This window comes from Diabrotica undecimpunctata, chromosome 1, assembly GCF_040954645.1.
Source record: "Diabrotica undecimpunctata isolate CICGRU chromosome 1, icDiaUnde3, whole genome shotgun sequence".
Taxonomy (NCBI): domain Eukaryota; kingdom Metazoa; phylum Arthropoda; class Insecta; order Coleoptera; family Chrysomelidae; genus Diabrotica; species Diabrotica undecimpunctata.
In genome coordinates this window covers 164,986,206-165,093,526 of record NC_092803.1, presented here as the reverse complement: position 1 = coordinate 165,093,526, position 107,321 = coordinate 164,986,206, and the positions used below count along the sequence as shown (strand labels likewise).

The following is a 107,321-nucleotide window of genomic DNA, read 5'->3' as shown; positions in this document are numbered from 1 at the left end:
GTAGAAAGGGGGTGAACTCAATCGAGTGGACACCACCCGAAATAAAATCCGGCCTATATCACTGCTTAATAGCAAACTAATTTTAGTGCATTCCTGCAACCTGCAAACCTCCAAATTATCCTGGTAACTTTTGAAACCTATATTCTTAAGGTGTAGGATAAATATACCTATTAAGGTTAAATAGGTTAGACTCCTTAGGTCAAATATGTTCTAATAATGTTTATTAATTATTAATAAAACTGGAGATACAAGTTCTTATTTGTTATTTACACTTGTGTGCTTAAATAAAATAAATTTGAATTTGATTTGTTAAGAGAAAACTATACTTCCTAACCATCCGTTAAAAGTTCTAATATTTAAAAGAATCGCTTTTATTTAACAGCGATTTTATTTTAAAACTATCGTTTAGATAAAACACCACACTATCTTCTTTAATCCTGGCAGCTCTACAACTTTCCAATAAAACACTCGTCTTCCTAACCACTTCTTTCCCATTTTTTTCAGTATCTTCTTTAAGCTTAATTCCAGCACTTTCCTCCTTGGGTGTGTACTTTTGGACAGATTCGCCCTTTGGTAGAGTTTTGCATTTATGGTGCACTTGTGGAAGTGTACCGGACCATCGTTTGGCTGCCGACCTTCTCGCCTTTGATGTTTGTATGCTTTGAATCAGCTCCAAAATTTCTAGGCGTTCTTCGGCTGGCAAATTTAAAGCTGCTTCTTGAAACATCTGAAAGAAAATAAATAAATTCATATAGAAATCCATGAGATTATAGATTAAGGCTATATTAAATAATAGCTAATAGAGATTCCTCTCATGATTGTCAGTACCCAGATGTACCCAGATACAATACTTGGGATGTGAACTAAACGAAAAATAGGATCAGAACCTACAAATAAATCGACATTGAGATAGCCAGAAGTGCTTTCATTAAGATGAAAGCAGTATTATGCAATCGAAAACTGGGAATAGAAATTAGAACTAGAGTATAGAGATGCTATACATTCTCTGGTCTTTTATATGAGGTTGAAGCCTGGACAATTACGGACGCAATTGAAAAAAGACTTGGCAATTTTGAGATGTGGTGTTGTAACGATGTTATGATCGTTTAACAGTTCGAACTGTGGGAGTGTCAATATTTGCGCATCCACTTCTACAACAAGACGACGAAGTGGGATTCAGAGCGGCTATTTAAGGCGTGTGAATAGCGGAATTAGACAGTCTTGTAGCTAGCGCTCTAGTCTCCCTGACTCGCCGGTGTAGTGAACCTGCGAGCCCACCTGGACAGAGAGATTTCCGTAGTGAGGATCGTACTCTGTCCTTAACCAAGCGGAACCCATCGGTATTGTATATTGAACATTACCGTGGATCTGCACAGAGCTAACCCGGACAGAGACATTTCCGTATTGAGGATCATACTCTGTCCTTAACCAAGCGGAACCCATCGGTATTGTGTATTGAACATTGCCGTGGGTCTGCACAGCTGAATATTTTATTTGTGAGTGCGTTCAGAGCTCCCGCTGAATTCAAGCGGAAGCGAGCATAAGTATGCGTGTGATCGACTTCACCTATTTCATTTCTTTATTAGTAATAATTAGTTTCTTTTTTTTTATAGACGTTCGCCGGGGAGTTCATTCATCGCGGGACCCAGACGGGGACGTAGAATTCACTTTATTTTTATTTATTGTACATATGCTAAATTAATAGATTTATTTTTTATTTTAACCTGTGTTTTACTGAGTCTGTCGCCCCGAAAGAGCTACTTATCACAAACTGGCGCCCGAGCAGGGAAAATATCGAATAATGTGAAAAATATCATAGACACAATACGTAACAAACACGGAAACATTAAGAAAGACTAAAAAAGGAAAAGAAATACTTAACACTATAAAGGAAAGAAAAATGAACTACGTTGGTCACATACTAAGAAAGAAAAAATATGAGTTGATGCGATTGGTTACACAAGGGAAAGTGGAAGGAAAAAGGAGACTGGGGAAACGACGCACGTCTTGATTGAAAATTCTATAGCAGTGGAGTGAAAAAAACAACAATAGAACTCTTCAGAACTGCTGCAGACAGAGTAAAATGGACCGTGATGAAAGAAGCCTACTTCGGGAATTAGTGTCACTGTGCCCGTTCTTGGTTTTTTCATCAGACTCCTTGCATGCCCTCTCCTAGTATTGTTATATTCAAACCTAAAACTCCTTCCTATTTCCTCACTACCTACCAACCCACATAGGCTATGGAGTTAGGTTATATAGAGTAAAGAGCAGTAGAGAAAAATAAAAATAGCCAAAATTCTAACCTCTGTTAAGATATGCATTTGAAAAAATAAAAGAAGTGAGATTAGCGAACGTAACGTTTTTATTTATTTTATTTAACTTTTTAATAAATTTAAATAAAATGGACAATTTTTCAAGAATTAATTCTGATGATTTTAATAAAAGATTCTTCTTCTTCTTCTGCTTCCTATCCGTTTCGGATGTTGGAAATCATATTGGCAATCATGACCTTGCTCGCTGCTGCTCGAAACAGCTCCGTTGAGGTTTTCTTAAACCATGTTCTTAAATTCCGCAGCCATGATATTCTCCTTCTACCGGGTCCTCGCTTACCTTTGACTTTACCTTGCAATATAGACTGCAGCAGGGAGTAACGGTGCTGATTTCTCATAACGTGGCCCAGATATTGCAATTTTATGCGTTTGATCGTAAACACAATCTCTGGTTCCTTCTTCATTTTTTCTAGAACTTCCTTGTTCGTGATCCTTGCTGTCCATGATATTCTCAGCATTCCTCTATAAAGCCACATCTCAAATGCTTCAAGTTTTTTAATAGTGGTGTCTGTAAGCGTCCATGCCTCCGCCCCGTACAACAACACAGAGAAAACATAGCATCTCAAATGTCTCATTTTTGTATCTAGGGATATGTTGTGACTTTTGAAGATGGCGCTCATTTTGTTAAAGACCGTTCTTGCCTTTCCTATGCGGCACTTTATTTCCTGTACATTGCTCCACTGTTCGTTTATAATAGTTCCCAGGTAGCAATACTGTTTTACTCGCTCTATCTGCGTCCCATTAATGTATAGATGAGCCCCATTTATATTCTCCTTGCTGATAATCATTTGTTTCGTTTTGTGGGTATTAATGTTTAGTCCGTACTGTTCACTGTACTCGTTTATTCTGTCCATTAGCCTCTGAAGTCCCGCTAAACTATCTGCTATCACCATGGTGTCGTCGGCATATCTAACATTGTTTACTCTTTCACCATTTAGAAGGATGCCTTCGTCTATCCCATATTGAGCCTCGTTAAAAATTTTCTCTATCTAACTCCACGTAGTATTTTTATGTGATCTGTTTCTTCTACGTTAATTTTCATGTATGCGGTCTGATTCCAGTATAGTTCTGAAATTATTCTGAGGTCTTTGTCACCCAGGTCTGCTTCTTTTAAAATGTTTATCATCTTTTGATGTTGAACTCTGTCAAATGCGTTTTCATAGTCGATCAAGCACGCGTATACGTCGCAGTTAACGTCCCTGCATCTTTGAATCAGTACCTGTACTCCGAAAAGTGCCTCTCTGGTACCCACTGCGTTAATGAAGCCGAACTGTCTGTCCGATATTTGTTCCTCGCACTTCTTATAAATTCTTCCATGGATGACTCTAAGAAACAGTTTCAACATGTGGCTCATTAGGCTGATTGTTCGATATTCTTCGCACTTTTTAGCCCCCTGTTTTTTAGGTATCGCTATGAATTCTGATTCTAGCCATTTATCAAGGATGATTCCTGTATTGTATATTTTATTGAAGACAGCCGTGATCCAATTTATTCCTTCTTCCTCCAAGAGTTTTAAAAATTCAGCTTCGATATTATCAGACCCTACAGCATTCCTGCTTTTCATCCGTTTTATTGCTTCTTCTACCTCGGATTTAAGTATGTCCGGGCCCGTCATCCTCTCTGAAAATGGATGCCTATAATCCGTTCTTTGATCTTGAAAAAGTGTCTCCAAATATATTCTCCATTTGTCTTTCATCTCTTGGGTGTCAATGATTAATTTTCCATTGGTGTCTATGAGTTTCATTTGTGTTCGCTTTTTAAAAGTACCCGTTACTTCTTTTACCTTTTTGTGTACATTAAAATTGTCATGCTTGGCTTGTAGTCTTTCTATTTCTTTACATTTCTCTATAGCTTCTTTTTCTTTAGCTTCTCTTATTTTCCTTCTGATGTAAGCCTGCATTTTTTTATATTCATCTTTATTTCCTTTAATTAACCTTCTGCGTTCCATTAAGTGAAGGATTTCTGGAGTCATCCATGATTTCTTCTTTGTTTCTTTGTTTGGTTTTAGCAGATCTTGTTTAATTTTCTTAATTATTTCGTCGAATTGATTGATTTCTCGTTGGATGTTATTTTCTTCTTTTAGTTGTTTAACTTGGTTGTTAATATATTCCCCCACTTGCTTTTTAACTTGTTATAGCTTGTTATCTTCTGCGAATATTTCTAGTCTGTCACCTCTTTCGTTTCTTTGTTCTAACCCAAAAGGTCCGATTAGAAACGTTTTCCGTTCGGCCCCAAGTTTTGCATTGAAATCCCCCATTATGATGCTGACTTCGTGTTTAGGTATTCGTTCTAATATATCCTTTATGCTTTGGTAGAGAGTCTCTACTTCCTCGTCGTCTTTATCTGCAGTGGGAGCGTATATTTGTATTATGTTTACATTCACTGGATTGGCTCTTATTTGCAGTAGTATTACTCTGTTGGACACTGGGACAAAATTTAAAATACATCTACTAATTTTTCTCGTTATTATCACACCAACTCCATGCTCTAGTTTTCCATCTAGTGACCCTGAGTAGAATATTCTGTGATCCTTTTTGTCAATGCTTCCTGTTCCGGGCCATCTCATCTAGCTTATTCCCATTATGTCAATGGTCATTCTTTCCATTTCCTGAATGGCATTGTCTATTTTTCCACTACTTGCCATAGTTTTCACATTCCATGTGCAAATTTTTAAATATTGTGGTTTTGCTGCTTTTTCTTTTTCATAGCTACTCATAACTGTCACCCCCGGAGATCCGATTGGGGAACTTACTCCGGAATCGTATTTGGTTGTGAGCATTACCATATATGATTTTATACTAGGACTACTCAATGGAATCTTTAATGTAGTGGTTGTCCTCGGCCTTCTACATCCTTATGATGTTGACCTCTACTGAGGTTCCTTCGCCTTTGGGGCCAGTTTCCCAACCCTCGGACAAAAGAGTGCCCTGTCACTTACCAGCTCATCCGCCCGAAGCCGTTGGCCAGTAAGTGGGGGATTGCTTATACCGGCAATCGCTCGGTGTAATTTTCGCCATATCTGGCTACCCTCACTTAGTTTAGCCTGCAGACCAATGCAGTTGCCCGGGGTGTGGCACGTGGAGCCATAAGTGAGAGTTAGCTGTCTTATGAGGACCAGTTATCAAGAACCATCTCCCGTCTATGACGCTCAATGTGGTCGTTCCGATAAAAGGTGCTACCTCTATAACACAACTCTACAATAAAAGATTAGGACAATGAAATCAACGAGTAAAACAAGCAGCAATTGAAGATAAACTATGCAAGTACTTGCAAAATAAAATAGTGAAATATTGTTCTGAAGCTATTTCCTTGTGGCATCTTAAAGTAATTACTCTTTTAATGGGAATAAGCCACAATTGAAGTTTAAAATAAGTTTATTGACAAATAAAATAGTGAAACACAGAAATATACGAGGAGGCTCGAAACAGAGCAAAAGGATTTTAAAGCGCACACATCAACAATTAATGTGAGAAGTTGAATTATCAAATTGAAAATGAGTTAATGGTAGTAAATTTTGCTTTTTTGAAACCGTTTATCGTTGTAACCGGTGGTACTGCAGCCAATTGACTTATTGTACATCTTTTGGTAACGTTCTGGCTAAAATTTTTAGTGTTACTTACGAAGATGGAACAATGGCTCTACGTCGGCTTACAGCAAAACAAGCAAGAAGTGGCTTATTGCATTTTGAGTTACTTTTATATTATTATGTAAGGTAAATGTACCCATAATTGACACAGTATCGATAGTTGACACATATGACTTTACATCCTAAAAATAAGAAAATCTTTCTGTGTAAACCTTTTCAAAATAAAAGACTGATCTATTATGCCATCTATTATTCAGTGGCCAAATTTATTACTTTCAGGTTTTAAATCTCACAATATGGCAGTCATCATTTTCAGAAATGTACATGCTGATCTGTATTTTTACTGAATTTCTTGTTAAAAGTGAGGTAAGATTTAAAAATATAAGTTTTCTTTACTTACGTAGTATTATTAATGAACTAATAGAGGTGTATATATATATATATTAATATATAATATATATATATATATATATATATATATATATATATATATATATATATATATATATATATATTATATATTTGTTGGTTTTCACTTCTCCATAGAAGTTTTTCATTTCTTTGCTAATGTAATGCTCCTCTATTGTTTTTAATATTTTTTCCAAATATTCTCTCTTTTTTGCCTGCAGATTCTTTAAGCTTTTTTCTTTTTTGTCTCATGTTCTGTAATTGTTTCTTGGGTTCTATTATTGTCTTTTTCCAACTTTGCTTTATTTCTTAGCATTGGTGCTCTTTAACATTCCTTGTTGAACCAGCCTACTTCTCTCTTCGCTCCTGTACTGCCTAAGCAAACATTAGCTGCTTCTGTCATTGATGTTTTGATTTGACTCCATTCTTCTTCTACTGTATCAGACATTAAGTTGTATTCCTCTAATCTTGCGTTAATCTTATTTTCTAACCTCTTTGCTTCTTGTTGGTCCTTAAGTAAGGCCACGTTATATATCTTTCTGTCTTTTAAAACATTTAGTTTGACAAGTAAATCTTGTTCTATGAACTTGAAGTTTGGCTATTACCAATATATGATCACTACTGTAGTCAGGTTGTGGAGTTTAGGGGTCTACATTGTAAAAATGACATGCACCCTATCCTCCATGCTATGGCATGCTGGATGAGCCATACAGTCTGTAGTCGACACCCCGAAGTATGAGCGGGAATACAAAGTGTAACAATACTCATACGTTTATGAAACGCACCTGGCGGATCATAGGGGCATTCACATTTTGCTCTTTTTCAACGTGTCTTGAGTGAAATGTCTTTAATCTTTCCTATCGGCCTCTCTTGGCTAACTCTTATTTTTTCCGACCCCGAGTGGCTATTACGGTAATCCGAGGGCGGACGGGTCACTATAATTCTGTCTACTACACTCTACTACTCTTCTCTCGACTAAGGGAGTAAACCCTAATAGAAAATCCTGGTCCTCCTGGTAGGGGGTTGGGACGTAGGGCCTGCTCCTCTACACCCGTGAAAAAATTCTAAAATCCAGCCTCGGAATACGGACGGGAAGAAACGAAGACGACGTAGCAAACGAACAAGGACTTTGAATATAAATACATGGAATATCCAAGGGTGGAGAACCAAGTCAGACGAAGTCATGGCAGAAGTAAAGAAAATAAAATCAGATATCACGGTTCTTACCGAAACAAAGAAAAAAGGCCAAGGTAGTGAAGACATAGGAGGTTTTATACCTATTTATAGTGGAGTAGAGAAAGACAAAAGAGCACAAGCAGGGGTATCAATATTGATAAAAAAAGACCTAAAAGGAAACCTGAAAAGCTGGGAGCAGATCAATGAGAGAATTATTAGAGTATCTATTACATGGAAAGGGCACTACCTCGAGATCATTGGAATATATGCTCCGTCAGAAAATGCATCAAAAGCAACTAAACAAATATTCTACGAAACTTTATCGGAACTCATTGAAAATATAAATAGCCGCAAAGAAATTGTGTTGTTGGGAGATTTTAACGCTTGGACAGGAACAAAAACAAATGACAAAGTCGTAGGAAAATATGGTGACGCTAAAACAAATGAAAATGGGGAACACTTAATCGAATTCTGTAAACAGCACTCTCTGAAAATCCTAAACGGATTCTACCAACATAAAAACATACATAAGTACACCTGGGTTCAACCAACGAGAAACACAAAGTCAATTATAGATTATGTCATCAGAAAACAAGAAACACACATACAAGTTGAAGACATAAGAGTATTAAGAGGACCGGAGTGCGGAACTGACCACTATATGGTAAGATCAAAATGTTACCTACAATATCGACCTCGGCTACTAAATCAAAATGACAACCAACTAGCTGAATCAAAACCCCTGGAAGCGAATCTACCTAAATACAATATTGATGCACTGCAAAACGACTCAACATTATTTTTATATAAGCTGCGACTCAGCCAAAAATTGGCAAACCTGATCTACTCCTCAGCCCAGAATACCTATAAAGAGATAATCAATAAAATCAATGAAGCAGCTTACGAAGCGCTCGGCCCAATCCAAAAGAACAAAAAGAATACTCCATTGTGGTGGACAAATGACATCGCCAATGCAGTACACAATAAGAAACAAGCATATCAAAAGTGGCTACAAACAAATGATCCAGATGATGGACGAACATATGCAAGATCAAACAGAGAACTAAAAAATTTAGTAACTAAAGCAAAAAATATTTCCTGGGAAAGTAAATGCGAAGAACTCAACAAATATATACGGTCAACAAGATCAAGAGAAGCATGGAAAATGGTAAAAAATCTGAGAACAAACAGAAAAGAAACGAGTAGAATAGATTTAATAGAAGAAAGATGTTGGATCGAACACTACTCACAACTTTTGACTGAAACAAGACCTTAATTCACGAACATCAGTTCAACAACATATGAACTGGAATTCAGTGAAGACGATGAAATAACGTACAGGAAGTCGAGAATGCAATACAAACTCTAAGGAATCGGAAGTCATGCGGACCACAAAGTATACCAAATGAATTATTAAAACATAGCCCACAAGTATTACGGGAATTACTGGAGTATGTCTTCACCTTATTCTATAATGGACACGACTTACCACCGGAGTGGACAAAAGCACATATTAACAACATCTACAAAAAAGGAGATAGAAAGAATTGTTCAAACTACAGGGGGCTAAGTGTTATAAATTCACTCTCAAGACTGTATGGAAAAATAATAAAAAACAAAATTGAAAAAGAGATGACAGATGTTGAAGAACAGAATGGCTTTCGTGCAGGCAGATCCTGTATGGACAGTATATTCTCTCTAAAGCAAGTTATCGAGAAAAGATTATCCCACAACCTTTCAACTCATATAGTCTTTATAGATCTGATAAATGCATACGATAGTGTACCACTTTCAATGCTTTGGGTAGCAATGGAAAAACAAGGAATAAGCAAAAAATATATACAAGCAGTACAACAGCTTTACAAAAATATGACGGCAAACATTAAAACTGGAAATAGATTAACTAGAGAAATTTCTATTAGTAAGGGCCTAAAGCAAGGCTGCTGCATAGCACCTACACTCTTCAAAATGTATCTAAATGATGCACTCTCAGTGTGGGGAAGAAAGTGCTGCAATATGGGCATCCCAATCGGAGATGATAGATTGTACACGATACACTTCGCTGACGACCAAGCCATTCTAGCTGAAGACGAGAGTGATGAGTAGGCTACATGCTTAGAAAACTGGCAGATGAGTATACCAAATGGGGCCTCACAATTAATATACAAAAAACTGAGTACTTAGTTGTAGGAGAAAAACCAGAAAGCCTACAAATCGAAATGGGAACTATAAAACCAAAAGACAATTTTAAATACTTGGGAGTCCAAATAACATCAAAAGCAGGAAGTAGCGAAGAAATACACTCCAGGATTGGCCAAGCAAGATCAGCCACCAGACAGCTACACGGACTATTATGGAATAAAAAAATAACAAAAGAAAATAAAAGAAGAATTTATAAAACAATAATAGAAAGTATTGGGCTGTACGGCGCCGAACTCTGGGAAATAAACCAAAGAAACCAATCAAAAATTAAGGCCATGGAAATGAACTACTGGAGACGATGTTGCCAGCTCACTAGACTTGATAGGGTGAGAAACGAAGATATTCGGAGAGAAATGGAAATCGATCTAGACATAATAGACACAATCGAAGCCAAAAGACTTAACTGGTATGGACACCTTCAGATAATGCCTAAAAATAGATGGCCAAAAAAAAATAGAAAAATGGACTTCGCCAACTAGAAGAAAACGAGGTAGACCAAGACGATCCTGGAGAGACGATATGGACGATGCAATGACCGCCAGAGATCTAACAACTGAAGATTGCTTCGACAGAAAAGGCTGGAAATTAGGATGCGAGAAGCGGCGCCAGCTGTAGAAGACTCGCTTGTTATATATATTATATGATCACTACTGGCATCTGAACCCCTATAACTTCTGCAGTCTCTGATAGATCTGGCATGTTTTTTTTTTCTATTAATATGTGATCGATTTGGTTTTTACTCTGCCCATCTGGAGATATGTACGTTACTTTATATATGTCTTTATGGTCGAATTGTGTACTGATTTTCTTCATTTTATTATCCATTGCAAATTCAGACTAAAAATATCTAAAACATAATCCATTACTGTAGCTTAATTATTGGTGCGTAAACAACTTTCTGTTGGAGTGTCAATTACTAGTACAGCTATATATCGGTACTTGACACTGGTGTCAACTACTGGGACAAGGGCGATTCACTTTATATCATGCATATTTTATACCTATTAGGTACTTATAATCAATACATAACTCTATTAATAGAAAAATATGTTTTGAAATGTTTAAAATGACTCGCACTAGTAGTTAACACGTGTTAACTACTACATCAAATGAGTTCCTTTCTAGGTTTTATCATGCCACCGATCAAAGATCAGATGTTATCTTACTCTGAAGAACAAATGGAGACCGCTTTAGCAGCTGTATCGGCCGGCGACGTCGTTGCAAAGGCAGAACAGTTGTTTAAAGATAAAGAAAAAATTGTAGTTTATTGGATGTTTTCGAGGGCTAAAGCCATATTTCCTGTTGGAAAAGGTTCGTTACTGGACAGTGTTCAACATTTCATCATACAGTTAAAAAGTAGCGCAGCGGACTGCTCAAAATCTTACTGTAAGCAGATCTTAAGTGAAAAAAGAAAATATCCAAAACGTAAAAAGTATGCGAAAACTTAAATAAAAATAGACATGGTTCCATTCTAAAGAATTCTTTCAGAATTTTTAATAGTGATAAATTAGCATTTCTCCTAAATCCGAAAGGAGGTAAAGTCCTAGCACGGAAAGAAGACAAAAGTGTTAACCAGCAAGTTAATAGCGAGGAGAAGGAATAAGTGGTCAGTTACCATCAACTATGCATGGTAGTGTTTAGGTACTACAGGATCCCAAAGGAAATTGCTATGAGTATTTCTTCGAACTGGGAAAATAGGAAAATCGGATTCTGGGTGGATGTCAGGTGAAACCTTTTTTGAGTTTATAGCGAATATTTTCCACCCTTGGCTAGTAGATACCAACATCAAGTTATCTGTTATACTTTTTATTGATTAACATGCTTCATATCTCACTCTGCATACTAGTAGGTTTTATGCAGATAACGGCATAATTCTTACGGCCTTTTTTCCAAACGCAACCCATTCGATACAGCCCATGAACGTTGCCATTTTTCGTATGAGTAAAGAGGGATGGAAAACTAGAGTACAGCAATGGCGAATTGACAACCACGAGTCTCCAATTTTAAGTCTATTTTTGTTCTTTACTAAATACGTTATTACAAGAGAGACCAACTCTTTCTATACTCCAAAATGAATTTGAAAAATTTGGATTAGTGCCTTTGGATTAGTACCATACCAAATGAGATAAAATCAAATAGCAAACTCTCTAATGATACTTGAAATCAAACTTTAAGAAATATTGAACAGCTATTTGCATGAAGATTGAAATATTTGGGAAAATAAATAGGAATAGAATGGAGATGTAGAAGATGCAAGAGTATAGAAAATGATAAACAGAAAAAACAGCTAAAAAATTCCAACAAATAAAATATATGACGTGACCACTATACAAACAATCGGAAGAAGCTCTCGCAGAATATGTCCAAGTCCAAGTCCTAGAAACGAAGTAAACGCAAGAATAAAATCAATCAAAAGAGAACATTGGGCTGAATTTATCAGCCACATGGACTACGACCTACATGGTGCCCAAAAGAAAGTATGAAAAATGCTTCGGAACAGGAAAAACCAGTTAACGAGTTCGTGCAGATCAAGGGAGTGCCTATAGAGACATGGCAACAGCATTTTAAGGAGCTATAGGATGCCGAAGAAACGCTGAATATAAACGAATACAAAGCAGATATAAGTGCTATAATCAATGACGAAGAGGTAGAAGCAAAGATCAAGAAGCTAAAAAACAGAAAATCACCTGGAACAGATGGTATACCCAATGAACTCTTAAAATATGGAGGCCCTAAACTAGTCTCAACTATTTAACAAAATGTTAAACGACACAGAAACACCAGAGGAATGGCATAAGAGCAATCACAATCCCCATACTTAAAAAAGGACAAAAAACTTGCCTACAAAACTACAGAGGAATAACCCTCTTAACTACAAGGATGAAACTTTTCACGAGTACTCTTAACGACAAATTGGAAAGGCAAATCACTAATGCTGACGAACAACAAGGTTTTACAAGAGGGCGGTCTATAACAGATGCAGTATTCACAATAAAACAAATAAATGAAAAAGCTATAGAGTTCGGCATGCCAGCGTATATTTGCTTTATTGATCTGACGAAGGCGTTTGACAGGGTTAGCCTGGTGGACATTCTAAATATATTAATAGAAAATAAAACACCAACCAATATAACAAAGATACTCCATAACCTAAATAACAACAATGTAACCAAAGTTAGAGTGCAACCTAAGAGAGTGGTATGGATGTACATCAAATGAACTTTTCAGAGCAGCCGTCTCAGAAGTCCGAATAGCTATGATGATTGCCGACCTTCGCCGCAGAGATGGCACTTGAAGAAGAAGAAGAAGAAAATACGCAGATGATGCAGCAATTATGATCTTCAGAGACAGCTCTTTCAGTTCTTTCAAATAATCCGCCAATTAAATATGACCATTTCTACCAACAAAACTAAAATTTATGACAATAGCAAAAGATCTGCTCAGATGTAAGTTAGTAGTTACGAACAACCCCATAGAACAGGTGATGCAATTCAGATATCTGGGCATAGATATATCAAGCACACACGACCCAGTAAATGACCTAAGAAGTCAGATCCACAAAGCATCCGCATTGTCGGGATGTTTGCGGGAGATAGTCTGGTCAAATCCGTATATGCGCCCAGATAGTAAAATAAGAATCTACTACTAATACTACTTGCATACGACCGATCATGAAGTATGGCATAGAAGTGCGCGAAGATACCAACAAAACGAATCAGATGCTAACGGTTGCCGAAATGAAAACCCTAAGAACAGTAGTGGACAAAACAAGAAGAAACAGGGTGAGAAATACATACGTCAGAGAGCAGTGCAAAATTCAAGATATTGTAAAATGGGGAAGGCAGCGTAAGAGGATGTGGTACAATCATGTAAGACGAATGGATGAGAATAGACTCCCAAAAAGTGCCCTAGAAAACAACTCGCCCGGTTCAAGACCTCCCGGAAGACCACCTAAAATATGAAGAGATAGTTGACAATCTACCTCTCAGGAAATTAACCAGAGGCAGCTTCAGAATTAAACAGATTGAAAGATCTCCAAGAAGTAGAAGAAGAAGACCACTATACCAAATACACATATGATATCCATCAAAAAATTACAGACACAAGCGCCGATTCCTTCAACTTCACATAATACCATTCAAAATATTAATGTGATTGAGTCAACGCTTTACTTTTAAGGTCCATATATTTCACGTGACGTTGATCTACCGAGTACTTCACAAATTAAGTACCCGTCAGTAACGACGCAAGCCTCTTCACCAAATGCCCCAAATGTTAAAATGCCTTTTTGAAAGAGTTCTCTATTGGCCCATCAGTGACCTCCTCCAAACAGTGGCAGGAGTATCATGAGAAAAACGAAAAAAGCTAAAATATAACATGATGACAACAAGCAAAAAAGAGCTAGAGAAAGGCGAGCTAAGAAAGAAGAATGTGCACTAATAAAAAGAAACAAAATAAAACAAAAGACAAGCAAAAAAAGAAAAACAAAGAGAACGTACGATATTTATATAACGAATACATTTTGGAATTAAAATGTAAAGTTCAGTTAGAACTAAATGTTTAGGATCCCAAGCATAGAAAATTGTTTTTAATAACTTCAAGTTTATTATAAAAGAAGCTAATTCATGAAGACTTTATTAATTCTGAAAAAAGTACACGACCTTGTGGTTAATTAAACGGGTAATTAATTTATTATTAAACTATAGAATGCATTATTATTAAATATAATTAGTACATATTTGATCAATAAATACTACTTTTACCTTAAATTAAAAAATTATTTTCCAACTTTAGTTAATCAAAAATTACATATTACTTGCAGGCATGAGATTAAAATCAGTCCAAAGGATAATTAAGGAAGGCCGAAAAATAGAAAATAATAGTCCAGCTAATAATCCGTCTCTTCCCAATTAAAAAAAAACAAAGAGTATCTAAACTAAAAATGGATCTATTTGACGAGAGATTGTTACGTCAGTCTATTGTAAATTTTCATTTTCAAAGAAAAAATGCTTCCGACAGTTAAACGATTACATACAAAGTTTCTAAAAGAAAACGAAACGAAACTTTCGAAACCGAACGATTGTTTTCACAGATTATAGACGTACTTGCAATCGAATTGTGTAAAGTAATGCAATTGGAATGATAACAGTTAAAACGGTATGAAGAAGCCAATTTCCAAAGGAAAAAGGTTAATTTTTGTTGCTGGTAGTAATAAGAATGGATTTGTTAAGAATTCGGATTTGAGGTGAAAATTTCAATCTAAATCCGGTGATTATGATGATGATATGAACACTAGAATTACCAGAAGTGGCTTATAGATAAACTTCTAATAAATTTATCTCCAAATATCGTTATAGTATTAGATAATTCACCATACCACAATAAACAAGAGAATAAACACCCAATTTCCACACTTAAAAAAGCAGATGTGCGATTTTGGCGTAGGGAAAGAAATATAGCATACAATGATCAAATGCTTCGTCCAGAGTTATATGAGTTGTTTAGATTGCATAAGCCTCGATGGACAGAGTAGAGAAACTCGTGTATCTCGGCAGTAATATCAATGAGAACTTGGATCTAACCGCAGAAATTAAAAGCCTAATAGAACAAGCCCGAGCTGCCTTTGTAAAAATGAGAAACGTACTTTGCAGTCTCGATCTTAGCATTGACCTAAGAGTTCGAATGACATGTTGCTACATCTTTCCTGTCCTGCTGTATGGAGTGGAAGCATGGACTCTAACTGAGGCTACCCTTAGACGCTTGACAGCCTTTAAGATGTGGGTATACAGACGACTACTAAAAATAAGCTGGGTCGACAGAGTTAGAAATGAGGAGGTCCTTAGACGGCTGAACCAAACAACACAACTGGTCAATATAATAAAGAAACGCAAGCTGGAATACTTCGGTCACATTATGAGACACCCTGAAAAATATGATCTTTTACATCTGATCATTCAGGGAAAGATCCAAGGTAATCGTGATTCTGGTAAAAGAAGAACATCATGGCTGAAAAATCTAAGGCAATGGTATGGAAAATTAACTACATCGTTATTTAGAGCTGCTGTCCGTTGACCGTATTATGAGAAGTTTTGGACTTGAGGTATCACGACTGCCACACTAGCATCAGGATCTAACTAGGATTTAACTAGTTTGGGCTACACTTAAAAATTTCGTTGAGGCAAGAAATGTCAGCTTCAAATTAAATGACGTTATGGAATTATCTAATGAGTTTTTCATACATTTCTGTTGAACAATAGAAAAATTGTAATAAAATCGTTTCAAATTGAACCGAAGTGAATCGTTTCGAATTGGGTAACGTTATAGTAAACAATGATTTTGATAAAGATATCTATAGCTGGGATGAATTATATAGCGACCAAGAATAACATTTGTAGCGAGGTTTTAGCTTTCTATCCCGTCTGTTTAGATTTAAAATCAACTACATTCTTTGGGTAAATATCGTGTAAAATAATATTTAATATAAATTTTTGTCGTAATATAGTTTCAAATCACAACTAAATTTTTGACGCGGCAACATCGCAATCGAAGCAAGCAGAACTATAAACCGATTTGATCTCTATCTTGAAACTTTCTTTTCTATTTACACGCAAATTTGCACCAACTTTTTGAAGATAATTGATGAAAAGATGCAGTGAAGTTTGATGTCAGAATTGATAACAAATGTCTAAATCTTAGAATGAAGAAAAAGAAAGAGCTTGTAATAAAAAAGTAATTATTTAATTAATTAACCATCACTTCTGAAATGTTATCAGAAATATATTAACTTACACTAAGTTTTTGCATTGCAGCTAAAGCTTTAAAGATATCACCACTACCTCTATGTTCACCTTTTCTATGTTTCTTGTTTAATATATAGTTAAGAGGACTAGCTATCTTTAAATGTTCATGCTGTGGTATTATGTCTTCGCCTTCAGGTTCTGATTCTGAAAAAGAAAAAAAAAACACTGTTTCCATAGGATTACACTTATGGCAATTTCATATTTTAACAAATTAACGTAAAAACAACAGGAACAGAGACAACAGATAACAGCACAGAAAAACAAAAAGATTTCGTAGGCTAATTAATCGATATTTTGAGCATTTTCTAGCATTGTGTTTTTTAGGAATTGTAGCAAAGATGGACTTGAGCCAGTCTGCGCGAATCACTCCAGTAATATATATTCCATTAAAAAATGTTACTAGTATTTTTATGTTATCTTTATCTATTAGCTTCAGTAACTCAGTTGGTGTATCACAAGTGGACCACAAGCTTTTCTAATTTTAGCATTTTTAAAGCGTGTTCTATCTCTGATTTTATAATTTCTGGACCATCAGCACAATTTTGGTAAGATTTGGTAATATTATTTCTGTCATCTTCAAACAACTCTGATATATACAGTTGCCATTTTCTTCTTATTTTGTTCTCATTTACAATAATTTTGTTGGTATTGTCAACTAGTACAGAGAGAACTCATTTTTTAAATATGTTGCTTATTTCTTTTACTTTTTTTTGCACATTAAAAGGTCGTGCCTAGTTATCACATCCTCAATTTCCTCGCATCTTTCTCTCGTCCATTTTTCTTTGGCTAATTTTATCTCCCTTTTAATCCTTCTCTGTAGGTGTCAATATGTTCTCTTTTATCGATTTTATAAGTCGACGCTGACCCATCAATTTCAAGATGTCTCCTGCCATTCATTGATTTTTCTTGATTAAGTTACTTCTATAATCATTGTTTGATGAATTTGGTTAAATTGGTCTTTAAATTCATTCCATACTTCCTCTGGATCTTCTAGTTGTTCTCCGATGTTCTTTATTCTATTGTTAAATCCTTTTTTAAATATCATTTTCATGCTTATATCTTCAAAATTAATTATACTCGTTTTTGGACTTTATCCTTGGATTTGTTTTAAACTTAGTTTATTATCTGCCACAAGGGATTGGTGATCCGATCCAATATCTGCTCTTGTAAATGTAGTGACTTCTATTATGGCATTTCGGAAGCGCTCACTTACAGGTATATAATCTATTTGATTACCCAATATCCATTTTATTCCTTATCTCGTCATTTTTTACTTTTTCGTGAAGTGTTAACCTTCAAAACCGCATTTTCATTGACAGTAGCATCTTTTTTAAATACTCTGTCATTTACCAGACCTCAGCTTTGTAAACTGTGATGCTTTATTCTGGGATTCTGATTTTTGTATCTAAGCGAATATAACAGTGAATCCTCATGAACTGCGGTAAAAGGCCTGGAACAAGAAGATCATAGAGACAAGAAGTAATTGGTGCAATGAAAGAGGTATTGCTTGTCAAATTTAACGTGATACTTGGCCGGTTTTGCTCTGCTGCAATGAGATCTGCCCCAAAATCCAACTTGGGCGATTTTGACAAAGATTTACTTCGGCGTATAATAATAAATTATTATGTCACGTAAAAACGAGTTCCTACATTGCGACATATAACAAACAAAATTAATAAAGACAATATTTATACAGGGTCGCATGAAACTTTGAGAAAAGTGATGACATATATGGGATTTTATATGAGAGATATATTTAATACGATATATTTTTACAAAATCTACTTACAAAAATAAAATATTCGGGAAAGTTAATAATGTTATACAGTTTAGTACCTAAATACCAGATGTTGACAGCCATCCCAACGGGGCTGGTAATATTCTATTGTAAAGAAATAAACAACAGATTAAAATATTTATGACTTACTAAAATGCCGAAGATCCGAAGAATAAGAGTATATAACTATAATATAAAATATTACGACAACTCCAGTATAAAAATTAAGTAATAAATGGTTCGTCGGTATGTTCCAGGTATAAAATTAACTACTGTTCTTTTATTCTTATACAGTTTACTGTAACGCAAATGTAAAGCTTTCATCTCTGCCAATATTCCTCTTATAAAATTACAGAACGAGACATTTATAGAAGTGTTCGAAAAAGCTGCCGCTTCAACATGACTGAATGGTCAATATTAATGAGTCAAATAAAATATAATTATTAGAATAATTTTTTTACCAAGTAACAAAAACAAAATATTTTGTATTTTGAGAAAAATTTCCGAAGGAAAAATTGAAACGTCAAAATAACATACAATATAGACATATCATAGAAATTCCATTAATAAATAAGGCCACTCTCTGTAAACTTGTAGTATGGAGTGTACCAACGAGGCGAAGAGACCGAGCGTATTATGTATCTCTTTTCCTCCGAATGCGTTCTCACTTAATTTTCTACGCAAGTGGACAAATTTGTCAAGTATCACCTTAAATTTGACAAGCTGTACACAAACAGATGGCTGGAAAGGTCGCAAGTTATTAGTATATTGAAAGTAGATTTAGTTAAACTTTAGGAACGAAAAAGTAACTAGATATATTGCATTTCATATAGCAAATTAGAGTAGATAGATCAGTAAGACACTATCTTTTTTAGTAACCTCTTTTGATATGCAAAAAGAAATCGTAAAGATTATTTATAGTTTTTTGATATTATGGTCATAACAGATAATAAAAACCGTAAAATATAAATGGAAATAAACTACTTATATATACTTACTTTCATTTAAAATTGAGTTAAAATAGCTTCTGTTTGGCAATGTTTTCTGTCTTCTGATCTCTTTCTTATCGTTTGGTGATTCCAAGGTTTTACTGCCACTTTCAACATTTTTTCTCTGATAAGATGGAAGAGACAAAATATGACGGTAAACTCTTCCTCTCTCCGAGATGTAAATAACCCTTAAAGTATTTTTCTGTACCATAGTAAGCATGTTTTTAGCCCAAGACCAATTTTTATTGACTGAATCGATAAGACCTTGCGCTGGTGTTATTTTTCCGGAATTGACGAGTTCTGCAAAGGACCCTAAAGCTACAAGCTCATCGTTACTCATTCTGTCTTTAATAGATTCTAAGTGCCAAGATATAGCGTGCGAAGATGCAAAAATATTATTTAGATATGGTCTTAAAATCGGTCCTAAATACCTTTTACTTTGATCCATTCCCCTGTACAACCATTTGAGTATTGTTTTTACTAAAGAAAGATCATCTTCAAACGTAACCAAAGAAATTAATTCTTTATCTTTTCTCATTATGTCGACTAATCTAGAAGTGTGATTATTAAAATTGCTTTTAATTTTTAGTCTATTTTTTAAGATGGCGGGATTAGTTTGGCTGGATAAATATTGGTCTCTAGCCTGGTCCATGATCGTTACTAATATAAATATTATATCTTCCAAGGGATGGTCGTGGTGATAATTTTGATTATTTAAAATATCTTCCACTGTATGATCAACCTAAAAAAAATGGTTACTATATTACAGTAATAATAATTGGAGGTTATAAAACATTTAAAATAATAGTTGGTATAAAAATATATCGTTTTTTTGTAAAGCCATTTTTTCCATTATTTAAATGTGACATTTGTTAGTCACTGTTGTTAATGGACAGCCGGAGTGTGACGTCACGGCTGTCATATTGTTATTATTACTTTCCAAACAAAAGTTGAAATGCCCAATCTCAAGACTTTTTAATTTCTATAAAGTTAACATTTTGCTTCCTCTGTTGCTTTTTCTTCAAGTATAGTGTTTTTTACTATAATACCATCATAATTCAGTGTTCTATTTTTATGAAATATAGTTTAAAAGTTTAAATTAAAGAAATTCTAACCTAACTTTATTGATACATGCATTTTATTGCTATTTTTATAAAACAACATGCTTTATTATTTACACAACCTTGTAAAATTGTTGTAGTAACTATTAGAATACTTAGATATTGCAAAAGCGGAAAGATTCTGTAAAAAAATAAAATAACGAAAAATACAAATTATCCACACTAAACAAGGTTTGTTTGGAAAGTGAAACTGACAGATGTCAATAAAATCTACGTCATCACTTCGGCAGTCCATAACCTGATGGCACTGTATGTACATTTTTTATCGAGATGGGGTATGTAATAGAGATAGTTTTATTCCATTGCCTGCATTGCTTCTGTAATGATCCTTTCCCAAGTTAATTTTTTTTTATTATAACTGGGCTGCACCGTACTGATGATGATCAACGAATCCAATATGACCAACAGAAATATGGTTGGCTTCCGCCTTATATCTATTTTTTGTTTTTTAATATTGTTGCTAAATATACCGATACTCTTTGCCTTAATCTGTTAGTATTTACTCGCATTTTCTTCTTTTCACCTTTTCTTTTTGTTTTAAACATTCATATCAGCGTTCCCATCGCAGGTAGCTCTAGGTTCCTCGGTGGACTTGTTAGTTGTTGCACTAAGATGCCGGGGTCTTCTGACATGTCCACAAATCGGTTCCATTACTACTGTAGCGATCCTTTACATCGCTCATATGTTAATATTAAATATTTGTTTAGGGCAATAAATACGTACACATGCTCTACACCTAACTATTTATTTGGTATTATTATTTGGATAAATGTAGTAAATGTGTAGTACAAATATAAAAAAAAAGATAGTTTTGTAAGTATTTTAAATGTTTACGCAATTAGTAGAGATAAACAAGATCAACTACTATTGAGGTTCCAAGGAAGTGGACAGAGAATCCAAATATATGGCAGGATAGTACGCATTGCCACCTGGAACGTGCGCAGCTTTTTCATGTCAGAAGAATAAAAATAGACATCTTGGGAATGAGTGAAGGGAATGCCTGGTCGAGGAGAACAAAAAACAAAAGATGAATACATCTATTGGCCAGGAGAAATCGACCGAGAACATCAATATGGAACGGCTATATTAGTATCGAACAAAATTACGCAGTCACTCATAGATTTCATCCCTCTAACTGATAGAGTAGCAATGCTGAAATTAAGAACAACTAATAGAAACCTAAATGTTATTAAGGTCTATGCTTTAACAAGTGACAAATCAGAAGAAAAAATTGGAAACTTTTATAACAATATAGATGAAATAATGCAACTGACAAAAAAAGGCGAAATAACGATGATAATGGGTAATTTTAACGCCAAAGTTGGTCGTGGTGCTGAAGGAGACAACATAGAGGCATACGGTCTCGGTACCAGAAACAATAAGTTAGATAGAGTCGTACAATTCTGCGTAGAGAACAACCTGTTTATAGACAATACCTTCTTCATACAACATCCTAGAAGGCTATACACTTGGAAATCACCTGCCGATTGAAAAGATAAAATTCTTAGAAATCAAATTTACTTTATTATCCGCGATAACAACTTCAAGAACTACATAAAATTTATTATAACATATCCTGGGACTGACATTTATAGTGATCACAATCTAGTTATAGTGGATTTTAGACTAAAAAGGGTTCTGAAAATTAAAAGGAAAGAAGTGTTAAGAAAAATAGACATCTCACAACTAAAGAACCCTGAAAAGAAAAATGAAATAAGTATCAAGGCTGAGAAAGAAATAGAAACGCTAGAGAATTTGGTACAGACAGATGCTGAAGTAACATGGACTGCTCTAAAAAAGAAAATACCAAGGATACAAGAAGACGACATCGAATTCACGAAAACCAACAAAAAAAAAGAATAGATAACGCAAGAGATCAGGACCTCATGGACGTAAGACGAAAACAAAACAAACCCAATAGAATACAAACTAGTCAATAAAATCATTAGAAAAAAAGTGCAAATTGAACAACTTCAGGAAAGATACAACACATTTAATGTCCATAAAAAAGTGAAAAATTACAGGTAGATACAGAAAGAGACAAGAAACAATATTAAGAAATATTAATAACGAGATAATTATAGGTACAGAAGAGAAACTGGACAGATGAAAAGAATACATTCAGACACTTTTTGACGATGATAGACCTTGTTCTCCACCATCCACGGATGATCGAATAAATGAAAAAGGTCCAAAAATAACAAAAGAAGTTATTTATGCAGTAAAAACTCCGGTAAAAAAAACGAAAAAGCTACCGGTCCAGACAATATCAATGTCGAAATACTTAATATTCAATAAGATATATGACACAGGTAAAATACCATCAGACTGGCTAAAATCAACATTCGTAACATTACCAAAAAAATCCAATGCCTCACACTGCGATGACTATCGAATATTAAGCATGATGTCTCATGTCCTTAAAACTTTCTTAGAATCATTCATACACGAATTTACAAGAAGTGTGAATTTAAGATGAGTAACACTCAATTCGGATTTAGAAATAGACTGGGAACACGAGAAGCTCTTTTTGCCTTAAATGTGTTAACACAACGATGAAGAGACATGAATGTAGATGTATATGCATGTTTTATTGACTATCGAAAAGCATCTGACTGCGTTAACCATCAAAAGATGATCGAAATCCTGACAACAACTGGAATTTACGAACAAGATTTGCGAAATATCTCAGAACTATATTGGCACCAAACGGCAACAATTGAAATAGAGGAATTTTCGGCACACAGCATCCGCAGTTATACGAATCCGACGAGGAGTGCGACAAGGTTGCGTCTTATCACCGCTATTATTTAATCTGTATTCGGAATCTATATTCAGAAAATCATTAGACGAGGTTCAAGGTGGAATTAAGATTAACGGAACCAGCATAGAACAACATCAGGTACGCTGATGATACCTTCCTAATATCAAGCAAGAAGAGCAACAAGAGCTACAAAATATAATAAATCCGGTAGTTCGTCATAGCGAAATGTTCGGTTTACATCTAAATGTTTCCAAGACTGAAATTGTAATATTTTCAAACATACATTTGTATGCCAAAGAACAAACAATAGAACAAGTAACTTCCATAAAAAATTTGGGAGCAAATATCAAGAGCCACTGTAACCCAAAAAAATAAATCATATCAAGAGTCGAACAAGCAAGGAAAACACTTATGAACATAAAAACATCTTTTACAAGATCAGACCTTAGTCTAGAGCTCAGAATTCAAATGATCAGATATTACGTTTTCTCTGTTTTGCTGTATGGCTGTGAAAGTTGGACAATGGACTCTGAAACAAAAAAAAGAGTAGATGCTTTTGAAATGTATATATATACATAGATATATATATATATATATATATATATATATATATATATATATATATATATATATATATATATATATACATATATATATATATATATATATATATATATAGATATATATATATATATATATATATATATATATATACCTCACCATTGGTAACGTTTTGTATCCATGGAATTCTCAGCATCCGCCTGTATATATATATATATATATATATATATATATATATATATATACTATATATATATATATAGATAAATATATATATATATATATATATATATATATATATATATATATACAGACGGATGCTGAGAATTCCATGGATACAAAACGTTAACAAAGGTGAGGTACTTCGGTGCTTAAGTAAACAAAAAGAATTACTCAGTATAATTAAAGACAGGAAAATACAATACTTGGGTCATATGTTAGGAGGTGAAAGATATAAATTACTCCGAATCATATTGGGAGATAAAGTTCAGGGCAAAAAATCAGTTGAAAGACGCCAGAACTCGTGGCTGAAAGACCTGAGGAAATGGTTTGACCGCTCATCCACAGAAATCTTTCGTGCAGCAGTACAATTGCCATTTGGATCGCCAATCTTCGAAAGGAGATGGCGCAATAAGAAGAAGAAAGAAGATAAAGATGAAAAAATGTTTTTTTTTTATAAAAATTTAAAATAATATTTTACTGTATATTGTTAAAGCAAGATATATTGTACTATATATATAGAAATTAAGAAAATATACAGACAAATAATAGATAATTCCAGTAAACATGAAAATAACATCGATAACGGCCAGAAACTAATTAACCTGGCAACTATAAAAAGTTCATTAATAGTAAGACCAAAGTTTTAGCACAAAAACATCTACAAATATACCTGGCTAGCATCAACTGGAAAGTACTGAAACCAACTAGACCACGTCATCGTGTAAACAGAACATAAAAGATAATAACAGAATGTCGGGGCTACAGTGGAGCGGGAGCAGATAGTGGCCACTTTTAAGTCATTGCAATAATGAATTAAATGCCTGAAATACAAAAGATGAAAGATTTTTTATTTCAGGCATTTAGCCTGAAATAAAAAAGACGAAAAACTTGGGAGAACCAGGAGAATGTTTTGATGTACAAAGGCTGCAAGGAAAGGATAGGAGACACTTCAAGTAGACGAAACACAGACATAACAAACATGGCACAACTACTTGTATTTGTACAATTTGATTACTATGAAGAAGTTGTAGAAGAGTTTTTGTTCTGCAAACCACTTGAATCAAACACTACGTCGGAATTCATCGGTTCCGGAACGGAACCTCCCTTTTATCAGGTACTGCTTAACTCAATAAAGGCAAGGGTCAATAATTCAAAATTATTTTCTTTGATGTGTAAAGATATGGGTGTCAAGTTTTAGTTAATCCTAACTGAAAAAATAGTGACATGAAAAACTTGTTCTGTAATGAAGAATGGTTGTCAATATTGGCATACCTAGCTAATATTTTTGATAGACTAAATACAGTGACTAAATACCTCGACCATAGCATGAGGAACAGCGAAAGATATGGGTTGCTGAAATTAATTCTACAAGGAAAAGGAGAAAGAAAACGAGCACCAGGAAGGTGAAGAATTTCCTGGCTGAAAAATCTATGTACATGGTTCAGCACCACAACCACAAATCTTTTGAGAACAGCAGTGTGCAAAATTCAGATTGCCACGATTGTCGTCAACATTCAAAAGGTATAGGCACTACAAGAAGAAGAAAAAATACGCTGAACGTTAGTCCTCAGTATTTTCTACACTGTCATTATTTTTTCAAGAAAATGATATAACTCCAAAGCCAGATATACGTGTTGGTGTAATTCTGCACTTGTAACGTCATCAAGAAAGTTTTATATTTTTTCAAAGATTATTCCAAACTTGACTTGATCAGAAATCCTTTTGCAGAAGATAACTGCAGGAAAAATTTATCGATTTAACAGATTGTTTTCCATAAAAAAATTTTTTAAAGAGAAATCGTTGTAAGATGCTCTTCCGGAAACCTATGCTGTTTTTGATACTATTTGTTACTAGTTATTTGTGTGAGAGTGTTTTTAATGAACTGTTATATATAAAAAATCAATAAAGCAGTAGCCTTGGACGTAAAGGTATATCCTAGCTGGTCAATCTTGGGAAATGGACTAGTCTAACTTCAACTGATGTGAATATTTCAAGCTGCTGTGAACAGACAAGATGGGTCAATGTGGTCGCCAACACTACGAAAAGATAGGCACCTTTAGAAAAAGAACAACTGTTTAAGAACACTCTAAAATAAAAGAAAGAGGATATAATTAAATTTAATTACACTTGCGATTGACTCTATACTTACAGTAATCAGCAACAAGCTTCGCCTTAATCAAAATATACATTGACCTTTGTTGCTTTTTGTTTATTGTTTGTTTATTGGCACGTCATTTATTGCCATATAGAAAACTAATGGAAAAGTAAATTAACAATTATAACAGAGTTATTACTTATTTAATAAAAAAATTAAATAAATAATGAACATATTTCTGATAGAAAATGTAATTTTAAACAAAATAGAATAAACATATTTAAAATAGTATCATTAACTATTTTAAATGGGAATTACCCACAATTTTAGTTTGAAATATGTTTGTTTGGACGTTTTGATTTCCACTTAGGATCAGGAGGGCTTTGTTCCAATTTACAGACCCGCCTGGTGATAGTAGTGTACATAAATCTTTAAAAACCTTCAGGTGGTACGTAGTTGATAGAACGTTAAGAACCACTGTTCTTCAAGATAATAATAAAGGAATATTTTGGTCGCAAAAGCTGTTCTTTTCTTATTGAGTACACATTTTGTAAATAGCTAAGAAACAAAATTTAATATAACAAAGGCTAAATTTCAGAACGCTTAAATCCAACCAGGATTAAGAATACTAGAAAAACAAAAAAGATATTTATAAAAATCTTAAAGATTTGGTATTTACTATGAATCAGAACACTTACCCTCAATATATTCTGTTTAACAACCAACATTTTGTTGAGCAACATACCGATATACTCTAACTGTCTTACTGTATATTGAGTATGTGCAATTTCTTGTTGATTTTTCGATCCCGCAAAGCAAAACCTTCTACCTCTGGTACCAGGTGGAGGTAATAAACCTTCTACAAGGTCTTTCCATTTATAAAGCAGGATCATCTCGCTTTCTTGTGCTTGTATGATTCTGTTGAAGCCTTCGTTACCTAAAATTAAAAGTTCTTATAATGATGGTAAGTATATATTAATTAAGTTCTAACCTCAAAATTGTATGTAACGTTAGTTACTTGAGTTAAGATTAATGACAGTTTTAGATTAGATTAATTTATTATTTAAATTCAATATAAATTTAACGTCTTTTTTAGATTCTTCTCAAGAAAATGTAACAAACCAAGATGACGTTTGCAAATAATGTGAAAAATGTTAAAGAAAATGGGCAAGATAAAGTTCTAGGAAGAAACCATAGGCGGAATGAAAATGAATGGAAAAGGAGAGTTAATGAATTTTAAAGAAGTTTTGGCACACAGTATATAAATAGAAATGGCAATATTGTGAGGGCCAACATATTAAAAAGACGGATTGTAACTCTGCAAGGCGTTGTTTTCAAAATATTAACTAAGAAGAAAAGAATATTATTTTTAAGTCGTTTTATGGATTGGGTGATAATGCTAAACAAAACATTTACCTTCGGGGACTCGTTCACACCAAGAAATATTAAGCAACGTCGTACAAGGAATTTCTCCAGATTTCAAGTTAGTGATCTGATCATCTAGCTTAGTATCTTCCTGTTCGAAAGCATCAGTTCGTGTATCGACAAGTGGGGGCGTGTGGCACTAAGCAATAAAATTGATGTGTCAAAGTAAAAGAGCATATTTATAGTTATTTCCGGCATACCAGAGCCATTACACACGATCTGATACACCTAACATGAGATAACTACACCCTGACTTAACCACAAAGTGGAGATAAATTGAAGGCAAATGAAGAAAATTACGTTTTTACGTTTAATCTAGAAAAGCACTTCTTTTTCCGAAATTGCGTGCGTCAGCATTTTATTACAAACTAAACACGTATGGTTACCACTTGGGCGTTCATAGTTTTAATGACAATAGGGTTATGAACAAGTGAAATAAAACTGCGGGCTCTAGAGGGTCGCAGAAAATGGAAGCATGCCTTGTAAAGTACCTTAAGCAGCATTCTTTTGAACTTAAACACATATTCATGTATTCCGATTATTGTACAGGACAGAATCGTAATGGTTTAGGACCGGCAACAAGATCATTGAGGTAGTATGTCAATGATCCTGTCTTCTTCTTCAAGTGCCATCTTCGTTCCGAAGGTTGGCGATCATCAGGGCTATACGTATTTTCGAAACTGCTGACTGAAACAATTCGTTGCTGCTACAGCTATACCATTCCCGTAGATTCTTTAGCCAGGAGTTTCGTCTTCTTCCTATGGACCTTTTTCCTGCTATTTTCCCTTGCATAATTATTCGAAGCAGGTCATATCTTTCGCCTCTTGTAATGTGTCCCAAGTATTGCAGTTTTCGTTTTTTGATCGTAAATATGACTTCCTTTTCTTTATTCATTCTTCTCAAGACCTCGACATTTGTGACTCTCTCGGTCCATGATATTCTCAGGATTCTGCGATACATCCACAGTTCAAATGCCTCTAATTTTTTGGTATCAATCTTTTTCAACGTCCATGACTCCATTCCGTAGAACAGCACAGAAAGTACGTAACATCTCATCAGGCGAAGTTTCATTTCAAGGCTCAAATCTCTTCCGCAGAACACTCTCTTCATTTTAGTGAATATGGATCTGGCTTTTTCTATTCTTATTTTGATTTCTGCTGAGCTATCGTTGTCTTCATTTATAAAAGTGCCTAAATATTTGTATTTGCTAACTCGATCGATAATTTCATTGTGTAAATATAAATTTTGGACATTTTGTGTTGATTTCGATATTACCATAAATTTAGTTTTCTTTATGTTCAAAGATAGTCCATATTCTTCGCTGCAGTCTGCTATCTTATTCACCAATGTCTGTAGCTCTTCAAGTGTTTCTGCGATCAGAACGGTGTCGTCGGCAAATCTCAGATTGTTTAATCTAACACCATTTATTTTAATTCCTACGGATTGCTCAGAGAGTGTTCTATTCATTACGTCTTCGGAATAGAGATTAAACAGGGTTGGTGACAGTATACACCCTTGTCTCACACCTCGCTTTATTTCGATTTCTTCAGTGGGATTATTCTCTACTCTCACTACTGCTTTCTGATTGTAGTACATATTTGCTATTAGTCGGATGTCTCGTTTATCTAAATTCTTTTCTGTCAGGAGTCTGATTAGGTGATCATGCCGCACTTTATCAAAGGCCTTGTTGTAATCTATGAAACACATGAATACATCTTGATTTATGTCAAGACATCTTTGAGACATAACGTTCAGTGCAAACAACGCCTCTCTTGTTCCAAGTCCATTTCGGAATCCAAACTGGGTATTATTGATGTCCATTTCCAGTTTTCTGTGTACTCTAGAGTGTATAATTTTCAGAAATATTTTCAGTACATGGCTCATCAGACTGATTGTACGGTAATCACTGCATTGTTTGGCATTTATCTTTTTTGGTATAGTAACAAAGGTGGATAAAAGCCATTCTTGTGGTATTTTTCCTGATGTATAAATGCTATTGAAAAGTTTAACTAAAATGTGAATCGAGTCTTTTTCTATTAGTTTAAGGATTTCCGTTGGTATTTCATCTGGACCTGGGGCTTTACCATTTTTCATTCTTTTTAGTGCGTACATTACTTCTTCTTCCGTTCTGATGATCCTGTAGGCAGAGTTAAAAAACCTGGACTTACCGAGATACAAAACTAACTAATTCGCTAAAATTAAAATAATGCCTTTAAAAAATTAAATGAAAAATTAACAGAGTCTTATAAACCTGTCTATATGTTTAATTTATTCAATAGAACTATTTCATTGGTATCACTTGAAACATATTATTATACTAAAACAGACAAATTCCGCAGTGCACTTAAAGACACTTAAAGACACTTGCAAAACCTGTACAGCAACGGAAAAAATTATTTCACAGTTTAGTTAAGTTAGTAAAGAACCAATGAACATGAATAATGAAGACCTAGCTGAAAAACAACTGCAAAAAACCTGCATAATCTTAGTGAATGTATATATATATATATATATATATATATATATATATATATATATATATATATATATATATATATATATGGTACATCGCCAAATGGGCCAAAGAAAGGAAACTCAATGGGAAATTCTAAATTTTTGAATTCCTGTTTCCCTAATTAATTTACATCAAAAGTTATAAGAAACTATTTATAGTGAAAATTGAAATTGAAAAAGAGTGAAATCTGCATTAAAAACAAGTGTTAAAATTGTTCTACGAATTAAGCGTACTTTAAAATTTTGCAAAAATATAATATATTTTTCAAGTTGCCCCTTAAAATCAAGCCACAGGCGGTACACGAATGTGTATGACATGTTGCGTTTCATCATATTGATGTTTCTGATATTTGACAATATATGAATCTTGAATTGTCAATATTTTTATATTCTGATTAAATTATAAACAACAAATTTTCGCAAATAGTACTACTACTAGTTAACAATAAATAGTATTTTGTAAGCAATAAATTATATTGTTTACAAAGCGATAAAGTTGATGAAATGTACTCAGATCACGAAAAATCGTGATAATGTTATATTCAGGAAATAGTGCACATACGTCAAATAACTGTCAAAGTTAAACTTGATAATTAAAAGTTCTCCTATTAGTTTTTAATAATTGTGTGTATATTAAACAGTATTTAATAGTTATATTACAATTAATAAGTATTCAAGATTCCCATTCAGGTAGCCAACGGAGTGGTACGGTGGTTAACGTGTACGGAGTGTAAATAGCTCCCCCCTAAATGGGGGAAGCTTTAAAAAGAAAGACGCCGTTAGGTGTAACTATTAACCAGATAATGAGTGCAAATAACTCTAAAAGTGATGCGGAATCAGAAAATTATTTATCGGTCCCCGTACAAGACATGGATACCACTTTAAGTTCTGAGACAACAGCTGGAACCAGTCGTCAGGTCATTAGTGATAAAGAAAAGGATATTTATAAACAAAATAAAACACCTAAAGTTTTTAATCTAAGAAATGGAGATAAGTATAATTTGAGTAATATTTGTGTTTTTATCGAACGAAAAAATATTGAAAATGCCGGCCGTCTTCATCCCTTATTTGTGGGAGATATCTTACACAAAAAACTAAATGTTAACAATATTAACCAAATTAGATCTGTTGGAAAAAATAGAATAAAAGTTAGTCTAAAAACATGTTCTGATGCCAATGCTTTAGTAAACAATCCTCTTTTATCAGAAAATGATCTTGTAGCGTTTATACCAAATCATTTATTAGAAATTAAGGGTTTGATAAAAGATATTGATACTCAATTCGATACGAAATATATTTTAGATAACATAAAATCTCCTTCAACAGTAGTTGATGTTAAACGTACACATCGTAGAATAGAAAAGGATGGTGATATACAGTATGTCCCCAAAAAAACCATTATTGTAACTTTTGAAGGGAACACTTTACCTAGTTATATTTCAATAAATAGTGTATATTTTTCGGTGGAGCGGTTTTTTAGCAGAGTTACACAGTGCTTCAGATGTCTACGCTATGGTCACATTTCTAGGCAATGTAAAAATATTGAAGAGTTATGTATTAAGTGTAGTAATGTAAAAGCTGAAAATCATGTTTGTCACGATTCAGAAATTCGCTGTTTATATTGTAAAACAAATGACCACGTTTCTATTTCAAGAAAATGTCCTCATTATGAAAAACAACGTAAAATTAAGAATGTTATGGTTGAACAAAATATTTCCTTTATTGAGGCAAAAGAATATTGTGAAATGTCTTATTCTGGTATATCTGTAAACAATAGTTTTTCTATTTTATCCAACTCCAATTTTCCGCCTTTACCAGCGATTGAATCTAAGTCTGGAAATTCTAACTCCCTTTTACACTCAAATTTTAAGAATAATAGCAATTACGTTTTGCCCACCCATCCTACACGAAGTCCTACCGGCCATAGCAATAAAAAACGTCGAATTTCTAATGACACTCCTCCTCCACAACCGATGTTTCCGTTTCAGTTTGGCCCTAATCAACCACTGCCTCGAAATAATAATCCACCAAATTATCAAAATTTAAATAACAAAAACATTGTAAAGTCAATTGCAGATTTTATAGTTGAATTTTTAAAAGGTATTCATACCATTGAAGATATCAAAAATTTGAATAATGATTTAATTCAAACAGGAATAAATAAAGTGTTGGAGGACACATGTAAAAAGTAACCTTCACTCCATTACCAAAGACATTAAATATTTGTCAGTGGAATGCACGTTCTGCTGTTTCGAATAAAAATAGTCTAATGCATTATCTTGTAAATAATAATATTGATGTAGCAATAATAAGTGAAACATGGTTTAAACCCAAAAAAGTATATAGTTTCGTAGGTTATAATGTAATTCGTAAAGATAGACAAGATGGTTTTTCAGGAATTTGCATTTTGGTCAAAAAGTCGATTTCACACCTAGAATTAAGCATAGTTTCCAATTTTAATGTCGATCTTCTTGTTTGTGGTATTAATATCAAATTCAACAATAAAACTTTAAGTATAATTTCCGTTTATAGGTCACCGGATATTAAAACCAACACAACTGATTGGGTAAATATTTTTTCGCAGTTTTCAACTCCATGTATTATTGGTGGGGATTTTAACGCGCATCATGCTACTTGGGGATCCCATAAAAACGATTCTATTGGTAAACAACTCATTGAAGCAAGCAATAATTGTGATTTTGTAGTTATGAATACTGGCGAACCCACGTGTATTACCCGGCCAGGATGCAAAGATTCTATGATAGATGTTACCTTTTGCTCCTCGGACGTAGCTAGTGATATAGATTGGGCAGTTTACTCTGACACACTTGGATCGAATCATTTTATGATAAAAATAACTCTTGCAATGCAGCAAATTCCGCAGGACATCACAATTCCGCGATATAGATGGAACCTAAAAGGAGCTAATTGGGAACAATATAAAGAGTTTGTGGAAGACTACTTTTATACCTTTACTGATGCAGAATATCCAACCACCAAAGAAAAATATGCATTCTTAATCAATTGTATAAATAATGCGGCACAAAGAACTTTAAAAGAATACAGACCGTTTAAGTGCAAAAATCGAACACCTTCACCTTGGTGGGATGCAGAATGTGACAACATAATTTCTGAAAGGAAACATGTACTGCAAGTATACAAAGAAAACCCCACAAAAGATAATTTTCTTGCATACCAAAAATGCATGGCACTTACTAAACGAACATTAAAAGAAAAAGCTAAAAAAAGTTGGATTGAATGGTGTTCCAATCTCAACAAAAATACTCCAACTAGCATGATATGGAAACAAGCAAAAAAAATGAATCGTAAAACAATAAACATTGGTAAGCCACATAATGATGATTTAATAGATGAGTTTTTTAATCATGTAGCTCCCCAGACTGTTCCTTTCACTGTAAATATCGAACATACGATCTTAGATAAAAAACATTTTTTGGCAAATAATTTTCACATTAATGAACTAAATTATGCTTTAAGAAATAAAAAAAGTACTGCCCCGGGTTTTGATCAAATAAAGTATCCGATGTTAGAGAACCTACCAATTATAGCAAAAAGTTTTCTTCTACAAATTTTTGATGAGATGCTTGCAGGTGAGTGCATTGAAGATTTTAGGAAAATTATAATCACACCGATTCCTAAACAAGGTAAAGACCCTAACTTGGCCCATTCTTATAGACCAATTTCTCTGCTATCATGTGTGCAAAAAACTTTCGAACGTATGATAAAACATAGGCTTGAATGGTGGCTACATAAAAAAGACCTGCTTACGCCCTGTCAATTTGCATACAAAAGAGGAGTGGGTACGCTAGATGCACTTACAACCTTAGTAACAAATATTCAAAATAATTTCTCTAGAAATAACTTTCTTCCAACAATTTTTATTGATATTGAGAAAGCATATGACACCTTAAACTTAAATATTTTGAGAAAAAAAATGATTATTGATTTTAACATTCCTAAGGCAATAGTGTATGCTATTATCGGATTATATTCAGAAAGACATGTTTATGTCAGGGATTTTAACAACCATTTATTAGGCCCAAGATATGTTTTCACAGGAATTCCACAAGGAGCTGTCTTAAGTCCTTTTCTTTTCAATTTATACACAGCTGACCTACATAAATTAAAGTTGGAAAAATATCCTTTTAAGATCATCCAATATGCAGATGACTTCTGCATTTACTGTGAAACAAAGAAGAGAGATGAAGCTTTTGGATTTTTAATGGATACCTACAACGTTGTAGAAATATGGTTGGAAGAAAATCACCTTCAGCTGTCGGCCACAAAATCAGCAGTGACCATTTTCAGTAGACATAATATTCCCAATATCGAAACATTTATAGTAAAACAGCGAGAAATTCCTTTTAAAAAGGTAATTAAATATTTGGGCATTATACTGGATCACAAGCTCACATGGAAATTTCACATAGAATATATGTTAAATAGATGTGAAAAAGGCCTAAACTTTCTGAAAATGACAACTAAAACTTGGTGGGGAACAGATGTTCAGACTTCCTTACTTTTTTATAGAACTTACATTCGCTCTATCATAGATTATGGATGTTGGTTATATGGATCTGCCAGCAAGAACTTACTAAACAAATTAAACATATTTATAAACCAGTGTTTGCGTATCTGTATTGGTGCCATGAAGACAACTCCTATTGAGCCCCTTTATGTTGAAGCACGTGAGCCTCCAATTTCTCTTAGAAGACATTTCTTGGCCGAAAAATTTTTACTGAAAATTAAACACCAGAACACTTTCCTTTATACCGAATTAACAAATTTAAACAATTATGATTTAACGAATAAATATTGGATTAAGAAAAATTCTCCAACCCTATGTGAAGCTCTTAGAGAAAACACAGTTTGTGCTGATGAAGCTATTAATTTAAAATCACACACAGATATAAATGATTTTGAAGCTCTTTTTTATAGCGTTAAATTTATTAAACCAAATTATGTTAACACTGGAAGAGCAAATAACAACATTATAACAAGCATCTTATCCAATTGGGATTACTACAGTACTATCTACACGGATGCCTCCAAATCAGAAGACGGTACAGGATGTGCCTTTTACATCCCCATGGAGAAGGTAGAAAAAATGTTCAAATTAAAAGCAAATATTTCCATATTTAGTGCGGAAGCAATTGCCATATATCAAGCCCTACTTTTTGTTTCTAACAGAGATTCCTCCGTTATTATTGTTTCAGATTCCATGTCAGTTCTCACAGCCATTAACCAACCTTTTGTTCCAACCACATACTCCAATCCCTACATAATATTAATTAAAAAATTAGTTAAACACTTTAAGGAAAATAAAAAAAATGTGATATTTATATGGGCCAAAGCACACAGTGGAATTAAACATAATGAACATGTGGACCAACTAGCCAAATTAAGTATTTATTCAGTGGATACCACAGAATTTCTACCCAGTATTTCTGATTTGGTTGCTTCACGCAAGGCAGTTTTAAAATATAAATGGAGTGACCTATGGTCTGAGTTTTGTTTTACCAACCCAAATAGATACACTTCTTTACACACAACTGTCCCTGTTGCATATTGGCACAGAACTTATAATGTCCCTAGGCGTTATATAACAACCATATCTAGGCTTAAATTTGGACATGCTTGTTTTCCTGCTCATCTTGCAAGGATTCATGTGATCGAGAGTAAAAACTGTGTGGAATGTGGAGTAGAAGGTGACCTAGATCATGTAATTTTTGGTTGTGCCAAATATAATTTGGAATCCACCTTATTATATAATAATATAGTTCGTATTACCGGTAAATCTCCGTTTAACGTTTTATCTGCCCTAGCGACTCAAAATAGATTAATTTACGATTACATAATCGATTTTTTGACCAAATGTAATATTTTTCTTTAGTTTTTACTTTTTACCTTTGTTTTATTCTAATTTATATGTTTAATCCTATTTACCGTGGCCTAGTTCTGTGTATGTTATATATTATAATGTCCTGATGGTCCCCTGGACGTGAAACGAGTGACCCATGTTAATTGTATATGTTTATGGATATATATGTGTATGTATTATTTATATTTTTTCTCTTCTTTTTGTTAAATGTTGTAAATTTATCTATTTTAGTCTATTCGATTGCAAATAACTCAAAAACTTTTTACTGTACCTAATGAGATTAAAAGATTATGTAACTGGCTGTATGGCAAACTGCCGAAGCCTTAAAAAAAAAAAAAAAAAAAAAGGAAATAGTGCGACCACTGCCAGATATTTATTTAATGTTAGATATTATAATACACTTCAATTCATTTTCAGGTTATACAACAATTCAAAGAATTTCAATATAGTTTTACTGTGATCCTTCCTAAAAATAATTTATGATAATTTCTAAACATAAAACTATAACAAATGTTCAAACAATAAGCCCTTTTGTACTAAACAGTATCCCAATCGATTGTAAAATTCTGCTCTAACATTAGCCAGAACACGTGGCGTTATTTTTGTACACTTTTTAATAATTCGCATTTTTAAGTTTAATGCTTCTATATCTGTAAATGTTTGGTCAGAATTAATTTTTGATTTTAGATGCCCCCAGATAAACTAATCATTTGGAGCTAGATCTCCCGATCCCGGATGCCGGATGCTCTTATATCGGGTATTATGCCCTAAAACATCAATAACCGTTTGCATACGATGTAGAAGGAAAAGAAACAAATTTTAAATAAAAACACTTTTTTTATCGAAGCTTTCACAAAGCTTTTCACGCTTTTTTCTTCTTTCTGGCTGGTCTGTTTGACTTCTAACCCTACGACGAAATTTATCTCAAAGATCTTAGATGATATTCAGATAAGGCTCCAGGTTGCCCATTCTAGAGTTTTAATTCCTATTTCTGCTTAAGTAATTTGTTACGATTTTTATTTCATATTCATTTAATTGATATTTTTTATTATCATGCATAAAGTCAAAATTGTCTCAATACATAAACCGAATGGAACTACTGCGTGTACTGCTCGAATTTTTATTTTTGGCAATTTATAGGGTGGCACTTTTTTTGTCATTCAGTGTACCTTCATGTAGCATGGTTAAGCTATATATTATGTTTTTATAGAATTAAACCACAATTATTAGTTGTGATTGTGAAGAAAATCACATTTTTATTTAATTATTTGAAACCAAATTTCTTCTTTATTTGGAGCTATTTCTGCAAAGTGTAGGCAAAATCTCTTCGTGCAGCAAGTCTAAAAACATTTTTGAATTTTAATTTTCCTCATAGAAAAATGGTCCAATAATATTGTGTTTAAATATTCCTAACCGGACATTTACTTTTTGACGATATTGGGTATGGCTTTCAATAATATCCTCAGGCTTTTCTGTCGACCAAATCCTATAATTTTGAACATTTGGTTCATTATTTAATGTAAATATACATTCATTACTAAACAAAATGTTTTTTTTAATTTTCTGTTTGCATTACCTCTCTCTAAAATTTTATAACAACATTCCGCTCGTCACTCGACATCTCCTTGTCTTAGTTCTTGAAAACATTGAAATTTATATGAACGGAAATTATTCATTTTCAAAATTTTTAAGACCGTGAAATTATGAATATTAAACTGGTCTGCAATGGTCCGAGAACTTATTTTTGGATTTTCTACAACTGCTGTTAATACATTTATTTAATTTTGATTTTCTAAATTTCTTGGTACCTCAGCAATATTGTTTGTATAGGTACAATACGAAATCACGGTCACAGTGATTTCAAAATTTTGTAAAATCCTTTAAATTGTTGAATGACGTTAAATTGGTTTATTGCGATATCTTACGCTAAAAAGAGAACTGAAAATTCGCGCACTATTGCCTGAGTAAAACATTTTTATTATTGCTACTGTCTCCTCAACTGAATACATTTTTAATCAACTTTATTGTTTTTAAACAATATACAATATAAACAATATTTTTATCATTTGTTTTCGATACATATTTCAGTCCTCTACAAATAGGTTTTCTTGACTTTTGGTGTAGAATAGTTAGGGAATTCAACAATTTAGAATTTTCCACTGGGTTTCCTATGGCCCATTTGATGATTTACCACCCTGTATATACAGAGTGGATTAAAATTCTGAAATGTATATTAAACTAAGGGCTAAGATTAATACTATTACAAGAATTAATATTATACTCAACAGTCTATCGATTATGCCGAGCTTTCGACTTTCGACATTCTCTTCAAATCTTCCGAGGTCTCAGACACTACTACACTGAACACTAACCAATGCATTACTGCTACTGGGAACTACCTACTCTATACCTATATATATATATATATATATATATATATATATATATATATATATATATATATATATATATATATATATATATATATTATATATATATATATATATTATATATATATATATATATATATATATATATGTAAATATATTTATATAGTCTGTCCAATTAAGTCAGCATCGTATGCAACCCTCAGATATCAAATTTACCATCAGGTAGTAGTAATTTGGAAAAAATTTGTATGTAGTTAGACATTATAACATAGTTTTCAATTCAAAACAACGTTTTATTATACAATTTTTCAAAATTGTGAAATATAAAGGTACTTTACTCCTAAACAAAATTCATAATTTTTGACATACCTTCTATAATATTGATTAAATTTGATATCTAATGGTTGCATCTTAAATTTTAGACCACCCACAACTTTTTATAAGGAATAACAGATTTTAGACCATGCCCAACTTTTTGTAAGGAATAACTTTTTTCGTAAAATTAATAATTATTAAATCTTCTCCTTATGGCGCCGTCTCCTTTCGAAGGTTGGCGATCCAAATGGCAATTGTAGTTTTGGAAACTGCTGCGCGAAAGATTTCTGCGGATGAGCGGCCGAACCATCTCCTCAGGTCTTTCAGCCACGAGTTCTGCCGTCTTCCTACTGATCTTTTGCCCTGTACTTTTCCTTCCAATACGATTTGGAGTAATTCATACCTTTCACGTCCCAACACATGACCCAAGTATGGCATTTTTCTTTTTATTTACACGTGCGACGAAGTACCTCAACATTAGTAACTCTTTGTACCCATGTACAACAACAGCAACATCCGTCTGCATATATACGTTTCAAAGGTTTATTCTTTTTTCTATTTCAGAGTCCATTGTCCAACTTTCACAGCCATACAGTAAGACAGAAAAAAGGTAACATCTGATCATTTGGATTCTAAGCTGCGAACTAAGGCCTAAAAAATGTTTTCATGCTCATGAATGCTTTGCTTGCTTGTTCGATTCTTGATAGGATTTCGTTTTTTGGATTACACTGACTATTGATATTTACTCCCAAATATTTTATGGAATTTACCTGTTCTATTATTTGACCCTTGGCATACACCTGTACGTTTATTGGTGTCTTTGAAAATACTAAAGTTTTAGATTTGGAAACCTTTAGATGCAAACCGAACATTTCGCTGTGGTGAGCTACCGCATTTATTATATTTTGTAGTTCTTGTGCGTTGCTTACTATTAAGACGGTATCATCAGCATATCTGATGTTGTCTATGCTGATTCCGTTAATCTTAATTCCGCCTTGGACCTTGTCTAATGCTTCTCTGAATATAGACTCCAAATACAAATTAAACAGTAGTGGTGATAAGACGCCACCCTGTCTCATTCCTCGTCGGATTTGTATATCTTCGGATGTTGTGTGCTCTATTTCAATTGTTGCCGTTTGGTGCCAGTATAGTTCTGAGATAATTCGCAAGTCTTGTTTGGCAACTCCAGTTGTTCTCTGAATTTCGATCATCTTTTGATAGTTAACGCAGTCAAATGCTTTTCGATAGTCAATAAAACATGCATATACAACTACATTCATGTCTCTGCATCGTTGCGTTAACACGTTTAAAGCAAAAAGAGCCTCTCGTGTTCCCAATTCGTTTCGAAATCCGAATTGGGTGTCACTCATCTGGAACTTGCACTTCTTGTAAATTCGTGTATGGATAATTCTGAGAAAAGTTTTAAGGACATGAGACATCAAGCTTAATATTCGATAATCATCGCATTGTGAGAAATTCAATTTTTTTGGTAATGCTACGAATGTTGATTTTAGCCAGTCTGTTGGTATTTAGAATATCTCGGACAAGACTAAACAAGAAAATTAGAATATCTCGGACATATTACACGTGGAGAGAAATACACCCTGCTCCGACTGATTATGCAGGGAAAGATCCAAGGAAAGAGATGCATAGGGAGGCGTAGAATGTCATGGCTGCACAACCTGAGAGAGTGGTACGGATGTACATCAAATAAACTTTTCAGAGCAGCCGTCTCAAAAAGTCCGAGTAGCTATGATGATTGCCGACCTGCGCCGCGGAGATGGCACTTGAAGAAGAAGAAGTTGGTATTTAACCCTAAAGTCTAGGCTTTTACTTTCGTTATCTGCAATTAGTTTTAGTATTTCGACATTTATATTGTCTGGGCCGGTGACTTTTCCATCTTTCTGAGATTTTACTTTGTTGATCACTGCTTCTTTGGTTATTTCTGGGCCGTTTTCATTTATTCGATTATCTGTGGATGGTGAAGAACAAGGTCTATCGTTGTCAAAAAGAGTTTGTATGTATTCTTTCGATCTCTTTAGTTTGTCTTTTGTACCCATAATTATTTCGTTATTATCATTTTTTAATATTGTTGCTTGTCTCTTTTTGTGTCTCTCTGTCATTGCTTTTCTGCACTTTTTTCTAATGAATTTTTGATTCGCTTGTATTCTATTGGGCTTGTTTTATGTTTTCGTCTTACGCCCATGAGGTCTATGATCTCTTGCGTTACCCATTCTTGCTTTTTGTTGTATTTAATAAACCCGATGTCTTCTTCTTGTATCTTTGTTATTTTTGTTTTTAGAGCAGTCCATGTTACATCAGTGTCTGTCTGTACCAAGTTTTCGATCGTTTTTATTTTTTCCTCAAGCTTGATACTTATTTCTTTTTTCTTCAGTTGTAAGATGTCTATTTTTCTTGTCACTGTTTTCTTTTTGACTTTGAGAAATCTTTTTAATCTAAAATCCGTTATAACTGGATTGTGATCGCTATGTATATCAGCTCCAGGGTATGTTTTCGTAGATTGTATGTACTTCTTATAGGTGTAATTATTAAATAGTTTCCGATATTATGCCGACTTGATTGGGCACACTGTATATAAATACATATACATAAATCATCGAGTTAAAATCTATGGAGAGGGCATCACGTGACTAAAAACGACCTCACTTCGGCCATATTGTTATGATGGTTTTGACAGAGCGTATATAATTGTTTATGTTTGTTGTTTTTTGAATATTTTTAGTTTTATAATACTTTTATAAAAACTGTAATATTATATTGTGATAGTGATACCTGATTCCACAGGTTAGTATACAAATATGTAAACAAAGAAATGGCCCGTACTTCAGAAAATAAATTAATAGTATTCATAAAAAATCTTATAAGTAAGGTAGATCGTGCTATTATTGAGAATACTCAAATATCTTCATCCTAAATATCTTAAAATTTCTTATTAACTACTGCAACATAATTATTTTTATTTCTACACAGTATTTCCATTGTGATGTTATCAAATATATAAATTGTAAAACGAACGTATCTCTTTTATTTCATACCGTATATTCATTTTACCCTTTAAAATATTATTTATATTATTATCTCTTTTAGATACAACTTGTTATTTGACTGTATTAATTTACCTTTATGTATAATATGTCGTATTTTTAGTGTTTACCGCGGGATAAATAAATCATAGTTTATTAAAAATGTATTGCACTTTTTTAGATTATGATTAAATCTTCTGAATAACTAGTCATATTTGTATAGTAGATTTAATATTATTGAGTCAGGCCCTGATCCATCGAGCAAAAAGACAAAAGAGGGAATGTAAAGGTAGTGGGGGCAAAAATATTGTTAGATAGGAAGTTCCATCTTGATAGGCCAAATTAAACAAGGAAAGAGAGTATTTTCTTGTTTAAGAAATCAAATTTAGTTGGGTTATGTTATTATTTGTCCCAACTGTCACATGAAATCTTATTTATATTGAAGTTTTTTAACAATTGTTTCACATTTTAGACTGTTATCGTTAATATTTAATTAAAATTTTCTCGTCTAAGACACATTCTGAAAACTATTTTATAGCTACTGTTAATAAGTGTCGGAAAATTTAAATTTGGCTCATTCGCATTTCCGGATATGTTCGCCATCAGAGGCCACTTTTTTGGTCGCCTTTTCATAACGATTAGATTCCCTCTTTTGTCTTTTTGCTCGATGCCCTGATCCCACCGCCATATTGGTATGATCGTTAGCCACACCTACTGATGACGTTTTTAATAAACACGTTAATTTATGCTCATAGCTTCTCCATAGATTCTAACTCGATGACATGAATGTACTTATTGTATCTTCTTTGCTATTTTGCTAGAACCATTACATATTTGACATATATGTGCCTATACGGTTGTCAGTTATTTAAAGTTTAGTTGTCAAAATCGAAAACAATAACCTAATTTTTATAAAAAGGGGCGCAGTTTTAATCATTCATATTTGTTTTGCCTAATAGATATTAAGGCGTACAAATGGCGACTAATAACGAAGAAAATGTAAAACCTGAATTGAAATCTAATACATTGAAAGATAATTTAAAAGTGCATCGATTGGATAGCGATACGGATACTAATAAATTAAAACGCGATGATGCAAAAACTGAGATATCTGCAAAAGCTGCCCCATCAGAAATTTCTGCAAAACCAATTTCCACATCAACATCACTAATAGTACATGGTCCATCAAACAGATCTTCGTCCACAAGTTCAGAGATAGAGTGGGAGGACAAAATTACTGTCTTCATTAATAAAGAAGATAAACAGATGATCCTATATGAATATGCAAATTCATTGGCAATTCAAGCATTTCTTAAAATGTGCAACTTGGGTTACGATATCGAACAACGTGAAAATGCTGCTGATATGTCCCCAACACGAACTATCCCATTCATCAAAGTTGAAAAGTGTATAGTTGGGGGGCTGGAAAATATCGTGCACTTCATAAAAAATAAGAATATAAATTTATCAGATAAATTATCACATGATCAGAAAATCAATTTGAATTCATATATGGCTTTGACTAACAATTTGAAGTTAGTAGAAATTTATATTTGTTGGAGAGATAAGACAACTTACAAAGAAGTAACTAGGTACTACATATTTTCTTATTTATTTTTTTGTTTTGCTTTATTATTCTACGTTGAAAACTCTTTCGTATAAATTGGTGAATAACGTAGTTTTCATATGGATAAGCTATTAACAGTTTGACTTCAGTACTCAAGTTTTCTTCTCTATTTTCGTCATCTTCATTTAGTCTTCAAATACCAAATACCAATTTTAATTATCAATATCCCAGTAAATGTGATTCAAAAGAAAACGGGCTTGAGTGCATTGTTTTTTCTCAGCTAACTTAACCCAATCAAACTTAACCTATTTTTGAAACGCAAACCTAACATAACATAACACTGCTCTCTGTAGAAACGAATTCCCTTTGTCTCAATCCCTAGCGTGATCGCTTTCTTAATTACACTTTTCCATAAGTTTTTATCTTTTGTCATATTAATATCAACCTCCTTTATTGATATGTCCTGCCTAAGCATCTCCTCTCAGGTCTTCTTTGGTCTTTCCCCCTAACTCCTCCTAACTCCTAGAAACTTGCAAATCAGTAAATCTTCGTATTGGTTGATTAATGTCTCGATGTTGAACATCACAGAACCATTTTAACCTATGATCTCCTTTTTGCATCAATTGGTACCACCCTCAGACTTCCTCTAATATGCCCATTCTTAATTTTATCCTTTTTTGTCCTTCCACGTATCTATGTAAGCATTCTTATTTCCGCCAAGTGCATTCGTTGTTTGTCTTTCTATTTAATTACCCAACATCTAATTCCAAACATCATTATAATTGGTTTTATGGCAGTTTTATAGAATAGTCCGTAGAGTTTAATTGAAATCTTTTGTGCTGAACACACCACTTGCTTCCTTCCACTTCATCCAACCCACCTTAGTTCTTATACATGTTCTTATACTTGTTCTTATACTTAAAACTATTACTTTTCGAATTAAAAAGAAAACCAGAGAATGTAAAATTAAAACAAAGATATTAACTAATAACCAACAAATTAATATAAAGCTCAAAAACACAATGAAGAGCAGAAGCAAAGGAATTACAACGTAAATGAAAATATCAGTGTTGACATATAAGACCGAAACGTGGGCTTTTAGAGTAAAAACAATCCACGGACTAAAAGGTACCCAACGAAATATGAAATTTAAATATCCGACTGAAAGATTAAGAATTCATAAAGTGCATTAGTAGAATAACTACAATAAGAGCCATTAGCACATCCATAATTAAAAATAAATCAAAATGAGCCGAATGTAGGTCCAAAGATGGACTGGCGAAAATACTAGGTAAAGAAGAAAAAAAGAAGATAAATGTTATATAAATATATATACATATACGTATATAAATATATATATGTATATATATATATATATATATATATATATATATATATATATATATATATATATATATCATCAACATCTTTCTCAGTCAAAATTGCGCGTTGATTAAGCCAATTATGAGTTAAATAATTATTCAGTATAGCTGGGAAGACACTTACAACTAATTCATGTTTGCTCTTAACAAAAGTGCAGAAATTATCTGAAAGTTTTATGCTTTGTGTATTTGGATGCAGTTTTATTGTACCTTTTAAAATATCCAGCTAACGTTTGGAAAATATTTACGCCGATAGATCATTTTGCACTTGTACTCTTATGTTAACGGTCAATCGAACTGAGTGAGAGAAAACGATTGATTTGAACATGGGTTAAACTAAACCGCATATGTAGAGGCCTAACCGGTAATGTCTGTCAGAAGTCACCAGACAGTAGTAAGGCAGCACCACCGAATAGTTTGTCGTTGCCATGTAAATCTTGCATACTTCAATGTCTCACAATACTGGCATACTGTGTCCATTGCGCTAATAGTAATTTTAAAATGCCCAGAATAATATTAATGTCTGACCCATATTTAAATGCAATACGAACAAACTGATTATAAATGAAATAATAAAAAAAGTAAGAACTAGAAGGATATCAAATGGCAGAAAAACCACTTAAAATAATCTGCTATGCAGATGATGCAATACTACTCTCTCAAAGTAAAGCTGATTTACAACGTTTGCTGCACAAGTTTAATATAACCGCCAGAAAATTAAACATGTTAATTTACCCAAAAAGGGCAAAATGCATGATTATAGCAGCAAATTTTCCAAGATCAAAATTGGTGCTGGAAAGTCAGATAGCAGAACAAGTGATGGAGTTTAAATATCTAGGCATCAAACTATCTAGCTACAGAAGGCTCGAAACAGAGTTGGAAGATCAAACGAATAGAGTCAACAGAGCCACAGGTTACGTGAATGAAACAATATATAGAGATAAAAATATCAAGAAACAAATTAAGGGCAGAATTTACAAAACTGCCATCAGACCAATAATGATATACTCGGTCAAAACACGATCTGGCACAGACAAGACAAAAAGAGTATTAAAATCAGCAGAGATGAAAAGCTTAGAAAAATAACTTAGACGCAAGGTGAAGAACAAGAGGGACTGGGTAAGAAATGGAACAGTAGAATGGAATGATCATATAAGGCGAATCAGAGCAGATAGAGTAGTTAAGACGGTGAATGACAGTTTCCCAACAGAAAGACAATCAATAGGAAGACCATGAAAACTATGGAACGATAACTTACTGGAGGCACATTGAAAAACAGGCAGGGTCATGTCTACATAAAAAAGAGGCAGAAGAAGAAGATTCTTCCTATTGAACTAGTGGTGCTAATTCCCCTGTAGTTCCCACAAATCTTTATGGTACATTTTTTTGAAGATCGATCTTATATAATATGATACGTTCCAGTTCGATGAGATGTTGTCGCCCTTAATCAAGCAGTCATTAGAAAAATTTTCTAACATTTCCAGTAAAATATCTGGTCCATGTTTAATCAGTTCATTGGGAATACCTCATGAAAATATGCAAATCTACTTCGTAGATTTGCATATTTTTATTCCTCTTAGTATCACTTTAATCTCAGCTACCGTTTTTTCCTCTACTCCTTCTTCGTCTATTGATCTGATTTCACCTTATTTCTCCTTTAGCTTTTAAGTTAACTTTTATTCTCTATTAATAGGGCTTCGTAATATTCTTCCTCCTTTACTACATATTAATTCTATGTTTCACTCTTATCTTCCTTTTCTTAGATTCTTTATGGTCTTCCATGCCAACGAATCCCTATTTTTCTTTGACATCTCTCTATATTATCATATTTTTCCATCGATTGTTCCTTTTTTGTCGTTGCTACCACTCGTTTAACTTATTTGTTAAATCTTACATATATTCGTCCATCTTCGGAGACTTTAGTAACTAGTCACGTTTGATAAGCTTTCTGTTTTCCTTTCTTTCTGTCCTTTTTTGTCCTTGCTACCACTCGTTTAACTTATTTGTTAAATCTTACCTATATTCGTCCATCTTCGGAGACTTTAGTAACTAGTCACGTTTGATAAACTTTCTGTTTTCTCTCTGCTACTTCTTTTTTCTTTTGACCACCATACTGGATTGGCTTTTTAAAATACCCCTTTATTTTCCAGAGATTGACTTTTTTCCCTTCATATTTTCCTATTACTGAGTCCTTATGCTTTCAACCAACTCTAGGATTAAAATCATCTAGTATACCGATTTTTTTGTTTTAATACTACTTATAGTATTTGCTAATTTAATAAAAAAAATCGTCTTTTATGCTTGGGTCGGCATCGTCACTTGGAGCATAAACTCCTACTATTACTATTTCGTGACCCTTTTTTTATTTCTAGTAAAATTATTTGTTTGCCTATCGAAACTTCCCTTTTTGCTCTTCTTTAATTTCCTTTTTCTTTTTTATTTGTTTTTGTACACCACATATTTTTACCTTATTATTATTCTTTAGTCCGTATTTTCATCTATATTTCAAGGCTTTTGATTGAAACATTTAGCTTAAGTAGTTTTTATATTTTTTAACTTGTTTCTAACACTAAATTGTTTCAACCCTTCGCCTTTACTTAACTTTGGGACTGTCTCCACCGTAAATCCATCCAATGGAGTCCAGGCGGCGTTAATAAGCGTTCTATGTGAAATGATCTACAAATGTCCACAGAATTCGATAATAATTGCACAGTTTTCAATTGCATATTATAGGTGTAAATGGAGTAATATGCACAAAAATGTTAAACTTTTAATAAAAATGCACGTCCCCTAAGAATTTACATTTAACAAGCATCCTGTACTGAAGTGATTAATTTCCTATCAAACTTTTTAATGCATCTTCTATTCTAGATTGAAAAATGGATCTGTGTACCCGTGGCCATTAAACTGGATTCATACTCTCATGAGACGAAACCAAGCGAATAAATACCTAAAGAGCTTCGAGTGGAACGATAAAAGTTTATCCGAGGTTCTTTATGAATTCGAACGCACTTGTGACGCTTTAAACCGGAGATTAGACGGAAAAACCAGGTTTTTTGAAATTGGCGATACAGAGCTTGATGCCTGCGTGTTTGGGCATTTATATGCCATTTTGTATACTCCTTTACCAAAAAATTATCTAACAAATTATGCAAAAGGATTTCCGAAATTGATCAAATTTGTAAAAAGAGTTAAAAAAGACTATTTCTAAAATGTCATTAAACTTTTTGGAAATAATACTTAGTTGTTAATCTAAAGTACACTTTTTATTATCTATAAAGGGAATTTACCACAATTTTAGTTAAAAATACGTTTATTTTGACGTTTTGACTTCTACTTCGGAAATCCAGTCCAGTCCTTCAGTAAGCTAGTCGTCAGAGATTCTAAAAAGTAGACGAGCAAGCTGGATTTTGCTGTGATTGTCAATTTTAAGCCAAAAAGATGTAAAAAAGTTTGCTACTGCTAACCGCGGGCTTCCCCATTGTACTCCCCCCTCGTAGGGGAAAAAACGGAAAATATCGATTTACCAAGAACCTGTACGCTGTAGAAAAAATGTTTCAAACAAGAATTTCACCTGAGATAATTTTGAACAAGATATTAATTAGCACTTTTTGTGTAAATGAACCGTTCTCTCAGAAACAACGCTTGAAGCGATCGGCGATTTTGAATGTCAGTTACTCGCGCGAAATCAATTTTTTAAATAAAATTTGTATCAACTCCACGATAAACATTTAATATATAGTATAGGTAAAAGTTTATGGTCGGTATGGACCTTACGTGAGATGGAGTGAGAAACACCTGTTTAAAAAGAGGTATATTAGGCCCGCCCTTTAAATCGCCGAACATGCATGAGTGGATATAATAAAAAAGGGGAAGTTCAACATTGCCAAACTTATTTGAGCAATATTCTAAGATAATCAAATTTGGGCGAAATGGATTTAAATGGCAGCTTACTGTTTTTTATTGGGAATATGCCACAATTTTACTTTACAATAAGTGTAATATAACATTTTAATTTCCACTTCGGAATTCGTTTTATATAAATAAAATTTATTAATGATTCGTATTTTAAGTACGATTTCCGAATTAAAAATCTAAACATCAAAATAAGCTTATTTTAAAGTCAGATTGTGCCTTATTTCCAATAAAAATAATAAACTGCATATAACGCCACAATAAAAAAACTTCATACAAAAATATTTGGCAACGTCTCCTGTCGCGTGGTCAAAGCACCGAATCAAAGTAGGGACACAGGTAACGAGTAGAGGTGGGTCGTAGAAGTTTTTATCGTTAAGAGCGTAGGCGCAAAATTTCGGGCTAATGCTTTTTAAATCATTCTTTTTTTTTTCGAATCCTGAAAAAACTAATAAATATTTTTGAAAAATTTAAACGCAGAATGAAAGAATACATTATTACTGAGGGCCGAAAATCCCTGAAAACTTCTATAATAATTATTTTAATAAGTTACAGGGGTAAAAAAAAGAGAAAATTTAGTGTGATTTTGAATTTCAAATATCTCATTCAAAAAAACTTTGTTTATTCTAAGGGACTTTCTACTAAACCAGATTTTGAACATGTGTTCACATTTACAATACTTTATAAATATAGTGGTTAAGTTAGGATATACATGGCGATGCTTTTTCCATTATTGTAATGGACTCTCAATACAGGTGTACGTTTAGATGAGTCATGTCCAATTAATTGATCAAAAATACACCATGGACTTAAGTCATCTTTATTGGTTTCTTTTTCTTATACTGGTTGATTTTCAATAGTACAATCTTCTTTTTCTTTTTTTTTTATAGAAGTAACCAGCTTCTTAACTCTTTCTTTGGTTTTTTACCTGCATTTTTATCAGAAAATCCCTGCACTTTAAATCGTGAATCCATAAATGTACATAATGACAATGTGCCACTCTGTTCTATCCCTCTAAATCTTTTTGCTAAACCCGATATTACTAACTTGCAGGCAGCGTACCATAACAATCACTGAACTATCCTTCAAGTATTTTTGGCCACTCATTGTACTTGTTATTACTTTAAAAGGCCGTAAAATTTGGGAAAGTTGAGAACAAATAATCCAGTCTTCATTATTTAGATTTGGTCTAAGTCTAAGTCTGTATTAACTAATACCAATGTGGAATGGATCGCCTCTTCTAACTCGGCCATTCTTTTTAACATGTAATAGGTGAAGTTCTACCTAGTTTTCACGTCTTGGATTAGCCGTTTGAGAACTTTGTTATGTTGTAGTTGATACTTTAAAAGCCTTTCTGAAGATAAGGTACTTTTTTGAAATGTGTTTTTTGCCGAATTGTCGAAAAAACGACACGCATTTAAGTGCGTCTTTTACCCATAAATTTAACGTATCAGCAAAACAATTTAAATGTTTTCATTTCAAAACATCTTTAATAGCTTTCACCATATTTGAGGCATTATCAGTTACCGCAAAATTTATTTTTCGTTTTAGACCCAACTGATTAATAATTTCACTAATTTCAAAAGCGATGTTTTCTGAATTATGGTTTCCAGAAAAATGGCAGCAGCCTAATTAAACCGTTTTAAATTCTAAATTTTCGGTTAAATATTGTCCTGTTAATGCGATGTAACTCTCAGTTACTCCAGATGTCCAGAGGTCAGTAGTAATGCAGATATTTTCTACTTGTGATCTAATAATTTGCTCAGTTTTGATATAATATTCCTGAAGTAATGAACCTGACAAAGTTTTTCTTGTTGGCGGTTTATATCCAGGAAACCACCCTGCAAACTTTTTAAAAGCTCGTTCTTCAACTATGGAAAATGGATGAAACGAGTCTTTGCATAGGTTTAGTAAATCCATATCTATTTGTTTTTCGTTCTAAACTAATATTTTTATTAATGGAAGTATCCATCACCTTCGAAAATGCAGGTCAATCGTAAATCGAAACTCATTCATTAATCAAAATACCTAGTTATTTTATTTTCAACGTCAACCTATAGCCCGACTGTCCACTGTCCCGAAAGAGTCGCATGTTATTTTTAGTTTTGTAGTAGTCTCTCAGATCAAGAAAAACACGGTTATCAAGAGAGGAACACGGTTAACAAGAAAAGTGGAAAAACTTATGTTTTTAAATGTCAATATAGACGATTCGCGATTTAATAATGCGTAATTTAAATGTAAGTAGTATTTACTATTTGTATTGTTTAATTTATTTTTCAAGTTATAATAAATATATCATTCGTTAGTTTCTTTCACTTCAATACTTATACACATAAACGATAATAGCCAATATGTTTGTTTGTGTACTCGCTTATTTGAAACAATCAACTAGTTACTAGTTTACGAAAAACGGTTCCGATAAAAATGTCAACGATCCACCTCTAGTTACTTGGGTATAAGGTGGATCGGAACCAGAGATATGTAAAATCTCTGATCGGAACTCGATCGGAACTAATCGTCTCACTAATGGGCAATAGGCGTCTATTAGAAATATGGAGGGGAGACCAAGGGGAAATATGATTGTTATCTTTGTCTATTCGCTGAAAATATGATTTTATATCTGTGTTAGATATCCTGTTAAATTTTACTATACCGACCATAAACTTTTACCTACACTGTATTTTGATCAAAATGTCCTATAGACAAAAATGAAAATATATTTAAAAGAGGAAAAGTGTAGCTTTTTTGTTTAACTTTTGCATTTTGCAATTAAAGTAAGTTTCTATAAAGCTGTTATTTAAATAAAGCTGGTGCGATTTTGCTATTTTTTATGATTCTCGTGAGATCAAAAAAATGTAGATCGGTTGCTCTGGAATTTCTAGGCTTTTAAAGACTAGACCTATAAGATTGAATTTCGATTTAGAATTTTGGCAACAAATATCAAGCATTTAAAATACGTCTAAAAACGCTGAATTTAACTTTTCACATTACAAACGATACCACGTCATGGAAAATCTTTCAGCGAAAAAGGCATAGATTTTCGATTCCAACCATATTTTGGGACGTTTAACACGGAAAATTAAAGCCGAATGTTTCTACTAGTAATTGCATATAGTCTTTTCATGCAAGCGAGTCCTGGAATTTCAATTGAAGCCTTCAAAAACAATGTGCTCCGTTTGAGTACTGCTAGCGCATTATAATTCCCGCAGCGGCATTATATTTTAAATAAAACGTTTAAAACTTTTTTTTCCGATTATACAAGTACGTGTTTTACAACTTCAGCTACAAATTACATTCCATGCCGTCTTCCTGGAAGCATTCTACGTGAACTGAAGGTTAAAATCATCGTTTTTTAGACCTATTTCAAATGCCTCATACTTGTTTACAAAACTCAAAATTGGAATTTTATGTTATATGTTTAAAGATTATGCTCTACCAATGGATATTTCACAGCGAAAGGTCAATGGAAGTAATACATTCTATTTATTTCATGAGAATGGTAAAAAATGGCAAAATCGCCCAACGTTTATTTTTTTAACAGCTTTATAGAAACTGGCTTCATTTACGATAAAATTCAAAAATGCTTACAAAAGTTGCACTCCTGATCTTTAAAAGACATTTTGATTTTTGTTGATAGGATACTCTTCTCAAAAGATATCGAATTTTTACCAGCGAGTTGATAAAAATTTTATTTAAAAATCTGACATTCAAAATCGCCGGTCTCTTTAAACATTGTTTCTGAGAGAACGGTTCATTTTACACAAAAAATGCTAACAAGCGTTTGTTTTTCAAAATACTCTCAACTTCATTTCTTATTTAAAACATTTTTTCCGCAGCGTACAGATATTCTTGGTAAATCGATTGTTCGAAAGTCTCACAAAATAGTCAGTAAGTATATGGTTATTCCAAAATTATTTTACCTGTATAATTTCTACTTGAATTTCTGGAAAGTACGCTACTGTTTTCTTTTGTCAAGTTTATTAGGGTACGGTAGGACAATAGATGAGTGTTTCCGATATCTGTAACATCAGATTCCAGCTTTCTTTTTCTACTCCAAGTCACTTAAAAAAACATTGATAAACAGTCGCAAGCCAGCTGTTGTAAGATACAAGAACTCACAGTATCGTCTCTCTCCTGAAAGACTTTAAGATAGTCGCAAATTAGTGGTGCAGAAGGCACAAATTCTCGCGTGTCTCATCTCATCTCGCGTATATGTACTAGCTGGACAAGGATATCACGACTCAGAAGGTTTAGAAGTTACCTTTATCAGTAACAATAGATCCGGCACTCGTGAGTGTACGTTTAAGCTATCTACATTTCTCGGAAAACTAACGGAGCTGTAGTAACGTAACAAGTTGCTGCATATCTAGGCAAGAGATACCCAAGAACCTGGCAGATCAGGTAAGGGCATATGTCTTATGAGCTCCTATAGTTTTTTACCGGTAAAGGCCTGAAACAAGAAAATATCAGATTGTATTAGTGTGCGGAACGTTATATCGATACATTATCGTAGTTTTAGTTTCCGGTCATTTTTGATTAGTTGTAGTATATTATATTTTTTATTGTTATTTAGCTGTCTTATATATTTACGTATCCCTTTGATAGGTTTTATTTAGATAGAATAAATGTGTTATATTTACCTCTTTTTTATATTTATTGGGCAAGATCCAGGCCTTTTAGGAAGCAGTCTCGGTGGTAGTACCATTCGAACGAACGCATTCAGCCGCATGGCATGTATCGGTCTTTGTCGCAATTGAGTAACGATTGAAGATCGAAAGTAATGGGAGTATTGGCTGTGGGATTTTGTTCTGGTTCAATCGGCGCGGTCGGCGGTCGATCAATCGATTTTTGTCACCGCACGATCGGATCGTTATGAACTAGCGGGATTCGGTCGTTCAATACTTCGAAGTGACTGAATCAAAACGAACGAGTCAATCGCGATTGATACAATACTAGCTGGTACATTACGTGCACAGCTAATTATCTATTCTCAGTGAACCAGCACCTATAGAACCTTACATTAATTAATAATTTCATACAAATGGGGTCTATTTATCGATCAGCCCACCTGATTTCCGTTTTGCCCCCTAACGATGGTGGGTTGTAGGGGGAAACCTGGGGGTGGGAGTGGCAAACCTTTTTGCATCTTTTGAATTCTAAAATAAACTTGACGACTGGACTATTGTTCTTACAGTGCAAATTAATCAAATTATTTTGTTTTATTTGCATTGTGTACTGTGATACTATCAGAAAGTGATTCATGCAATTTGAAATTAGGTATTTCGGCAAAAAAGTTCATCATTCACAAATTTTTAGATTACTATTTAAATAATTTAAGCCACAATTAAAGGTTAAAATACGTTTATTGACGTTTCAATTTCCACTTCGGAAATCGTTCTCAAAATACAAACATTAGTAAATTAAACAAATTTTGTTTTTTTTTGAAAATGCACTTTTTGCACTAGCAATTGTTAGTATATACACTTTTTTATGTTAGTATTAAATATATATAAATATTAGTAATTTTTCATTTATTATTCTCAACACGTATCTGGTTAAATAGCTAAGTGCTAAAGCCACAATAAAATATATATTTTTTTACAATACAATATTTAGATAATCATTCAAATATCCGTCATCCACAGAATTTCTTGTTAAGCGGTGTCCGAGTTATTCACGTTTATTTGTTGTAATAATGTTAACAATATCCATTAACTAAAAGCTAACTTACCTCTGGTAGACATTAAAGATTCATCAAAGAGCCTCGCCATAATAAGTTTAAGGTTGTTTGCCTCAATGATATAGTCATCATCAGACAAGTGGCCTGGATTTACTAATAAGTTTGACTTTCTGAAAAAATAATTTGGCTGTTTCTCTAATAGTAATTTGGCTACTACTTTGTCCAAAAGTCGTAATAGATGAGTCGATAGGTATAAAGGTGCCCATGATAACATATCGTTAATTGGATTCCTTGAATTACATTCCAAATCTTCTAGTAAGATTGTTAGTAGGAGATATTTAGACAGAATTTTGTAAGATACCTAAAATTTTAGCTAGTATTTAATAATGACTTCACTAACTTTCAAGACAAGTGCAACACTGTAATAGTCGCATAATTTAATATAAAAACAGAACGCAAATATTTTCTTCTTGATATGCCTATCCCTGACGCGATTATCATGGCAACCTTTATCTTGGCAGCAACGGAGAAAAGTTGCATAGATGTAACTAGACAGAGAAGACGTAACATTGTAGCATTCTTAAGGTAGCGGCATATTATCGTGCATGTATAGTTTCCGGCACGTAGCGTTTCGAGTCCAGCAATTGGACTGGTTCATATTTTCATACACAGAACGTTTAAGTTTAATTCGGTGAACTCGCTTTTCTAGACAAAAATTATGTGCAATTGCTCTTCTACTTAACGATGAAGAAAGAAAAACTGTAGTAAAAAGAAGGTTGGAAGTATATTTAATGCTAAGAGACAGGAAAAAGGAAGGTGAATACTGAACTTATTACAAAGAATTAATTGGTGACGATGAAAAATATTATGGACATTTTAGAATGAATAGGATTCAGTTGGAATATATTTTAAATTTAATTACACCTTTAGTTAAAAAACAAAATTCTACATTTGACGAAGCCATACATATAAAACCATAGAGTATTTTAAAAAAAGAAGAGGTATCACTTCCGTGCAAAAGTCCTAATTGTTTATCACTTTGGTGTTTAATTGTCACAAAGCAATAAAAACACAATGCATAAATGACAAAATAGCCTCGAAAATTATTTTTTCAAATACTCTGTATCAAAATCAAACAAATACCGAAATAAACAACAAGGGGAAAACGACGGACATCTAATTCACATTATTCGTATCAACCGGTTACGACTCGTAACGTAGCCGTCAGCATCAGTAAAATATTGTTTTCGAATATACTGAACGGAAACGTTAGGTGTCTGAAACGCTATGTTCCTGACAGTGTGAATTGTTCATATTTAAAACCATTTTATTATATTTTTCGGAAACTAAACACTACGTGCTCGAAACGTAACGTGCATGATAATATGCCACGAACTTTACTTTTATACTCATGAACATATTGCGGCTTTTGAAGAAAGTCCTCATCCAGTTGAAGGTGGTTCTAGCTATTCCAGTGCGCGTTCTTATTTCCTGGTTTTTGGTCTATTCCTTATATATTATGTTGCGGAGGTAGTTGTAGTTCTTCACTTTTTCTATTAGGGTTTGGTTGACTTACAGTTGATCTTATGTTATCCTTTTCTTGCTAATTTTCACAAGATTTGTGTTCTTTATGTTTATATTGAGTCCGTATTGTTAACTCTGGTACCTGATTTTGTTTAGAAGGACTTCTAGGTTTTCCTACTACAATGGCATCATCTGCATATCTGACGTTACCCAATTGGTATCCGTTAAGTAGTATACTTTTTTAAATTCTGTGCAAAGCGTCGCTAAATATTCTTTTAGAGTAGAGATTAAAGATTAGAGGAGAAAATACAACCTTGCCTCACGCATGGTTTTACGTATTCTGGTGTTCACCTTCAATTCTGAGATTTGCGGTTTGATTTCACTGGAAGTTTCCGATTATTCTCAAATTTTTTGTTGTTAATTCCTGCTTCGTTTAGTATTTGCATCATCTTGGCGTATTGTACTCGATCAAACGTTTTTTCATAATCAATTAGACATGCGTATAAATCGCAATGACGTCTCCCCATCTTTGAAATAACTTAACCCAAACTAAAAAAATATTAACTTTATTAAGACCCTTTTAGGCAAAGCGACTGGTGTCTGAACGACATTGGTAAAGGAGACGCCCCCTTAATATTTAGGATATATTTTTTAAGATATGTATTTTAAAGAATAGACCTTAAATAAGTACATAATTTTTGCGACCTAATAGTATTCGTATTTAATTGATGGATTCGACCGTTACTTGATGGAAATTCATTTTATGTAACAATAAAACACTGAAAACTTTGTTTTCAAAACTTCCACAAAATTTATTATAAATTCTTATCACTACAGCTGTTTCGGCTGATTGCCTTTCTCAAGTGATCTGTTTTTGGCATGGGTTTACACTTTATAGTCTCTAATGAAATAGGTTGAGGAGGGGAGAACTGTTTGTCTCAAGCTGGTCATTCAGAATTATATCTGTGTTTTTTAATTTGTTGATTTCCATAGATTCTAACAAAGATAGCTTAAGGCCTTTATTTTGAATGTGGAGAATTTTAAATTCGTCATTAAAAGAACGATTATGATCTAGAAGGTGAAGTGCGTATGTAGAATCTGTTTTTCTATTATTGAAAACCCTTTTATGTTCTGCTATTCGTTTATTAAAATTTCTACCTATTTGACCAATGTAAGTTTTTGGTCAGTCGCCACATTTAAGTTTGTACACACCACTGTGTAAGTGTTTTTTATGTTGGCTCTTGTTGTTTTTAATATATTTGCCTAGGTTGTTATTTGTTCTGCAAGCTGGTGTTATTCCTTTCTTTTTTATGTGTTTGGCTATTTTTGTTGATATTTTGCCTGTATATGTAATCGAGCAGAAGGTACCAGTACCTTTTCAGTGTTTTCAGTGTTTTATTGTTACGTATTCGTATTTCATTGATAAAATAAATTTGCTTTAGGTTTCTATTTGTTTATCGAATTCGTTGCCTATTTTATTGTTATTCGCTTTGTCCGACTTGCCTTGAAAATAAATCAATTATTTACGTAATTAGTTATTTAGTACCTGATGTTTTCTCGTACCTCTAGATCGATCTATATCATCTAGAATGAGATACATCATATCGAGTACAGTCCTTACAGTACTATTGGTCCCATAGTGTAACAAAATCACTTGCTCAGCTGCTGGTACTCTGATTTGCCATGCGGAAGAATGAACCCCAAAACCAACAAGATAAGTTCCCTAAAAAATTATATTTAATATTATATTACACAAAATATTTAAACACATATATAATATATAATATAAAATATTACAAATGTGTATATAAAAGTATGTATTTTAGTGGTTTATATACTGTTATATCTTTAGAAACTAGTAATTATTGTGAAAGATTGTATGGATTTTTTAATATACATTTGAGTTTGATATATTTGAGCATGATATTGAAGCATAGACGTTGACAAAAGCAGATCTACATAAATTAGAAGTATTCGAAAGATGGTGCTACCGTAGAACGCTACATATACGGTGGATAGACCTTATTACAGAAGAATAAACAAAGAACAGGAAAAATGCGAATACTAAAAAAGAAAACTGGAGTATTTTGGTCATATAATGAGATGCAAGGTCTAATAATGGAGGGGAAAATAAAGTACAATCGCAACATAAAAAGATGGGGAGTTTCTTGGCTTAAAATTTAAAGGGAATGGTATAATATGAGTTCAATTCAATTATTTAGGGCAGCTGAGAATAAAGTTAGAATCGCCATAATGATTTCCAACCTCCGATGGAGAAGAAACGTTAAGAAGAAGAATAAAACCGTAGAACGTAATTAGAGAAATATTTAGAAGTAAATATTAAGTTACTCAATATATATTTTATTAAACTTTCATTTTTGACCTTTTTACAAATGAAACAAGGACAATAGTAATCCCAACGAAAAGGCGGTTATACAACATAAAAGGAGACTAAAATTGACGTTAAAATGGGTGTATACCTAAAGGCTATAGCGGGATAAGATGGTCAAAATGGCACTATGCTCGATTCAGTTTTGGGTCTGGCCATTCGAAAGGAAATAATTAAAAACTCACTCAGTTAAATTTTCAAGTCCCTAGGTGCCTCTGGAGGTTCGCTATGGGCAAAACGTATTTTTTGAAAATTTTTTTTAGACGTTGTATTGGTGCAAAAAATCTGAAAAAATTCATGAAAGTGTGTTTTAATAATACAAAACTGATTTTTTTCAGATTTTTAGCTTGAAAATTAAGCCCAGGAAAAATATTTGAAATTTTCAGTGATATTTTAGGTTATGTCGGAAATTTTTGGCCAACTTTAAAATAATATTTTTTTATGGGTTTTTTCCCGTTCTTTCGAATGGCATATGTATTATTATCATTTTCAACGTGGAAATGCCTAAAAATCGAAAAAACTGCTGTTTTTGGCATTTTTCTGAAGTTTTTGATTTATAACCTCAACAACATACACCTAAATTAATGATAATTCATATTTTTATATGTATTCTTACCTTTACAATCGAAATAAGCTATTAAAACTATTATTTTTTTTTTCCTACAGCATGCTCCAAAAACCGTTTTTAAGCTTTTGCAATATAAACTCTAAATTCAGTGTCTAAATGAATGATAATTTACATTTTCACATGTATCTTTCCCTTTACAATCAAAATCGGCTATTCAAAGCATTAGTTTTATCTCACAACATTCTCAAAAACCGAAAAACCGTTTTCTCCATGTTTTTACTACATAACCTCAAAAGATTCTGAAAAATGAATCGTGAATTAGAACGCACTTGTACACTCAAAAGTTGTGGAATTTTAAGCTAGCGAATATATCTATATACGTGATATTATATTATATAATCGAGCATGGTGCAATTTTTACCATCTTATCCCGCTATAGCCTTTCATTTTATTTTAAAGCAAAACTGCTTATCTTTCATCGATTTTAATTTCAAAATATATGTTTTATTGTTTTTTTATTTTATTCAATTGGCAACATACGTTGATTCTTGATCTATTTCTTGAAATATATCTTGATAATTTACCGTTTCTGTTGCTTGGTGATACAGCAAACAATCTGAATGGCCCAAGGAAATTCTTGAAGGAAAATCTGTTGACGACGGCCAAGAATCTACCCCGACACCAACAAGAATTGTGACATCTATTGTGATGTTTGATAAAGCTGGTGATAAAAACTCGATTTTTAATCTAATGCCACTAGGCTCATCTACTATGGCGAGTCTAAAGTCTCTTGGATCTGGAAATCGTGGAATATTTCCACCTGCAATAAAACGTAATTAAAAAGTTTAATCTCTGTATTATAATTTTTTACTGGTTCTAATATAAATTTTTATTTTTATTTTTCATTTTTATTTTAAGATCCACTAGATCCAAAGTTTTCTTTTGAATTGATACGATACAACATATAGGTATAAAACTTACCTGGACCGTAGTAAACGTGTTTATCAGGTGGCACTTTTAAAATATTGTAGAGACTATAACTGTCGACTACTTTTCCTGGTATTCCACAAAGGACAGATTCGTCAACGTGCAGTGGAGTACTTGGAACTTCTTTAGAAGCGGCTATGGCAAGTAACTCCACTAGACGAGCTTGAACTTTATCCCTGAAGTTAAAAAAATATATAAAATTAAAAACATTTTGAAGCCCATGAATAAGTCCAGGCGGAATACATGGGCTTTTCACTCGCCCATGTATTCCGCTCCAAAAACACAAACTGGAGATCGAAAATCAGGGTTTACAATACTATTATCAGACCAATAGTATGTTAAAACATAGTATGATAAAAATAAAAATAAAACAATAGTATGACAAAACTAAAACTAAAAGTCTTCGAAAGAAAAGTCGTAAGGAAGATATTTAGACCTATTAACGAAAACGGAGTATGGAGATCCTGGTACAACCATGAACTCTACCAACTGTTCAAAAAGGCATCGATCTCAGAATTCTTTCAACTTCAGATACTTCGATGGGCTAGTCACGTAGTGAAAATTGAGACCAACCGATGGTTAAAAAGAGACCTAGATAGTAAAATGCAGGGAGCAAGACCAAAAAGAAAGCTACAAAAAAGGTGATTTTGTGAAGTGGCAGCGGACGCGCAAAATTTACTGTTGTCCGTATTTCGTCATTAAGTAGCACGTGCTTTATTCAGGATACATGACTATGCTAATCATCACATTTAAAAAATCATCAAATTTAACCTAACCCTTTACCGCATCACGTGCCATAAACAAACCAAAAAAAAAAAATTTTTAATGTCTTAACTCAATTTTTGTCGTAGCTGCATGGCTGTCATCGAATGCCATAGTCTGTGGACTAGTACGCATTTCGCTGCGCATCGCCCCGCCTCGAATTTTCCCATTGGCTCTTGACCTGGAAATCCCTATTTATCGCTCGAACAGCGCATATAAATATTGGCGATTTTCAGGTCAGCCAGGTCAGTCCCTCACGGGCTCTCCGAGGGCTTAGTGCTCTCGGGGCTTTGCTTCCTGCATTTATTTTCCATACTCTGTGGCTGAGAATTGTTTCAACTTAACTTGTTGTTTTATTTCGACGAAGAAATTGTTGTGTAAGAAATATCTTGCCTTTTTCAAGGCAAAGACACCGAAGATAAATATTTTCCAAGTCCATAACCCGAAAATGGACTTTAGTAGGGGAGCTCTCGACAGTATATTCGAAGCCCTCTACAGAGCACCCGGTACAATAGAAGGTGGTTAGACCCTTAATTGTTTCCCCGAGGTGACATGGCGCCCGACAACGTGGTTAAAATCCGAACCCACGACCCAGCTCGAATTCACAGAAGGCAACATACCATTGACTTCAACATACGTTGAAGTCAAGAGAAGAATGAAGAGAACCACGTAGTGTTAGAAAGCAATACTCTAACACTCCGACATCGAGGCCGTCTGCAGACCTGACGCCTTCGACGTGCAGACACCTTTGACGAGCCAGGCTTATTCGAAGTTAGAAGCCCCAGATGCCGATGGAAGTCCCGGAGTAGACCCAGTCATCGCCCCCCTACCGAAAGTGGTTGGACGACCACGTAGGCTTCGGCACACTGGTACTCTGCGAAACCCCGTCGGATATGGCAGATGGGATCCGGACGACCGAGAAGAAGACGAGTCCGTTGGAGTAGTTGGCACACCGACCGAGGATGGACCTGTAGGAGCTTGAGATGCCGTTATCACCACCGATCGCACCCTGTAAGTAGTGTAGTGTTGTGTGAATTTCTTTTTGAACATTTTCGTATTTTTATGCATATTTTCTTGCGTATTTTCACTTTGGTATTTTTTAATCAATAAATATTTTTTCCCAGCCACAGAGTCTCCAGAGGAGGGGGGATGTCATCGAATGCCTGTGGACTAGTACGCATTTCGCTGCGCATCGCCCCGCCTCGAATTTTCCCATTGGCTCTTGACCTGGAAATCCCTATTTATCGCTCGAACAGCGCATATAAATATCGGCGATTTTCAGGTCAGTCCCTCACGGGCTCTCCGAGGGCTTAGTGCTCTCGGGGCTTTGCTTCCTGCATTTATTTTCCATACTCTGTGGCTGAGAATTGTTTCAACTTAACTTGGTGTTTTATTTCGACGAAGAAATTGTCGTGTAAAATGGACTTTAGTAGGGGAGCTCTCGACAGTATATTCGAAGCCCTCTACAGAGCACCGGGTACAATAGAAGGTGGTTAGACCCTTAAATGTTCCCCCGAGGTGACATGGCAGCCCATATCTGACACGTACTAATGGTGTACGCGAGATATGCAGCATAGTTCTGACGGCGAGATAGGCAGCCGTGCGCAGTTTCAAGTTCATTCTTGTTGAGTGCAGCAACGTCCAGATAAACAAGCTAATATAAAAAAAATGTGAAATAGAACAATTTATAGGAATTACTATTTACATGTCGATAATTCAACTTCCATCAACAAGACACTATTGGAATGCCAATATTGGCCACCGAACAGTTAGCGATGTGATAAGCTGTAACAGATTCGAAGAAATAAAACGTTTTCTGCATTTCAATAACAATGATCAGCCTGGACATGACAGATTATTCAAAATTAGTAGTATTTCGGGATTCAGCCATGACTTTAATTTGTTTGCTAGTTCCCAGAGTAATATTGTACCTCTAGGAGCAACAAATCTTAGTATGAGCAGCAACGTGGTTGTCAAATTAGCAGATTCGATACCAAAACATAAACATTACAAGTTGTTTTTTGACAATTGGTTCACCAGCATACCTCTTATGATATATTTGACCAAAGAGGGCATTTTACCTTTGGGAACCGTAAGACTTAATCGTGTTCCTGTAGTTGTGATGGCAGCTGAGAAAGAAATGAAGAAGCGCGGTAGAGAAAATGGCTAATGTAGACAATCTGGATTTCAGTGTTGTGTCCTGGTTTGATAATAAAATCATCACTACAATGTTAACATATGCTGAAAGTGAACCAAAGGGAGAAAAAATGAGATTTTTCAAACAAGAAAGTATACATAAAATGATACCTTGTCCTAACAGTGTTCTAATCTACAACAACTACATGGGAGGTGTAGATCTCCTTGATTCCATGTTAGGATTTTATCGTATAAAAATCAGGTCGAAGAAATATAATTTACGAATATTTTCTCATTTCATTGACATGACAGCCGTGAACTGTTGGTTATTAGCCAAAAGAGCAAAGAAATTTGATTTACCCCTTTTAGATACCAAACTAGTAATAGCCGATGTTCTGTGCAAAGCCGGAAAACCAATTAAATAGAACAGAGTAGGAGGACCATCAAGTAGTAGCATTCAGCAGATGTATGAGAACAAACAAAAAAAGAGACGCACTAAAGAAATACCCCAAGAAGACATCCGTAAAGATGGGCTTGACCATTTTCCTTATTGGGATGAGAGCACTAGGTCAAGATGCAAATTTCCAGGCTGTACAGGGAAAACATATATAGCGTGCACAAAATGCACAATACCGTTGTGTATTAATAAAGAAATAAACTGTTATTTGCAGTTTCATACAGTATAGTGTATACTGTAGCTTCAAAATAGTTTGACTTTAATGTTACTTTGTTGCATGATGTTTTGCATGATGATGGTAAGAAAATTTTTTTTTGTCAATAAAGTTTTTTCAATATTTTTACGTAAAAATAGAATTAAAATTCCTATCTTTGACAACTGATTTTCACGCATCTACATTTTAGACACTGCGTATACTCTCATTCCCGTCTGTTCTCAAATAGTGACCCTCCAAAATGCAAAACCGGTAATATACTAGGAAGCATACAATATTTCTCAACTGCTTCAAATATATGTTTGAAAGGCACTCTTACAACATTCCAAACAGTTTAAAAAACGAATACTTTGTAACAGGTCAATTTCGACAACTTATTTGGTTACTTAAAAAGCATGTTACACAAAACAAAATTTAATTATTAATAACAGTAATGTAGATAGCTAATAACCTGAGGGTAGATGTAACTTTAATTTTTATATAAAAAACTATGTTTTACCTTCTTAGATATCCCTGAGAATTTGTAAAATCGCCCCATATCTTAAAAGTGGATGTATGCAACTTAATTCTTGCATACCCAGCTGGGTAGTCTGACTCTGATTCTGTTATAGAATATTTTGGATTGGTATCTGCTTCATATAAAGTTGGTAGCGATAAAGTATCCAATCTTATAATATAGTCCAATTTATTTGACAGATGGTTCTAAAATATAAAATAATTTGTTTTTAAGTACTCTATATATATATATATATATATATATATATATATATATATATATATATATATATATATATATATATATATATATATATATATGTATATATATATACCTATATATATATATATATATATATATATATATATATATACAAAAATTTTTAAACTATGGATTTATGTCTTATTTAGTGGGTATTCAGCAAAAATTAGCAGAATAAAATTAACGAATAACTAAAAGCGTCAACTCAATACAATTCTAAAAACACGAATTTAACAATAATAAAACACAGAATAAATTTTACTAACAAAAGGAAAAACAAATATCAGTGTAAAAGCTTAAGCGTATATATTTTCTAAAATTATTAATTAAGGAAATAAAATGGCAAAGATAATTAATATTGATATAAAATCAAAAATAAGATATTATAAATTTTATTGTAAAATTATAATAAAACCAAAGCCAAAAATGTGTTGTAACGTAGGATAAAATATGATTTGAGTCAGTAGAAATGTTTAATAATAATTAAAATATTCAACGCCAAATCATATAACGAAAACACCGTCACCGCTTGCTAACAACTAACCATTTCTCTGTTTGCGCGCACTATCATTAACAACCCACCACTACCATCCATGCGCGCTGGAGATGGAACACCACCCTAAAGGATCAAGAGTATTGATCTGGTACGAACACCTACCACGGTCTCTAGGTACTAATTAAAGGTGACCTTTCTTTCCCTTTCCTGCGATCGAGTGAGTATTACTCGATCGCTTCCGTACCGAACCTGGCCTTGGCCTTATATTGATTGGTCGCTCCTTGGTCTTTAATTATCGACTTAACATCTTTCTTCATCATATCTTTCCAAACGCCACTAACATTTATTTTCCATTCATCGACATCAACGTCGAGCACCGAAGCGCGTTTGTTTTACTTAAGAGGATTCGTTTTAAATTCTACGTAATGTATAAAAGTAAATTTTATTTTGTTTGTTATTTATTTGAATATATTTTTATTAAGTCTGGTATCAGCTATCCGTTAAAAATTGGCGCTCGAGCAAACTGATTAACTCCACAAATATTACTTTCAGGAAATCAAAGTCAAAATAGAAAAGACTAAAGCAAATTTCAACAAAATTAGAAGAGTACTCTGCACAAAAGGTTTAAAGTTAGGATGACAAAGTGCTCTTAACAAACTACGAATTCAACATCATTAAAAAACTGGAATCATTCGAGTTGAGGGTTTATAAAAGAATTTTGTACATATCGTTTCAGAGATGGCACGTGAAGAAAAAGATACTCTGATTAGCAAAAAAAGAGGTTTTGTCTTACTAAACTATACTTACGGATTTATGTTGACTGTTAGAAATTAAATATTTGGAGGAAAACCGAGGATCTAACATTCCAGCTCCACACATCAGTCTTTGAATCAATCGTTCGCTGACAGATCTTGCCAGCAACAACGTCTTTTCTGAAAAAAAAAATAAAATAAACGTTCTAAAGTTGTAAAATATATGCAAGGGAATGCAGTTAATTTATTTTATGCTAATAACAGAAAAACTCTTTGAACTTAGTTAAGCTTTTGGAAATTTGATTTCCTTTCTCAAAACAGTTGCTCGTGGTTACTAATTAATATATAACTTTACTACTAATTACTAATTAATAATAAAACTTACAAAAAAATAAAGAGAAAGGAAATAAAATTTCCAAAAGCTTGACTAAGCTCAAAAGGTTTTACTTTTATTACTAAAGAACAAGCTGGATTTAGATCGGGATATAGAACTAACGACTACTTACTAATGATAAAAAACCAGATAGAGAAGTCTGCAGAATACAACAAACCATTGGCACTAATATTTGTCGACTACGAGAAAGCATTCGATACCATAAGCCATCAGAAAATGTTAAAAGCATTGAAAGAATGCCGAATAGACCATCACTACACTAACATAATTAAATATATCTAGCAAAATGGCACAGCTAGCGTAATACTATCTGAACAAGAAACAAATAAATTCTGTATACAGCGAAGAGTACGGCAAGGAGACACTGTCTCTTCAAAGCTATTCACGGCGCTTTTAGAACATACTTGTAAGAGGCACATCTGGACGAGTATTAACATCAACATAAACATACATAACATTAACATCAACATACATTATGTATCAACATAAATGGAGGGTAGCTCAGTCAGTTGAGATTTGCAGATGACATCGTTCTTACAGCCGATCATATCGATGATGCAATAATAATGTTTGAAAAATTATATTACGCTTCCTTGGAGATCGGACTAAAAATTAATACAAACAAGACGCAAATGATGATTAATCTGGTGCTAAATCGAAATAACGCTGTTGATGGAAGGGATATTGTGCAGACTGCATCGTATAAGTACTTAAGATATGAAATTCGGTTGGGTAGAGATAACCAGACATGTGAGCTCACAATGTGTGTTATATGTACTCACTTATGGATCGGAAACATTAACACTCAAAAGCACTACGGAGCAGAAGACGTCCACAAACCCAAGAAATACTAATAATATATATATATATATATATATATATATATATATATATATATATATATATATATTTATATATATATATATATATATATATATATATATATATATATATATATATATATATATATATATATTGTTGTGTTTCATTTTATCAATCAAAGATAGAATAAAAATTTTATTTTGTTATAGAACACGGGCACATAAATTTGCAACGCCCTGTACATCGATTTGTAAATATATGTTATAAGTTAGTTTTAAGCAGTGGGTTTATCCATAATAAGTTTTACCCTGAAGGACTGAAAAACATTAGTAAATACTTAAATGTGAATAGACAATTGTTTGCCGGTATTTGTAGATGTTATATTTTAAAAGCCTTTGGTTTTGTTTCGCTGGAAAGGCCAAAGCCACCAGGTAGTTATTGTATTTAGAAAGTATAAGATAAAACCGTTATCATTTTTAAAGAAAGTTGTTTAGAAGCGATGCTTGGGTTTTTCTGATGTAAAATAAGGGCAGGGATATAGGAATTTTCTGATTGGTTAGCGAGTTTGAAATGGGGATAAAAGAGAGTGAATGTTTTGAAAGTTTGCAGTAGAAAAGATTATTAGGTCATCCGAAAGAAGCAAGTGAAGTTTTGTATAGTCAGTTAAGAAGCAAGTACCAGTGGTGATAATAGTTAGAAGTGGGTGGCTGAAAGGTGGAACGAAAGATAGGTCAAAGTTGAGAAGTCGAATACCTCCTTGATTATATAAAGTCCAAGTGTGTAAGTCACAAGAACTATAACTATTAAAAATATTTGCGACACCAAGTAAAAAAATACTTGGGTGTCAGGAGATTATTAGTATATGAAAGAGGGGAGAGAATTTTGGAGTTTATTGAACGAGTACTGGTAAAAGAGGCCTGCTCGTGTTTTGGAGAAAGAGTTGCTGGTATACTGATAGTTTTATACTTAGAACGGAGAAGGCTTTGATTGGTAGCCTAACATAATCAACAAGAGGGAGCTATTTTGGTCGAAAGGAGACATCGTCGTGTGTGAATTAAAAGGTAAGTCAATAATTTTTTTGTGACAGAATTTTTGTATGTTTCAAATAAAAGACTCTATACTATCAGAAGATCAAAAATTATCGCTATTTTAAAATACCGTAAATTTTATAAAAGTTTTTTTTTACATCAAAGGATAATTATTAATATTACTTAATAAATTTAAAAAGTTTCTTTTTATAATATTCAGAATTTTATATTTTTTTGAGTACAATAACATATGAACCAAGGTTCCAATATTTCAAAATTTTTATAGGAAGTGTAATTATTTTACGAATATTCAAATTTCTTGTTTATGTTGTTTTATCAATGTTATAAAAAAACAAACCGATAAATATATTTCTAATTATTTCCTTTTCCAATTTTTATTTAAAAGCTCATTTATTTTTTTTTTTGTATAATAAAATGGCACCCTGAGATTTTTTTTATGTATGATTTTGCGACACTTTGATAATTAATTAAATAATTAATTTAGGTAATTAAATAAATAAAAAGTTAGTTAGTTATATAAAATGAAGAGAAAGCAGATCATAGTAATATCATTGTTTAGGTAATATATAATAGTTTATTATAAAATACGCCATAAACATGCTTTTTCTGTATTGAACGCCGGATTTGTAGCTATTAGATTTCATATATCTCAGTTTATAATTATCCATGCTTAGTAATAGATAACAGGAGGCAGGACTGAAGTAGCTACTATACTGCGACCCGTCAATCCGTTTGGCAAATAGCGGGTTTACGAATATAATATTCCGAAATTCAAACTCTTGTAAATTGTATTGTGGGTTTAGAAAGCGACGAGACAAGTAAGGAGCACCTCTTCCGGACAACCTGCTGGTTTCACGTCCATAACCCTTGGCACCTCGACCTGGAGATACTCTCAGAAAGGGAATCTGAGTGACGAACTGACCCCGCACGTTTTTGCATCCGTTTGCTACTTGTTCCTTTGCGCAATCCTATTGAGCAATGCTCAATGTCGTCTCCCTTGGAGATGGAATCAGGAACGAGGAAATTTAAAGAAGAATACAAGAAATAAGTAAGATGAAGTAGCACTGGGAAGATTATGTAGTGAGACATACAGAACAAAACTGGACTAAGAAAATCACAGAACTAAGACCAATAACAACGAAGAGAAGTGTAGGGAACTCACAAAAGAGGTGAATAGATGACATAAGAGAAATAGCAGGTAAGCTTCGCCAAAAAACAGTTTGTAATATTTCTAAACTGAGTAAATATTTTTTTTGAAACATTAGTAAAACAAGTGTCTACTAAGCATTTGTGTCTTTGCTAAAATCCTTGAAAGCAGAATTAATTCTATTTCAAAAGCAAACTAAGACATTATTAAATTATATTAAAGACATTTTATTTTAAATATAATTTTTTTATGTCTGATGTTGACGTAAACATTCGCCATTATCATTCTGTGGCAAATTATTTGTTTATTAAAAAATTTTCTACTTCAGAGCACTCGTTGATGGCAGTCATTACTAGAAAATGTGCTATATTGTCGAAGTCGCGTGATCTACTGTTGTTAAATTATTTAACGTTATTTTTAAATGTGGTAATATTTAAAAACCACATACTAATTCTTTTATAGTGTGTAGTTTATGAAGGTTTCAGATTGTTTTGTCGTTTACATTTAATTTATATTTTAAACGCTGATTTAAAGTTTACACATTTAAGAAAACGTTAACGCGAGTTAATAGCAAAATAAAGTTAGTAGGTATCGGTATATAGTAGAAACCCTCAATTCAGAAGAGTGATTTCATAGTTTAAACGCCGAATATCCTCAAATTTAAATGTACACAGCGGCCCTCGAAAACTGCCTGTTTTCTCGATTGCAATTTGCGTTTCCTCATAAGAAATTACAGAATATATAAAGTAATATATTTATTTGAGCTTCTCTATAGTAGACTTGACCAGAAGTTGTCGTACAGTGTAGCCAATTCTTGTTCACAAGTAGTAATTATGGTCATACAAAACCTGTATTCTTCCACGCAGCGATTATTACCGTCATAAAAATACAAAAAAACATTTTTTCAATAGTAAAAATTAAGCACAAAATTGTAATGAAATAAATTTTATTTATGTTCCGTTTCGTTATATATTTAAATTTATAAAATAAAAATCGATATTTTAAAACATTATTTTTCAATCGTTTGGCAATGTTGGAATTAGCGAGGAAATTCCGTTTTACAATTCGGACCCAGATATGCCATAAAACTAGTTTTTATTATTTTTTCGCCGGAGGAATGGTTCTTTTACATGGGCGTTTCTATGGGTAGTGTATTTTGTGAGTATATTTTATGTGATAAGTTTGTAAACTTATTGTTGTCAATACTGTTTTAACAATACTGTATTGTAGTATTGATAAAACGTGTTATTGATAATAAGAGTGTTATAGTTTGTCGTTTTATAGTAAATTTTTAGTTATATTCTTATACAGAATTGTTAAAATTATTGTATGTATAGTATATACACAGATTATTGAAATACAATGGACGAAAAACCTAGTTGTTCCAAGAGAAGACAGCAAAATTCTGATGTTGATTCCAAAAATGAAAAGCCGCAAAAGAGACGGAAAATGATAACGTCCGAAGAGAAGGTAATGATACGAAACGTTTATGAAGGAATTGTCGGCAGAAAAATGGCATTAAATGTTAGCCAAGCGGTCGACATTTGTAGCAGTTTAACAAAAGTATCCGTTAGCTGTATTTATCGTGTACTTAAAAATACATCGGAAAATAAAAAGTAAGAAAAAGGTAAAACTAGAGGTAGGAAAAGCATTGTTTTCGATGACGAGACAAGGAATATTATACGTCGAAAAATTCATTCATTTTATTTTCGGAGTGAAATTCCAACACGAAAAAAAATTTCTCAAGAGCTCAAAAACGATGACTCTTTACCCAAGATATCTCATAGGGTCTTAATCAGAACCCTGCGCGAAATGAACTTTCGATATGTAAAACGCAACAGAAAAATTATGCTATTAGAAAAAAATGAAATTATTCTGTGGAGAAGAAAATATTTAGAAGAAATACGAAAAATTCGCAGCACTGGATGCAAAATATATTATTTGGATGAAACCTGGATTAACGAAGGTCATACAGTTGGAAAAGTTTAGCAAGATTTAAATGTCAAAAGTAAACGTGAAGCATTTATAGAAGGCTGGTCTACAGGATTAAAAGCTCCATCAGGAAAGGGACGGCGTTTAATCATCACCCATATAGGAAGTGATACAGGGTTCTTTGATGATGGTTTGCTTCAATTTGAGTCGAAAAAAACAGGTGATTATCATAAAGAAATGACTTCCGAAGTATTTAAGCGCTGGTTTAAGAGAATCTTACCGAAATTGGAATCTGGGTCTGTGGTTGTTATGGACAATGCGCCATATCATAGCCACAGACTAGAACAATTACCCACGACGGCATGGCGGAAAGGGAGAATTCAAGAATGGCTTACAGAAAAGGGGATTGCATACGAAGAATCAATGCTCAAAATTCAACTACTTGACATTGCACGGTTAAGGAAAAGTAAATATCTTAAATATGTTGTGGATGAAACTGCAAAAGATTATGGTGTCAAAGTTCTACGTCTACCACCTTATCATTGCGAACTTAATCCTATTGAACTTATCTGGGGGCAAGTGAAAGGAAAAGAAGCACGCAATAACAAAACGCTCAAATTAAACGAAGTTAAGGAACTTTTGATTCAAGCAATCCTCCATGTAACTCCAGAGAAATGGGCTAAATGTATAGGCCACATAATTAAAGAAGAATATCGTGTGTGGGAACTTGACACTTATGTCAAAGTTTTACTAGAGCCAATTATAATTACACCAGGTGAAGATAATGACAGCGATAGCAGCACTTCATCTTCAGATTTAGACAACGAATAATATTTTCTAATAGTTTAGTAGGCATCAGCATAAAAAAACCAAAAACAAAAAAAAAACGAGAAGAACATAGTAAGTGTATATAGTGTTTGTATTTAAATAGAATAGTACAATGTTTTGTTACATCCAAAATTATTTTTATTTTGTTTTTATAGAATTTTATTTTATTTTATAGGATTTTATTTTGTTTTGTTTTATACTGTTTAAGTGTTTTGTTTATTTTATTTAATGGGACAATATGGCTCTTGGCGAACACCCATTTAAAAAAAAGTGACGCGCCACAAGACATACCTCTCGGGTGGTGTGGAAACTGTCTTAAAATTTGTTTTAAAAAAATTTCATTGTGTAACTCTTTAAGGACGGGTCACTTCAAAAGACGTTTTAGCGTAACTTCCGCGACAGCCTGGTGGCATCAGTAAGCTTTCTGCAAAATTACTTGTTTTTTATAGCTTTTCGTTTGTGGCATTCTGTATTTTTAGGAGACTGTATGGAATAAGCCACAAAATATTTATTTATAGGTTTAATTTACTGATTTTTCGATCTCTATATAAAGACATCGTTTTCAAATATACAAGTGATAGTAATATTTATTTTTCTATGGCTTTTTGCTTGCCGTTCTGTATATTTATAAATAATGTTGGGAATAAGTAACAATATATTTAATTGAAATGTTTAATTTACTGACGTTTCGATCTCTATATAAAGAGATCGTTTTCAAATATACAAATGATAGCAATATTTATTTTTCTGTGGCTTTTTGCTTGTGGCATTCCGTATTTTTAGGGAGAATGTTGGAAATAAGCCACAATACATCTATTTACATGTTTATTTTACTGACGTTTCGATCTCTAGTACAGAGACCGTTTTTAAAGTTAAGAAAAAAAAAGAAAATAATATAAGACTATATAAATATATAATAATAAACAAATAAAATAAATATAACTATAATTTATATCTTTGAAAACGGTCTTTGGATATAGAGATGGAAACTTCAGTAAAAACCTACAGATATATATAGTGTGGCCTGTTTTGAACAATAATATTTAAACAATATAATATAATTAACGTTGAAATAAAAGTGAGTGTACGCCACTGGATTTTCATACGTCTTTCCCCACTTCTACGCCTTCAAACGATGACTCACTCTCCCAAATAGTGAAATTAGAGTTTAGCTTGCAACAAGGGAAAAAAACTATAATAAAATATGTGTACAAGATGGAAGGCCACTGTATATACGTATTTCTGACTAGTGGTCGTCGTCAGTACGGTGCAGCCATCAGAGTGTAATAAGGGGAAAAGAAATGGTCTGGAGCATTGGAGCGCGATGGAGTAACACCTGTTGTTACTCGAGTTAATACACCTCACTCCAATGAATTGTTACACCCGAACGTAATTCTTAGGGGTGAACATGTCTCATAGGTTGGGTCTTGCTTGTCTCCTCGTGCGGCTATACCAGGACAGTTGTTTCGATCAATCGTGTCTACTAACCTCGTTTTCTATACCCATTCTATTCTGAATTTCTGCATTTCTGACACGATCTTATAATTTAACTTGATAACACCTTCTATAAAACTCTGTTTGAATCATATTTTTTTATTCTCTTCTGATGATGTCCACACTTCTGCTCCGTATGTTCTTTCTACAAACAATCTGAATAATTTTTTCTTTATTTCATTTGGCAAATTTTATTTCATAGTAGGGAATGTAACTTTCTTGTTATGCTTTATGTCTTGCTTTATCAATTCTTTTTGAAGTTATACTTCTATACGCGCTTTCGACGTTGGAAATTTGTACGGGAGTGAATCGGCAAAATCATTACATTTGTAAGATATAGGTAAGAGAGAGAGAAAAAATATATTTTCTCTCTGTTTCTCTCTCAAGAATGTATGACCGAGAACTGTCAATTTTGAAAAAATACATTACTGTTATGTCTGATTGGCAAATTTTTTGCGTGTTTTGTTCATACGCTGGTATATGTGAGTTCGAATCCCAATACGAATTTATTTTTTTGAAATATTGAAAAGCCCAATGTTAATCTTATTAAATATATGTAATATACGCAAAAATGCGAAATTTTAAAATAAAATGAAAATTTACAACATAATCGTTGTTGTTGGTTTTTTATTTTCCACAAACATTTTTTTTGTACGTACAAGTTATACTTCTATACGCGCGTTCGACGTTGGACATTTGTACGGAAGTGAATCGACAAAATCATTACATATGTAAGATATAGGTAAGAGAGAGACAGAAGATATATTTTCCCTCTCTTTCTACCCCGAGAATAAAAATGTTCCTTTTGTAAATATATTTAATATTATTATTATTTTTTTATTAATATTATTATCATGGTAAATTAAACATACTTAAGTAAGTTATGTATATTGTCATTCTTAAATACTTATGAATATTGCATTTTAAATTGTATTGTATTATTATATTGAATTATGTTGCAGTGTATTGTATTGTATATTTATATTAATAACAAAATAACCAATGAATTTTACTGCAGAGTATGTGTAAAAAATTCTTTTTGTGTTCAACTCCTTTCATACATATATGAAAATAAAAATATACATTTTTATCATAATATTGATTCAATCCTTCATTTACTATACTCCTATTACAAGTCAAATGTTGTTTATATACAGCAAACGATGCACTATATAACTATATACCTAATTCTGTTTCTCTTTGTGCTCTCTCTTACCTATAGCATTACATATGTAATGATTGTGTAGATTGACCCCCATATAAATTTGTAACGGCGTACGCGTGTATAGAAGTATAACTTCTACCGGCAGTAGACTGCCACCCGTTTTTGTTTTTTTTTTGTTTTGTTTATCTGCATTATAATTTCCATCTTCATTTAACTGAAATCCCAAGTCAACTTTGTCTTCTTTTAATGCTCCCTGCATCGGTTTTGTATTCTTTGTATCACGTTTTCTATTGTGAGATACTCAGTTTTTTAAGCATTAATTTCCAGACTCCATTTTGGATATTATTCAAGTAATTTTCTTATCTTATCTTGTTGTTTGCGTCTTCCTCAGCTTAAGCAACGTTGATCTTGTCGTCCCCAAATAAAAGAACTTAGATTAGTCTAATCTCAATTCGAACTCACATTCACTCACTCATGCATAGAATTGCAAGGAGTTGGTGACATGCAGCAATCATGTCTTAGTCCTTTATTAACTGGAAACATTTTTGAGCAGCCGTTTCGTGTTCTTACAAAGCTAAAGTTGCCTTCGTAGAATTCTTTTACAGCGTTAGCATAAGCTAGTAAGATATTTTGCTGTTTCTTGGCAAGCCACAACTTATTCAGGGGTAAGCTATCATAGGGCTGTGTTTAGGTCAATAAATATTAACTGTAGTTCATTATCAAGTTCTTTAGTTTTCTCGATAAGTTGTCTGAGACAGAATAAATTATCTGTACAAGACCTATTATCTGAAAATCTACCCTTCTCTTCTAGATCTGTCATTTCTTCTTCTAGTCGATTTCTTAAAATTCTTCTATAGTCTACTAATAATACAATATAATGCTTGTCACCCTTTTTATATATCGAATCTATATTTGCTATTTTTCATTCTTTCTGAATCTTTCCTATGTTGAATATCACATAGGGTTTTTATTACTACTTGTGGTTAATTTTTTAGTAACTCTATATGTAAACCTCTAGGGCAAGGTGCTTATTTTTCATACATTTTATTGCTCTTTTTATTTCATCAGTTGTTAGATACCTTAGTACGGCATCCGTTATGTCTATTTAATATCTCACACCGAAAAAATTCTTCCTATTCTCAGTAAAATATTTGTAATATTTCTTCAAGTCTAATAGTTCAATCGGATCAAAATTGTCAAAACCTCTTTTTGTCTCAATTTTTAATGTAATAAGTAATTGTTTTCCAGGCAGCTCCTGACTTTCCGAGGAGTCTGCCAATCTCACTACATTTTGTAGAATTTATTTTTAGCCTTCTTCACTGCTTTTTTTGTTTCATAATTGTATCTGTCATAGTTTTCTATCCCTTGGTGTTCCTATTATTTTTCATAACAGTGTATTTTCTCTCTAATTATGTTGTCTGTCTCATTTGTCTACCAATAGGGTTTTTAATTCCGTATATTTGTTTTCTCTTCTTCCCCTAATGCTTTCATAGTAGCAGCGTGCAAATATTCAGGTTTCGTGTATTTTTCCTCCGGAGTTTTTTTTTTTTTTTTTGGTGTTTCCACTAATTTGTTCGTTATTCTGATTTTAAATGAGCATCTTGTTAATTCATTCAAATTGAAATTCATTGAAAAGTGAATTCATTTTTGAAACTATTCAAATTGTATTTAGGGTATTTTGAATATTACCACAGTCAATAATTGATTTATCACAATTTTCGTTTTTGCATCGTTGAAAGTGAATTCTTCGTCTTCTTCTTCTTTTTATATCGACAAGAAAGTGTCTGTTTTTCAGTGTACTTGCAGTCAGTAAGTTGTCGTAAAATCGTTTTCGTGGTCTTTCCCTTGATAGAGAGATAGAGAGAACGGTCTCTTGCCATCTTTAGTACACTATTTATTGCCATTCAACTTATATGATCGTTGCATTTTAAGTATAGATAACAAAGCATTAGATCCAGATATGATACTAGCAAAAATACTCAAAGCCACAGAGTAAACCAAAATAAAATTACTTCACTTGCTCTCTAACGAAATCTGGCATTCCAAGCAATGACCTGAGGACTGGACAAAATATACAACAACGACAAAACATAAAAAGGCAGCTTCTGTAAATGCGACAATTATAGAATTATCTCACATGACAACAAATAATGCTACACATAATCAATGAGAGACTGAAAACTTTCCTACAAATTTTCTACAGATTTATCAAAGGTAGAGGTACTCGAAAACACCTACTGAACATAAGACAATTAATAGAAAAATCTAGGGAATTTAATATTCCACTATGCATTTGTATTGTAGATTATCGCAAAGCGTTCGACAGGGTCGAATGGTAATACTTATTGCAGATACTAAAAGAAGTACCACAGCACCTAATTTCGCTTATAACTGAACTACACGAACACACTACTGAAACAGTTAAAGTGCTTAATACACTCTCAAACGAACTCCATCCAAAACGAGGTGTTAGACAAGTATGTATACTGTGTCCACAATTATTTAATATGTATCGTTGAAAACAAAAGTTAAATCTTTGGTCAGTAGTTGACTGATTGATTACAAACACAGGGTCATTACAGAATGAAATCAGATGTAGATGTGATCTAGCAAAAGTCGCCGTAGAAAAAATCACCAAAATTGGCCCATTCACAATGCTGGCATACGAATGTGAATCTTGAACCCTACGATAAGCGAAGAGAAGAAAGATAGAAGCCCCTGAAATGTTCTGTTGGAGAAGAACGTTACGAATTTTGTGGATCAACCACAGGATAAATAATTAAATTTTAAATAAACTAAAGGCTATTTCAAATGGCTCTCCAGTACAGCTAATATCAAACAATTAAAATATTGTGAACATGTTATGAGAGTAGACACCGAAAATATCGAAAAACTTATCCTCCAATGAAAATTAGAAAGGTTCTGATTTTTATCAAGATATATCCCCCAAATTACAGGAATATGCAAAAAACGTATGCATGAGACAGGCTGATTTTCCGGCCTTAACTGAAGAATTTTCGTCAAACCTAGGAGAGACTAATACGAAATCGGAGTTTAACCAGTCAAACTCCGATCAGGTATTAAAACGTCATAATTTGTTAGCATAGGTTTAAAACATCATAATAAAAAATTAGTCTTTATTCTGACATGGTGAGACATTTAAAATGGCACAATATATTAGACCTTTAATATTTACATAATATTGAAAAGTATTTTTTTATTTCAGTGGCAGTTTTTAAAGCCTGTCCCCCAAATGTGGAATCTTTTGCACTGATTTCTCTTGGAGACAGCCGAACGTCTGACAGGAAATCGGGCATCTTCGAAATTAAGAAAATGATCTTTGCTTTCTTTTATTTGATTCCTCGAAAAAAGTGTGTTTATCGTTCTGTATTTCGTCTCTGCTCTATATAAACTTGTGTCATAACATTAGCTTGAGCATGAAGACCTTCAATCGTCGTCTCTTTATTTATTTTTATATTTTCTGTCTGTGCACAACGCACGCATGTAACTTTACTTTCGAAGCCTTCATATTATGCACCAAGTGTGCTGTCAGCGCACTCAACATGTACAATCTGATTATAAATATATGCACGTATGTACTGAGCTATCTTTTTGGTAAATACGACAAACTGAATCTAAAGAATAATCTCAATTATTGTTGAATAATTTTATTCCTCTTTTAATGACGACGGTTCAGGGGCTTTGTCAGTATTTGAATCCTCAGTTCTCCTCCGATTGAAGTATCTTGTTTCATACTAAGGCTTAACGATCACGGTCCAGGTATTCCCATTTCCTATCTTTGAGCTAAAATAAAATTTATTTACTTAGCCAAATCAAACTATCAAACTAATAATTGAAGAAAATGTCTTAAATCCAACATTTTGATTTTTCAAGATTTTTATTTTATAAAGATGTTATAGATTTTTTCAGGCCCAGAATAAAGTTGTTCAACAATTGAGATTACTTCTTCAGCTCTGGTACACATACGTGCATAATTTGTAATAGGTTGTTCTGCTGTGTACGCAGCTCACTTGGTGCATGCCAGGTTGAGCACAAGTTGTACACGTTGTGTGCGCTGACAGCACGCTTATTGCATGGTCTAACGTATTGTGCAATTCTAAATGTCATAATGCCTTACCATGTCAGAATAAAGACTATTTTTTTAATTAAGACAAATTAAAAAGAATAAACATTAAAATTAAAAAATTACATTTTATTAAACCGTGTGTATTAAAAATGTTAAAAAATTATAACGTTTTAGTAGCCGATCGGAGTTTGACTGGTCAAACTCCGATTTCATGAAATTAAGTTTCGACGTTTGCCTGACCAAATTCTCCTAGGTTTGACGAAAATTCTTTAGTCAAAGGTCAAAAATGTAATTTATTTCGGGGTTTGACTAAGACCGTAAGTCAGACCTGATATATATACATACAGTGCCTCAAAGCTAATGATGTAGGTGCTACTCAATAAAACTAGCTTGTGTCAATGCCTCAATATTTATTAGAAAAAGATTACATACTCAAATTAAATTACAGTAAGTCTTCTAAAATAGCATAAGCTATTGTTGGGTTTAAAATATACCATACTTAAATAACAATAAATATTTAATTAGTTTATGCATGAGTTTGATGTCACAGATAAAATGATGCAGATAAGATGAAGCATTACACAACTTATCAATTTAAAATTTGCGAAGTAGGCGTTGCAGTTATTTTTATGTTTAATTTGACATTTCAAAGTATTTAATCGGCAAATATCAAAATTATTTAAGAATGGGTCACCCAACTACGATTTGTAAAAGAAATTTAATTACTGCTCACCATAGAAACGGATATAGCCAAAGATGCATCCAAAATGATAAATAAATCTTCATCAATAGTTTAGCACATTATTGAACGTTGCCGAAATGAAAATAGAGTTGAAAATAAATCAAGGTTAGTTGCAAATAAGATTTTTACCGAACGTGAGGAAAGACAGATTGTCAGAGAAATAGCAAATAATCCTAAAAAAGTGCATCAAATTTGCGAGATGAGGCAGAAAGACAGTTTGAAAAAGGATATAAACCCGAAACAATTAGACGGATATTATGAAAGAATAATCTAGATGGTCGAACTGTTAGAAATAAACCTTTTATTAGCCAAAGAAATATGCGTATGAGATTGGTATTCGCCAGGAGCATATTAACAAAAATTTGAACTTTTGGAATTCAGTAATATTTTCTGATGAAACCAAAATAAACTTGTTTATGTCCGATAGAAAAATATCGGTGTGGAGAAAGCCGAATGAAGAACTCAAATTAAAAAATGAAAGCTACGGTAAAGCAAGATGGAGGTGCAGTGATGATGAGGGGGTGTATGTCGTCTGGAGGAGTAGCTAACTTACGTTTTATTGAAGGGAATATGAACCAATATATGAATTTGGATATAATAAGGTAGCATCTCGCCGCTAGTGCTCAAAAATTAGGTATCAATAACAATAACCAGTTTTATCGGGACCACGATTCAAAACACAAATCATATCGGTTTCGTACTTGGTTCCTTTATAGTTGCCGAAATGCCTTCAAAACACCAGCCCTGTCACCAGATTTGAATGTTATTGAAAATTTTGTGGTAGACATGAAAAAGTAAAGTAAATAGGCCCCCGATGAAATAGAATCAATGCCTAGACGACTGCAGGCTGTAGTTGATAATGAAGGAGGACCTACAAAATATTAGCAATCATTTTTCAATGCGATGAGTTGGTTTTCTTCATTAAATTTCTTCTTTTAAAGTTTGCCTCATTTTAGCTGTGATATCAAAATCATACATAAAATAATTAAATACTAATTTCTATTTAAGTATGGTATACTTAAAACTCAAAAAATAGCTTAATAAGACTTATAGTAATTTAATTTAAGTTTGTAATTATTTTTTTTCTAATAAATATTGAGCCACTGACACAAGCTAGTTTTAATGAGTAGGGACTGCATCATTTAAGCTGTGAGCCATTGTATCTATATAATATATATATAATATATGTATATATATATATACAGGGTGAGTCATGAGGAACTTTACATACTTCTACCATATGTAGAGTCCCTCAGGGAGCATATCATGTGGCCACTAAAATTGTCAACTCCTCTTCTTTATTAATTAACAGGGTGATTTGTGTAATTGACCATTTATTTCATTTTACTGTAGTGTTTATATGGCTCATTTGATTTTTTAAATTTTTGCATGATACAGTACACTACTATCAAGCATTCGACTGGTATTAGCTAAACTAAAAAATTCAAGGACTGGCTTTGGAAAAATTAATTTAGGGATTCATTCGTATTAAATATTACACCCTGTATAATTTTTTTTTAATGCAATAAGTGATTTTCAAACTACATAAATAGCCAATGAAAACGACATATGCGACAATGTTGTTGCACTTTTATTAAATTTTTAGTGAACGATCAAATCTTACCAAAAATAGAACAACCATAATGAAGTATCAAATTATAAGGTATTAATTTAAACAAATGCTATAAATTTCAAACATTTTAATTAAAATGAGTTCCTACAACATAATCTAATACGTAGAAAATTAACATCTTTACTGTCACTTTGTATTATCTCTACGATGGAATCAATTGTTTTTCAATTTTAAATTTTTACTCATAGATCGTATTGGGGCATTATTTTCAATAAATAATAAATTAAATTGATTAAAAAGTCAAACCTCTTGTATGTGTTAGTTTTTGTTGATTGTAAATGATTAAAATTTTATGTCAAATAATAATACATTGCATCAACTGTACCAAATAAAAATAAATCTAAAAAAGTTTAAAATGAAGGTTGGCGTTGACCGTTTGACGTTTCTTGATATTTTATACCCATTGTCATTATTGTCATTATCAATTGTTATTTATGTGTACAAGAATACATATTTCTTCTGTCATATCTACGTTAAGTACATTGTGTTAGTTTTGGTAGAGCTTTTGTTACTTTCGTTCAAAATGCCACATCAGTCTTCGACCACAGAATATGCAGACATAATATTTGTTTATGGATTCTGTAATGGGAATGGTAGGGCTGCTAGTAGAGAATATCGCAGGAGATTTCCTAATCGTCGAACTCCCAGTCATCCAACATTTGGGTCAGTTTTTAATTATTTGCGAGAAAATGGCATTTTTCCTAGTGGAACAACAGAGCGACATGTAGATGAAGCGCAGGAAGATGACATTATGGACGCCGTTACTGTGAACCCTACAATAAGACTAGACAAGTAAGTCGGGAACTCAATGTTACTTAATCAAAAGTAAGTAGAGTCTTACAAAAAAATAATCTATACCCATATCACATTCAAATGGTTCAGCGACTACATGCTGGAGATGAGATCGATAGGTTGGAATTTTGTAGATGGATTAACAATAATCGACCAACGCTATACAGGACACTATTTACAGATGAAGCCCAATTTACCAGAGACGGGATAAATAATTCACGAAATTCACATGTGTGGGCAGAAGAAAATCCCCATGCTATTCGAGAACGTCGTTCTCAGTTAAGGTTTTCGGTTAACGTGTGGATTGGTGTCATAAATAACCAATTAGTAGGTCCTCACTTTTTTGATGGTCCTTTAACAGGGCAGATCTATTTGAACTTTCTACAAAATATTTTGCCGAATTTGCTTGCCAACGCGAACGTTGCTATCCGAGGGATGTATTTTCAGCATGATGGGGCACCCCCACACTTTTTACTGGCAGTGAGACAACATCTCAATAATGTTTATGGCAACAGGTGGATAGGACGTGCAGGTCCTATTTCGTGGCCTTCAAGATCCCCTGATTTCAATCCCGTTGATTACCATATTTGGGGACTATTGAAGCAACTAGTTTACGCAGTGAATATTAATAACCGACAACAATTAATTGATAGAATTATACATTGTTGTAATACTATTAGAAACGATCCCCAGAGTATCCGTAATTCAATACGTCAATTAACAATTCGGCAACAAAAATGTGTACAGGCTGCAGGGTTCCATTTCGAAAATCTGTTTTAAATTATTTTTATTTTGTTACCATTATTGTATCTTTTCCAGTTCTAATTTATGGGTTTTTCATAACTACGTACATATTTTTAGTTTTTTTTTAAATTGTTCTTTGTTATTGTTAGTAGTTACTGTTTTTTGTTGTGCAGTGACTCAGTTTATCATTTCAATTAAAATGTTTGAAATTTATAATATTTGTTTAAATTAATTACCTTATAATTTGATACTTCATTATGGTTGTTCTATTTTTGGTAAGATTTGATCGTTCACTAAAAATTTAATAAAAGTGCGACAACATTGTCGTATATGTCGTTTTCATTGGCTATTTATGTAGTTTGAAAATCACTTATTGCATTAAAAAATATATATATACAGGGTGTAATATTTAATACGAATCCCTAAATTAATTTTTCCAAAGCCAGTCCTGGAATTTTTTAGTTTATCTAATACCAGTCGAATGCTTGATAGTAGTGTACTGTATCATGCAAAAATTAAAAAAATCAAATGAGCCGTATAAACACTACAGTAAAATGAAATAAATGGTCAATTACACAAATCACCCTGTTAATTAATAAAGAAGAGGAGTTGACATTTTTTAGTGACCACATGATATGCTCCCTAAGAGACTCTACATATGGTAGAAGTATGTAAAGTTCCTCATGACTCACCCTGTATATATATATAATATAAAATTAGTATTTCTCGGGATTAGGTTAAAAAAATCCAAGAAATACTAATTTTATATTAATTCAAGAAACTTCATAAAGTTATATATATATATATATATATATATATATATATATATATATATATATAGTTTATACGAGAAATATTACCATCAGTCTAAAGCTAGAGCTATATCAACTACACATACTACACTACATGCAAAATTAAGGTAAGGATATGGTACCAATCACCATTTACAAATCCTATAAGGAATTAAAGGGGAAAATTATGGAGTACAATATACCACTGGTTTTAATATTTGTGGATTACATAGTTTCAATTTCACAATAATTGTATTTAATTCTCATTGTATATTAATTACAATGTATAGGGTTTTGTGTAAGAAAATTTTATTATGCTTTGAAAATGTTAACTAAATTAAGTAGTATTTATTAAAAAATATAAGATAAGTGTAATAAAGGCAAATAAATATTTAGTGCAATTAAAAAATTCTTCCTCATACCTGTCCCTGTAGATATATTTTGCTGCAACCTCTTATTAATAATGTAATTCAAATTTTGCAATTGGTCCGGACAAAACTTCAGCTTGGAATTTGGCAATACCAATTCGTCCAATCTACAAAACCTGGCACTCTTCCTTGACTCCGATCTTTTTTTATTGAACATTTTGCACCACTAAGAGCACTTTTCGCAATACCAGAAACGATCAGATCAAACAACTAATCCCACACGCAAGAAAAATATTAAGACGGTTAATAAATAAATAAGTTTTTATTGTTTATCATTGAAGAGCAATTCCGAGATAATTAAAAAATAAAGCAACGATCGTTAGTAGTCAAACACTTGTTCACAATAGAATCAATTGAAATGTATATCGTATAGTCGACGTATGGGTTTCCGTGTTTTCCTGTAATATACCAACAGTGTTTGAATAAAGTCGCCTCCCTGCCAATAGACCGAGCAGCATTGGTTTTATTATCGCGAGAAACAAATTCTGGTTGGCGAAATCAAGTCATCCGAAAACTAAAATTTATATTTTAAACAAAACACTGAATCCTAAATTTATTTTTTACCTAAACTGAATTAAAATATTTTGGTGTCGACGCACATTTCTCGAAGTCTAGCGAAATATGTACTACTAATAATAATAGGGTTCCTAATGAACAGATTTAGGATGATAAATTATGCACAACTTTTAATTTATTAATAAATATAGATTTTCAGAACGTTAGGTCAAGGCTGTTATTTTTTATTTATAAGATATAAAAATATTTCTTAAATGAACGCCAGCTTTCTAGTTGATGAATTAAGTTTTTTTATTTATTAATAACTATGTATTCTCAGACAGTGATACTTATTTTATGTAATATTTTTTAAACTATTTCCAAGCTAATATAATGGAAATGTCAAATTCAACTGTCAGTCTTTTGTTTTGCACCAACGTTAATTTTTTCTTGTTCTCAAACAAGAACTTTGCAAAGTTTACTTTATAAGAATGGGTGTAAGATAAATATTTTTTTATTAAGGACCTAAACAGTATGTAAATCGCTGAAATCTGGTCATAGTTGATCAATTATCAATTCTTCTTTGATTTAAATTACTAAATGATACTTAAATTCTAAAAGCGTAACCCTGTGGTGTCCTCTTATTTTATCTAACAAATATGCACTAGTTAAGACTTAAAATAAATCAAATGGTTTGCTTCATTTGAGTCGTCTTTTTAACCCATTGTTATCAAGGAACTGGATGGCCCTGATGTTAAATTCCTTGTAGAGGTAGACATTTCTGATATACCAAGGACCATTAACCATGTTCCTTATTACTTGTCGCTTGTCGCCAGAAGTGGCCAATCACGACGCAGATTGTCACTCTGGCCGGCCAATCACAAACAGTTTTATTAACTGCGTTGTTATTGGCCTCCTGGAGGAAGATGGCTGCTAAATTGTGTATAAAATGGCAGCACATCTTCCGATCGGGATCTAGTTGTCTACATCACTAGCCCCTGCTAGACCTTTTTGGCCGAGTACCTTTACTACGATTCTGCGTTTTATTATTACATGAGTGAACATTTCTTCGATCTAAGAAGACGTCGAAGCGAAGACGATTCCAAAGCTCTTTAGTGCTTGAATTAATACGAAGCCGTGTAGCTACAAGATCATTCGAATCACAAGAGGTACAAGAGCTGGCGATTGTTGACTTACGACCTACCTTTTGTCGAGGTAAAGAAAAGTCTGGCAACGGACTTATAATTACCTCGTAGAAGCCGGCTAGCAGCTCGGAGAGAACGTTCCTTGGCCAGATATACACGATCTTTGAGATAGGGAAAGACAGGTTGTCTTATAGGTATTTCAGATTGTGTCGAACTGATACAGCGTTCCACTGATGTTCAGAAGTAAATAAAAGCCCCAAGTGGGCTTGGAATTACTTCTCACTCGGTGGCCGAGCTGCGGTAACACTTCGCACCTCTTATAGAAATAGTAACCGTCATTACGGGACTTCAAATATTTCTCGAGAGGTGGTGGACGAAGGGCCGTCGAAGAGTCAACACTCTGCCGACGTTTCTGTGCCTCTCGAGGAGTGTGAACGTGGCCACGCGGCGAGGCGTGAAGTGCCGGCATATCTGTAAGATGCAAGGCATCCACTGTGCCCAGAATACTAAACAAATATTCATGTAAGACAAGTTCACGTAAGAAATAAACCTCAAACTGTTAAAGTATTCTGGTTGCTGGTGGCACCTTGCCGAATGCAGAGCTCCCGGCGAACCTCTCTCCAAGTGGAAGCCTAGATCACATAAACTCCACTAACACGAGGATGGAGTCGAGAAATCTTCAATCCTCCTCCAGAGCGACAGTCGGAGATCATCCAGATATAGAGAATACCTCTGTGGATGCTACGGCCGACATGCTTTATTCTGGAATCTCTGGATGATCTAATTATTACTTGAAGTGGCACAGATCCAGAATTGTTTGTTATGTATGGACAATGCTGAATTGTTTCCCATTAGCCAATACATTGTCTTATACCTAGTTTTTCTCTTTTTCTTTAATATGCACTTCGCAGCGAAATCTTTCATAAAGTGTGATACTTAAGTATTTTGCGGAAGAGATTTATGTTTTGGATTTTTTATTTGTAAAATTAACCTGAATTTTTACATTTTTAGTCCAATTATGGATTGTATTTATTGACAACTGTATTTTTCTGCTGTTTCATAAGGATAGCAGTATCATCTGCAAAGGTGGCTATAGTATTATTTCTAGGTCAGGTATGTCGTATGTGTATAACTGGTAGAGGACCAGACCTAATACGCTTCCTTGAGGCACTTGTGCCATTGATTTTTTTTAGATCTGTGTACACGTCTTCTCGCTTGATTCTAAAATATCTGTCAGCTACATGTGACTGTAAAATTTCTAAATATTGTTAATGCATAAGAATTCTGAGTTTGAAAATTAAACCTTTATGCCATACTTTGTCGAAAGCCTAAGCTACATCTAAAAATATTGTATATATGTTGGTGATTTTGTGTAACTGATCAATCGTATAATATTTTCCTGAAGCCGAATTGGTGATTTAGAATCACTTTTTTCTCTTTTAATATTGGTTTTTTTCTTTTTAGCAGGAGTTTCCCAAACAGCTCGACTTCATTGGTAAAAGTAATATTGGACAATATTGCTGGACTTCATTTAGGGATTTTCCTGGTTTTGGTATCATTATGACCTATGCTATTCTCCATAAATTTGGGATATATGTATTTCAATCTAAATGTAGCATTAATTATATTGGTCAATTTTACTGTGGTTTTAGGAAGTAGGTTTTATAGTAATTCTCCAATGATTAAATCATATCCTGGTGCTTTCTTCGAATTTATGTTGTCTTTTATTTTATCAGCTACTTCCTTCGTGGATGTTAGTCTGATTCTTTTTTAGTCTGATTAGGTTCTAACAATATTTGATTATTAATTTGGTCTTTATGCTCATTTTTGTTGCTTTCCATAGAGCGTACTCAGTGCTGCTATCATCTCTCATCTTTCTTAGGTAAGAACTGATTCTCTCAGTTTTTATGTTTTAAATCTCTTTTTTAAGTTTTGGGCTGCATTGTTCAAATGTGTTTTATCTTAAGGTGCTCTGGTTTGTTGCCACTTCCTTATTATTTCCTATATGTTATTTCCTTTTATTTTTAATCCTAGAGTAGCAGTGCGTTCCCAAGTATTTTGAACAAACAACTCTACTTCCTCATCTAATTGTTTAGGTTTTTTTAATGGTAGTGCTAATTTAATTTTAACTTCAAGGATTAATCTAAAACTTTTCTATGTATTAGTTTATTTGTTAGTATTGGATCACACATCATGCTACTCACAGTAAGTATTATGGGTGAATGATCTGAATTCATATCCCAACCATCATTAACATCTATATAGTTGGGAGAAGGGTATCTGCTTCATTTCATTGGAGAAAATGAAAAGGTAGTTAGTAGAAATGAAAGGTAGAAAAGTAACGAGAGACGCTCCAGATATCACAACAGAGAAAATAAAAGAACTCTCAGAGATGAAAAACAATAAATTACCTGGAGAAGACGGAATAGCCAAATAAGAAATCAAAGAAGAGAAAAGTTAATAAATGTGTTGAAAATAATTTTCAATGTTTTTTTGACATATGGTGTTCATCTATAATTCTTATTCCAGAATTTGGCCATCGAACTTCACTGCATCCTAAAATATCTAGAGAAGAACTATCCTTAGAAACCACAGAGGATACCGGACCACCAATATTACGGGAAGAAGTTATCTATGCTATCAAAAACACAAAAGGGGGCAAAGCTACCGGACCAGATGATGTGCCCATCGAAATATTAAAACTCATTGATGAAGATGTTATTGATCTAATAGTTGAACTCTTTAATCTAATATATCTTACTTCCACAATCCCCAGACAATGGCTGCAATCGACCTTTGTGGCAATACCTAAAAAGTCAAGTGCAATATCCTGCTCTGATCACAGAACAATAGTTTTAATGAGTCACACACTTAAAAAAATTTTGGAAATAATACACAGCAAAAGTGTTAAAACTCTTGAATATGAAATTAGTGACACACAATTTGGCTTTAGAAATGGTATGGGCACAAGATATGCTTTGTTCGGCTTAAATGTACTGGCCTAGAGATGCATGGATATGAATCGGGACATGTACGTATGTTTTGTAGATTTTGAAAAGGCATTTGATAAGATTTAACATAAGGAGCACAGCAATTTCCTTTGATTATCAGAGCACTGACATGCAAGCTGTTAGGCTGTATTTATACACAAAGTTTATTACGGGATACCAGAAAAAATTAAAAGTGAAAAATTTCGTACTGCACTAGATATTTAGGCAATAAAAGTTAACAAGTATATATCTTTAGTAGATTAGAAAGAAGACATTTAGCGATCTTATCTCCAACATTCTGGCAATTTATAGAATTAATTTCAACCTACATAATACTGCTGTAGACTTCACTAACTAATTTTCAACTGAATTAAAACTCACTTTATCTTATTTTGGTTTTATCTGTTGTACTTATATACTCGCAATAGTGCACCACATTACTGATTTTTCCATCTTTCTTATGGGCTACGTGCCCAATTGCGACAAATACTAAAAACGAGCCAAGCCTGAGCTGGATCTCATTGTCTTCTCCTTGCTGTCAATATCGAAGTCCTGATGACAAAATTTGAATCTTCACAATGAGCGGCCGTTTCTAACGGCGTTCCCCTGAGAAATTACATTATCACCCAAATATCATTCTCTTAGAAAGCATAAGCGGAGAGATTCTTGTTTATTTCCTGCGTAAATATCTAGGCCGAACCAATATCAAACGAAAGAGCTATTTGTTTATTCTAAACAGACTCCAAAATGTTTAGATTATCAATCTCGGAGACTAAGAGAGATTAAGAATCTTTTCGGTTTTTATGATATACAGGGTGAAACGAAAATGCTGAAAACTTCTTCTATAGCTAGGAATACTTGAAGTTCATTTTGAAGTTGTAGCAGTCCATTGGCATCCCATTCCATGATTCGTAGTTGCTTAGCCATTTCTAATTTTCGGTATAGCTCCTTTAGCGCTATGTTATCTATTTGAGTTATTTTATCATCTAACTTGATCAGTTTTTCTAATATGGCCTTTCCAGCATATCCTTCATGACTTTTGCTTTCCCTTTTTCAGTGTATACTTTTCCAATTTCTCCATGTAGGGGTATGATTGGTTTTTTGTCTTAACGCAATATTTTTAAAAGTTTCTTAGATTTAGCCCTTGGATGTAGTTGTCCCAGTTTTCGTTTCTGTGATTCGCCGGTTGCCTCTTGACTTCCCTATTCAATTCGTTAGCAATTTGTTTGTTTTCTTAATTCCTTCTTTTGTTGGCTCTTCTTCTTTTCCTTGATTAAGTGTTTTAGTTCGATCCCTAAATCTTCGTTTTTGTGTTATAATTTCTTCTTCTTTGGATCTGGTATCGATAGCATGTGGAATGGTCTATTCTAGTTTGACTACACTTTCTTCTAGTTCTACTATGTTGTTTATTGAGGGGACTGCTCCGATGTTTTCGCTTACAATTCTTCTGAAGTTTGTCCAACTTGTTCTTGTCTTTATGTGGGGCTCCAATTGTGTTTTTATTGCGTCAAGGTCAGGACGATTGTATTTCATATTGTTGGCCCACGTTGTATAGAATTGTCATATCCAGATTTGTGGAAAGTAGAAGCATTGTTGGTTCCATTGGTTAAAAAAATTATTGTACACACCAAAAAACATAAAAAACGTCAAAGTACCGAGGGAACATAAAAGTGCATACTCAACCAACCCCCCACTGCCCCCCTCCTGTGCCAAGGCTACTTCGCTTACGCGTCGTAGCGATTGTCGGTTGATAATAACTTAACGTGGTCGCTACGGCACGTGATGCAGAAGCGCAGAATGTTAGCGTCGGTATCAGTCGAGTGTGTTCTTTAAATTTCGTCACTATACACGAATATGCAGTTAAATACATAAATAGAAACTTAAACCACAATCAACGCCCTTGTCAATATTCCAGTAAGAATTAGAAGACTGAAGAGGCAGTGGCCAGATCTAGTTAGATGAATTATGGTGAAACGGCACATGCTGGCGACAGCCACAAGATATCATCATCAACAAATTTATTTAATACTTAGAATGTAGTCGGTTGTAAAAAAACAGTAAAAAAATTGTAAAAAATATTTGCGTTTAAATATTTTTTTAACGTAACTAGTTCAATAAACATTATATTATTTTATTATATTTATTAATAATATATTAATATTCTAAATGACAAAATTTTGTAATTTCCTATTTAAAATAAAATTATTCCAAAATGCCTGACTGTTAATGTGATTCGTTCAAATCAAAACCAGTTATAAACCGATAATACCCAAAACTTGCTATTAGTCAAATAAATTGCCTACAGGTTTCTTACTCGGCTTATCAGTAAAACTAGTTTTAAGATTGGTCAATTTATAATTTTGGGTGTGTGTTATTAATCACACCATTGATGAGTAACCACTGAATGTATTGTTTTTTGAAGGTGTATAAATCAAGCTAAAATATTATTTGATAAAACGCCAAACCAATAAAAAAGGAACGTATATTCAAGAGGTGTAGCTTATCTACACTTAGACAATTAGGGACAATGATTCAAAATAATTTTACTACTTAATATTAAATACTAGAAAGGCCGAACTTTGATTATTTTTTCTTACGAAAGAACAGGTTACAAGCAAAATACATTAAGTAAAAATACGCACGTTTGAATATTTTGGCTTAAACGATTGTATATTCCCTTTTGGCTAAATAAGCGTTAAAATGAATTAGGTACTTTTTGATATCAAGTATATTTTACATATTGTTATATTTCACTTTATCAATCAAACATAGAATAAAAATTTTATTTGCACATAATTGGCACATAAATTTGCAACGCCCTGTATATCAATTTGTAAATATTTGTTATAAGTTAGTTTTAAGCAGTGGGTTTATCCATAATGAGTTTTACCCTGAAGGACTGAAAAACATTGGTAAATATTTAAATGTGAATAGACAATTGTTTCCCGGTATTTGTAGATATTATATTTTATAAAAACAAAGCCTTTATACAAAAAAGCGTTTATACAAAACAAAGCCTTTTGTTTCATTTATCAAGTATAAGATAAAACCATTATCATTTTCAAAGAAATTTGTTTAGAAGCGATGCTTGGGTTTTTCTGATGTATAATAAGAGGCGGGATATAGAATTTTCTGATTGGTTAGCGAGATTGGAATGGGGATGAAAGAGAGTGAATGTTTGAAAGTGTGGATTAGAAAAGAATTATTATGTGATGGTCATCCGAAAGAAGTAACTGAAGTTTTTTGTGTAGTCAGTTAAGAAGAAAGTACCAGTTTGTTAAAAGTAAGAAGTGGTTGGCTGAAAGGTGGAACGAGAGATAGGTCAAAGTTGAGAAGTCGAATACCTCCTTGATTCTATAAAGTCCAAGTGAGTAAGTCACAAAAACTATAGCTATTAAAAATATTTGCGATACCAAGTAAAAAAAATACTTGGATCTAAGGAGATTGTTAGTATATGAAAGAGAGGAGAGAATTTTGGAGTTTGTTGAACGAGTATTGGTAAAAGAGGCCTGCTCGTGTTTTGGAGAAACAGTTGCTGGCATGCTGATAGTTGGATACTTAGAACGGAGAAGGTTTTGATTGATAGCCTAACTTAATCAACAAGAGGGAGCTGTTTTGGTTAAAGGAGACATCGTCGTGTGTGATTTAAAAGGTCAGCCAATTATTTTTTGTGACATAATTTTTGTATATTTCAAATAAAAGACTCTATACCATCAGAAGATCAAAAATTATCGCTATTTTATAAAAATTTTTTTACGTCAAAGGATAATAATTATTAATATTGCTTAATGAATTTAAAATTTTTCTTTTTATAATATTCAGAATTTTATTATTTTTTGAGTATAAAAACATATGACCAGAGATTCCAATTTTTCAAAATTTTCATAGGAAATGTAATTATTTTATGACTATCCAAATTTCTTGTTTATATTGTTTTATCAATGTTATAAAAAAACAAACCGATAAATATTTGGTATATTAAAATTATTTTATGTGGTACAATTTTCATTGGGACAGTTAAGCCCATGGAATTTATTTGATAAATCTTTATATTAATTATTTTGATAATAAAAGATATTTGTATTTGTATATTTATGTTATTTCTATTTATTTCCTTTTCCTATTTTATCCCGATAAGGAACAACTAAGAGATATTGGAAGCCACGAGAAAAGATAAGTGTAACCTAAGCTGATTTTTTTTGTATAATAAAAAGGCACCCTGAGATTATTTTTTTGATGTATGATTTTACGACACTTAGATAATTAATTAAATAATTAATAAAAGATATTAAATAAATAAAAAGGTTAATAAAAAGGTAAGAAAGAGCAAATCATAATAATATATATATGGAGTTTTTCAAAGGTCCTACTGACCACAAAGGTTTTTTCATCTTTATTATGACTGAATTTGACTCCTCTATGAGCAGGTTTTCACTGCAATCGATTGCTTCTCTTTTCTTTTATGTGACCACTTGCTAGCGAGATCAAGAGCTTGAAATAGTGAGAGTAATAAGGTTCTTAGTAAATTTCATTATATCTCTGAGACCTTGACTATCTTGAAAATCTTCTATTATCTGTCTCTTCAGCTCCAATTTCTATCTTAGTAGATTTGCTGTTTTACTCATTCATTTTGACTTTTTTTTTTGGTGAAATTATCATGTTAAATTTTCTGGCGGATATATTAAATTGATGAAGCATAAGTCTCATCAGAATCATCTTCACTTTGTGAGATCAGTTGTGCGTCCTCGGCATCGCTGATTATTTTATGTTGTTTTTCTCTTATTTGGTATCCTAACTTGGTAACGTCCTTTAATTTAACTCTAATTTCTCCTCCTTCAGCTCCATGAAACATAAATATGCCGGATCGTTGTATTCTAGTAATTTCTGTTGCACTTGCCTCATTATAAATATGTATTACTATTTTTATTGGAAATAAGCGACAATTTTACTTTGAAATAAGTCTATTTTGACGTTTTGATGCCCAGTTGGAAATCGAAACGAAAGTAAAATTGTTATTACAACCTTACAACCCGCAGAAGTTCGAAGACGTATTGGTATGGCAAAAAATGAGATGAGTCGCCTAACTAAAATTTGGCTGGACAGATCTTTCTCTTAAAATATCAAGATGAGACTGGTGAATGCCCTTGTATTCTCAATATTTCTACACGGGGCAGAGACTTGGACTCTTCGCGGACGCGAGAGCCAAAAAATTGATGCCTTTGAGATGTGGTGCTGTCCACAATATGTCTGCAATGTATTCTGCAACTTTTTGGGTCACGTGGTTCACAGAGATGACGATAGTTTGGAGAGATTACTTGTTTTTGGAAACGTTTCGGGGAGAAGATCAAAAGGACTATCGCCAACTAGATGGTACTACCAAATTAAGAATTCAGCTGGAAACTCATTCTGCGAAGCTCTCGGAGCAGCTAAAGATAAAAACCAATATAGAAAAATTCTTAGGAACATTGAAAGAAATCACGATTCTCAGTAATAGGGAAACAACAAGAGGAGAAAGATGTCCTGTTGGATTTGGATTTGCAGTCATTTGGATTCTATATATGTATATATATATATATATATATATATATATATATATATATATATATATATATATACATCTATCTATATTTTTTTGAAACATTTACAAATTATTTTCTATTTTAAATGATTAGTTTCTTAATTCCATTTCTCTAATATAGATATAATCGATTTCTTAACATATCGAATAATTTTTGTAAAATCATAATAAAAAAACTATTTCATACTAAAACCATATCCATACTATAGATCGTTTTAAAAAATGTTTTACAAACATCTGATTTCAATTTTTTAATGTTTGTAAGATATGAAGATAAAAAATAGTTCCCATGTCCTGGTCTATAAAAGAGCCAGAGGTATAAAATCACCTACCGGCGGACTTCCGATCGTTCTATTATGTACGAACGGAAGTATCCTTTTGTTAATTTTCGTCAACAATTCCATATTGTACTTAATTAGATGGTTTTTCATGTCAATGCTGCCTAAACCTGATATATCAACGTTATGGGAACAAGATGGCTTTTAAATAACAGAATTCAATATAAATGAAACCTTTTACACACGTTTTATATGAGTTAGTAATTTAAAAACATGATCGTGAATTAAAGCATTTTCCTAAAATTTCACGTTAAATCTATTCGATCGCCCTTTATTGTAATAATTCTTATAATTAGGATAAAAACAGCGAACAAACCAATTGTACAGGAAGGAAGACAATATATAGATAAAAAATCACAAGAAGCTTTAGATTCATAATATAATCATAGGACTAGAAAAACAACATCAAAAATTGCTTAAGGTGTTATAAATAAAGAACATACAAAATATTTCATTATCATTATCATCATCTATCAACCTCTTGCATTCACTGTTAGACTTAGGTCTCCTCCATCTTCTTCCACTGTTCTTTATTGTGTGCTTTCTGCATCCAATATTCTGCTGTTTTTCGTAAGTCGTCCATCCATCTTATTTATCTACTTACATATATATTTATATATATATATATATATATATATATATATATATATATATATATATACAAATTATACGCTCCCGAAGAAGCTTAAGCTGTTTTCACTGACTTGAAGATCGTTTTTGTGTGGGGGATCATCCCATTCTGGGTTTAGTTTTACAGTTTCTGGTGTGGCTCTGTTCTTATCTGAAGGATAGACATACATAGAAAATGTACCCGTCTTTTCACGTCAAATTATGTGGCTTATTTATCTTACTTATCCGTAAGATATATGTAAAATTTATTTCGGAACACACCAATATTAAATTAATTGTCAAAGAAATCACAATAATGTTTTAATATCTCTTTTGATTATACAATTTGTGGTGGCAGGAATAAATTAAATTATGTAAAGAAAAATTTAATAACGAATAAAAAAAATAATACATGTTTAATTATTCTTCTCAGGTTTTTCCATAACACTAAAATATTATATAAGGTTAGCTCAAACATCTTCATTTTCAAAAAGTTCGGTAATGTCTTCGTGTAGCAATCAAGGTTATACTCATAAAATGTTGCTGTAGATTGGAACGGTTGTATCTTTTCAAGCTTCCACTGTATGAAATAGTGCCTAAACCATACATACGAAATTATGTTGCATATCTGATTCTATTATGAAATTCATTATATAAATTGGATTGTTTAGTGGACTTCTTAAAAATGTCTTTACTTTATAATCAGGATCTACTTGTAAGAACCCATTTCTATTATCTCCATTTAAACTTCTTAACAAAAATACTGAAATATTTATTCCTACCTGGTAGGTACCTAAAAAACATATCCAAGAAGTATCACGAAATTGTCAGAATTTAAAATCAATATTCCATATTATATTGAAGATTTATTGATAGTTTTGAAAATGTCCTACTTCCCTCTGGATATTTTGTAACTTACTCTTTTTTATAAGTCTTTTACTTAAGTCTTTTTTATATATAATTGATTTTTTTTTATAATTATTACAAGAATCTGACAGCCTAGGTACTATGTGCATTTTTTTTTATTTTGGAATCCGATACTACTATTTGTATCGGATTCCAAATGTACTACTTGTAATTGAATCAATAGCACCAATATCTCTTGAAAAAGGTTAATTAATCAATTTTTTAATTATCGAGATTATGAAAATATTGAATCACTAAACAAGTAAATGAAAAATGTATACACCTATTTTTATAATAATTTATTAACAACTATTTGAGGAGGTGTCAATCAAAATCAATCATGTCCATTAAAAACAAAAAAAATGAGTTAGCAGCTGTTTCATAATATAAAGAGTGAATCCTATTCTATGGTGTTTTCGGTTTCGGTTAAAAAAAATCATGTCCTGTTTAAAATGAATACACAATATTAGGTTCCCAAATCAAATGAAATCATGTCCACAGTTGGTTTCAATCATACCACCACATGTCCATTCAGCTAATAGGAGTGCCCCGATTTGGTCACGTGATTTGACCATGTCAACACATTGTCTGTGTTTTCCCTCTAGGTTATGTCGATAGCGAGTATTAAGTTTGTATTGCACTGTGGTTTAATTTTAATATTATTAAAATAGTTTTTATTAAATAAAATTGAAATTTTCCATGGATGAAGAAAACTTAGTGAGAGTAGGCGATGCCAATGAAGGATCTCGTAAAAATAAAAAGACTGTGGATAAAAAAACTAGAGCCAAGCTTAAGCGATACAGTACTCCAGTGGGATGTCGTGTGTTTGTTCCATGTAAACACATAAACAAAGGTATGAAATGTGCATTAGTTAGGCCTATAGATGCTATTTTTGTTCGAAATATCCTCTACAAAATACCTGACAAAAACACGCAAGATAACACCATTGCCAGTTGGATAAATCAACGTAACATAAAGCGGCGAAGGCCTAGGCCTACCTCTGAAAAATCAAAGGCTAAAAGTTTTAGTGTACAATATTCTATACTTTCATCAACCGGTAAAGTTATACCTGTGTGTAGGAAACTTTTCATGCATATTACCATGGTGAAGGGAACAAGATTGACTAATATTTCTAAAAAGGTGAAAGAGGGAAAGGCTGTTAAGGATCAGAGGGGTGGCGATAGGAAGAGTCACAAATCTGCTGCGAACAAGGAATCAGTCCGCCTTTTTTGAGAAATTTAAGAGGAAAAGAAAGCCACTATAATCGAAAAAAATCGAAAAGGATTTATCTTGGTGCAGACTTAAACATTAACGAGTTGTGGCTAATATACAATGATTCTGTACTTCATAATCTTAAAGTTAAGAAATCTATGTTTAGGGGAGTTTTCAATGAATTAAATATCGGATTTTCATCACCAGCTTCTGACGTTTGCAGTACATGCAATAAAATAGATCTTCAGCTGAAAATTGAGAAGGCTAAAGCTGTGAAAGACTTGGTAGTGGTCAACCAATTTATGATGGAGAAAAGAATACACAGATTAAGAGCTAATGCTTTTTATGGGCTCTTAAAGGAAAACAAAGAAAATGAGGTTACTTTCTGTTTTGATCTCCAGCAAATTCAAGCACTTCCCAAAATTCCTATTCAAGACGCGTTCTGCAAAAGATAATTAAGTTTTTACTCTTTTTGCATTGTAGCATCAAACGCACAAAACCCCATATTTTACGTATGGACTGAAGAACTTGCAGGAAGGGGTGCGACCGAAGTTTCATCTGCACTTATAAATTTCTTGAACTCCGCTAATTTTTCAAATGTAACAAGACTGAATCTGTTCTGTGATGGGTGTGCCGGTCAAAACAAAAACAATGCCGTTGTTCACACATTAGTGTATTACTTATGATCAGTGCAAACGGTCAAACACGTCGATTAGTATTTATAGTTGCGCATTTTGTTCTATAAAAACTTTTTATACGGGGTGTATCAGATAACGGTGGTCAATACCAACTTGCTTATTTTAAATAAAACACCTTGTAAATTAATTAATTTTTAGATTCCTCAAATCATTTTAGACATTTTTTGAATACAATTTCCTATACCTATCTTTGACTGTTTCGGACATATTAAGTAAAATGCAAAAATTCACATTTAGAAAAGAAAATTATCTATTGGCCGAAATTCGCTACAACATTCAAAAACTTTTAAATAATACAAATCTAAATAATAATGTCAATGTAGAAGATGTTCAAAATGCTCCCTACGAACGTCTTGGCAACACCCTAACCGTGAATAGAAATTTCTTCTAACGTTACTCAACATCTCAGATGTGATTGATCTAATCGCAAGCGTTATTCGTCTTCGTAAGTCAGCTAAGACAGTGGGTTTAGTTTTGTATACAATACTTTTCACATATCCCCATAAGAAAAAATCTAATGGCGTCAAATCGGGGGATCATGGTGACCATTCCATCGATCCTCGCCTCAATATCCACCGATTTGGAAATATTTGGTTGAGGTACTGCTGGACATGGATTTGGTAGTGGGGTGGTGCTCTATATCATATTTGCTGAAACTTGTGGGGTTTCCTGGATCAGGATACAAGTTGGCCAACGTTGGCACTACATTATTTTGGAGCAATGCTAAATAATTGACGCCATTCAAATTGCGATCTATGAAAAAGGAACCTATGATCAGATCTTCAATAATTTCTGGCCACGCGTTAACCTTCTCAGGGTATTAGTATTGCCTTTTCTCATCCAGTGAGAATTTTCGCTGGACCAATAGCGGCAATTTTGCAGATTAGCATGTCCGTGAAGAGTAAATGTGCACTCATCAGAAAACAAAACATGTTATAATTGGATCACATTACTGTCTAACATTGCCATCATTTGTTCACAAAAATACGTTCTCCTGTCAAAATCATCTTCCATAAGCTCCTGAGTGTGTATAATTTTATAGGGGTGCATTTTGTTTTCTTGTAATATTCGAATAACCGATGAATAGCTAATATCGAGTACTGGGACTGCTTTTCGAATAGATGTATATGGGTGTTCCTCAAACTCAAGCATAACAGCCAATTTGGTATCCTCACTTATTACATTGGCAACTTCTTTTTTTACCTTCCTAACACGGCCCAGCTCGTGGAATTGCATCTCTATTTTACTAATTGTCCCTTGAGATATGTGCGGCAAATCAGGAAATGCTTCGTAAAATAAACGAGCTACTTCCATTTGTGTCCTTGTCTTATCTCCATAGTCAATCATCAGTACAATTTTAATTTTGTGCATGTCTATTAAATCAACCATTTTTCTGGCTTGAGGTTAATGAAATTCACGACGACTATAGTACTGACAACTACTTATGTCATGGAACAATAAAACATTGGCGTTTTAAACCAAAGTAAACAATTTTTTGTTTTTTTTTAAACATATCAATATCGACCGTTTTTTTTGAATACTCCCTCATTTATTTATTAGCTAATTTATTCCATTTCGCTGACACACAGTGTATAACATAATAACGAACTACAATAAACACAATTTATTTTCCAAACAACTTTTTATTCAGTACTTTATTTGGCAAATAAATGTTTTATATTTTATACGTCAGATAATTTTAATTTATTTTATCTGTCAGTTTATCTGTATTTTGTATATCATCGTTGAAGAACCAAAACCGCCTAAGTGTCAAAAAGGTAATTTTTCAGGAGCCAGTAAAAACTAATTAATTAGAAAAGTTATCAATTCTGTGGCTGTTTCGTCGAACCAGTAACAAACCGCGTCATGAGTGTGTAGGTTATACATAGTAAAGTTATGTAAATTTAACTTTTTTATATAATAAAATGCGCTGGCTTGGGTCATCGGAGCTAATTTAGTGGCTTGAAGATCTTGCGTAAACACATGTGCTTCACCTTTTAAGGTTCTTTCTTTGTCTTGTCCTTTTTCAATTCATGCTCTTTCTTTATTTTGTATATGTGTATTATACTCAGCTTCAGAAATGTTTCTACTTTTATGAGCACAACATAAATTGCACTGATCTTTCCTCGGATTAAATAGTGACAAATTCTCGTTTTTAAAAATCGACTCAAAAGTAAATCTACTAACTTTTTTTAAATTTTCTTGTGGCAATCGTTCGAGATAAAGACTGTACAGTTGCGAAAGTGATGTTACGATAGGCTCTAAGTACTTCCTTGTTGTTGTTTGTCTGCAATAATGGGACGGCATCTTTGGTAGAGAATTGAAAAAACTTTTAACAAAATCTTTGTCCTTTGTGTGCCGCTTTGCAGCAGTCTCTGTAGATTTTGAGTAAGTGACATTAGAAGTAGGAGGAATACCATCACTATTTTCTTTAAAGTCAAGCCAGTAGCGTACAGTCCATTTTTTAATACCAAATGTACTTAAGTAAGTTTTACAACAAACTTGTCTTCTAGCCCCATTAATAATTAGGAAATATTGTAGCGATGAGTGGCGTCTAGAATTATCAGCTTGGCTTCTTCGTCGTTTGATACTGTATACCGTTTTTCAACTGTATTTACAATAAATGTTTTTCGTTGGTCCCATGTCATGGTTTTCCAAAACGAACTAAAAAGTTCTTGTCTCTTCTGCTCGGTAATTTCATTACAGGCTCTAACCTTCGATTTTCGGCACATATCAGAAGAACAGGGTGATCCCATGTTTCGTTGACGTCTTTCAACATCTTGATATATTTTTCCCTCTCTGGTTCTTCGATACCCTAAATACGCGTCCCCTTGCATCCTCAAATTTTTGTTTTTAAGGTTTTTTCCATTCCTTATTGTTGACAAGTTTCCTTTTTTTTAGTGCATGTGCATTTCCATCAAAAAGTGTCCCTTCCGCATCTTCAGAAGATGAACTAGCTGGTTCTATATTAGTACCATCCATTTCAGGGTCATTAGTTCTATTTGTAGGAGTCTCCTCTAATTCAATGTCTTCAGGTTCAATTTCAGCTACAATTTCTTTGTCGGATATTATACTACAGTCCACATGAACAGAGGATGAACTAGCTGGCTCATTTTCTTTTTCAAATATACTACAAACCACAGGAACAGTTTTCAATTCAGCAAATGATGTTGATGCATTTTCGCTATGGATTTCTTTATTGTGTATGGTTAAAATTCCCTTGTCTAACGGAAAATCTGCAGATGTTGAGGCTTCCGGAGATGAGAACAGCAACTTAGGAGTTTTCTCTCTATGATCCTTAATATTGGAACTTTTACGACCCTTCTTCATATTTGATTGATATTCGTGAAATGCAGTCATTAGTTCGGCATCCGAGAAAAGGCCATCGTTATCCTCTATTTTATCAGATTGCTGACTATCTTCTAGTTCCCAGTCCATATTATCTGAAATAAAAACAAACATAAAATATTTGTTTTTTTAATTAACTAACTTAAAATAAGTTTATTCATTGAGAGATATACAGAAGAACATAATTCTAAATAATATGCCAAGAACTAATATAATATAAATATAAAAACAAAAATTTAAACTACTATAATTTGTCTTCATTGGATTATTTTACTTAATAAATACCGCTTATCTCCTCGAATTTAATACATAGCTAGTGTCAGTTACAAAGAGCAATACCGCCCAACTCCATGGTTAAGTTTCAGTACAATTTTTACAAATAAACTTTGTTAGTATGAGGATATTTTATTAAAATGTTGTTAATTAACTAGCTAAGAACTAAGTTAAATATATTTCACTAATTAAACTTACCTTTTTCGCTTGTAATTTGGCACAAAACACGGAGCGATACAACCTAACCTTAATATTACACGTGTTTGACAGGAGAACGGCGGTATTTTTAACAGAATGTACATAGGCAGTATTTAATAACGTCACTGGAGGGCGTGTCGTTTGTCGAAATTAGACAGTTTTCAGGCCAAATGACGCAGAAGAGATGTCTCTATGTAAAGGAACCATAAAGTACATTTGGGGAAAAATGTCACTTAGGCGGTTTTGGTTCTTCGGCGACGATATATTAAATCGTACCTGAAAAATATTAATAATATTATTAATTAATATTTTTTTATTATTAATTAAACGTGTCGTTTTAAAAACAAAATATGACTGACTCATAGGTTGAAATGTCAGTAGTTCAGGTTTCTTTGTTCAGATGGCGTTAGGTATATATAAACCAACATAAAGCTTTAAATCATTTGGTATTAAATTCTACCTTAAAAATATTATTAAAATTAGTTATTAATTATATCAATATGTTAATAATACAGTATTAATAATTAAACGTATCGTTTTAAGAACAAAATATAATTGAAATGTCAAATGCCGGTAGTTCAGATTTCTTTCCCAAATGACATCGTTAGTTTACTGGACAAACGGTGTGACTTGTCATCATAGCCTTTTATGTAGATAGGTAATAATATGTAATTAATATTATTAGTATTATTAATTAACCGTGTTGTTTCAAGAACAAAACAGGATTGACTCAGTAGATTGAAATGTCAGTTGCTAGTTTAGATTTCTTCCCTAGGTGGTGTAGTTTCCCTACCGTAAAAACAGAGTGACTTGTCGTCCTAGACTTTTACATAGATAAAATTGTTTTAAGGACATATAATAACCAAACGGGACACATGTTTCTTTTTACTCGTATTTTGTAGATTACAGTTATAGATTCCAAATATTTTTGTAAGAATCTTTTTGTAAGGATATTTTTATAGTTTTTGTACTTTTTGTACTAATAAAAATACTTCCACACCTCTCTTATTGATAAAACATTGTTGCATCTGCAAAGCACAGATTACACAGATATCTAGAGAATACATTTTTGTCCCTGAGGATGCTAAGAAAATATTATCTGCAAACTACGAGCGATTTACAAAGCAGTGTTACAAAGCCGCATAGCCATGCATTTTATGTTGTTCTCATAAAGACGGAGGTTCTCCCTGGAGCTTTGTCTATATTTAAGATTGCATAACAGAGATCGGTGCACACTAAGGAGATTAGTAAGTCTAATTTATTATTATATTAATGCTTCAACACATTTTATATATTTTTATTATGTTAAATCAGTGATATTTTTTGTTCATAACCCAATTCATCCTTTTCTTATATATACGATTCTTCTATCTAATATCATTCTTTATTAGAGATCTATACTAAGAGATATAAGTGTATCAAGGGCTCAGAAATAAGCCTTACCCCTAGTCTACCATAACTATAGTCATGTTACGGCAGTTCCACGAAATGTATTCCAAATAGAAAAAATCCATTGACGAAAGAGGAAAAGTATTGAAAGGAATTTTCGAGATGCCACCGAAAAAGCTTGGAATGTCTAGTGAAGTCGGGAAAATCAGAAAATATGTAAAAACAGATGTTGTTGACAGTTTGTAACAGTTGTAATCGAGTTTTTAAAGTTGGTAAATAGTTGTCATCTGTTAAAGTATTGTAAACAAGTTTGTGTTGAATAAACATTGTTGTTTGTGTTATTTGTCCACAAGAATATAAAGCAGATATTAAAGCATACTCTCAGTCACCTAGAATTTTCTGGAATAAATTGGTGTACAGGCTTTCATAGATAGACTACAGGATGTTGAAACGCAACAGGTTCTCCAATTGCAATATCACAAAACGCTACATAAAACACTAATCTCAGCCCAGGTGTATGAAGCGGCGAAAAGCATTTCCAGATCTAGCCCAAATTTAAAAGAAATACGATTGCAGACGAAGTCTCAATTGCAGATAACAAACATCCTATTTTATCCTAGATGTTGAGTATACTGCAAAACAAAATATTTGCAGAATCTTCAACAAAAATCTCAAAATAATTGAAGAAGCCGATTCCTAGCAATGATAGAAGAACCAAATAATAAGGTCAGAAGATCGCCTAGATCTACATCCAGAAGCCTATAACATAGTCCTATTAGAAATACTAGTGAGATATATCATACATCCTATTTTATCCTAGATGTTGAGTATACTGCAAAATATTTGCAGAATCTTCAACAAAAATCTCAAAATAATTGAAGAAGCCGATCCCTAGCAATGACAGAAGAACCAAATAATAAGGTCAGAAGATCGCCTAGATCTACATCCAGAAGCCTATAACATAGTCCTATTAGAAATACTAGTGAGGTATATTTCCAAGAAATCGATTTCCCACAAGTGGTAACAGAAGTGAAAAAGATACTCTGAAATCTAAAGTTATACATCTGAGGGCGCAACTAGCGACTGGTAACAATGAAATAGAAAAGCTAAGAGAACAGATGTTAGTTTTTCAGAATGAACAATTACAAAAATTCCAAGATATTTTGAAAGAATTACAGGATCGAAGTCAGTGTCAGCTTGAAGAGAAAAAGAAAGAAGTAACCGAAACAATAAATCTTCGAAGGGCCACAGTTACATAGGAAGATAATGATCAGACTTCCCTGGAAAACCATAAAAAAAGTCAAAAGAAAGATAATGACTTAAGAGTCATACGAGAATGGAGTAAGACCTATTTGGCAGCAAATAACCAAATATGGTAGAACTATAAAGGCTTACTGGGCTCAATCATTTTTCTAATGCTTTATTATATCGGGAAGTTCTGATGGAGTACATAAAGTTTAACAAGTGGTGCTGCCAAAATCACATATTAAAACTGTGTTACAAGAACTTCATAGTGTTATAGTTTTATTAATTCTTCTAAATTATTGTTTTCATTTATTTATTAAAGGTTCTATTTATAAAACTTGCAAATTTATTAAAGTCTTTATTACTAATTTATATTACACGAACAATTATACAATTTATAATACGGGCGTTACATTTTAATTTACGCGGCGCGATCTTCAAAATTAACTATTCCCTACAACAGAATTCCTTCTTTAAATATAAAACTCCGTTAGTTTCGGAATCCCCTAGAAGCAGACATGAATTGACTCGAACATTGGGGAAGACCGGTTGTTGGCGGTGTTGACAAGAATTGCCTCGAATAACGGGAACTCAGGCTGGTTTTTCGGCAAAGGGACTAGAGGTTTCTGTCGGCAGGTAAACAAGTCTCGCCGAAATGACTAGAACAGAAAAGATATTAGTCATAATATATTTACAGTTTTATAGGCCATGATATTTATTATCGTAACAATAGCAACCTTTCTGGAGGACATTTTGTTGTCAAAAGAGCACTGGCCAGAGTTCAAGACAGATTTTACTGGATCAATTGACGCCGAGATGTAGAAGATTGGTGTAAGAAATGTGATTTATGTAATGGTAGAAAAGGCCCTAGAGCCAAAAAATTGTGGTAAAATGGCACAATATCTTTATGGAGAGCCTTTTGAACGAGTTGCAGGGAATAGTCTCGGTCCACTTAATGTGACAGAGAAAGGAAATAAGTTCTTAATGGTTGCAATGGATTGTTTTTTTAATGGCCTGAAATTTCACCACTTTTTAATAAAAAAGCGACTACCGCAAGAGAGGCATTCATAACACACGTCGTTTCAAGACATGAAGATAATTTAGAATTACATTCTGATCAAGTACTCCAGTCGTTAGAGATGCGACTCCTAAAAATCATATAAATAAGCTGAATTTTGCTGAGAATTTTGGAAGTTCACAAAAAATGCAAAAAAAATTTACCACTTTAACCCCCCGGCTTCCGCCTAAAACGCTACATCGTAGGAAGGAAAACGGAAAGAATCGATTTACCAAGAATCTGTACGCCGTAGAAAAAAGGTTTCATTTAAAAAATAGCTGAGATAATTTTGAATAAAAATATTTATTTGCATTTGTTGTCTCAGAAACAACGCTTGAAGCGACCATCAATTTTAAATAAAATATATATCAACTCGATGGTAAAAATTCGATATCTTGTGATCAAAGTGTCCTATCGACAAAAATCAAAATCCATTTTAAACGTGTAGAGTGCAACTTTTGTATGCAATTATATTTTGCAGCAAAGAAAATCACTTTTTATAAAAGTGTTAAATAAATAAACGTTGCGCAATTGTGGCCATGTCTTACGATTCTTATGAGATCAATAAAATGTATCACTTTTATTGACCAGTCGTAGTGTAATTTTAATTGTTATAGCCTATTATTGAGGAGCTCGCGTGCAAAACCGGATATATCCACTTTTTACGCAAAATCATGTTTTGGTGGTTTCTGGGTCTAGGCCATGATATCTATAGGTCTACATATTGATTTGCAACCAAAACCGTATGAATCCCTCCAAAATCGTTAATTAAAGTTCGACCTTTGGAGCAAAACTGGTTATATCCAAATTTTGCAGGCAAAAGCGGATATATCCAAATAAACAAGTCTGTGCGTATTCTGTTGCAATTTTTAGTTCGTTACTGACATTGGTTATGATCACACGTGCTTTCAATCGTGCTTAATAAAAGTAGTGTGTTTAAGTTTTACGTTAAAAATTGTATATTATGGAGGAGGATATTAGTGTAAGTGAAGGAAGTGATGGAAGCAGGAAAAGAAAAAGACGCGAGAACAAAAGGGAAGCGAGTAAAAAGCAAAAGTAAGGTTAGGTATTGTTTTAAAATTGCGATTTTACTAATTTTTTTGTAATTTTATCTATTTAGATCCCGACCCTAGATTAGAAGGTTTTACACGTCCTTGTAGTCTTGTTGGTAAAACATATGAATGCTGCAAAGTGAGTACGCAAGATATTATAAGTCTTAGAAAACAGTTTTATAGTAACGAAGAGAAAATCCGTCAGGATATGTTTTTATGTTAATATATGTCTGTTGTGCCAGTTAAACGACGCAGACAAAATAAAGAAATGAAAGAAAGGAACGCAACAGTTTGTTACATGTTAAAGTCTGATAAAAATATGGTTAGGATTTGCAAAACTTTTTTCTCTGCTGTTTTTGGCGTAACTAAACACAGACTTGTCACTGTTACAAAGGTTTTGGAGGAAGGAGGTGTTCCGAAGGAGAAAAGGGGAGGTGATATAGTATCCAAGAAAACTGCATCAAAAAAAGAAAAAGTACGACAATTTATTGGTTCTTTGCGTGGTAAAGATAGCCACTACAATAGAAAAAAATCGAAACGTATATATCTTTCTGCAACTCTTTCTGTAGCAAAGCTGCATAAAATGTATAACAGGCAATGTAATCCTGAAGATCAAGTAACCTACGATATGTTCATAAATATATTTTTAAATGATTTTAATGTCGGCTTCTCATCCCCTGTGTCAGATGTGTGTTCCAAGTGCACCAGGTTAAAAGAGCAATTAAGACACACAAGAGACCTACAGCGAAGACAAAACCTCATTATGGAGTACCGCGTCCATAGAAAAAGGGCAAACACTTTCTATGAACTCGCCCAAGAAAAACCTGATAATAGCATGACTTTTTGTTTCGACCTTCAGCAAGTTCAACCGCTATCCCGAACACCAATCGGGGATGCGTTTTATTCTCATCAAATTAGTTGGTATGCTTTTTTCTGCGTTCCTATGACGTCTCGTAATCCGATATTCTATGTCTGGACCGAAGATTTGGCTGGAAGAGGGGCCATTCAAATTGGTTCTGCTTTATTTAATCATCTTCAAAGTTTGAATTATGAAGGAGTACATCTTCTCAGACTATTCTGCGATGGATGTGGAGGGCAGAATAAGAATTCACATATCATTCACACCCTAATATATTGGCTTAAAAACCAGTCCCCAGATAATTTGACAGAAATAATAATAACATTTCCAGTCCGAGGACATAGCTTTCTACCTGCGGACCGATCATTCGGTAGAGTTGAGAAAATCTTGAAAAGACATCCAGTCATAACGTCTAAAGAAAAATATATAAATACATAGAAATGTATTCGGAAGTAGGTTCGGTAAAAACACTTGGTTCTGACTGGCAAATGTATGATGTTAAAGAACTGGAAAAGGTGTATAAGAAAATAAATGGAATTTCTGAATGCAAAAAAATCCACTTAAAAAAATTTGTGAATAAAAATAATGAAACTACTATTAAAGTAAAAAAGTTTCAATTTTATCGGTTCACAGCATCAGGTGACACAACTTGAGAGTCGCTTGTCAAGAAGGGA

General features: G+C 33.1%; 2 protein-coding genes across 3 annotated transcripts; one reads left to right on the top strand and one right to left on the bottom strand.

The window, feature by feature from the left end:
- Nucleotides 1-210: 210 nt before the first annotated feature.
- On the bottom strand, nucleotides 211-83,633 carry LOC140432508 (uncharacterized). Of its 2 annotated transcripts, XM_072520433.1 has the most exons (11): nucleotides 83,250-83,629; nucleotides 65,263-65,387; nucleotides 63,702-63,904; nucleotides 59,628-59,809; nucleotides 59,231-59,466; nucleotides 57,236-57,412; nucleotides 54,217-54,526; nucleotides 26,730-26,968; nucleotides 19,278-20,010; nucleotides 16,492-16,646; nucleotides 211-727 (listed from the first exon to the last, which is right to left on the bottom strand). In XM_072520433.1, exons 1-11 carry the CDS (start codon nucleotides 83,410-83,412, stop codon nucleotides 350-352), a joined length of 2,901 nt encoding a protein of 966 aa, XP_072376534.1. In that variant the 5' UTR covers nucleotides 83,413-83,629; the 3' UTR covers nucleotides 211-349. The 2 variants fall into 2 exon arrangements, with proteins under 2 accessions (XP_072376534.1, XP_072376535.1); XM_072520434.1 differs by lacking the exon at nucleotides 16,492-16,646 and having other exon boundaries at nucleotides 459-727; nucleotides 83,250-83,633.
- On the top strand, nucleotides 42,481-47,792 carry LOC140432509 (metaxin-2-like). Its single transcript, XM_072520435.1, has 2 exons — nucleotides 42,481-43,213; nucleotides 47,442-47,792. The coding sequence occupies exons 1-2, from the start codon at nucleotides 42,597-42,599 to the stop codon at nucleotides 47,779-47,781; spliced, it is 957 nt and encodes a 318-aa protein (XP_072376536.1). The 5' UTR covers nucleotides 42,481-42,596; the 3' UTR covers nucleotides 47,782-47,792.
- Nucleotides 83,634-107,321: the final 23,688 nt, after the last annotated feature.

Excerpts from the sequence above, each read along its gene's own strand:
- LOC140432509 (XM_072520435.1), top strand. The coding sequence starts at position 42,597 with ATGGCGACTAATAACGAAGAAAATGTAAAACCTGAATTGAAATCTAAT. Across the intron at positions 43,214-47,441 it reads ACTTACAAAGAAGTAACTAG|ATTGAAAAATGGATCTGTGT; the intron begins GTACTACATATT and ends CTTCTATTCTAG.
- LOC140432508 (XM_072520433.1), bottom strand. The coding sequence starts at position 83,412 with ATGTTCAATAAAAAAAGATCGGAGTCAAGGAAGAGTGCCAGGTTTTGT. Across the intron at positions 59,810-63,701 it reads TCTCAGGGATATCTAAGAAG|GGATAAAGTTCAAGCTCGTC; the intron begins GTAAAACATAGT and ends TTTTAACTTCAG. Across the intron at positions 16,647-19,277 it reads TAACTCAATTTTAAATGAAA|AATCAGAACCTGAAGGCGAA; the intron begins GTAAGTATATAT and ends TTTCTTTTTCAG.